Below are 121,896 nucleotides of genomic sequence, written 5' to 3' on the forward strand. Positions count from 1 at the left end.
ACCGCCACCGCCATCGACATACCCCAGTAGTCATCGCCATCAGCTGTCATGCATTAGCCATTAGGGTTTTACACTAACGCCACCGAATATGATAATGATTGCGATAATATAGACAACGACGGACAAATTCGACGACCGAATACCCAATTTCGGGCATTAGACAGTGCCAATTGGACAGATCAATACGATAAGCCAAAGTCAAAAGCCACAAATACGCGATCGGTACCAGTGTTCGACACAATAGTTTAAAAATAGCTCGGCTCAATCATGACAATCATTTCTACAATACGTTTGATTGACCGCCCGCGGTGGGTGGTGGGTCGAAGGGGGGCAGAGAGGAAATTGAGGTTTCCGAGCGGTAAACGGAGACATCGCCGCCACTTGTCCATGAGTAACGATGAGCGCTCAATAACTTTTCGATTGATCATGTTTTTGGCGCGCGGTGAAATTTAGACCGCGTTTTCAGACAGCCACGCCCCCACCCTCCACATCCCCCCCCATTTGGGCATCCGCATTCTGTGAGCGGACCCCTCGAGCGGCAACCATGAATGAATCGCTGTGTTTTAACGAGCGTGAGAGCTCGACTGCGAAATCTTGTCGTCATTGCCGTCCGTCGGCCGACTCCGCGTATGAGTAATATTCTTGCGAAATTGAACGGAAATAACTGAAATTCAGTATTTGCGGGGGTTACATTGCAATCCGAATCGGCATCGGCATTGGCATCGGGATCGGAATCGGAGAACCGGAGAACCGGAGAATCGGAAGTGACAGTGACAGTGAGTGAAAGTCATGCGATAAGAGCCCACATTCTCACTCTTCATTTTTTTCCTCGGAGACCGGCAAATGAAGTGTGTTTTGTTTATCTGCGAGCGGGAGAGCCAGATATCTGGGGCCTTATACACTGGGCCTTATCTGGCCGAGATCGGCCCACCTAACGATCGATCAACTGCTCCACTCGGCTCGGCAAATGTGTCATGCGCTGGAGAGCGCTAACTTGCAATGACAATTGAGTGCTTCGCGTATTTCTCGTTGTGTCGAAATCTGGCTGGTCTAATCAATAACTAAACGGTTTTTTTTTTCACGGTCATTAAGGCTGGGTAATATTGGCCATAAATCTATTATGTTCGCACTAAGCTGGCAATACATTGCGGGCATATTACCACAAATGCTAGGGGCTGACTAACTAAGTAGAACTTTTTAACTTTATTTACTATACATTTTAATTTGCATAGAGATTGATCTCCTTACAAAGTTGTATTCCATTAAAAATGTACTTGAAATAATGAATTAAATATTTATTTAAATTCTTCAAAAATTATATTACTATTTTTAATTATTGTAATATTTTTCTAATAATTATTTAAAATAATTTAAGTATTCGGCTTGACAACTTCCATTGTAAGCCAATCGTTTTCTTTGTTCCTAACTAACTTAAACTAACCTTTTTGGGAAATGATATACTCCTTTCCTGCATGATTTTGTGGGAAGTCTATACTGGTTTTTGCTGCTCCATCTACAGGGTAACCTCCGGTCCAAACGCACTTGTTCTTAGACATTTTTTGCTTGTCGCTCGCTCAGCTGTGTTCTTTTATGGCCTTTTCGCTTTGTTTTTGGCACTCGGCGAATGTTTTGAGCGCTTTTCTTGCGCTGCCCTGGAGATTGCACACTCATGCCGGCCAGCCAAAACGAGGCACTCACGTCCGTCGAGAGAGGCTCTCCCGCTCCCACTCCCGCTCCCACTACCGCTCCCACTACCGCCGCAGCAGCAGTTGTCTCTCTTCCGCGAGCGAGCGGACCGGCAGTTGGGCGTCCGCCTCCTCATTAGTATGCTCATAGTAACTGAGGAGTTCAGTCCAAATAGCTGGGCTGCATGCGAAAAAGAAAAGCAGAGCTAAAGTAAAGAAAAGGAAAGGAAGACGAGAAAGCCACTCCAATCCAATCCACTCCACTTCACTCCACTCCACTCCACTTCACTCCACTGAGCTCTCGGCGGTGGCAGCGCTCTCCACGTCCGGCTCTCCAGAAATCGACTGCGACTTCAGCGACTTGCGACTTGCGACCAACTTCGACGGCGGGCGATTCGATCGGATCGGAATCAAATCATAGCAGACAGTCGAAGGCAACGCGTCGACACTTAACGCGATATAGTCCCGCTCTCAACGAAAACTACAAAAAAAAGTTCGCCAATTTTACGTGTCCGCGTTTGTTTTGTTTTGGTTTTTTTTTTCTTTTTTTTTTTCGTTGCGTTCTGGAAGTTTCCTTCCGCAAAAAAAGAAAAACTTCCGGCTAAATAAACCGAAAAAAAAGTGTCAAATCTGAAATTTGTGCGAAATTTTCAGCCAGCGATTTTTATGTAAATGGTAAGTAAAAGTGATTTGTTTGGTTTAAGTTCTAGATTACCCAAATTGTTTTTGTAAAATGTCATATAATGGTCAAAAATGTCTGATAAGAGATCAGAAATAGTTATTCATCAGTAGGAAGCGGCATTTCGAACTCTAGCTTCCTGTGACTCTGGCTGCTTGTGAATCACAACATTATCAGGCATCCAAATGCCAAATTGTCAGGAAAACAAACAGACAGCTTCCAATGGAACTTTTTTTTTTTTTTTTATAAATGAATCACAGAATGTTTGAGTATTACAGTTACGAATATGCATATGTTTTTGAGGACTCTATTGTAGTTCTTTGGGGCTGCCTGAAAACCTTTCGAAAATTCGAAAAAAAAAAAAACACAAACAACAAAAGAGCGAAACATGTGAAATTAATTTACACGTTCCCAGTGCAAAAAAAGAAGAAGAGGGGTAGGGGGTGTTTGGCAGTTGGTAGTTGGTAGTTGGTAGCCGGCAAATGGATGCGTCAGCGGTAGAGGCAAAAAGCGACAACGATTTGGCATGGACAAGGTCCGGAGGAACAGGGAGGGGGCGATAAAGCCAAAGAGAGACGGACGACGCGAGCGAATTTCACAAAAGTTTGCAAGAAGAGTCAAGTTCGTTGACCATAATGTCCAGTTAGATACAGATACAGATACGTGTGGATCGAACAGGGCCTACCCCACCACTAGTACCAAAAGTACCACCTGCCAATGTGCCAATCGTCAAGCCAACAACAGTCGACCTCTAGCTCCCCGACACACGATGATTCAGCCAGAAAATGCGGCCAAATAAAGAAATTTATTTTTAATTTTCAATAATTATGTCAGCCAGATAAGGACAGCAATAGCCGAAGCAATGGCAATAGCAATAGCAATAGCCAAAAAAGCGCCAACGATAACAATAACAAATCACGCACGCTTCGGGCCCCCAAACAATTGCGATTATATATTGTATATTGTATGCTATATGTATGCCCAGGCGGGAATCCCCGAAAGCACTGCCAACAATTATCATCGTCGCCCGCCCACTAACACACATGCACGTGTTTTGGGTTTTGGGTTTTGGGTTTCAGTTTTTGTTTTGGCTTGATATTAAGCTAAAGTGGTGGTGGGGGTAGATACTATATATAACCAGTCGGTTCGGTTCAGTTTGGTTCATACACGTGTCCGTTAGTCTTGACTTATGGTAATTGGCGGGGAAGACATTTGGCCATTTGGCCATTTGGCCATCGCTGCTCGTGCACCCAAGCCCTCATTTTGGCCAATTTAGAGGTTTAAAAAATATCACTGAAAATCGGCTAGACTGATAGATGGCTAGATAACCTGTTGCGTTTGCTTATGCTAAATAAGGTTTAAGGTCTGTGCGCTTTGGCATTAAAAACCCTTTTCCATATCTTTTATTTTGTGTTGTTTAGACGACAGCTGCCCGCCCGCTCGACGTCAGCAGGAGCAGGAGCAGCAGCGGCAGCGGCAGCACAACGGCCAGCACAAGGGCACCCACCACGGTACCGCCGCCGCCGCCTGTGGATCGACGTCATCCGAACCGAATCGTTTTGCTGGTAACGCTGGCGCTGATCATGAGCCAACTCCAGCAGTTCACCACCTCCGGCGGCGGTAGTGGCGTCTCAGCTGCCACCACACTGGAGACCATCCCACTGAAGCACCTGCAAAAGCGCAGTGCAGCCACTTTCCGGCTGCGCTTCCAAAAAGAGCTAAATGCCAGCAGTATGCATCTGGATTGGGAGAATACCTGTGGCCACAAGTGGACAGGTCTGGATGCTAAGCGCCCACGCCAGGCCAAACGCTGCAAGAAGCGACAGATGGTAAGTTTCTGGCATTAGAGAGCCTTTTTTGAAGGAGCAAATTTAATGGACTCCCCCCCCCTCCCCAAACAGATCCTGCAGAGCCTGCAGAACGAAACGGCCCGGGAATTGAGGAATGTGCAGGCCGAGGACAAGGCCAGGACCACAACGAATCCGGATCAGCTGGCCACCAAGAACTTGAAGGCCCTCAATATCATGAAGAAGCGACGGTGGACGCTGCACAAAGTCAACTACAAGTTTCTGCCGCGTCTAAATGCCAGCAGTTTGCAGGTGAGCTAAATACACGATACTACTATTTCCCCAACTTCATTAGTGGGGTGTGAAGAATCATTCCAATCAATGATCATTTACAAACATCAAACATCAAACACCATAAAGTGGGCTCCTCTGTTGCCAGGGAGCAGTTTGATAAAGGTGATAAAAATGAGGGTCACGTGAGTTTTGCGTAGGTGCAAACAGACCGTCACAAGCTAACTGCGAGTGGATCGGTCATATGAGTCCGAGTTCGAGTTCGACTCTTGGGAATCGTGTCAGCCAGAGCGAGAGTAGTCACTAAAGTTTGGCTTACTAACTAAAATAATCACTGACATTAACACATTCTTAGAAGAACTTCATTTTGTGGGAGAGAAAAGTTAAAAGCTTATTGAATAATTTCCCTTAAGCCCTTAAGTTTTCGATCGCACCTCGCCCCGATTCGTCAGCATTAGCCAGCATTTCGGGACGCCCCATTAGCCGTCGATTTGCATTGGCAAACAACAACAGCGCGAGGGGACACATTAGCAATCGATGCCATAACCGCAGAAAGATTAAGAGCAAATTGACGGCGCGCGCTCGCTTTTTTCGAGTATCGTTTATATAGATAAACCCCCCGAATAACCCCCCTCTGCCTGCAAATCGGCCTTGATCCAAGATCACGTTTTATGGCCCCTATATTGGATCGATCCGATTTGAAACCGAATCAAAGCTGAAGCTCCCGCCACTCAAAAGTTCAAATCAAAAGTCTCTCATTTCGAAGTGGATAATTCGTTGCACAAACAATAGAAATTTTATTTACACTTTTGACAAGTAAACAAACAACAAGCCGGGAGCTAATGAAATTTTCAATTGGATTCGCCATCGATATCTGAATTATACACTAATGTGCTGATGGACAGAGGAAAATTATGAAGTCGAGAGTCTGCAGTGACCACACAATTTCATTTCACCGATGTGTGTAACAAACGACATCGTTTTGGGGGGCTGGGAATTCGGAAATAGTTTCGCCCTGGCATGGGAAATGAGCAGTCCAGCTGAGGAAAAACCCGAGGTGTCCGATAAACCAGTGAATAATGTTCGACGCTTCGGTTAGGTGGGGCAAGTGGGGAGTGTGTGGAGTGTATGGAGTGTAGGCTCAGGAATGTAGGAGCCAGTATTCGCGGAATAATTGACTTATCGTAGAGCCGGCTTATCGTAGCGAACGGCGGGTACAAGTCAATACGACGGGACCACATGACACGAAACCAAGCCGAACCGAACCGAACCGAACCAAAACCGTACCCCGAAAAAGGGTCTAGCCCACATCTTGGCGAGGATCGACATCCGTTGAGGGGGTGGATCGATCGAGATCGGTTTGGTTCGACTCTAGTTCCATCAACGTGCTAATTTGGAGGTGTCCGGTAAAGTTTCGTGTAAGACAGTATTATCTGCAGATAACCAGATGAGGGTAGTTCACTTGGCATACTCATAAACGCTTTTATTGTGGGGGGCGGGGCGGCATAAAGCCAACACCTTGACCACGAAAACAGCCGACTCACCGCAAGTCAGCAACTGTGGCATTCAGGTTACAATGGTCTCAAAGGTCGACTCCCAGTTTGGAGTATTTTTCTATTACCCGTTCTGCTAAACTTAGCCAACGCCATCATAGTCAGTCACCAATCGCTCCATTCAGACACTCATTTGCCGATTCACTCAATCGTCTATTCAGGGCGATGAGCAAAGTTTGGCTTTCGCTGAAATTTCTCAATTGTCGTCATAGGTGGGGAAAAGTACCTGAAACTGAGACCACACGGCAAGAAAACTATGGATATTTAAATTAAAATAAAAAGCTTAAGCCTTTGGGTATGTTAATGAAATATAAAAGGCTTGAGACTTTTAATTAAAGACTCAATTTTATAAAAGATTTTACAACCAAAAAAACACGTTCTATAAAAACATTTTCACTTTGTTCGCATTGGCAAATAAAATGTTTAAGCCTTGGGGTATTAAATTAAAAAATAAAATTTTTAATTTTAAAATAGATTTTAGTTCATAAACTTTAAAATAAAGTGTAGAGACATTTAAATGAAAAGTAAAAGGCTTAAGGTTTTTGTTTATAAATGTGAAAAAATGGTATAAAGTTGAAATTAATAAACAACATATTTTTTTTTAAAGAAAAAATTGTTATATATAAATTAGATCATAGACCTTAAAGTAAAATCTTTTCTCGCTCTGTACCAAGCTGCAAACTTGCCGCTCGGGATGTGTGGCTTGTCAATATTTGTCCAATATCGGCTACGTCAATGCCGATTGCGCCAACTAATTGTTGACATCGGAACAGAGCCCAGAACGGAACTCGATTCGGGCCCATCGAATCCTCTGACGAGGTGCCAAACCACGGGCTGATAGAAGAACTCTATTTATAGGTTTCGATACTGAGAAGCGAGCGGCGGTGGCCTTTTTACGTCACGGCGACACTCGCACACTCGCACATTCGCACATTCGCATATTCAAAAGCGTCGATAGTTTGAAGAAAAAAGTTGAACGTTGATATGTTTCAGCAGTTCTCTACGCTCATTTATTGCAAATGACACACTGCCGTTTGTTGGGCGCTACGGGGATGGTACTGGATGGCAAGGGGGCTATACGAATACGTATACGTGATATGTGATTCATGCCAGCCGAGCCGTGGATTCCCCCAAAACGCAAGCAAGAGCGAGCGAGAGAGAGCGAGTCGCGAGCGGCATGAATGAAACGAAGACACGACGAATACGTCACGAGCGAGCAGCCGAAGCGCAGCCGAGACCTCGAAAAAAAATACAAAAACAGTTACGAGAGAGCGCCGAGCGTTCGGCTCGATTTTCACTTTCAGCCGCCGGGCAGATAACGTTTTTTTCGGGTGATGGTGGGGGGGGGGGGAGGGGGTGCGAAGTCAACGCAGCAGCGCAGCCAACGCGGGTTCACTCAACCCTAAACAATTGAACTGTAGGTAGGGCTATATGGGCATAGTACTACTAAATATATGCCATATAGATAGTCGGCACGTAGCACGTTCACATATCCAGAGTTTCGTGACTTGTAATACCTTAATTTTACAATTCCATAATGGGATTTTTATTGCGAGAACTAAGACAATTATTAAAGGCTTTTATGTTATCAACAATACCCGATTGCTTGAAAAATATCAGAACCAAAAAGAAAATGACATAAGATGTGACTGTGATCTTAAATCGTGATGAATATATTAGGTATTTAACATCTTTTACCATCAAATTAATTTTAAATGGGTTTTTGTATTAAATTCCTGGAAAATATTGCTTGAAAATTGGAATGTCAAACTTTGTCATACAATTTATTTATTACGATGAGTCTTTGCAAAGAAAGCTATACAAAGCAGTCAGTCTCTCTTAAATGCAAAAGTAGTGCAATAGTATATTAAAGAGAGATAAACAAACCTTGTGGCTTCGAAACTTATTTTTAACTAATGATCATAGAGTAAACATCACATTATTATTTTTGTTATTATTATTATTTATGTCCTGATGAAGCCAACTAAACGGATTCCCTTTTTTTCGTCCGCCCATTCCAGCTGAACCTGCGCCATGTGCACCGGGACCTGCAGTTTTATGTGGGCGCCTTTAGCTACCTGCGGCACGCCAAGATGCACTGGGACTACGCCAATTTGCAGGCGGAGAGCGTGCTGTCCGACGAACTGCAGCGGATGCGCGTTGCGGCGAGGCGCGTGCTCTGCAGCGTGGAGGGGGCCATCAACCTGACCAATCTGCTCTACGGCTCCAAGGCTCGTCATCAGCGGCAGAAGAAGCGACAGACCTCGCCACTGCTCACCTATAAGATCATACCGCTTAAGTTGATGGAGAAGCGGCTGCAGCAGTTCAAGACGCCGGTGGTGCAGCTCAACCAACAGGCGACCTTGGCCGCCCGCGGCGATTACGTGGTCCCGCCCCCCGCCACCAATGACCTGCAGGTGGACGCACTCTTCGTCAAAATGGAGTTCGTTCAGTACCTGAAGAGCATCCGCAAGATTCTCGACAATCAGAGGAAGCAGCTGTGCAAAAAGAAGCCCATCCAGTTGGCCATGCCAATTGGCAGTCAGAACAAGAGCTAAGCCAAGCTCAAGACAACCGGTGCAAACCTCCATTCCACAAACACAAAAAACAACAACAAAAACGAGGCTCAATCCATCAGACATCCTTAATTTATTAAACATCCTATATTTATTACTCACGCCACACCATAAACATCAGTCACGACGAATCAAAAATCACGAGGAATCCCAGGCTATGAAAAACCGAATAACTTGAAAAGAACAATCAAATCAAAACACAAAATGCGAATGATATGAATATATCTAAAGACGAAAGTATATGTATTTTTATTTTTATTTTTTTTTTGTTTAGCTGTAAGTCCCATTGTATTATTTATTATGACAACTCTCGCCAACAATCTGCCGAACATTCCGCTAGATTCTAGGTATACTAAGATATAATTTGCCTTGTATTACGATGCTGTGATAGTAGTTGATTAAAGCTATATATCTCCCCCGACTATATACACGGATATATATGTTATGTACGATTATATATATACACCTCTATGTAATTTAGCTTTGTGTAGGTATTAACTTTATAGAAATCAAATATAAAAAACAATTGAAAAGACACACGTATCGAGAGTTTTACTGCTGGGTGGTCGATGGCGCTGATGGCGCCAACATATCAATTACACCCGAACCGGGATTAAATATATTCCCACCGAAATTGCGCATACGCCACGTTTTTTTTTTTTTTTTGGATGGAGAGCCCAAAGGTAAAAGAGAGACATTAAAGTGTCCAAACAATTTCCTTTTACGATCGTCGCCGTGGCTTTAATTGCAGCAGAATTACGCGGCATTTATAGACTTGTTCAAATATTTTATGAGCCATATAATAATTCTCTCCTCTGGGTCACCTTTTTTTTTTTTTTTTTTTGTATGCCTTTGTCCCTTTGTCAACTGCAATAATGCACACACGAGATTTAACGACAAGGAATGTTTGTCGCCGCTCTTGATTCTCCAGTCTCCGATTCTCTGTTCGCTGTTCGCTGTTCTCCGTTCACTGTTCTCCCCCCAACAAATCTCCAATTCTCCCGGGCTTATCACCATGCCGGAATCTACGCGCGCACCTTCACTGAGCCCTGGATTTTTGATGTTGATGTTGATGTTCTCGTTCTCATTCCCATTCCCATTCTCCTCTGCGGTTTGCCAGAGTACCCGAATCCACTTTATCGCACACAATCAGCAATTGTCATTAATTTCGGACTCGGTGTACGTGCTCCGATTTGTCTGGCCAGCCGACTCCTTTTCTTCTGCTCGGTGACTTGACTGATTCAACAATTTAATGTGCCAAAGATAGAGCGACAGAGAGGGATGCATTACCATTCCCCTTACCGATCCCCTTACCATATTCCCGTCCCCAGTAAAGATGGTTATCACACTGATTTTATTGTGTCCTCTCCCTGCGGCAGCCTCTCCGTGCGATCACTGGCCAAGATCACTGGGATCTTGGATCTCGGATCATGGATCATGGATCATGGCCAGGTTCGAGATCCGAGATCCGAAATCCGAAATCCGAATGGGGCAGGCGCACATGCAACTATGCGATACCATTCATGGCCTTTCGCCTCGCTAGGGCCATCGCCATCCCTCTCTAATACAGTACACCCCTCTCTCTTTCGCCGCTTTGCATGCAGTTAGCGTCAACGTCAACCCTTTTGTCCCTTTCAGGTGCACGTAGCGCGCATCCATCTTCAGTTTTGATAGGTTTTTATTGGCCTGACCTTTATTAAATTGAAAATTATGTCTTTCTATGAGAAATGTTGAAATTCCTTCGGCCATCGCAGTCCGGAAACCCTTTATTTGTCTGGGCATATGCGTTATCAATCGGTTTGGGGGATCTGTAAGTTAGATACTTATAGCAATTAGTGGCTAGTGGAAAAGGTTATTTTTTGTTGGTTGATTTTAAAAAGTATGGGTTGTAAATGCAGTTATGTAGAAAATTTATTTTGATTTTTAATTGTTTCAATAGAAAACTTGGCATCTTGGTCAAGAGTTTAACAATTGCATTGAAAGATCAAGAACAAAAAAAATTTTTTTTTTATAATTAATTTTATAAATGTTATTAGTAGCTACTTAATTAATAAAAACATATTTTGATCAGCATGCAACTTATAAATATGTGTTACCTAGATTATTTTAAGCAAGTTATTAAATTAACCTGAAAGGTAAATTTTTGAAAATTATAATTCTTTATTTATTAATAAAAGAAAAAACAAGGTATCCCTGAAGTCGAGACCATTGATACCCCCGTTTGGACCTTCTCCTCACCTGGCTCCTGCTGAATGAACTTTTGCGCCTGCCACTGATCTAATCTAAATGTTTATTTTGTTTTGTTTCTGTTTTCTGTTCAGTTTTGAATCTGGATATTTTGTGTCCGACTGCTGTTCCCGTCACAAGTCACGTGCAGGGAACTGTTTCTTGTCTTGGTCTTCAGCAGTCTTCAACGCGGCGGCAATTAATTTAAAATATCTTATTTCATTTGTGTTTTTCTTGTTTTCCCTCTTATTTTATATTTAACTTGTATTTGCCGTGTGTATTTTTGAGTTATGTTTTCCGCTGCTGATTTCCTCAGATAATGGCGTTACATTTATGTTCCCTAAATGTTCCCAAGGTCCAAAAGATGAGGCGGCGAGGGGGCGGGGCGTCAGGGGGTAGCCCGCCCACCAAGGCGTGTGTCCAGTGTCCAGTATCTCCAATAGTTCCGATTGTAAAACGATTCGCGTGGAGTTTTCAATTCGCGACTCTCCCACGAAACTGCAATAATTGCTGGATCATCGAATCCAATTCGTCCGCCTGTGGGAATCTCTTTGCAGTGCGGAAGATTCTCTAGGAGGAGTTGGAGACGGTGGGGGGGGGAAGACTGCTCTCCACTGAGGTGTTGAAATCTCCGGCCACAACTCAGCAGTTTCTCCGTTCACGGAATCAAAAGCTGGCCAGCTGCTCTTGGGCAATTGAAATACAATTTCCTCAAGAAGCGATCTTATTGTAAACATAATTGTCGAGCTGCAAAATTGGAGGTTGAGCTCGACTTGCTGACGGCTGTGAAAAACCCAATTTGACAGAGAAGGCCAATGCAAAAGTGCTGGAGGAGAAAAAGTGCGACATTTCCAAGAAGCTCTTCAAATCCAATGAAACTTATTTTTCTCTAACAGAAGGTAAGCCAAGGAAACGTCTTAAATTTATTCTTCTTCATTTAAAAAATCTTTTCAAAAATCAGTTGTGCATTTCTTAATTTATCTGTATGATCACTTTAACAAAAACGTTTTTTTCCTCTTAAATTAATCATTAATTGTCCGAAAATATCATACGAAAAATCAAGTCTGCATTTCTTTGTCAGTATGATCATTAAAAAAATCATATATGCATTTCTAAAATTATATTAACATCGATCTTCAACATTTAATCCAAGAAGAGTAACATAACTCATTCTTTTAAAATATTTGACTGCCTTTGGCCAGCTGTAATCCCTTTAACTTTCTCTGTTTTGAGGCCCAAAAATCGGGTCATTCAATAGCCATCTGACCAGAAGGACATGGTCCAGTCTGAAGCCGTCTAAGCGGCGCCTTGGCCCAAATAAATTACGATCACTTAACAATGAAGCGGCCTTTTCATGCACATTTTTGTGTAGTGTGTGTTTTACTTCTTTTATTTTTTTTTTTTTTTTTTTTGGCGTTTTCATGCAACCCCCGATTTTCCGCTTAATAAGGTCGAAAGGTGTTTTCAATTGCGAAATGGGATTCAATTGTCTGGCGGAAAAACAGCACTCAAGAGCGAGGGCCGCAAAACATAAAGTGACACAAATTATGAAAGAACCACCGAGGGATCTATCGATCGAGCTAGATCGAGATCGAGACCGAGATCAAAGGTGACGCGCCCACTCTGCAAACGGGCAACAAACGACAATTGAATCGCCTGCCAGCGGGACAAAAGCGGTACAGTGGAGGGGGAAGGGGAGCGGTACAAGGGGCAGCTGGACAATCGCACAATGAAGTGATCAGTGCCGGACAATGGGCTGGCGTTTTTAATTGTCAATGAATGCCACATCAGCTCTTGACCTTTTGCGGCTATTTGGGAAACAGTTGCTCCTGCTCGAACCATGACTTCAGTTTTCCATCCGTGCGAAAAAGGTGGTCCACCACCCAGGTGAGAAGACCCAAAAAAAATTCCAGCGCAACGCTGGCGATTCAGATGCCGATTTTGATGAGCGTTGCGACAATGGAATTGATATAATTAATGGCCACATTGGCGCCAGACTTTCGGGACACAAAAAGGGAACCACTACTCGGGAACTGAGCGACGCAATGTACACTCTGGCAAAATGTGTGGCAGTTTAAGTTCAGTTTTGGAAAGTAATCAATAAAATAAAATAATAAGCATGAAACATAATGTTATCAAAAACTAATAAGCTATTTTGTGTCATGTGTTGAATAAACATAAAGTAAAGAACAACATATTCTTTTTACTAACTATGTAATCTTACTTTTAATATTAATCCAAATTAAAGCAGTTACTCCTTCGAGCGCTTATGAAAAATGCATTTTTAAATTAGTATTTTGGGTATTTTTTTTAATTTGTATTAATAATACAATTAAATCTTTACGAAATATAAATTTACATGAATTAAATTTATTTTCAATGTTTGACTTTAAAGATGTTTCAATTTTGACCTTCGATTTAATGTTTTAATTTTGATCTCCTATCTTTTTTATTTCCTGATTAATGACCTTTTGACTGATAAACAGTACTCAGAGTTGTCGTATTTTTTCCAGGTGCACATATTTTGCATCTGATGTTGAATCAAAGCAGGAGCATAAATTGATGAGCGTGTGCCTGCGAGGTCCTGGCAAAGGGGCGGGGTTTTCGGTGTGGTGCCAGCTTATCGCTGGACAGGATCAGGGCGCAAACAGAACGGACAAGCGGATGGAGGGGGGTGGTAGGGTAGAGTAAGGATGAGGGGGAGGGGGAGGGGAGACGCAAGTCAATCAGTCAAACACGAAGGCAATCACTCAATGGGAACACACACACACGCCGGCAAAAAGAGGCGAAGAGGTCACAATTCACAAGTGGCCCGTCAAATATTGACGGAACCCCTTTTGGGACAAAAGGGGCACAGGACAAAAACTTCACAGGCGAATGCGATGGACAAATATTTGAATATGGAATCGGAATCGGAATCGGAATCGGAATCCCACCATGTCGACTCCTCCACCTCCTTAAGGGATGTGGAATGCGGTGTGGATCTTGTTAACTGATATCGCTGCAGTTCAAGTTGCAGTTGCAGTTGCATTCGCATCCGTCCTCAGGTGCTCGAATGCTCGAATGCTTGAATGTTCGACTATTCGAGTGCTCATGTAATCCTGGACAGTTCATTAAACCGAACGCGACTGGACTGCAGTTAATTGGTTGCCCATTATGGAGCTAGTCTGGGCCCGATCCGATCCCAGTCGATCGATCCGAGGCAAAACGGCAGCTGTATGCAGTCAGAAAAAATGTGTTCTGCATATTAACACATGGAAGTCTATATTAAATTGTGATTACACATAAATGTGTTATATGTTACCTTCTTCATATCGCACTTCAAGTGATCAACTTTCTTTCTTTAGGCCAAATACAGTTATAGTTTATTTGAGTTTTAAAGTTGTTATCAAATTAATCTAATTAAAAATGCATTCTAATACATAAAATTTCTAGATGTATACCATTTTAAAAACTGGATTTAATTATATTTGTTTTTGGGTCACCATTCAAGGCATGTTAATAGTGGTTAACAAAAAAAACAACGCCTATAAAAGCTCACAGGCCTCTACATTCTTAAATAGATTTTACAGAAATTATAATTTCTTGGCCAATGACCACATTTTTAATTTCCTGACCATATCTCAAACATATTTTCCCACTGTGCACCGGATCGAGACAATATTTGATTAACAAATCCAGGGAGGAGACGGCTTGCAGAAAAGGCAATCAAAGGATCGGTCAGAAGCGACTGACCAAGTGTGGCCCGTCGTCCGGCGATGGACAAATCGGACTAATTGCTGGCCACTAATATGACAGCGTTCTCATTCAATTAAAATATCCATATCTAGTGCAATTAGACGATGTCCATCGCATTGCGGCTCCGCTCATTAAACTTGCACGAATTATTGCACGCACTTTGTCATACATTTTAATTTCACTTTGCCGAGATCACGATCCTCGATCTCCAGCGGGTTTTTGGCCCGGAATGGGGCTGCTCGGCTCTGAGCTATAACTAAATCTGCGGCGAGATGGAGGTGGCTATGTGGCTATGGCATTGCACATGGAGAAAGAGAAAGAGAAAGAGAGAGAGATCTTCGGAGATCCGTGCTACACATTAGCAATTACGCTCATTACACTTAATTACAGAAAACTAGGAGTGCATGAAGATTTCCACTTGCGGACGGACATCTCCGACTCCGAATGCGAATGCGAATGCGAATGTGATCGCCAACCTGATCGTGAACCTGCAGCTGAATCGGAAAGATAAACGGGGCTGGAGGAGGAGTGGCCGGAGCTTCTGCCTTTGAGGAAGCACTGAAAACAACAACCAAGGACCTTGGATGTCCTTTAAATGCGTTGACTCCAAAAATTACAAGTTAAATATGTGTTTATTAACCAATCACCACAAAACTATCATTGAACTAACCACAAAAGCACATTAAATAATAAATGTTTTTCTAAAACATTTTATTCATCTAAGGTTGTAGTCTTTATTATGTACTTACCCAAATTTGATAATCCTTAAACAAAATTACGATAGAAAACTTTTATATAAGTAGTTTTTCTTTCTTGCACACAATTTTTCAAACAACTGCCCTTGTATTTGGTCAAAATGTACTCACTAATCAGTGTTAAATAACCAATAAAAAAATCTTCTTTTAAATGTATATCATATTGGAAATCATTAAAAAGTATCTGTAGTTCTTTTACTATAATTATTATTATTATTATAAAGAGCAAACCAGTAAATTTATGTAGTTCTGTTTGTAGATTCTCTCTAAATTGCCAGTGTTAAGTTAATTAAATATTAAGATATTTTCAAAATTATTGAAAAATAAAAGTTTTGTTAGAAGTTATCTTAAAAATCTCAAACAGTGCACTTTTTTCTGCGTGTGAGCAGTCGTCTGGGCCAAAGTCTGGGCCTAGAATCTCAGTATCTGTGAGCCGGGTGGTATGGGGATTAGGGCCAGTGAGAGATAGAGATAGAGGGAGAGAGAGAGAGACGGGTAGAAAGGCGGAGAAAGAGAAAGAGAGCATGCAGAGCAAGTGAATTATTGCAGTCTCATTATGTGCGATGAGTTATGTATGGCGTATTGCTTTCGTCGTCAGCTCGTCAGTTTGAGACGCTGGCTGGCTGGCTGGCTGGTTGGCTGGCTGGCTGGAAAGTGCTCGTGTATCTGCATTGCGCCGCCAAAAAGCGCGGACGGACGACCAGCCATCTGTCAGGCAGGCTCACAGCCTCACAGCCTCACAGTCTTACAGTCTTAGTCCCAGTTCCAGACTGAGTCTCACAGGCCCAGTCTTTCCCCAATCCACGGAGACCCCTCCTCAGACGACTCCGTCCTCGCCGAAGAATGTAGTGCGATGGTCGCCTAAATCAAGCGTACTTAGCGAATGATTTACATTCCGAGAGACAGCAAACACACTGCTTTGCGGTATGTGATGTTATGCGAGCAGCAGCAACAGCAACAGCAACATCAGCAGCAACAGCAACATGCACGGCAGCAACATCCAATTGCAAGTGTGTGCATGTGCCCCACAACGCTGCAAGCAGAAGTCAGCCCCAAAAAGAAGAGCCAATCCAACGAATCCCCAGATCTCCTACTGAAAGTACAGAAATGTATTTTATTTATTTTTAAAAATATTAAAAAGAATACATTTAATAACATTGTTGAAGCTTTTATAAACATTTGTTCATAAATATATAGCAAATGTTCTAGTTGGTTGCTATTTAAAAATATCAATAGCTAAAGTTAAAAACATGTTTAAAAAATAAAATTAATATTAAATTAATAATCTTCCTTTAAATACAAATACTACACAACTATTTAACCTTTTTGTATAGGTATTAGTCACATAAAAAAACAAACATGATCAACAATAAAAACAATTATAATGACGTTCATTTTGGTTATGTTTTATTATCAGAAATTATGAATGAATGAATAAAATTAAACCAAATTACAATTAAAAACCTTTCTTGGAAAAACTTGGAGCCATAAAAATGTTTGCCCTTTGAGCTGGCATTTTTATTATGAATGAAATTCAAATAATATCTTTCTAATCTTTGAAGTTTATAAATAGGTATGTTGTTGTGTTTGGTGACGTCCTAATTTGGGTTACGCATTCATTGTACAATGAACAAACACATGCGGTACGTCATAACTGAGATTGCTTATCGACTAAATGTTCTGCTAATCAATATGCCGCAGTCAACGCGTTGTGGGGCAAGCGATAATAAGCAGCAGCGCTGGAGGGGAGGGGCATTGAGGGGGGTGTAGAGCGGTCGACAGAGACGCACCGCAAAAGTCGGACGCTTCCTCGCATAAATATCACCAGCAATTACTCAGTCATAAGTCTGCCGCTCGCTCGTTTGCTGTCATGACATGAGTGACTCTGCCCCGGCGATGCTCGCTCTATAAGGTCCGCGCCACAGATCTCTCCTTTAATGCCCCCCGCCCCCTTCCCTCTAACCCCCAGTTATCATCCCCCTTAACCCGCAGTTATACCCCCGTATTCGGGAGTGTGCGCCCAAGTTTGCCGCTGGCAAAGAACGGACATCGAGTTGCTGCTGAAGATGGAGTTGGAGTTGGAGCTGCAGTTTGGAGCTGAAGATGAAGATGAAGATGAAGATGGAGATGAAGATGGAGATGGAGCTAAGGCTGATGGTCAAGGGCCCAAACTGTGTGGTGTTGGTTTGGCAAATTTTTACAGCGCTTTATAAACAGCCCCGTTGCCGAGCGAACCCAGAGAACTGAGCGGCCACTGGGCGGTAATTTGTTAAAGCTTCCTTACTTTTCAACACTCCCGGAGATAGAGCGAGATGGCAGGCTGGTGAGATGGCGGGATGGCGGGATGGTGAGATGGCAAGCGAAGCGGAGCGGCTTTAATTGTGCCCCTTGAGTGGCTGACTGTTTCAGATCCTTGCGACTACTTTGTCTTGATGATAAATCTCCGGGGCTATCCATCTAAGCGCGCCAGTTCCAGGCGTTCCAGTTCGTCATGATCGTCCGGCTGCACGGCGAAAAATGGCAACAAACGGGGTGAGTTTTGAAATATTTATATTTTTATTACTATAGTTATTACAGAAAAGATACCCAATTAAATGTGAATTTCTATGTCGTTCTTATAGCTCTTAAATTTTGTGTTTTACATTATCTATCTAAAACATTTTGTTTTTTGTCTTGTAGACATTTAAACTATTGTTCCAAGAAAGATTCAACATAACAACATATATATATATATACAAGCTAAATCTTGGAAAGTTTAGCATTGCAACACCTGACTATATTTGTTCAAATTTGGTGATATCTATTATTATAAAACTTTATTTCACTTATCAGTTTAAAACACTTACAATTAAATGAGTCTTGAAAAGAGTTTCCTCTAAAATAAAGAGGTTTATTAACAATACACTTTCATTTAAATATTCGTGTTACAATATTTATTTATTTAGTCTCATTTATTGAAAGTCTATAAGTCTATTAATTTAATACTCATCTTATTGAGCAATTTTTCATGCGCATTAGCTTGAAATTCATGTAACAATAGTTTAAATTTGGTTGGGTGTATGATCTATATATTATAATAATATTAATTAGGATAACTTTCCCCTCCATTGCCTGGCTGAGTCCATGGATTTTCGCTGAGTGTGCTACCCGCGGGATGAGCATGATCGTGAAGATCAGCTCCCAAGCAGCTCCCTCTTTGTGCTGGCGATGGCGATGGCGACTTGGAGCACTTGCTTCCTCGACACAAATCAACGGGGATGACAGACTCTGACACTGGACTTGGGATGGGGATGGGGATGGAGATGGGGATGGCGATGAGAATGAGAATGAGGATGAGTCCCGGGGCCTTCCATCATCATCCCAGATCCCAGTCGCCAGCCGGCAATCGCCAGCTACGGTCCATGGCCAAGACGGTCCCGTCTTGAGTCAATGAAAATGTTAAGCATCTTACGCCAACATCAATTTTGCGTTTATTTATAGCACGTTTTTCCGCTCGTCTTGTTTATGAACTCACTTTGAATATCCCCCCCCTCCCCGCTCCCCCTCCCCCTTGCTTACGTTTTGCCAGCTCAGCGCCCTCTGACGTCACTGATAAGTCGGGCCAGGAACTATTGCCAATAAACATTTGTGATATGCCGGTTGAAACTGCAAGCCAACTGACTGAGCTCCTTTGGGCCATTTGTGTCGTCACCAGTCTCCAGTTGTAGTTGTTCTTGTTGTTTTTGTTGTTTTTGTTGTTGGAGTCCCTGTTTTTGTTGCCATATCACTGAGTCAATAACCAGGCAACACAAGTTGTTGTTGTTGCTCGGCGTCACCGCTGCAAGCGAGTTTATTTGCGCTCCGATTTGGATACCCTGGCAAAAAGGTATATCCATCCCAGTCAGATATTTAAGTCATTTACGGCAGCCAAATATTTATCAGCTATTTTAGGAAAAACAAAAACTTCCATTATAGTTAATAAGCAATCAGAAAATATTAAGAAATAAATCGCGGCAGCATAATAATTATAAGATATTTAAAGTAAATCTAATACACTCATGTTTTTTAATGGCCAATGATAAAAATATTATTATTATTTGCAACCCGATTTAAATACCCTGGAAAAATGGGAAATTCAAATATAAGCCATAAATTTACAAGTTATTTAAGGAAAAAAACGTGTATTTACTTACCAATAATCAAATACTTGGAGCTAAACAAAATAAATACCTTATAATAGTAAGATTTAATTATCTGCCAGGGTGTTTTTCAAGTCGCTACCTGAGTTTTTGGCCTCTGGTTGTTTTACTTTTTCGGCGCACGAAAAAAATTCAATGAATTTATCATAAAATTGCGAGAAACTCTGTCGTTTTTCTCCGAAGAATTAAATGTGAGACTTGAGCTTGAGATGGTTGGATGGTTGAATGTATTTTTCAGTTGGGGATGAGACTTGAGTCTGGTGGTGAGATGAGGGCGCCTCTTTGGCACTCGGGAAATGTTTGGCGACCTTGGCCGTTTTTTATTTTTTTCGTATGTTGGCGGTGGGAGCAGATAAGATTGGAATTTCCGCATAATCAAAAACAGAATAAACTCATTTTGCATTTTCGGTTGGCGTCTTATACAATTGCAAATGAGCGATTTATAGGTAAATTTATTGGGAAATGGCTAGACAGCCCAAGACTTCCAGGAATCAAAAAACTTTAGCTTTAACTCTGACCCGCGGGTCTGGGAAACTTTTCGCCCCACCTTATCTAATCTAAATAGAAATTTAAGCGGAAATCAGATAGCACACTTGAGCGCATATATTTTGAAGGCGACAAGTCGGTAAGTACAAATTAAATACGAGTGTGGCACAAGCCTAAGACAATTTTAAATTTGACTAGACTTTAAAGCGGTAATTTTATTTTATGAAGACAGCTTTTTATGAACTTACTGCTATGATTCATTAAGCTCTTGTAATCATAAAGTATGCCAAATGTTTGGTAAATACTTATAATTACTAAGCAAAGGTAGCTATATAAATACATAGCTGAAGGTTTTTCAACTCCTAACGTTTGTTATGCTTAAATGGCCTTTAAGCGGAATATAAATAATTGATATTGATATAAATTATTTAAATGGCGTGATACATTTTTAGTTTTAAGACAAATAGTGTGTGTTTTGTGAATTAATTTTCTTAGTTTTAAATAAATAACATTATCTGGGGGTTTTGTTATAATTGTGGCATGCATGTAGCTAATGACAAAATCTCAATTTTAATGGCATTTGCGTGGGGTATTTCCCCTACCACTTTCAACCCAGAAGTTAATGTGTCGCTAATGGATAAATTAAGATGCATTCGCGATTGTTCGCCAATTGTTTGGGCTTTGCCCTGCTATTTCCCTGCGGTGTACGATTGGGGAAATGAAAAGTCCCCATACCGCTGAGGGCATTTCCGATCCAAATGGGCTAGTGAGTTGCTTGCTCAAGCCAAGCATTTGAAGCGTTTTTAATTTCGTTTGCTTACGGCCCGAAAGACACTCTTTTTAAGGCTTTCAGTTGTTCAGTTTTTCAGTTGTTCAGTTGTTCAGTTTTTCAGTTGTTCAGTCTTTCGGGGTCTTTTAGGTTTTTCTCCGCTCTGAACGCTTGGCTTTTGGACTTTGTGACTGGAACTGCGACTGCGACTGCGATGCGGACTGGGACTGGGACCTCTTTTATGATGGGAAACATTTCGTGTTGGGACCGGGCTTAAATCATGTGAATATGTGGCAACAACACTAACAACAACAACAACAACAACAACAACAACAATCAGTACGGTCGTTGTTGGTGGGCAAACATCATCATCGCGGCGGCAACGACGACGATCATAATCGCGCCACAACCCATTCATGTACTTAAGGTTGCCCCTCTAAGCCCTTCCCCTGCCCCTGCCCCTGCCCCTGCCCCTGCCCCTGCCCCTCCCAGTTTCCTCTCTTGATTTTCCCTCCGATCTCCTCTTTTCTTTTCGTTTTTTTTTTTACCCATTTTATATTTTTTTTTTTTTTTTTTTTTTGTTTTGCCTAATGACAAAGACTAATATTTTCTTCCTGTGACATATCTCTTTCGTGCATTGAAATTTACTTTTGTTGGCTGTGTTGTTTTGTCTCTATTGCCGTGTTGTTGTCGCTCCATTTAGAAGGACAGAGACAGAGAGGCTCGGCGCAGCAGTTTATGGAAATTATTTGTTGCATTGCGCTGCTAATGTGTTAAAACAATATCTTTTGGCCCAAACCCCCGACCACCGACCATCGACCATCGAACGTCTGTTCGCGGCAGGGAGGCGGACCAACTTTGTGTGTGCTGTGTGGCACAAATAAGACGGGGAAATATTTACACAAGCAAACTGAGGCTAAAACTGGGACTGAGACTGAGACTGAGACTCTGGCTAAAAACTGAGGCCAGCTGTGAGCCGGGCACGCCCCTGCTGCCGCCCCTAAGTCTCGGTGTTTTCAGTCTCTGCAATTGGCAACCCAACGACAAAGTGTCTCCGCGTCCCAGCGACCTCATCTTCATCTTCATCTCCAGCATCTTGTAGGCGGACCACCCAGCCACCAGTTGCAGTCCGTCGGTTGTTCAATGCATCAATTAGCTCCCACTGAGCCAACTTCTTCGCTCACCTTGTCCACCTGCCCACATGTCCATTTGTCCATTTGTCCATTTGTCCATTTGTCCATTTGTCCATTTGTCCATTTGTCCACTTGTCCATTTACGCATTTGCCCATTTACCCATTTGCCCTTGTTGGCGGCTGTTTGGTCAACCGTCGGTGGTCAAATTCGGCCCGAGCGTTGCCAATTGCATGGGCCGCAAATTGAAACGTTCATTCTTTCCTTCAAAACCTTTCAAAACAGCCCCCACATGGCGTATGCGCAACGGGGAGAGGGCTGGACTTGTTTGTATTCGCAAATTATTCACATTTTGTATCTGTTTTGGGACAACACTTATTATCCTTACTTATCCTTTGGATTTTGCACGGCTATTTCTAATGGCAAGTGACTAATCTAGTTGTCACTTTGAAAATGTATAAAAGGCTTATTTAATAAACTGTAATAAATTAAACGCAATCTATTTAGTGCCTAATTAGACTATATGTAATTTCAGTCAAAAGTTCGCAAAGCGCCGAAGGAGACACTTTCGACTTTAAAAAGTATATACATACCTAATGTTCGCTTATATACAAACTATTCTCTTAGTTTTTAAAGAATAAAATAATAAAAAACATCAAATCTTTGTTATTTTTTGAATTCATAAGAATAAAAGCCAATGGTTTACTATTTAAGAATTACGGTTTATATTTTATAAAAATCTATAAATTTATCGGAAAGTCACCAATGCTTGCTTAAAAATATCTATGCTTAAAAATAGAATTATAATTTTTTTTCGCTTCTAATAGCAAAGGTATACAAATTTCGAACAGCTGAAATTTGTAATCTTTTTTGTTGGAGCTTATATGCCTCTCAAAAATATAACATCAAGAAGTGGGCAATTTGTATGTCATTATTAATTCATTCTTTCATGATGATGATGTTTATGAATTAAAAATCATTACATATGAGTCATTAGTTTAAGTCAGCCTCTTAAGAAATCTAAAATGTTTATATTTTCTAATCGATATGCCAGATTTATGTACACAGTATATAGTACCCCTCGATTTCCGATTCCCTTTCCCCTTTCTCTCAACGGCACAATGTAATTATGTTTGTCCTTAGCGGGACATAGGACATGGGACATGGGACATGGGACATGCACAAATCCTGCACCGTTAACACTTCCGTTGTGGCAGCAACACGGTGTTCGACTCCCATTGTCGATCAGGTGTTTGTTGTTGTTGTCCTTGCTCCTTTCGAGGACATTCGATGTCCTTTGTTGGTGGAGGAGCGAAACAAATATCAGGAAATGTCATCATTTGTAAGGGCCGTGTAAAGAGAAGGGACAAACTCGGGACAAGCAATTGAATTGAATTGAATCGCATCGAATCCAGGACATTGCCACACATGGCGTGAGCGAGATGGCAGTGGAGTGGGCGAGAGAGAGGCAGATAGTTTGGCCGAAAGAGAGAGAGAGAGAGTGAGAAATTGTCACTGCTGCACAGCTGCTTATTTCTTTCTTTCTTTCTTTCTTTTTCACGTTGTGATTGTTTGCGAGCTTGTGTATGTGTGTGTGTGTGTGTGTGTGTCTTTCTTTCTTTCTTTTGTCGCCTTTACTTATTGCTTCTTTCCCAGCGTTTTGTACTCCTACCTCCCCTCCCCCTCCCCTTTTCTTAGCACCCCCCACCCCCCTCCGTGGCTGTTGTATCAGCATTTCTCCGCCGCTCTTGTCTTGTTTGCATTGTTCTCGCCCAACAGATTTGATCAGTTTTTAATGAACTTCATTCATGTTTGAATGACTTTGATCAGTTCCGCTCGGGCCTCACCTCTCCGTCCGTCACTCTGTCTCGCTCTAACGGCTCTCTAGCCCTCTCTTTCCCTCTTTTTCAGGACCAACAATAGCAAACACACGCGTGCGGGCGTTACGATCTTGTTATTGAACTCTCAAGCGAGAGCAAAAGTAAATGAGCTAAAGGATATAATATTGTTAGGACGGTGGCGTATGCGTGATATGGCCAAAAATCTAACAAAACCGCCTTGGGCATTGCATTTGCTACACCAGTTTTTGTCCAAATCCAACGGCTAATCCCCGACAGTCAAGTCCCGTCTAAGCCGCCCTTGCCCCCAGAAAAAAAAAAAAAAAAAAAAAAAAAACAAATAAAAAAAAAAAACACCAAGTTCAACGAGGCGTACAACAAATATTTTCACCAAGTGCCGACAGTTACCTCACCTCGCCCCGCCGTTTTTCATAATGCCCCGCTTTTCCCTGGTTAGCCGCAGATGGAGATTGGGTTGATTGAGGGTCCTTCAAAAAGGGTACAAAACAAAAAGACGCTGGAAATCAGAAAATTGTATTAAATGTGTCTCCCACATTGCCATGGATCGAGGGAGATGGCTATAGCGACGGCTCCCTGAGCGAGATGATATAGAAAAATTTATTATTTTACTTGTCAGAATTTGTGCAGCAGAAGATCTGTTAAGACGACAGTCGCTCATCATGATCGCGATGATTATCATTATTGAGGCACTCTTGCTTTGATCTGGCCTAAAGTTGCGCCCAGTTCAGGGCATTCCCATTCCCAATCCCAATCCCATTCCCATTCCCGATCCCATCTCCATTTCCATTTCCATCCAAAATCCCCGTCCATGGGCGCAGCAAGTGCAGCGGTGTTCGGTGTTCGGTGCTTGGTGTTGTTGCCGCCAAAGTTGACGCTTTGTGTCATTGTCAAGTGTTGCGCCTTGTTTGAGCAGCATGGGATTTTGAGAAGGGGGGACCAAAGGAATCAGCAGTCTGTATCCGAATCTCAATACCAATCTCTGACTCTGACGCGCTGCTCTATTTGTAGCCGTTTTGATTTGTGATTAATGTCTCCCTTGTGCACTGACAACAAAAAAAAATGGAATTGAAACAATAAATATATGGCTATTGAATTCAAAATGACATATAATATATTTTTTGATCAAATGGAAAATTATTATATTAAATACAATGAATACTCAACTGCATGAATATATTGAATTTTAAATGGGTTTGATTTATATGAATTAAATTTAAGTTTAATATGTTTTCAATTTTAAATGATATATATCAGATATATTCCACATTGTTTTTTGTTCAATGTTTATACAAAAAAGGAATATATCTATATTTAAAATAACTAAAAACCGCTAGGGATAAATTTCAAGGCTAAAAATTAAAAGCTAATATATGTATATGGTTGAGTAAAAATTACTTGGACTTTCTATAATTTTTTTTTATCAGTGTGACTTTTGAGTGAGATGAGCTGAGTGTGTGTGCATTCAATCAGCCATGAAATTCCTCACCTGAAGAAAGGGCAAACCAATTGGTGGCAACAAATGGATTGAACAATGAATGATAGCCATGATAATACCACAATTCATATCGTTTTCAGGTCCTTTATTGGTAATGATTTGGTTACTTGTAAGTAGATATAGCTAATTCTTTGTGACAAGTCTAGTTTTTCATAGTTATACATATCCAATTAATTAACATAAACTTTACTCAACTGATTTCAATTGGTGATACGTTTTAAGAGTACAAGTCTTCTATATACCAATAAAACTAATATAAGAAAATAGAAGAGTTTTTATATGTGTTTAATCAATTAATATAATATAATATCATTAAGAATACCTTATACCTGGGAAAGTAGTTATTATAATTAGAAAATCTAGATAAAATAATGCTTTAGTTTTAAGGATTTATTGAACCCAATCGTATGATATGTTCTTAAGTATTTTTCTTGTGTTGCTAAATTATAACAAAAAGTGTATAAATGGGTTTGCCTGATAATTTTTCAGAGTTTATGAATAAGAACCTGCCTGCGCCTGGATATTTGTCACATGAACCCGGCAGTCGAATCGAAATTAATGCGAAATAAAAAAGCTTATTGACTGCCCCGTTATGTCTAACAAAAACAAACGAGGCATCCACAAGGGATCTCCTCCAAGGAGGAGGAGGTGGCTCCGCCGGCGAGTCACGTTCGCCAGGTTGCATAAATCAAGTGACAGTCGCATTGCTTTTCGTTTCGTTTTTTTTTTTTTGTATTTTTTTTTTTGGAGGGTGAGTGTGTCACTGGCGCAGCGAGCGGACCAGCGGACCAGCGAACCAGCGGACCAGCGGACCAGCGGCGTAAAGAGGGTAAGGGTAAACCGAGGGGGAGGGGTTGGGAAAGTGGAAAAGTGGAAAAGTGAAAAAGGGACGCGACACCGCGAGATGCTGTGCCGGTGATTATGACGACAAACCATAAAACGCATGGCAGGATGAGCGCGTACGCGTCGCGAGTTATTCCGTGGCTTCCAGGAAACCCACTGCATCCTAGACTTAATCCATGCACGCACCATCGCCGCACCACCGCCGCACCACCAACAAGAACGACCCACAGTGGCTGCCACCGCTGAGAGTCCTGTGTGTGTGCGAAATGCAAAACAATATCATCATAAAAGGCAGCAACAGCAGCAGCAGCAGCGGCGCAAGTCGTCCATGTCCATTTCCATGCTCAGGTCTATGGCAATAACCAAAACTGAAAACTGAAAAACTGAATAACTGAAAGCCTTAAAACCTTAAAACCAAAGACCAAAAACCAAAAACCAAAACCGAGAAGCCAGTCCAGACCAACAGTCCCGCACTCGTGACCGCTATAAATCGATGAAGTCATTGTGTGTGAGTGCCGAGTGCCGCCGAGTGCCGGCGATCCTGCCACAGAGCAGAGCAAACTGGGCCCTTGCCTTTTTCATTTTCATTTCCAGTTTTATTTTCATTTTTATTTTCGTACTTGGTTCGATTTTATTGCCGCCTCATAAAAGTAGCATAAACATGTTAGTAGCCTTTTGCTACCGCTACTTAAGTTAGTTGCCAAACGTTGCTGTTGCGCTCCCTTTTCGTTTTCCTTTTTGCTTTTGTTTTTGTTTTTGTTTTTTTTTTCCTATCATTTTTCTGCTGGCGGAGATTTACGAATTTGTTGCACATTTTATTATGTGATTTGTGTGTGTCTATATATATTCTTTAGAAGCGGTATCTAATAACGATGATTGCCCTTGCCCTTGCCCCCCGGCAATCCCAGTGAACTGATGCTCCCCGTAGCGCTAGGGATATGAATATATATCTCAGGCGATATGGTACTACAGCTCATCCATCTGATCGATTGCCTTTGCTGGCCGAGAATTGCCTGATATTAGGGTATTTCCCATTCGACTTGTTTATGGCTACTGCTTTTTTTTTTTGTCGTTTCTCGTTTTTTGTTCGCTTTGTTCTTGGGTTCACCTCTTCTTGTGAAGTTTTCTTTCAGTGTCAAAGTGTAATAAAATATTACTCATGGTAATTAAAATTTTGTGCTGCGCTGTTCGCTCTTTTGAGCTGCTTTTATTTCTTTGCCGTCGTCGGCTCAAGTTCAATGTGCACAGGGTTGTTGGATGGAAGGGGGGTATTTTTTTTTTTTTGGGGGGGGGAGGTGTTGAAGTGGGTAAGCAGCAAAGTGAAAAAAATTAAAACAATTAAAAAGCGTTTGTCGAGGTGCTCAACTTAACTTGGCTCAAAAATGAAATGAAATAAAAATCCACAGCCTAGCAAGCCCATAAACCGCAGGCAAAGAGCTGCGCTGCCGGCGACAGTTCAACGACATGTTTATTAAGTCATACGCAAAATTTTTTCTTTTTTTTTTCCATATATATATATTTTTTTTTATTTTTTTAGGCCCGCCTGGGACCAGACTTCAAGCCCCGGGTCTTAACTGTCTGAGAACCCGCCGGCGAGATTTATGCGGCCGCACTCTATGAGATTACATAAATGGCCATTAAAATGTATGCTAATAAAAACAAGATATGTCCAACCAGACAAGCGCACAAATTATATAATTAAGACTCGCTGGCAAAGCGTTAGGAGCGGGGCAAACGACGCAATTTAGGGACTTCCATTGGAACCCCCAGATAGAACTTCGCATGTGTGAGAAGTACAATTAAAAATACACTGTATATATTGGCATATAACTTATTAACTTATTACTCTTACATACTATGCTAATTATATTTAAATACATTTAATAATCATATAATGCTTAAGGTTTGATTTTCTTCATATTTTAACAATTAAAATTCCTACGATTCTTGGGTTTCAATTATAACATGTTTGTATTGTTATTAATAACAATCAGTTGAGGCTGCTCTGAAGCCATTAGCTTCTGTTGTCAAAACATCATTTTCACATCCATCGACCGCTTTTTCGGGAGAACCATATGCGCTTAAGCGCTTGTAAACAAACAGCGTGAATTGTGAGGCTTTAAATGATATGGGGAAAAATTCGCTGGCCGCTTGTCAATATTGCCATCGAGTCGTCCACCAATAACAACAACAATAACCCGGGCTCAAGCCGGCCGGCTATGCAAACGTAAATAATAACCAAGTGTAAAAAATCATAATAATAACAAAAAAGGAGGCAAACTTTGGCAAGCCGAAGTTTATATACCCTTTATGTAATAACAAAAATAATGTATTAACAATGAAGCCCAATAATATCTTTATAGTAGATTTATTAAAAATTAAACCGTAATTCTGAATCCATCACAATAAAATAAATAAAATCCATTTCATAGTTTTGTTCATTTATTTTGTCAGATTTCTTTTTATTGTAGCTATATGATATAGTCATTCGATCCGGCCTGTTCCGACTTTTAAAATAGAGAGACTAGTCGGTCCCCTGAAAATAAACATACATACTTTACATAATCGGAAATGTTTTTACTGAAAAACATAATACCCTCTGAATGAGTATAATAACAACAATAATAAACCGACAGCTACAACGGCAGTGGCAGCGCCGATAAAAATAATAAACATAAAAAATATTGAAATGCGAACGCTTTGAAATGCAAATCACGCGGCCAATTTGACAAATTAATTGAATCGTTTTGTAAACAAATCGAATTACAATTGCGATGGCTCATGGCTCATGGCTAATTGATAGTGGGTGGGGGGGATCCCCCGTAGGATTGACTACGGGGGGTAGAGGGTTCGATCCCAGTGGCGATGTTGAAAAATGGATGTGCAGTCGGCATACGAATTGAAAGCGCTTAATAATCTTCAATTAAGAGTCGTGTTTATGGAAATGGGAGGCGACAAATGTCGTACAACTGACATTTGTACGAATCAATTAGGAATGCCGTTGAAAGGCAGATTGAAATGGTCGGTAATTAATAGATTCAATTGATTATTTATTGTTGCGTATATGTCAGACTTGTATGATTTTTATTGGTTTTACATTATGCTTAAGTGTTTGTTGGTTTTTAAATTCAATTTAAATGATACCTTGATTAGTATACTTTATTAGTATCCTAGTCCTATTACTTATTTTTACTTATAAATTAATTAGAAAATTACGAATTTCGCAATAGAAAAATTAACACTAATGTTTAATTATATAAATTAAATGTAATTCAGCACATCTTTGGAAATCTTTTATAAAAGAAAGATTGCTTGAGAGACAAGAATTAAGAAAATAAAATTAAAAATTTTAATTGTATTAAGTGCTTATTTTCATAATACACCTAAATATGGCTTAGTAAATGACCTATTTATATGACAATCTTACGATTCAAGTAGTACTTTAAAGGCTGAACAATCAAAAACTACCATGCCCAGGAGCCAATCTGTTGATTGGATTTATCACAGCACTCATAGCCATGTAATTTTAGGCGATACCCTAATTGAGTTGCCACTTGTCAGTGGTTCGATTGAGCGTTGAGTTGCCAAAGGTATGGGAATAGAAATGGAAATAGCCAAATAGATACACAGATATCCTGTCCGTTCACGAGCGGACGCAGTTTTGTGGCAGTCGAAGGCCGCCGCAGGACGGGATTCCTGGAAGGTGCCGCAGGACAATAAAAAACACAAAAAGAGATTGGGAATTTGTGAGGTCGCAAGAAAGAAAAAAAAAGAGGAGCGCAAAATGGCAGGACAATGGCAAAAAGTGGCCCGGCACAAAGGACTGCACAAATGCAGTTATCTTGCAAAATTGTCGACACAATGCATGTGTGTGTGTGTGTGTGTGTGAGAGTGGGAACGGGACGGCGCAATGATGGGTTATTAAATGTTGTTAATCTTTTTTCGGCCAGGCGGCGGCAGCGGCGGCACATACATATTCAAATTTCACAAGCAGCAGAAGCAGCGGCAGCAGCAGCAGCAGCAGCAGGTAGTCACCGTTATGACCAGGCCAGAAAAACAAAGCCAGAATCTCCGAACTCGAGTCCGAATCCGAAATGTTGGGATATTGGGATATTGGGATATTGGGATACCCGTCTGTCGAGCCTCTTTGGCATTTGCCTTTATTGTGCACGCTGTTTAAATATTTACCGAGTTTTACAATATTTATGACAGCTAAAAACATAACAACACCTACTTACCCAAAAGGGCTCAGAAAGCAGGCCAAAAACGGGGACACTTGACACTGGACTTCGGTCGATGGTCGATGGTCGATGGCTAGAAAAACTCGAATTCGAGAACCGGGCTTAGAGTCTGGAGGACTTCCTTCGATCGATTGCAATCAATAAACGGCTTAGTCGGCATTATAATGCATGCCGAAATGTTCAGCGTCTCGTGCTAATCCATTTGCATGTCAACAGCAATGGCAACAGTGTCCTTTCAGGATACCATACCAACACACAAAACAGTAGACTAAAGGACACTCTGCTTCCGTTCGCTGAGTGCTAATAATCCGGCTGGACTTGGCCATAAGTTGCCACTAAGCGCCCTAAACGAAGCTTGGCAATAAGCCAAGGCATTAAAAAGTAAATTTGCCTAAATCCGCATTAAAACAAAGCGAGGATTTGCTACTCGTCCTGCCAAATACAACTCGATTCCCGATTCCCGATGCCCGACTCAACACGACTCAAGACAAGTGTAGCCGTGTTTTAGTTAACCCCGGGGATAAGTATCAGCTTATCGCAGCATTCCAGCACCACAGATCCACTCAGATTTGCCACTGAATGATGATGATGATCGGCTTGGTGATCAGCTTTATAGTGCTGCACTTGGCGCGAACTTTCATTGAGTACGTGGTGCCATTGATTACAGTCCATTCATTGGTTTCTGTTGGCCCTCCCTCTTTTGGGCCAGGTAAAAGGCACAGGTGGGGATCACTGGTGGATCGCCGGTGGATCGCTGGTGGAACTGCGCCTGGCGTGCTAATAGTTTGACGCCGCTGGAGATCATAAAACCCATGACCCACGGAGGAGCCATAAAGACGGGCCGTCGAAGGGGAATGGCAGCCAGCCAAAGTCCCCAGAAAGTGTGTCAAGTGAATCCAAGAGGCCAGGAGATATACAACTATTGGCCAAATGAAACACTCGATACTTTAAGCCACACTCTGTGGGATTGCCACTTAAAGAAATGCCTTTAAATTAACCACATTAACAAATCATATAAATTAACTGTTGGTTTGGCTAACAACAATTTTCCATATAAAATACTAACCATTTCAACAAATTGCACATCACACAAATTAGTATTAGCATCTTTGATGGCAACTTAATTAAGATGAGACACCAATTTTGAGATCGTTTAAAAAACAATATACTTTTATGAATAAGATATGGTTTACTTAACCTCTTATAATTACCTTTTATTTTTTTCTAGAATTATGTAAAATACTCACCATTTTAAAGCAACTTTGAAGGCAAATCACTTAAGGATCCGCTATTTTCTGATCGCTTAAAACTTGAGCCTTTTAAAAATAAGACACGATTTAAATTAATCACCTTTTCTTTGAGTAACATCATTATTCCATAGAGCAATTGATTATTTTAAAGACTATAAATAAATAATTGCCTTAAAAGGGATAATCTTTGAAGGCAAATCATTTAATAAAGATAAAACACACATTTTTTTGTCGTTTTAAAAAAATTAATACTTATAATCTATGTATATAGATTTAGATTCGAAATTCTTACGAAACTCTACAAGTAATAAAAATAAATTGTAGGCGAGATTTTAAGCCGCAATTAAATATGTAACCCATTGCAAGTATTCGCATAAATTTGCACATTTTGCCCTTTGCCCATTAATGCGAAACAATCACGATTTATTTTCAGATTTGATTCATTTTATTGTTCGCTTTATTTCGCTGCTGTCTTAGTCATATATCGGTCGGTTCTATAAATACGAAAATCGATTTCTAAGGGCAAGCTTAGGCCTAGGAAAGCATGGATGCAGTAGCCCCAAGCTATATATACAATTAGGTTAAATACGAACTAGTCAAGCACTATATCACAGATGTCAAACACAAGTAAGCCTACGAAAAAAAAGGGTTTGAGCCTTAGGATCTAGTCTTAATCTAGGGGATGGCTTAACTAATTAGGGGGTCACATAGTAATCAATGGGGTGGCTGGTGGTTAATGGGGGGTAATAATACTTTCCAGTGGGTTGGCGGTTGCTCTTATGTGACTAGAACGGCAACTGCATTTGCGGGTTTTACAGGGGTTCGCTATAACTAGGCTCCTCTGTCGTCAGCTTCAATAAATACGGAATGTGTGTGTGTCTGTAATACTCTCAATAAAATCGGGAAAATAGTCTGTGCTGGCAATCAAATAATTTACTTAAGCTACGATAGATCGATAAACGGTTAAATTAAGAAGGGGGGTGGGGGGGGTCATTTTTGTTTAGGAAGGGGTCAGGACAGGGGTATATATGATGAGAGGAGGGGGTGGGGGGGAAGGCAGGTTTCACGTGCGCCGCACGCGTTTCGACTGTCGCTTGCCGCGTCTGCCAGTTGGAGATTGGATACCCATTCCCATACCAACGGCACCTGGCTTGGACACCTCGTTGAACTCCTTGCCGTTCATGGTCGAGCTCCGCCAGCGCTGCTCTGCCAGTTGCTCTGCCAGCTCCTGCTTCCTTTGCTGCTTCTTGAGCTTCTTGTTCTTGCTCTTGTGCTGCTTCCGCGGACGACTCTTCACGCGCTTGCCATCGCGCCGCAGCAGCTGGTACATGGTGCGCAGGAAGTCGTAGTAGTGATGCTTCACGAACCGCATGTCAATGGAGTCCGCCTCGCCCATGGAAGCAGCCAAAGCGGATGCTTTTGGAAAAGGCGAGGAGCCACCCGAATCGGAGCCACCAACCGCCTTGGAGCGCAGCTTCAAACGCTTGTTCATCTCGAGACGCGAGATCTGCGGCAGATGGGCCATGGCCACCACCGGCGGAGTTGAGGGCACCACCACCACCGACGCCGCCGCCGTAGCCGCCGTCACCGCCGCTCCACCACTGCGCCGCTGCTTCTGGCGCGGACTCTGCGTCTGATTGACGGCCGTCTCCAGTTCGCAGAGGATGCGCCGCGAGCTCAAAAGCAGCTCGCGCAGCTCGCGGGCGGTACTCGACTCGCGGGTGATGGACCGCTGATCCCAGCGGATCTGCTGCCGCCGCAGATACGCGAAGCTGGCCACGTACGTTTGCATGTTGCGGTACCAGCGCTTCAGGGCAATCTGTTGGTTAACAAAATAAAAAAAAAAGTTGCAGTTGATAAGTTAGTGGGCACAAAATGGGGTTTTGAGTAGTTCGCTAAAAAGTAATAGCCAAAAATTGCATATTGTGTTCAAAGAATTTACTGGTAAGCTACAAATAAATAAAAATAAATAAATAAATAAATCTAAGCCTTTTTTATGTTTGAAAATAAAGTCAATTAAGTAAAATCTAGAATTTTAAAATAGTTCACATCATAAGAAATCTAAAGCTTTATGTATTTGACAATTGAGGTTTCAGTAAAGCATTTATGTTAATAATAAATAAATAAAAAACCCAGAAATCTAAACCTTTTTATAAGTTTGACTTAATTAAAACCAAGATGAAACAAAATGAAAATATTAATAAACTAAGAAGCCCTAAAGTAAGTATTTCAGAACTAAATTTAATAATATAGCAAATACTCTGATGAAGTTTGATCATTTTTAAAATGAAATAAGGTTTGTAGCCATATTATATAGAACAAAAAATTTGTGGATTTATAGCTTCTGTTGCGAACTTACCGTGGAATTGGGCTTGAGTTTGGGGAGGAACTTGTAGTTGTGCGTGTGTAGCGACCACATGGTCATGTTGCGGATGTCGATGGCCGAATCCTGGCTGCTGTTCAGGCTGCGGTACTCCCGGAAGGCGTGTCGCTTCAGCTGATTGAAGCTCTGTGGGGGATGGATGGAAAGAAAAGAAAAGAAAAGAAAACGACATTTGGTTAGATGGGGTCAAAGGGCACTCTCCCGTTTATTTGAGTGCAGGGCTATGTGGGTCTGGCCAACTGACCTGCCTGGGACGCTGGCGATTGAATCGATCCCCCGCCGAGGGATGGTAGTTGCCCCCGCAGGGATTGGCCCATTCGAGGGCCGTCGTGTTCTCATCAAAGTTGCGATAGTCGATCCAATTGCTGTTCCGCTTCCGGTGGCGCTTGCGCGGACTTGAAATGGCCGCGATTGCTTGGGGCTGCGGGGAGTGGCTGGAGGTGGTGGCGGTACTGGCGCTGCTGGCGGTACTGGCGGTACTAGCGGTACTGGCGGTGGTGATCACGGTGAGGCCACCACTGCTGGTGGTGCTCCTTCCATGCGCCAACTGGGGCAGGAGGAGGAGGAGGAGAAGGTGGGCGAGCAGGAGCAGGAGCAGCGGACGGGCGGGAGCCATCGCATGGTAGACGACGCTTTCACTTCCGCTGGCGATTGTGTTCCCCCCTCCGTTACCCTTTACGTATCCGATGCCTGGTGGTGCCGTGGTGCTGCCTTTAGCTCTGGTCGCAGCGCACTGCCAACCAACTGCTCAGATCCGTGTCCAAGTCCGAGGATGACAAAACAGGGCATACAATGGGAGGACAAGGGCAGAAAGGTAGGTGATGGAGGGAAGAAATATAGACACACAATGAGTATCGAGAATGCAAAAGTCAATCAACTAAGCTGATTTTCAGAGCAACAACGCGAGACGATTAACGATCACGATCAACGAATCTGAATCCGAATCCGAATCCGAATCCGAATCTCCTTCCTGATGGATTCCTGGTGAGTTCTTGCTGCTACTACGTTATACTTAATACGTGGTCAGTGGTGACGGGACAGATATTCGATGCGAGTGCTGCAACTGCAACCGTACAACAGTCTGGACAATTTGGTTCGCTTATTTTTTTTTTTACATTTTCTCTGCCTTTGGTTTTGCTGCTTTTTTTGTTCGCTTTTCGTTGGTTTTTTGTCTTTTCCAGGGCGATATATGTGTATGTGGGGGCGGGCGAAACTTGTTAATTTAGACAATTAACTCGAGAGTAGCCTGAGCGAATGCTAAAGGATCAAAGCGAACATCTCTGATCGCGAAAATTTCACTACTTCAAGTGTCTTCAAGCGCAAAAGAACGGCTACGGCTACAGGTCTAATTTTGGATTTTTGGCAAATTTTGAAATTTGAAATTTTTAAGTGACGCACACTTTATGATTATTTAATCTTGCTCAAGCTGCGCAATTGAAGATCGTTTTCCGCTATTCTTTAAATAGTGAAATATAGTTGTTCTTAGCTATAAAAGCAGACAAACTTTCTATAAATCGATTTAAATTATTGTATAATTGTTCTTCAATTCTTATGTTGCAGTTGCTGGCATTAATCCCTAGATCGTTGATCGTCAATTAATCAGTTAAAGAGTGGAGAATGATGTCTTGCTGATATATCCTTTGGTGCATCCTTTCTCCACTCTCCAATTGAGTCTGCTCTTGAGTTCTGATCAAATCAAAAATAATACACACACCGCATTATAGATGAAAAGTAGAGTCGGCCAGGATCCTCGCGGAATCCCCGATGATTTTGCGTGTTTCGTCCGTGTATGTTAATCCAAATTGGCGATCGAGATTCGTTTAATTTTATTTTTTCGATTTTTCGGCACTTGCAACACCACACTCGCAAAAAAAAAAAAATATAGTTATGAGCCACTTGACGATCTGTTTTCCAGACTGTGCGTGTGTGTGTGTGTTCGTTCTTTGGGCTTTGGTTATAGATGTTTTTGAGACTGATTCGCGGACACTTCTGCTCGCGTTCGAGTGTGAAACCGAACTGAACCCAAAGTCGCACTGGATTTGACCAGCTTTCTTCGCTGAGAGGCTGCAGGCCAGAGCGTTTTACCGACCCGATGAGCAGCGCCAAAAGGCCGAAACCGAAACTGAAATGGAAACTGAGGCGAGCTGAGCGGCGGCCGTCTCTGCCGGCGTCGCTGCCCGAAGCCGCTGCCACGATTGCCGAGCGGTACGCCATGGTCCAGAAGAAAACCGCCGATACGATACGATCCGATACGATCCGAATCCGAATCCGAATCCGAAGATCGGCAGGCCAGGCTAAGGCTCAAACTCAGGCTGTCCCGCTCCCGCCGATCATATATCCTCTGGGCCACCTGCGAACGTATATTCGTTTACCTACCTGGAGAGCCTTGCCTACCAGCCTACCAGCCTGCCAGCCTGCACAGCCTGCCAACCGGCTGTCCTCTCGCCATCCCTCTTGCTCCTTCAGGCCAGCCAGGGCTGCGGCCTGGTCGCCATTGCGACTCACATTTACCGCTGGCCCAATCGGCGCCACTCACTCAAAGCGAGAGCGGGAGAGCTAGATGGAGATACAGATGGAGATGGAGAGAGAGAGAGTGAGCGAGCTGAGGAGTGAGAGAGGCTACCTGGTGCCCCAAAAAGGCGCTGCCTACCTGGCTCTGTCCCGTTCTTACCGCTTGGTAACCAGGTTTTCCCTCTTCCCCTCTCACTCTCACGCTGACCTTGAGCATGGGCCCGGGCATGGGCTCACCCCTCCGAAAAAGTCCTGAGACCAGAAAGCCATCAACGGAAATGACCAACAAAACACCACATTTTCGCTAATCCAGGTAAAATATCTCTTCGAGAACTATCCACACAGAGAATTAGGTTGATATATAACCAATTGTGAATTTTCTTCACATAAATTTAATCTATTTTTGTAAATACACAATTCTACCAGCATAAGCCAAATATCGCTTACTCAAAGGTTGTTAAATAAGTTGAAATTTAATTAAGTGTGCATTTTCCACACAAAAATAAATTAAATTAAATTCTCCTCAGTACAGAATTTGCCAACACATTCGCTAATTCATGTAAAATATATTTTCAAAACCGAAACCGATCCACAAAAATATAATAATATATCCTGAGCAACCAATTGTTTATGCCACTTAAATGCATTCTATAAATTCTTATTAATATAATATTTTACCAAGACAACGTCACATTTCGCTAAGACATGTTAAATATCTGTTCCAAAATAATCCACATATAAAATTGGTTGAATGTTTATTGGCTGAGCACACAAAATTTTCCATATATGTAAATGCATTTTACAAATTCTTATCAATATAATATTTTATGCAGGTTAAATCTCTGCTCAATTGGTTAAATGTTTATTGCAAATGAATATATGCATAACAATTAGTTGTGCATTTTTAAATCCATTTGAATATTACTGCTTGAATTAAAAAGACCATATTTAAGACCAATAAACAGTATACCTTACCTTTGCCTTTAGGCTATAATTTTCAATTACTTAATTTTCTTTAGAAAAATTTCTATAAATTTTGATAATAAGAAAATATCGAATTCCAGTTCCAATTCTACTTATGTACTTATGCCTTAGTAAAATTTACATAATATAAGATGTGTTTTAATTGTTTTATTTATTTTGAAAAACTTTAGTTTTATTTTTTTTTAGAATTTACTGGTAGGATATTTGAATTTGGACTGTTGCAAATCATCTCTGTCTGTAAAACCTTTATAGGCGTCCGCCCAGTGGGCCAGGTACTCCAGATTCCCGACTCCCGGTACCTAGGCCTCCCCTTTTTGCCCTTTTCATTTTCATTTTCCGATGGCTTGCACAATTGACGGGCTAATTAAATCGAGAGTTGCGCCGCATTTGTTTTTGTGGGCAGCGCATACGAAATTATGGCCGCATTGTTTCGGCAGCCCAAAACAGCTGTAGATGGCCAGATAGCAAGGACCAAAAACCAAAGGACAACGGACAGTTGGTCCTTGCGTCTAACCGTAAGTGCAGCAACAGCAACTGCAACAGCAACAGCAACAACTGCTGCAGGAAGCAGTCGTGTCGCGCAGCGGGGCCACTCGCCTTGATTTTGCCGCGGGGCAGGACTCACAGGACTCACAGGACTCAGAGGACTCACAGGACTCGTCGGAGGACCCACAACCCACGGAGAGGGACACGCACATATATCAAGGTGGCAGCAACACACCTTTTGTGCCTCCTTTGGGAAACGGGCGGCAAGTCGGCTCAACAAAAAATCACATAAAAACAAACACACATCGAATCCCAGACAATTCGCACCCGGAGCAACAACTTCATCTAGCGGGTATTTGGATAAATATATAGAGATATACCCTAGATGGACACGATTATTGCATTGATGAGCTCCTGCTGCTGCTGTCGGTACACACACACACAGAATGCCCCGCGGGAGGCACAACCCCCTACTCCCTAACCCCTACCCCTACCCACTCCCCCGCTTGTGACTCCTTTGCCGACTTTCTGTTTTACTTGCGATTCGTTCTGGACAACAAAAATATTTTGCTACAAAATTGAGCTGTCCTGTGAGGTCCTGTCGGCCTTTTGGCATTGTATACATTGTGTCCTGTCATGGTGTAATTTTTTAGCGGCGTAGCGAATGCTAAGGATACGCTTTAATTGCCACAGCGAACACCTCGCCTCGACCTCGAGCAGGAAGGTTAACCAACAGAAACAGCAACAGTAACAGCAACAGCAACAGATACAAATGCAGATACAGATACAGAGATACGGATACAGAGGAGAACCATCCGTCATTACACGCTGCTTAGCTCCTGTCCCTTTGGCCCTTTGGCAGGACCCGATCCGATCCGATCCGCCTACCTAGCGAACCCTCCTTTATTTTGAGGAGGTGTAATCGTAGAAGGAGGTGTGAGTTTCTCGTTCTCGTTCGGGGCCCAGTTGTTTTGATGTTTTTTGATTATGCGTAAAATCGCTCGCTTTATCAAGATCTCCAATGGCAATTCTCACATCCGAAACGGTAACTTAAACGGTTAGTTAGTCGATTTGCTCGTTTGTTTGTTTGTTTGTTTGTTTATGTCTTTATTTGTTTCCGCCGCTCGTCCGATCCTGAATTGCCGTTGCAATTGGCATTCGCCATGGACCTTAATCTCGTACGGTTGGGTTTGATTGAGGAAATCTTCAGTCGGTTCTACACCTTTGAAGTGAAATCGAACATTGGCATGGCCCAAACAAGGATGAGCTAACAATTAAATTATAGGTTCGGTAAAGGGTTAATTAAGGGTTAAATTAAGTTATAGGTTTGTCTTATTCTTTATTCTTGCTTTTGTTTTTACCACACAGCCTTGGAATGATATGATTAGATAAGCAAATGGCAGGGAATGCAACTGATCGATTTCGAAAAAAATGTTTGACCAAATTTTTGAATTCTTCATTAAAAAAATAAGAACACTTTATGTAACTTGGTCAAAATAAGACGCACAGACTAAAGACTGACTATTTTATGAAGCCTATAACCCAAACTTTAACTTTAAAAAAACATATTTCGCATTTTTCATAACGGTTTAGTTACAACATGTTATTTTTGCGAAATTTTATTCAAAATTTTTTAACTGTGAATGCAAATCGGTTGGAAATTTAATGACCATTTTAACAAGGTATGGCTTTCTTAATTTAGACCAATATATTTTAAGAATTTTATCCAAAAAAAAAAAATTGTTTTAGAGTCTGCGCTCTTCAAGATTTCATAAAATAAACAAAATAAGATGTATACTACAGTTTTCTATACAAATTGCCTTAAATCTATGAGACGAGTAAGTGTATAACTAAACAAACAGAAAATGACCCAGGAATATATATCCTTTTTAAAAGCAGACATGTTTCCTTTACTCCTATCAATAACACCTTTTCTAAATATTATGCCTTTGCGTGGTGAGCTTAATTAAAAATCTTGGTCAAAGCAATGGAAACCAAAAAGGGACTCATTTAATTTGCACGTTGAAATGTCCCGTTGTTCTGCACCTTTTAATTAAATCTACACCGGCTTGCGGGGGGAGGGGGGCGTGCCTGACCCAGCGCTTGTGTGGGTGGCACAGCTCCATCGGAGAGGCCGCTGATTGGCACACCGCCCGCTGAGAGTCACTCCGAAGACGAGCGACCACGAAGCCGTTTGGCCAATGGCATTGTGTGCCCAAGAGGCTCCGAGAGAAAGATAGAGAGAAGCGCCAGCGAGAGAGAGAGGGAGCGGCGACGGTACACTCGAGTGAAAGAGTGAAAGAGTAAAAGAGCAGTGGGCAACAGGTTGTCAGTTTGTCAGTTTGCCAGAGAGAAAGAGAGTGAGAGCGAGAACGGTGAACAGGTTGTCTCGATTGGAAACGGAATGAAATGAAGTGGAGTGAATTTTCATTCATAAAATCCGCTGCAGCTGAGCAAAATGCTCTGCCGCTGACTCAACGCGGCGCAGCTAGCTGGGAATTTACAGCTACGCAGGTTTTTTGGGGACTGACGCCATTGCCACGCGAAACTTGAACAGCCCCATCTTTGATCGCTTCTAACCGATCAGATCCTATTACACCCTACTAAAAAATAAAAAAAATTAAAGAATAAAAACGGAGAAGCCAGCGAAGTGGCAACGGTAAAATTTGTCCCTCCTCGAAGGCAACACAATACCCCTGCCAAAACCAAGATAAAAACATTACAGATACTATAGATACGAACAGATACCTATATCTTTGCCACACGCAGAGATCACGCGACGATTGCCCGACATTTGCTTAATGGTCCATGAGTCACCAACCATTAGATTGGGGTACTTGGGGTTTTCTCAAAACCCACAAGCCCACGGCGAGCGAGTGAAAAACCTCGTATATCCAGCGGAACGTGCCCCGGGCACGAGCTATAAACGTAAACGCCCCATGATGATGATGATGATGGGGTGGGTCAGGGTGACGAGTCCGACCGAAAATGGAATTTTTAGTCATTGGTTGTGTTAGAACTCCACCATAGACTTTGTAAAATGATTTTACTTTGGGAAAAATATTTTACATTTTGAAACTCTGGTTAGGGAATAGACATAAACATGCTAAATATGTATAAACACATTCATACTCATGACAATATTTAGAAACTGTTGCTTTTTGTTTTTAAAAATTGTATGTTTGTGGAAAACCATTTAAACATCTTTGATTCGCAATTTATTGTGTTATACATATATATTTTAAAAAGCCCTGATTCCATTTAAATCCATTTTAAAAATTGCGCTTAATCGTTATAATTTATTAATTAATAATAACATAATAGCATACAAAAAATAAACTTAACTTATAGTTTTTATAAATTATCGAGCCTGCGAGGCGGTGAATGCGTTGCATGGGTATGGGGACATACATATGTATATAAATAGAATAAGAAAGCGATATAAATACGAATAAGTTATAATAAACTGGATACGAAATACGAGTGTTTTGAGATTGCAGTGGGTCATTATGGGCGATTATTTTTGGTATGGCTTGTTGCGGTGGCTTTTGGCCAGCGGATCGGTGGATTAGTGTACTTAACTCTGGTTAAGCAGCTGCTCGTACTTGTATTCCATGACGGTCAGCACCTTAATGGTCTCCACGGCCGAGGCGAACGGAAGGTGCAAGAGATTCTTATTGTAATTCGCATCCCTGGGATTGCACGCTTTCTTCGTGTTGGTCACATTCAGGGCTTTATGGATGTTATCCCTGGAGAAGTCCATGAAGCGATAGAAGTAGCAGTGCCACACTTGGTGCTTAAACTCAATCTGATCGAAGAGGTTCTGCAAGACGAGCAGGGTCTCGATAATGGCGGGCAGCTCGTTGGTGACATCGCCCACAGTGCCCGTGTAGGAAAACTTCTCCGTTTGCTTGTTGAAGGCAACCTTTTTCACCTCCGATTGCAGCGGATGCTCCAGTCTCAGTTTAAGTACATTTAAACTTTCCATTTTTTGGGCAAGGGTCATGTTAAGTTCGTACTGTGACAACTGGTGAATGGGTAAGAGAAAACTTAGCACATCTGGTGTCCCATAAGCCATTGATGGATGCACTTACGTATTCATTGGTCAAGCAGATGACGGCCTTCTTGGTGTTACTGGCCAGTTGGCGTGCCGACTCGAGTTGCTCCAACCGCTTTTCCGCTGAGTAATTTATGTCCTTGCAAAAGGGCATGCCCTCAGTCTTGTTCGTTATCAAATTGGGCTTGTGGCTTAAGGGCCCCGAAGTTGTACACCCCAGTGAGAGTCCCCGAGCCCTTTGCGGTGCGGCGAATGTTTCCGTTGGCCAGCTGGCGGCAATTGTGAGTAGCAGCAGGACACCGAGGAGCCAGCACTTGGCAGGAGCTGTAAGAGAAATATAGTAAGTCAGTAAGGCCGAGTAAAAGTAAAAAGAAAATCATATATATCTCAGATTACTAGGTCAAAAATAAACTCAACAGAAATAACTTAGTTTTTAAAACAAGAATGAATTGTAACAAGGCAATTGTTACAATTAAAAACTGCATTTAAGATCACAATAAAGGCAGAGGCTTTGATAGTTTTTGATCTAGTACAGCACTTAAATAAACCGTCTATAGAAATCCAATCATTATATCACTTCCACATTTTATTTGGTAGTTTCTGTTTGCCGTAAACTTATTTGAGGCTATACGCGCTTCCCTGTTTGCCAAGCGGTGACACAGATATAGATATGGATAAACGAAGATACCGGGCAGACACTTACACCGTGGGCTGGAGGAGATGGTGGGTTGCTGGGAGCAGGACTTTGTCGCAGGACTCTGCTGCAGACGCTCCGAGAAGCAGGGCTCCATGATGGCAATTGTACTGGTGGCCATTTTCAGACTTATGACGATTTCAAACTCGTTTATAAATTGGGGCTTTTTGAGTTTATTTGATTTGATTTAATTTAATTTTGGTTTATTTTAGCTGAAGCTTAGCGCACTCAAGAGCTGGCGTCTTTGCTCTGCGAGATCTTACGGTTAATGAGGAGTTGGGGCACACTCCCGCTGCTTAAATAGAAACCGCCATCCGGCGATATCAGCAGCCGAAGCCGCACGAGCGGCGCAGCGCGTGGCCGAGCTTACTTTTTTTTTTTTCTATACTCTGTACGCTGTACGCTATACGGTTTACGCACACACACGCGAGTGGTGGGTACACAAAACAGCAGCCACAACGACAAGTGCGGTAACAACAACAACAACAACAACAACAACAACAACCACAGCGGCAACAGCATCAGTGAACGATCGATGACGACAAGCCATTTTGACGCCTGAAATTCGATAAAAAAAAAAAAAAAAAAAAAAAAAAAATCACAGAGACTTGATCTTTGGAATGGCCTATTGATCAAGAAGTAGCCGACTCTGACTCAGACTGGGAATCGCTATTCCCTGCTTACTAATAGAAGTAGGGAATGCACTTGCCAATGACGTTTTGTTTTCTTCCTGTCTTGCAGAAAGTGAGTTGCCCGCCCATATGTAAATTATGCACACACGCTTCATGGCCCAAAACGGATGTCACATTGAATTCTTGCACCCTACACTATGTAATGGGGTTTATTTGGTTCTAAGCAATTTAAGACATGTCTTTTACTGGCATATAAAGCTGATTAGTAACGCAAAACATTCCCTTTCTTTTAAGCTACTTTTTATAAGTATTTTATTATAATTACAGATTGATCTAAAATGTTGCTTTAAAGCTTCAAAACATATTTATTACGTGCAACTCTTAGCCACTTTTCCCCTTGATTCTTGGAATTTTATCAGATAAAGCCGTTTCATTTGGTAATGAAATTACAAGGGCTCAAGATCCGAAGATTCTGAATCACTGGGGAGCAACATTATTCTATATTTGAAGACCCATTAAGAATCCATCAAGGCATCTTTATGAAGGATGCTCTTTTCAATGGAAATCAAAGAGTTGCGTTTACTTTGTTGAATTTTTAAATATTTTAAAATTTTTAGGGCGATTGAGTGCCACTTGCCTTGGAAGTGACGCGTTGGTCCGTAGGCATTTCCGATCGAACGCTTGGCACGTGCGCGCACCGAACACTGAATGGAAACGACTTGACTTGGCTTGGCCAATGTGGACTTCAGTCGGAGTAGTAGCAGTATAAGAGACACCAGACAGATTGTCTCTTCTATGCCGATCACATCACATCGCCCACATCACATTAACAATCCCAAGGGCCAAGGAGTTACTCATTGAAGTTCTGACGGGGTTTTCGCCAAACTAACGCAGATCGTGAATGCAGCCTATTAACATGGATCCTCCTGGGAGCACGAACTTCCGTTGCGAATTCCACGATTCAGTTTTTACCCAATTGCTTTTTTATGGAACTGGAGCTTGGGAAAAATATTCGAGGGCTTTTCACTCTTTCCCCCGCCCGAATTCAGAGTTACTTGCTTTTATTTCACCCCAACCAACTAAGGCAGTTGTAGTACTGTTGTTGTTGACTGTTAATTATCGCACTCGAGGAGGTGCTAACTCTGGCCACGCACAAAAATCTCAGCTATAGCCAATTTGCAAATTTGCAGCGTCATCCGCCGAGGAAGTTCCGCTATCTCCCAGTTCCTATTTGCCTTTCCCTATTTAGAAATGAGCGTCCATTGATGAGTGCTTCCACAGTGACGTGTGGCCTTAAAAATACATAATAATAAATCAAAACAAAAAAAAAATACACTGGGTTACAGTGACGGAAATATCGCTCAGCCTTATCAGCATTCATTTGCGATCGCTAATGAGGTCCAGCCAGTCTGCGGATCCTCATTACCATGTATGGCAAATATTGCTTATCGGCTGAGAAAAATACGTCGGATACGTAGTTTTTTACGGCACACGCGACAGCGGATGACGCTGCCACAGTTTTTTATCAAAACGATTTGTTCGTGACTTCTATATTTATTTATTTCAAGCAAAGTTCCATAAATAAGAAGTTATGAAAGCTAAATGGCATTGGAAAAGCCACCATAGCTACTTTGGTTTTTGGCCAATTTGAAGATTTTAATTTATGTTTTGGATTAAATTTGCTCTGAGTTTGTTGTTTACTTTAGCTAAGAAATAAGTTTGTAATTCCGGCTCGACGCGTCATCTCCCATTCAGGCCATTTCGGACTTTGATTTTGGATCTTGGGTTTTGAATTTCGCATCTCGAACCTCACATCTCGAATCTCGAATCTGAGGTCCGGGGCACACTCACTTGTTTGCCCAGCGCATTATATTATGAATGGAGCGCTGTGGGAAGCACTTGTTTAACAATTGTTAAACAAGGGGCTCGGATCGGACAGAGTAGTGAGAGAAGTGGCTATTTTTGGCACTGGCCCTCTTTCACAAGTCACCGAGGTGCGAGTTCCCTGAACCCGGTTCCTGTTGCCTTGTTACCTGGCTGCCAAGAGGCGGGCACATTAAGTATACGCTATATTAAGTATACGTATATACTACTACATACTACTTAATCATATACAACTTCATTAAGAACTCACCTCAGTTTAGATACGCAAAGTGGTTGAATAGAAAACGGCAGAGAGCTGCAATAAATACACAAAAAGGGATACCAATAGATCAAGGTCACAAACGAACTGGAAAATATGCAAGTATTGAGTTTCCCTCCAAACGCAAGCTTACCCCAAAAGTAGGCAATGTTTGGGCGAAAAGCTTTCACAAAAAAAGCTATTAAAAAGCTGGGATAATATTATGTGGCCTGCTTTCAGGCGCCTCCACTAACAGTCGCGTCCCGCCCAAAATTCCTCTGATGGGAAAGGGAAGTATCGAAGTAACATACAACTTTTATTAAAGTAACTTTCTGGGAGCTATCATAGTAATCATAATTGTTAAATCAAAATCTCGTTTAAACGGCTAAAATATTCCAGAATCCCCCCGTTAAGCTTTACTCTCTCTTTCCCTGCGATGTGTGCTGATTTCACATGACTAATGAAAACACAATTGCAATTGCAAAACATAAATACTGCCCACAAACACCAAAAAATCTGCCCTATACACCAACTCCATTGTTTTTAAAGTTCTCACGGATCGCTAAGGCTTATATAGACTGCTTTATATTCTGACAAAAAAAAACTTGGAAAACTTGTTCTATGCAAATGAAAACTTGGAAATCTTCCATGAGCTTGTTCTATGCAAATGATCTATTTAATGTTTTTCCAAAGAGAAATGACAGCAAATAGATTTTCCATGCGTGCCAATCCAAATAGCTTTGTATGGAAGCCAGAAATTTAAGACACGACTGTGATAAGGTTCATGTCTATGGTACATAAGGTACATGTCTATGGTACACAATGGGTTTGAAACATAACTTTCTTCTACGTTGTCTTCGTCTTCGCCGTTATTTTCGCCTTCGTCCTCGCCGTTTCTGTCGCCACCGTTTTTTCCGTTATTTTCGCCTCCGTCTTTGCTGTTCTTTTTGCCTCCGTCGCTTCTTAGCAATCATCAACTTCAAACTCGTCCTCATTTTCGTCTTCGCTGTTATTTTCATCGTCGTCTTCGTTTTGTTGTATAGCTGATTTCAAGTAAGTGCGCGTTTCCAATGGAATTTTGTTCAACCGTTGGTTGATAACTTTAACTCTCAGTTACCTCTTTAATTGTGCAATTGATGCATTAAAAATATCCATTTTTCTATTGATTTTATTTAATTGGCTCGAGATCAGCTCACTTCTGATATTGTAGGGATATGAATATCTTCCTGAATTAAAACACCTACAAAGCGATTAATTTACAGTTTGTATTTGTTTTAATTACACTCGCGATCACTGCTGGCATTTGACTAACTCTGCTCGCAACCCGCGATCCGCTTCAACCCGCAAAACTCGCTGAGAGAGGAATGAGAGCGATGAGAGCGCAAGAGAGAGAGAACCAGAACAGAGAGCAAGCAACAACTCTGATTCGCAACCGCGCCATGATTTACAGTTAATATACATACAATACGTAGCAATCCTGCTACATGTATTGCGTTGGGCGCCAGTTAAGTTTAAAATCTTGGTCAAAGCAATGGAAACCAAAAACCAAAAAGGGACTCATTTAATTTGTACGTTGAAATGTTCCGTTGTTCTGCACCTTTTATTTAAATCTAGACCGGCTTTGCGGGGGAGGGGGGCGTGCCTGACTCAGCGCTTGTGTGGCAAAGCTCCATCGGAGAGGCCGCTGATTGGCACACCGCCCGCTGAGAGTCACTCCGAAGACGAGCGACCACGAAGCCGCTTGGCCAATGGCATTGTGAGCCCAAGAGGCTCAGAGAAAAAGATAGAGAGAAGCGCCAGCGAGAGAGAGAGGGAGCGGCGGCGGTACACTCGAGTGAAAGAGTAAAAGAGCAGTGGGCAACAGGTTGTCAGTGTGCCAGAGAGAAAGAGAGTGAGAGCGAGAACGGTGAACAGGTTGTCTCGATTGGAAACGGAATGAAATGAAGTGGAGTGAATTTTCATTCATAAAATCCGCTGCAGCTGAGCAAAATGCTCTGCCGCTGACTCAACGCAACGCAGCTAGCTGGGAATTTACAGCTACGCCGGTTTTTGGGGGACTGACGCCATTGCCACGCGAAACTTGAACAGCCAAGCGTTGCCCCATCTTTGATCGCTTCTAACCGATCAGATCCTATTACACCGTACAAAAAAAAGAAATTTCAAAAAAAAAAAAAAACCAAAAATAAAAAATAAAAAAGGAGAAGCCAGCGAAGTGGCAACGGTAAAATTTGTCCCTCCTCGAAGGCAACACAATACCCCTGCCAAAACCAAGATAAAAACATTACAGATACTATAGATACGAACAGATACCTATATCTTTGCCACACGCAGAGATCACGCGACGATTGCCCGACATTTGCTTAATGGTCCATGAGTCACCAACCATTAGATTGGGGTACTTGGGGTTTTCTCAAAACCCACAAGCCCACGGTGAGCGAGTGAGAAACCTCGTATATCTAGCGGAACGTGCCCCGGGCACGAGCCATAAACGTAAACGCCCCATGATGATGATGATGATGGGGTGGGTCAGGGCACAGGTGACGAGTTCGACCGAAAACGGAATTCTCAGACATTTTCCCAGTATTTCCATTGGGGGGGAGTGCCACTGACATGTTGGGTTGGGGCCCCAAAATTCCATATTGACTGGGAAATACTATAAAAGTTATCCAATATAATTGCTTATTTAATTCCTTAGTCATTGGTTGTGTTAGAACTCCGCCATAGACTCTATAAATTATTTTACTTTGGGAAAAATATTTTACATTTTGAAACTGTGGTTTTTTCAAAACTCTTGATTTTTGTTTTTAAAGATTTTCAAAATGTATTTTGTTTATTAACCCAACTAATATCTTTGATTCACAAGTGGTTGTGTTGTATATATTATATAAAAAGCTCTGATTCCATTATATAAAATAATAATTTATTAATAGTAATAACATAAAAGTATAAAAAAAATCCACTTAATTTATAGTTTTCATAAATTATCGAGCCTGCGAGGCGGTGAATGCGTTGCATGAGTATGGGGACATATGTATATAAATAGGATGCGAAAGCGATATAAATACGAATGGATGTGTGGGGGCTGGGGTCAATAAGTTATAATAAATAATAGGGTCTTCGAAACTGGTTACGAAATACGATTGTTTTGAGATTGCAGTGGGTCATTAGAGGCGATTATTTTTGGTATGGCTTGTTGCGGTGGCTTTTGGCCAGCGGATCGGTGGATTGGTGTACTTAACTCTGGTTAAGCAGCTGCTCGTACTTGTATTCCACGATGGTCAGCACCTTAATGGTCTCCACGGCCGAGACGAACGGCAGGTCCAAGTGGCCCTTATTGTAATGCACATCCTTGGGATTGCACGTTTGCTCCGTGTTGGTCACATTCAGAGCTTCCTGGATGTTGTGCCTGAAGAAGTCCATGAAGTGATAGAAGTAGCAGTGCCACACTTGGTGCTTAAACTCAATCTGATCGAAGAGGTTCTGCAAGACGAGCAGGGTCTCGATAATGGCGGGCAGCTCGTTGGTCACATCGCCCACAGTGCCCGCGTAGGAAAACTCCTCCGTTTGCTTGTCGAAGGCAACCTTTTTCACCTCCGATTGCAGCGGATGCTCCAGGCTCAGATCGTGAAAATGCAAACTGTGCATTCGTTGGGCAATGGTTTTGTTAAGTTCGTACTGTGACAACTGGCGAATGGGTAAGAAAAGAAAACTTAGCACATCTGGTGTCCCCCAAGCCATTGATGGATGCACTTACGTATTCATTGGTCAGGCAGATGACGGCCTTCTTGGTGTTACTGGCCACTTGGCGTGCCGACTCGAGTTGCTCCAACCGCTTTTCCGCTGAGTAACTCATGTCCTTGCAAAAGGGCCTGCCCTCAGTCTTGTTCGTTATCAAATTGGGCTCGTGTCTTGGGGGCTCCGAAGGTGTGGACCTCGCTTGCTGGTGGTGGTGATGGCGATGCGGCAGGATCAGTGAGAGTCCTCGAGCCCTTCGCGGTGCGGCGAATGTCCCCGTTGGCCAGCTGGCGGCAATTGTGAGTAGAAGCAGGACACCGAGGAGCCAGCACTTGGCAGGAGCTGTAAGAAAAAATATAGAAAATCAGTTAGGCCGAGTAAAAGTAAAGAGAAAATTGTTTATATCGCAAATAAATCGTAGATGGCTAGGTCAAAAATGAACTTAACAGAAAGAACTTAGTTTTTTAAAATAAGAATTGAATTGTAGTAAGGCATTTAAGATTACAATAAAGGCAGAGGCTTTGAAAGTTTTCGATCTAAATAGACCTTCTATAGAAATCCAATCTTTATATCACTTCCACATTTGATTTTTGCCGTAAACTTATTTGAGGCTAGACGCGCTTCCCTGTTTGCCAAGCGGTGACACAGACATAGATACAGATATAGATATGGATAAACGAAGATACCGGGCAGATATATAGCGGCTTTATTGCGGACGTGATTCAGAGTTGCGGAGATGCGGACTCGACACTTACACCGTGGGCTGGAGGAGATGGTGGGTTGCTGGGAGCAGGACTTTGTCGCAGGACTCTGCTGCAGACGCTCCGAGAAGCAGGGCTCCATGATGGCATTTGTACTGGTGGCCATTTTCAGACTTATGTGACTTATTACTTATTGATCAGCACTCACGAACGCGATTTTAAACTCGTTTATAAATTGGGGCTTTTTGAGTTTATTTGATTTGATTTTGGTTATTTTAGCTGAAGCTTAGCGCGCTGAAGAGCTGGCGTCTTTGCTCTGCGAGATCTTACGGTTAATGAGGAGTTGGGGCACACTCCCGCTGCTTAAGTAGGAACCGCCATCCGGCGCTATCAGCAGCCGAAGCCGCACGAGCGGCGCAGCGCGTGGCCGAGCTTACTTTTTTTTTTCTTTCTATACTCTGTACGCTGTACGCTATACGGTTTACGCACACACACGCGAGTGGTGGGTACACAAAACAGCAGTCACAACGACAAGTGCGGTAACAACAATAACAACAACAACAACAACAACCACAGCGGCAACAGCATCAGTGAACGATCGATGACGACAAGCCATTTTGACGCGTGCTAACTGAAATTCGATAAAAAAAAAAAAAAAAAAAAAAAAAAATCACAGAGACTTGATCTTTGGAATGGCCTATTGATCAAGAAGTAGCCGACTCTGACTCAGACTGGGAATCGCTATTCCCTGCTTACTAATAGAAGTAGGGAATGCACTTGCCAATGACGTTTTGTTTTCTTCCTGTCTTGCAGAAAGTGAGTTGCCCATATGTAAATTATGCACACACGCTTCATGGCCCAAAACGGATGTCACATTGAATTCTTGCACCCTACACTATGTAATGCGGTTTATTTGGTTCTAAGCAATTTAAGCCATGTCTTTTACTGGTATATAAAGCTGATTAGTAACCCAAAACATTCCCTTTCTTTTAAGCTACTTTTTATAAGTATTTTATTATAATTACAGATTGATCTAAAATGTTGCTTCAAAGCTTCAAAACATATTTATTACGTGCAACACTTAGCCACTTTTTCCTTGATTCTTTGAATTTTAGCAGATAAAACCGATTCATTTGGTAATGAAATTAAAAGGGCTAAATCACTGAATCACTAGGGAGCAACATTATTCTATATTTGAAGACCCATTAAGAATCTGTTATAAAAATACACTTTTGTGGAGAGTTTAAAGACCGATTAAGGCATCGTTGTAAGTGATATGTACAATAATTATTAAGATTTTAGAACCTAGATATCAGAGATATCTAGGAATACCGAGGAATCGCAATCACTTTTGTGGATTTTCGAAAAGAGTTTAAAGGCCCATCAAGGCATCTTTATGAAGGATGCTCATGTCAATGGAAATCATTATTACTTTTGTTACTTTGTTGAATTTTCAAATATCTCTCGTTTGCCTGCTGCTGCTGTTTTTGCAACGTTACTGTGGTTGCTGTGTTATTTACTAAACTTGCGATTTTTAGGGCGATTGAGTGCCACTTGCCTTGGAAGTGACGCGTTGGTCCGTAGGCATTTCCGATCGATCGCTTGGCACGTGCGAGCACCGAACACTGAATCGAAACGACTTGACTTGGCCAATGTGGACTTGACTTGGCTTGGTCAATGTGGACTTCAGTCGGAGTAGTAGCAGTATAAGAGACACCAGACAGATTGTCTCTTCTATGCATCATCACATTGCCCACATCACATTAACAATCCCAAGGGCCAAGGAGTTACTCATTGAAGTTCTGACGGGGTTTTTGCCTAGCTTACGCTGATCATGAATACAGCCTATTAACATGGATCCTCCTGGGAGCACGAACTTCCGTTGCTTTTTTATGGAACTGGAGCTTGGGAAAAATATTCGAGGGCTTTTCACTCTTTCCCCCGCCCGAATTCAGAGTTACTTGCTTTTATTTCACCCCAACCAACTAAGGCAGTTGTAGTACTGTTGTTGTTGACTGTTAATTATCGCACTCGAGGAGGTGCTAACTCTGGCCACGCACAAAAATCTCAGCTATAGCCAATTTGCAAATTTGCAAATTTGCAGCGTCATCCGCCGAGGAAGTTCCGCTATCTCCCAGTTCCTATTTGCCTTTCCCTTTTTAGAAATGACCGTCCATTGATGAATGCTTCCACAGTGACGTGCATCGTACTAAATTTTTTATGGCCTTAAAAATAAATAATAATAAATCATAACTAGAAAAAACTACACTGGCTTACAGTTACGGAAATATCGCTCAGCCTTATCAGCATTCATTTGCGATCTCTAATGAGGTCCAGCCAGTCTACGGATCCTAATTTCCATGTATGGCAAATATCGCTTATCGGCTGAGAAAAATACGGCGGATACGTAACTTTTTACGGCACACGCCACAGCGGATGACGCTGTCACAGTTTTTTATCAAAACGATTTGTTTATGACTTCTATATTTATTTATTTCAGGCAAAGCTCCATAAATAAATCAGTTTTCAGAAGCTATGAAAGCTCAGGGGTATTACTTCCGCTCGGAAAATGACCAAATAAAACATGGGGAAACTCTGTACAATTTCGATGAATCAGAATTATTATCAAGATTGGGTCACTGTGTCACAAAAATCTTTAAAGATTATTTGGCACGATTAGTTTGCAAAACGTTTTATATATTTATTAACAGACGAAAGGGGAAAGCAGCTATAGGTACTTTGGCTTTTGACCAATAGATAGATTTTTATTGGTTGATTGTTCACCTTAGCTAAGAAATAAGTATGTAATGATGTACATCTACTGTTGAATTAAAGTGCCACTGTAGCATAAGTTGCTATTCAAAGTAACAGTATAGAAAAAAATACATCCCTATCCATTTTTTCTGCACTTAAAAAAAAACTAAGAGTTGGTTGGTTTTAAATAAGGGTGAACAAGTTTCAATAATCAACTTTCAGTTAAAATTTATTATTTATTTATTATAGTTAATGTTATGAAACTTACGACTTAATTTATATATGTTTTATAAAACAACAAGGAATTCCCGGTTAACATAATAAATTCCTTCAATACAAGCTTCTAGATAATTTTACTGATTTATGGTCGGATTCTGGTACCTAGTTCTAGTTAATTGTGAGTGAATCAGAGTATTTACAGACTAATTGCCTACTGCCGATGGCGATCATCTACCCTTGACCGACTGAAACGGGCGGTGATGTAAATGCAGAACTCAGAATCTCAGGGTGGAAATACCCAGGTTTTGTACCAGATAGTCGACACCTGTCGCTTGGCAGTGGGCCAAACTGACCACAGACACGCTGGGCAGCTTGATCGTTGGCGATGGGTAAATCACCGAGTGCCGTTGCTCTGTATTTGCATTTGTGTTTAGAAGCTCTAGCTTTCCGAACTCTCCAGAGCTCCAGGTCTCTAGTACTCTAGCATTCCGGCTCGACGCGTCATCTCCCATTCAAGCCATTTCGGATTTTGATATTGGATCTCGGGTTTTGAATCTCGCATCTCGAACCTCGAATCTCGAATCTTGGGTCCGGGGCACACTCACTTGTTTGCCCAGCGCATTATATTATGAATGGAGCGCTGTGGGAAGCACTTGGGCCGTCGTAGTCGTCGTCGTCGTACCGCCTAGCCAAACAATTGTTAAACAAGGGGCTCGGATCGGACAGAGTAGTGAGAGAAGTGGCTATTTTTGGCACTGGCCCTCTTTCACAAGTCACCGAGGTGCGAGTTGTGACGCACTGGGGTTCCCTGAACCCGGTTCCTGTTGCCTTGTTACCTGGCTGCCATTAAGCGGGCACATTAAGTATACGCTATATTAAGTATACGTATATACTACTACATACTACTTAATTATATACAACTTCATTTAGAACTCACCTCAGTTTAGATACGCAAAGTGGTTGAATAGAAAACGGCAGATAGCTGCAATAAACAAACAAACAGGGATATCAATAGATCAAGGTCACAAACGAACTGGAAAATATGCAAGCATTGAGTTTCCCTCCAAACGCAAGCTCACCCCAAAAGTAGGCAATGTTTGGGCGAAAAGCTTTCACAAAAAAAGCTATTAAAAAGCTGGGATAATTTATGTGGCATGCTTTCAGGCGTCTCCACTAACAGTCGCGTCCCGCCCAAAATTCCTCTGATCGAAAAGCAAAGTACCCAACGAGATGCTGTCATTTCACTTGTCTGCATGATCCCCTCTTCTTCCTTTTCCCACATTCTTTTTGTTGGCTTGATTTATTTGTGGAACTCTGCAAGAAATGGGATGGCAACTAGTCAATGAACCTTGGGTCATTCCCGCAAACTTTCATCTTTCTCTAAACTGAGCCAAAATTATTAAAAAATTTTATAAAAGCTTAAAATATTTTCTATTTTTAAGGAAACAATGTTTATAAAGGGTTTAAGTTGGTTTTTTAGTTGGCACTTCTTTTTACCCAAACGTAAACAAATTATATTTTATTTTAATAAATTTACAAATACTAGCTAAAAAGTTATATTAGACTATATTTGCAAGAATGTATTCTAAGAAGTTTGTTTTTAAAAAAGTTCTTAATATTTTAAGTTGACTATATTAGGGGCTTAGTAAAAATGTAAAGCAAATGGGGTAAGAAACTCGATTCATTTTTATTTATTATTCTATGAATGTAAATTCCTGAGAGCTATCAAAGTAATCATCATTGTAAAATTCTATTCAAAATCACGTTTAATCGGCTAAAATATTCAAGAATGCCCCCCTTAAGTTTTATTCTTTCCTTCTCTCCGATGCTTGCTGCTTTCACATGCGCTCATTCTCTCTTCGTCTAACACCCATGTTTTAATGGCAATTGGCGATCTTCGAAGCGGTTTCCCATTCGCATTGTTTACTCACCTTTTTTGCTGGGAGGGCAACTTTGACGACGGCGTCACGCTATTAATGCTATTGCCGCGGGCGGACAGGTAAGTCCACGTTAATTACGGACCGAAATAAATTCACCGAAAATCCCCGAAATAGTCGTCGATCTGAACACAGGTAAGGGCTTAATTAGGCGACTGAAAAACAACGGACACAGCTGAACCGGCGAGGTTGAACGATGAAAATAAACTGAGACAAAGCGAACAGAATCGAACAGAATCGACAGCTGGAGTGGAGGAGCTGAAAAGGCAGCGACCATTCGCAGCAGAGCAACTGCGGCATATTTTACTAATGAAAACACAATTGCTCTGCCGCCCACAAACAAACTCTGCCGCCCTATACACCTACTCCTTTGTTTTCAGAATTCCCACTACTCACTAGGGTTTATATAGGCTGCTATACTTATTTATTCTGACAAAAAAAACTTGGAAAACTCCCATGAGGTTGTTCTATGCAACTAATCTATTTAATGTTTTACTAATGAGAAATGACAGCAAATAGATTTTCCATGCATGCCAGTCCAAATAGCTTTGTATGGAAGCCAGTTATCTAGGACACGACTGTGATAAGGTTCATGTCTATGGTACATCGTGGGTTCGACACCTTGCTACGAGGTACATGGTTTAAAACTCGGCTATGGCTTAGGAAACAAAAAAGCATTTTTCTGAAAAATAATTTAAAAAAATAAGTGTATTTAAAATAAGAAGAGACCTTAATAGTAAAAAAACATCAGATTGCCCTTTCTAATAAACCGAAGCTTTGTAAAGCTTGTTAGGCTAACTCATCCATGCTAATTAGTCCACTGTTTTTGCCCTTTTGTGGTGTCGCATGGCAACAATGCGATGACAATGGAAGCTGGATAGCTAATTAGTCACTAACAGTTGTGGCCTATACCTCTCAATACCTGTTAGCCCTCCTGATTTGCACTTTCCAGCCTGCGCCCCTCAATCGCGTTGATACGTTCGCATGCAGCTTTTGAATTTCCGCTTGACATGTGGCCAGAGTTGGCTAGTAGGCTTCTGCACCAAAAACCCACCTGCCACCCACCTGCCATCCACCACCCACCGAAAACACCCTTCCTGAAGGCATGCCAAATCGAACTGGACAACGAATCACATTTGAAAATAAAAGCTTTTTAAATTCCTTATTCCTTGAACTTGCCACTACATTACCTTCAACATCTATAAATGCGAAGTAGCAAATAAACTTTCCTCTATCGCACAAACTTTTGACTTACTGAATTATTTTATATGATTTTAATTTGAAATTAATTATAATATTTAAATTATTTTATTTTATTTTATTTTATAAAAAAAACAGTAAAATTTAATGCACTATTTTCCGAAACAATTCCAATATTTTGAATATAAGTATATATTAGTATTTAATATATGTGACTTTAACAAATTAACAAAAAATAAAATAAAAAACACAAATTCTTAGAAAATGTAACCATAAACACTTGGATCAGCATCCATTTATCCTTAAAATGCTCAAAAATATATATATTTACTCTAAAACCAAAGTAAAACACTGCATTTCCTAACAGTAACGCTAGTTACTAGATCTTAAAACTACTTACCTTCAAAATTTTGGATAATCTAAAAATAAAATTGCCAGGAAAACTTTATAAATTGTTTAAATTTTTAATATAATGCTTTTAAAGTTATGCCAGTGTCGAAGTGCTGCAAAATTGTAAGCATTTGTAGGGTATTTACATATTCGAGGGTTCCTTGAAGTTGCGGCTCCACTTGGCTGGGGAGGCGAATGCTGAAATCCTGAAATACTGAAATCCTGAAATGCTGATGCTGATGTTGGGCCCCGCTGGCTGTTTGGCCAGTCAAGCGTTGCATAAAGCGCATTAACATTTAATGCCTGCCGGTCCCCTTAGTCCCCTTGTGCCCCTTGTGCCACCTGTGCCCCTGTGTTTTGGCCCTTTGGTTTGCCCACCTGGTGGCCATCCATCCTGCCGGATTTGCGTTGCATACTTCGAGGCGCTGGGCGAGACGAAGCAGCGAGATGAGTGGGGTCTAAAGGATCTTTGATTTATGACTGGCTGCCGCTGGGCAGAAGTCGGTGGTCTGGTGGTCTGGTGGTCTGGTCTCTCACTGGTTCACTTGGCAGATTCCCGCGATGCCAATGCCGATACCGATGCCAATACCCCGCTGCCCCTCCCCTCTTGTACTGCCATCAATCAAGGGCAGACAGACTCACAAAACCCCTTCAAAAATTAAATCAGCGGCAATCTGTACACATAAACTATTTATTTTCGTATATATATATATATATATTCCATATGTATATATAGATGTATATGGGTGTATATTTTTAGCTGTATATTGGGTATTGTATGTGTGGTAAAGTACTCTCGCCTGGTGCACATCCTCCAGCCCCTCCGATTTTGGCTCCTCGCTCCTCTCTCCTCTCGAACTCCTTTCGCCTTGAATGCTGGGTGGTGGAAAGTGGGAGGTGGGAGGTGGGAGCTTGGCCGGAAAGGTTGGCCTTTTAAGGAGCATACATATATTTATATATCTATATACATATATATATATATATATATATAAGTACTTGTTGCCCTTTCGTTCGTCCACTCGCATTTTTAGTTTAGTTGTATTGTTTTTAACTTGATTTCTTTTCTTTTGGTTTCGTTTCGTTTACATTATGTGTCATCAATTGATTGTTTTACATTCGGTTGCATTTGGATTTTGGCTTTAAAAAAAATACTACTTCTCGTTCGTTATCCCCTTGCTAGCATACGCATAATTATGTACAAACGTATTCCGAAGATTCCTTCCGTTATTTACACAGATATATAGCTAAGTTATATATGCAATGTCAGCTGTTACGTGCCATTCTCCACCACTCAACCTGCCTCTTTACTCACTAGATTATGCGTAGTTTTGCCCACTTTTCCCCCACTTTTCCCCCTTGGGTGCTGTATAGATATAGACCCATTAAAAGCCCGAAAAAGAAATACATTAATTCAAATCATAGATCGCTCGAATCGAGGTACACACTATGTTACTATGTATTATCCCGGATACCACACAATAAGAGAGATGTGTGTGTATAAATAGGAGTAAATGTATTACGTTGGGCGCCAGTTAACACTACTAAAGTACTGTAGTCGGTGGTAACCGCTCGTATGCTCGTATGCTAGTATGTTCGTATGTAGTCTTGGGTCTTACACACACACATACATACACACACACACACACACACACACACACACACACACACACACACACACATAGAAGCACATGCACGTGGATAAACATTAACAACAATTGAACAACGGTAATTACAATCGCACGACATCAACAACGTCAACAACAATGACAATGACAATAACACTCCGTGGCAATAATCAGCGACAAGGCATCCGCATTCTGCATTCTGCATTCTACAAGTACTAGTACTGTCAATAGAATTTCACTCTACTACAGTGTTTCCAAACTTGTCGTTGATTATTGCCGCTAGGGGCGTGTGTGTTCCTTGGATGCATTATTATCTCTGTGGGTACACATATAAATACGAATATGCATGTGGTAGTCATAAATCTTTGCACATTCAATGCTAAATCAATCGAAAAAAATTACATCCGTATAGCATTTGTGTGTATGTATTGTATATTCGGTATATATATACAACTATCAAAAATAGGACAAATAGAACTTGAGAGTTGCTTTGTTTGGCCTTCTATCTGGGAATTTGTAGCATTTAGATAGATTTAGATATCCCAGATCCCCTACTTTCCCCCTTCCCCGTTTTGTACACATTTATTGTTATATAGTATTTAGATCGGTAATTGCAACGTTATACAATAGAACAACAGTTAGGATGATGAGCAAAACGTGGACAACTTTAGAGTTAGCTGCGACCAAGAAGGATCGCACTTGTAAATAGTTTTAATATATAGTATATATATATATATATCTATATATATTATTATGTGTAGATATTGTTGTATATGCATATGCTTGTATAGATATAGATCAATATTAGCACTATATAACACACTGAAAGTGAAAGTTAACTTTGGGTTACCTCCTTGAGACACACGCACATGGAAATCGAAGTCTAAAACACATTTTTCGGGCACATTGAGATACAATTATTGATAGATGGATAATCGTTAAACATACGCGATTGGTTATTGTATGTATATTGAATAGTCTCAGAACTACATTGCAGTCCATTCCAATAAATCCATGCCCTAGGCAGTTATATTGCCCATCGTCAACGCCATTGGTTGCCTTTGATCAAATTGACAAATTGACAATGCCAAATGCCGCCTATAGAAACGCACTTGATTGATTGCAATATTGACTGATTGTTTGTTTCTTTTTTTGTTTGTTTGTTTGTTCATTTCAACTCCTTTTTCTCTCCCTCTCTCTTATGCTATCGCCCTGTCCCCTGTTTGCTAATTTCTGCAATTGCGAATTTCCAATTTGAATTTCTTCGTTAATTGATTTTCAAACTTCTTCCCGGGAAACTTCCCCAGCTACTTTTAAGCTTTTCCGCTTTTCTGCTTTCGCTTGCGTATTATTTTACGTTTAACATTAAATATTCAACGCGAACATTAATTTATATTCGATTTTCGATTCAGCTCGACTCGATTTAGTTTGGCATTTGATGTTTGTGTTGTGATTTGCGAATTGCAAATTGCAAATTGCGAATTGCGATTTGGTGATTTTTGCCTCGAGTAAGCTCAGATTGTACATACAAATTACATTTATTGTGTGGTTGACATTGATTAAAACTCTTGAGTCAGTAGACATTTATTTTCTTATTCTCCGTAGATATATATATGTATATATATATGTGTGTATATATATTCGTATATTGTAACGCGTTTATATGCACGTAGCCGTGCTGATTTCATTGTGTGTGTGTATTTATTGTGATATGATTGTGGCAACCGTTGGAGCATCCTCTTTCGCCCTGATTCACCCGACTGTTTGTTTGTTACTCATCGTTACTCGATATATGTATAACGACCGATTTGTGCATCTGCCACACGGTTGCCTCATATGTCTGTGTATTCCTTCACGATGTGCCAACTGCAGTGGGCACCAAAAAAAAAAAAAAAACACTGGTAGTTGCGTTGCCATATCGGCAATGCGTAAACAACTCCTCTTTTACATCTTTATGTCGGGATTTACCCATTCGCTGAGACCCGCTTAAATTGCTCTGCACGTAGAAAAATATTTGTATATTCTCTGCCCTCCGTTCTCCGTTCTCCGTCTTATCCCATCACCTGCTCGGCTCTCGGTTACAAATGGTATGCAAATATATGAGAATATATATCTATATGTGGTATATATTAATCGGTATCTGTATATGTATGTATCTTTAGCTATATGAGGTCTGTCCCGTCCGGTCGATGGGGTGAGGTCTTGTGTCCTAGGTTCACTTATTTCACATTTTCCACCGATTCCATCGATTCCACCGAATCCACTTGATATCTGTTTCTCCCCAATTCGAATTCCTGACTCCCCTGCAGCGTTGCCTTAATCTCTATCGTTATCGCTTAACTATCTGCCTATCGATCACTGTTTTTATCGCTTATCGTTTCGCATTCGCTCTCGCACTTACCATTATTACCGTTATGCGTAAAGTTACTTGTACCGTTTAAAGTTGCTCTCTTGTACTCTTGTATTGTTCACCGTTAATCGGATTCGATTCCGGTGCTTTGATTACTGCTTTGTGCTGCTCTTGTTTCGTATTCTCATATTCTCGCTATTTCGCATTTGTGTGGATTACCTTGTTTTTTTTTTTTTGTTTTTTTGCTCAGGTACAGTAAGTCACTGTATAATGCTGTTAAGTACTTATTTCTCCATTTGATCCTTCATTTACGGCTCTCTTATTGTTAGCGTCTGTGGGTAGTAGTATGTAGTATCAAATGTATCGAATCCGTATCGAATCTGTCAGGTATCGATAGCTTCTGCTCTGTTATTGTTCCAATATGCTAGGTATACGGTTTACTTCGCAGTTCTAATTTCTCATTCAGTTACCGTCAGTGCAATTGTTACTTTTGCATTGCAATGTTTTTAAGTGTTCGATTTAACGGACGTGTTTTGTGAAGCCTTTGCTTGTCTATTATTATATACTGTTTGCGGGTTATGAAAGTGCTGTGATTATGTTATTGATTTTCATGAATTATTTGCATCTCCTCGTGTACGAAAGTGAGACTTTTTGCTATGCTTTTAATCTGCCACTTGGCTTTTGTTTCCATGTTATGGGATGATTTCAATGGTGATTTACTGCTTCTGCTGCTGCTGCTGCTGCTGGTGTGCTTATTGTTCACTGGGTTGTGTAAGCCTTCAACTTCGTTCGTTTTAGTTGTCGAATTTCGATAAGGATTTTTGGATCTCAGAGGTGCAAGTAGCTGGCTAAAAGGTCACAGAGAACGACATATACAAGTGTAAGCTGTAAGCTATTAATTTTACTGACCTAAAATTAAATGAACAATATATGTCTAAGGTCTGTTTGAAATCGATCGATAATTCGTCTGGTTTATTTTAATAAAAAGCTTTGGAATTGCCAGATATTTAAAATTAAAACTTAATTTTCAATCCTTTTTTTATTAAACAAATTATTCGAAGGATTCTAAATAATTAGGTTAATAAAATAGTATACAAAGGCCCACAAAACAAGACGTCTTATAACTAAGTTCTGGGCAATATTAAAATATATGTAAATGTTAAATAATGCGACGTTAAGTTTTTTGCTTATATAATATATTTTTAAGCTTTTTTTATGGTAATTTAAAACCCAATAAAAAAAATAAAAAAAATATTTTAATAATTAATGGAAAACTGTAAGATAATTATTGGCCAGATAAGAAATAAATAATAACTAATAAGATGAAATAAATGAAATATATATCGATCATATTGCTATTGCCCACTCACCGTTGTGCTGCTTTAGCCGGGAATCGGACCCATTGCTTTACTTGCCTCTGCGGCCCCCGACCTATTTGACGAACAGGTCCTTGAGCGTGGCGCAGAGCGAGGCGTCGCACGTGTCCTTGGAGTCGTCCTCGTCGGCCTTGCCGAACCAGTTGAGCGTGGAGCGGACGGCGCGGCTGGCCTGCGACTGAGCGGTACTGCCGGCGGCGGTGCCTCGACTGCGCCGTGCCCCATGGGCTGGACTGCCGCTGCCGCTGCCCGCCTCCTTGCCGCTTGCCTTGGGCGTGGCACCACGGGCAGCCGATGATGTGGAGGCACCACTGCCACCGCCACCGCCGCCGCCGCCGCCGCCGCCCAACGATCCCGAACCTGCCATACTGGCATTGGAACTCTTGCGCAGGAAACCCTCGATGGCGGTGCCCAAGATGGTGGCATCCACAGTGGCCTTGGTGGACTCCGCCCATGTCTTCTGTTTGCTGCGCGGCTTCAGCTTCGGCTTGCCCGAATCCCCACCCAGCGGGTCCTTCTTCTGCAGCCGCTCCAGCACATCCTTGGACAGGGCCACCGCCGAGCTCTTGCTGCGCACACTCTTCTTCCTGGCCAACGGTGTGTGCCGCTTGGCAAACCATCCCGACAGGGTGGCCGAGCTATTGTCCTGCACATCGCTCACCAGCTGCTTGGCATTGTTCAGCAGGGACACATCGAAGCTATTCGAACGCGTTGATCGCCCGGCATTGGGATCGAGCAGGCCGGCAGATCCTCCTCCTCCTCCTCCGGAGGCTCCTCCTCCCCCGCCACCTCCTGATCCTCCACCAGCTACCTGCAAGCCACCCTGAGCTGTTGGTGTGGGCGTGGCACTGGTGGCTCTGCCACGAGCGGCCGCCTGAAAAGTCTGACTGAGAAAAGGGCTGCTGGCCGTGGCCGTGGCACTGGAACTGGCACTGGAGCTGCCACCACCATCGCGACCCTCCGGCTCCGGACGATGCATGTCCATGGCGGAGCTGGTCAGTGAACTGAATATGCCGGCAATGTCTGTGCGACTACCAAGTAGACCCATGCCGCTGCCTGATTTCTTGCGACGCGTGGATGCACGAGTCGAGCTCTGCTGCTGCTGCTGTTGCTGCTGCTGTTGCTGCTGCTGCTGCTGATGAGGCAACTCGGAGGAGCGGCGAAAGGAGCTGGCCAGGCCCGGCTGTGGACACTCCGAGTAGCGGCGATTGGTGAAACGTCTGCCCGGCTGACCGGTGCCCGCCTCGTCCACCGTCTGCACCTCGCACACCTTCTCGTTGGATGAGGTCCAGAGCTTCAAGCGCGCCTTGCGCGACTGCAAGTAGATGTCGTCCATGATGTCCAGCTGCAGATTGTGGATGCTCCCGATGGGATCCGTCGACGGGGGTCCTGTGTTGCTCTCGCGCCGCGAATTCAACACCCGACTGCTCCTGAAATTGGCGTAGGGAGGGGAGGGGAGGGGTTATATAGCAGTGTGGAATAGCACGGAACTGGTCAAAGGTTGAGCGTTATCAAATTCCAGGTATCATCTGCCTGAGGGCACTCCTTTGATCAGCTCCATTGCTTTCACCAAACATTAAGCTAATTATTTACTAATCAGTCTAGGTGTTCCACGGAGCACAGACAAGTTAATTGATATGGCAATCAACTAGATCACTTCAACATGAGATGTAAACAATTGAAAACATGTTGAAGAACTCTATTTAACATCTACAAAAACGCGCTTTTAAATTCAGATACAACGCTGAGCTTAAACGAGTAAGGCGTTTTGCGTTTCTGGAGTTTTGAAAAAAAAAAAAAATATTTTTAAAAGTTTATTCCTTGAAAAAAAATTGACTCGCTGATTTATATTATTGAAAAAGTGTTAAAAATTAATCACTTTCAGACCTGATTGCCATTTTATAGAAATTCCTATGACGATGTATTCTTTTTTGTTTTTTTTTTTGTTTTGTATACGTTGGTGACGAATCGTTAAGGGTTTCAAATATTCCTTGAAGTATTTGTCTAAGCGAATACATTTTTTTGTAAATTAGTTCTTGAATTCATTTAGAACTATAATTTTCCTCATTTTTTGTCTCAAATATTTTTAAACAATTTATAAAATAATTTAAAAAGAGAAGAATTTTTGATTTTAAGCTGTTCCTTTCGGAATTGTTTATCAGAAACTTTAAGCAGACACAAATTTTGTTTCTTTTGTGTTCGTTAGCAACGAATTGTTACGTTTTAAGGGTTTTAAACATTCCTTGAAGTAATTATCATATCGATTCGATATTTTGTAAATTAATTATTCAATTCATTTAGGATTATATTTCAGATCACTTTTGTCTCTTGATTTTTAAATAATTTTTGATTAATTTAAATAATAAAGAAGGCTATTTCTTTGGGAAATAATACCAATTCCTTAAAAACAATAATGGTTATTCTTCCAAAAAAAATTGAAGTGTACTCACCCATTGCTGTTGGGATAGGCGGCGACGGACTCGCGGCGGGAGCGTCCGAATATGGTGGTGGGCACCTTGGAGATGGTCACCACCGAGTGGCGGCGTCCGGTGGGCGCCGGGGCCTGCGAGAGGGTGGCCAGGAAGGCGGCCTCCTTGGGCGTGGGGCCGGACCCCTCGCCGCCCCGCTCCGAGAGGCGGCGCACCTGGCTGGCGGTGATCCCATCGGTCACCTGCTGCGACGGCAGCGAGTGCTTGCGGGCCTCGCGTGGATCGCGCCACGGCGACAGGAGGTACGGATTGACGGGCGAGTCGATGTCCAGGCTGCCGCGATTCGAGACCGTCGGCTCGGAGCTGTCATCCTGCTCCTCCGGCAGATTGGACTCCTCCACCACAATGAGCGGCTCGGGGGCGCCGATCCCGTGCGATCCCATCGGCTGTGGCCGCTGTGGATGCTGCGGATGCTGTGACTGCTGGGGGTGTGGCGGTGGGCGGGGATGACCCGGTCCGGTCGACTGGCCCGTGAAGCGGGCAAAGGGGGAGCCCCGGAAGCGTAGCGCATCTGCGAAGTACAGAAGATCCAGTAAGTCATATCCCAAGATACATTTCCCAGCTTTCATTGGAAAACTTTTTTAAAAATATATGGGGTTTATCAAACAACCGAAAAAAATTAAACTTATGAAGTTCAGTGATTTATATTCAATTATTCTGTTCGAAAAAACAGGTCCAGAATTAAACATAAGATTATTCATATATATAAATTGACATGAAATTTTTAGGAAGATCAAATGCTTCTTAAATGACATGCAATGGATATTTAATAAGTATATATTTTATTTCTATGTGTAAAAATATATTTAGGGGTGTCCCAGAAATATCTGATATTTTTCAAAAAACGTTTAGGGAACTCAAAGTTAAAGAGTTTGTTTTTTGTAAACTATAATATTAATAATTTGTACTGTTTCCGACTACTACATTTTGTTTTGCCTTCCAAGAGGTATAAATAAATGTGTTGACACTCAGGTTTAAAATGCCCGTGTACGGTTCGCTCGAGTGGTTCATTAATGGCTGTTCGGCCTGTCACTTACCCATTTTTTTAGAATTGCTCAATTGCTCGCCAGCGGGGAATTCGCTACCGACTGTCTTCGGGGTCTGGACAATCTGCTCTCGACTCCTCCTCCGGTGTTCTCGCCTCGGTGCGCTGTCCTTTGAAGTGTCGTTGCTGCAATCGAGGGCAAACCAGATGTCCAATAAACGATACTTGAAATAATTGTTTGATAAGAACATACTCAACAGAAACTATGCTGCGCTATGCTGACTTAAGCTTTAAGTCAATATTTATTCTTCCATTAAAGTATTTAAAGAGCAACAATAGGTTTTAATAATCATAAAATAATTGTTATTAATAATCATTATTTAAAAAGCAAAATATATTCAACCAAAACCTTGCTTCCTAGACTTTAATGCTTTAAATCAGTATTTATTCTTAAATTAAATTCTTGGAAGAACAATATTTATTAAAAGGTTTTATTCACAAGGAGGAAAACGATATTCCAGGAACCACTCTGCCCAAAACTAACAGCTTCAAAGACTTAAGCTTTAAACCAGTATTTATTCTTCAATTTAAACCTTTGAAAAATTATACTCCATAGACTTAAACCATAAATCAGTATTCATGCTTCTCCTAAACCCTTTGAAGAGCAATATTTTCAAAAATTAAATTAAATTACATGGACGAGTGTGCCAAAAAAAAAATTGACAAATTCCTTGAAGAACAATATTCATAATAGTCCAGGAAAACGATATTCCAGGAAGCATGCTGCCCACCAAACTAATAGCTTCATAGGATTAAGACTTACATCAGTATTTATTCTTCAATTAAACCCTTTGAAGAATAATATGTTTTAAATAGGATTAAATAACAAGGACGAATATGCCAAAAAAGTAGATAACCCAGGCACCACTTTGCCCAGCAAATAAATAGCTTCGTCTTTAATAGTGGGTGAATAATTCGAGCGCTTTACCGCGTCCCGCACTCAAATTTTCAGTTACACCACATGTGCCCCTGAGCCCGAAGGGTATTCTGGTATTCCGGTATTCCGGTATTCCGTATTACGTCCAACCGACCAGCTCATGTGCGAATCCTTGCCGTGTGCCCTTCTCTGTGTGGCAGGTTAAATAAAGCCGGGGCAATGTTTCGCTCTTCCTGCTCATTATCCCCGGCTACAAATTGCAAATGGCAGCAAAATCATGCATCAAAGTAATTAAAGCCACTGTCCAGGGACTTTTCGCTTCGCTGGAGATGACTGCTCTCAACCCCCTCAACCCCCTCAATCCCCCTTACACCCCAACGAACCCCTTTTAGGGACGGCCCTGCCATAATAAGCATAAAATTATGCAAAAGTTGAAATGAAATTTCGCCATAACTCAAATGCCACAGGAGTTTGTATTTCGCAGGGCGGACGCTGATGGCTACACTGGTAAAAAAACGTGGAATTTAAATATCTTTCGCTTTAATTTGTGGCCAATTAGGTTTTTCGGTTATTTTAAATGTGGAACTATTAAATTTTGTTTGTATTTAGTGACTAAAAATGTAATTTGAATATAAGTTGAAAAAAAACATATAAAAAAATTGGGTCCATTTAAAAACAAAGATTTTCCACATTGGCTTTAATATTTTAATGTTGAATCATTATATTTTATCATTATATCATTATGATTTTAAACTTAATTTAAATATGAAACATGCATTTTTAGATTTAATAGCCATTTATATCATTTTACTGTTTAATTTTTGAACACTGCATACACGTAGACTAATGGCGACGATGTTTAAGCCAAAACCTCAGCTGCGTTGTCAGTAGAAGTAATGTCAACTTTGAAGGGAGAGCCTTTGACTAATGATAATGTGGTGCCAACTTTTAGACAACTTCAATATTGATTTACTGTTTTATATTGTAGTGTAATTGTTGTGTTTGGATGCCAATCGGAGGCGAGTTCATCTCAAGCAGCTTAGCCTTTAACAAACGCAAATTTGATTTGATTAGGCCAGGCCCAATTGCATAGTGGATGGCCATCCACGACCACCAATCGCTGCAACTTGGGTAGCACAAAGTAGCAAGTCCAAAGTCCCGAGCTCGGAGTTCTCAGTCGCAAGTTCATTAAGCTTGTAAATTGGCAATCAACACCAAAGTTGCGGCTTTGTGTGGAAGCTAATTAGCCTGTCTATGCCACTGACAGGACCATCCCCTTACCAATTCCCCCCGCCAATTATACTTCCGCAAAGCGTTTCACGCTTTTATTTTTCCCCAGCTGAGGTGGCTGAAGTGGTGGCTGAAATGAAAAATATTGAGCTACTTGAACTTGTAGAGAGCAAACTAATTAGTGAAATAAAAAACAAATTATAAAACCAATGGAAGCTCATTACTCATTATACGAAAAAAAAGTGCTAAGTGCTATAAATGCTTTTAATCCTCTGAATTTTCAATTAAGCTCAGCTCTGGTTATTCGTGACCCCCCTCCCCCGAATGCAGCACAATCAAACCGGGTTCATTTTGGGCGCCATGCAGTCAGCTTGCTTCAATTCTCCTTTATTGCATGTCCTTTTTGACATTTTTGGTCCTGCAAGGACCCCCCGCCCATTTTGCGGTCACACCGGTGGTCTATATTAAGCATTGTGGCCCAGTGCCCAAGCCAATTGTGCTGGAAATGTGGCCAACGTATAGCCTGGGATGGGAAATACCAGGAACTGGAATGTGAGCACCACAACTAGTTGCTGGTGAGTACTCCTCCCATGCACATTAACTTGATTCCTTTGTGGAATCAAGACAGGTTCGGCTTTGATCAAATTATGCATCATGCATCCTGCAAAAACTGAGGACTTTGACTTCTTCTTCGACTTTGACTTCGACTTCGTCGGACGAGTACAGTATTTTTAGGGCAAATCAAATGGAATTTCAATTGATTCTCCAACCAGCGACACTATTTCTCTATTTCTCTTGCGCTCGTGTGATGTGTGTATTTGGTTAGTTGATTTGAGTTGCCACACATTTTCAACGCCACTCAGCCACCAGCATGCCACCCAATTTTGTGGGTGATTGATTGACTTGGCTCCGACCAGACGGACGACGGACGATGGACGATGGACAATGGACGACGGACATGGCCAACCCAGATCGAGATGCCGTGTCGAGAGCAGCGACCGATTGACAGATTGACAGATTGACGCAGCGACTGTGTCCACCTCTTCAGTGTCCCTGGTTGGGCGCCACGCTCAATTTCAGCTTAGCTTTGTTTAATGGACTTGCACAAAAAAAGTTTACAAAGCACTTTGCACTGACACAGCGGCAAAGGGATGGATATCCATCAGCATAGTCAGCACTCGCTTAATGCAACATTGCATATTAATGGGCATTAACATTTGCGATTGCCCTGCCAAATGCTTTTTATTGTCATGGGACATGTTTATCCCCGCCGGAGTGTAGATAATTCCTGCTGCTTACTACTTATGTATATATCGCTGTCACTTTACTTGCCTTTGAGTTTTTCCGCTGAAGTGACGTTAAGTATATATGTTAAAAATATTATATATGTTTTCCATTCCTGAAGAGACAATAATAGATTTCCCAACAAACAGGCGCCGACTGAGGTGGACATTTGAAAAGTCAAAGGTCAGGGATTAAAGCGCATATGGCATTCAGGATTCAATGTCCACATCACCATAACTTCCAGATTCAGAGCCACATTCGCTTTGAGTTTCAAATGCTCGAGGAGAAATGTTTGTTCTCAGTGCGTCGTGCAACTTCCAGCATTACTTTTTTCTTGTTTTTTTTTTTTGCTTTTCAGAACATCATCATCTTTCGGGGGGTATATAAACTTTCTCAAGCTTTAAGTTTCCGATTACTAATGTTTCATTTCAGCTTTAAAACCATAAAAGTACATAAAAATAATTAATTAATGGATCACATATTTCGAAAGGGTATTCACAGGCTCAACTTGACGGACTTGAGCTACTGAAGTAGTCAAAGGACTCCTTGTTCAGGCTTATGTAGATTCAGCAGAGCAGCACCACGTTTGCGGCTTTCTTGGCTGACTTTGACATGTAGTCTTGCAGTTAGCAGCAGTTGCACCTGGCAACGGAAGTGCACACATGTCTGCCCCTCAGCCCCTCAGTTCCTCTCTTCCCCCCATTCGATAATACGTTGTGGTGGCACCGGTGGCACTTTAACTTCGTTGAGGATTTCAGTCAGCAAGGAAAGGAAAGGCTGCACGTAAAGGTTCTTTGGCACTTTGGTTGGGGAATTGGAAAAAATCGTGCACCCACAAATGCAAATCCTTTAATTCGACTCTTTTCGACTTAAAACCCTTAAATAACCAATTATGCTGACCACAGAGGGACCATAAGCTGGTGAAGTCAGTCTGCACGTTAAGCATTTAGGGCATTCCGAGTGACCATTTCCTGTGCGCAATTTAAAATGTTCTCAAAACTCTATAGTTGTTGCCACATCCTTCCTGCCTCTTTTGCTGTCCGTTTTGCAGATTCGTGACAGGCTTGTTTATGACATGCAACGAAAATGCGACCAGGATATGGATGTGGCCTTGGGCAAGTACTTGGAATCGGTCATGGTCATGGTCATAGCCATGGTCATGGTCATGGCCTTCCCTTTACAAAATGAAGCTTCCGCTTTTGGGTTTTGATTTTTTGTGCTCCGCACCCCCCCGTTGAGGTTGTTTTTTTTTTTGATAACATTGTTATCGCCCAACGCCTTGTAGTTTTGCATTTTTTTTTTCTTTTTCTTTGTTATTTGGCAATTTACAACTGAAAAGTTGCTCAGGATGTGTGTGTGTGTGTTGTTGCATAATACATTAACGCGGCAAGCGGAACGGGAAATGTCACACATTTGCTGCCGCTGGCAACATTGTGATTGCGGCAAAAACCGAGCTGCCGGGCAGGAAGCGAAGCGAAAATAGCAATCAAAACTTAACTGAATTGCAGCACATGACGGCAATGGTACCACCTCCTCCTCCTCCTCCATGACCATGCCCACGCCGCCCACTCGCCCACACGCCCACACGCCCACGCCTTCACCTACAAAGTTGGTTGAGCGAATTAAAACATAAATGCATTTGCAGCAGACCAAGAGGGATTCAAGATCCACATCCAAAGTGTAAGCTGGGGGGGGGTGAAGCGTTTACTCCTAATCGAATCGAACCGAAGTGGACCAAGTGGAAATGCCAGAAAATTTGCAAAAAAAAAAAAAAAAAAAGAAAATAAAATAAAACTGAATAGATGGCAAGAAAAAATCGAGCTGTAAAACTGTAAACTGTTACGCCCACTGCCCATTACCGCCCACTCTACATCTGTGTGTGTGTGTGTCTGTGTGTGTGTGAGTCTGTGTGTGTGTGAATCTGTGTGTGTGTGAGTCTGTGTGTGTGTGAGTGCCGTCTCCTCTTTTATGGAACCATACAAATTCGTTGGCCATTGAGTGAGTCCTGACAGCTTTTGCTCCTCCTGTTCGACTCCTGCTCCTGTCTAACCTCCGTACTCGGGCTGTGTTCTGTGTGCTCTTGCTTTGCTTCCAATTGAATCAAATTGAATTCAATTGAATTCGCATGTTGCTCATTGAATTGCACAGATTATGGCTAAAATACAATTTTAATTTCACAGAAAAAAGTACTACGAAATGCTCCGATGGTTTTTATTCTCTCTTTCTGTCTGTCCCCTTCGATTTAGATACCCTATAGCTGGGTATATTGACGACTCATCAGCTTGGCGATGGTTTAACAAAAATAATAGGAATTAAAAAAAGAACTTCAAAGACTTGGTAATTTAATTTTGATTTATACACATTTACAAAACCATCAATTAGTATACATTCTAAATACTTGCCATCTTTATATATACTAGATCTTAACACTGTATTTAATGACCTTTAATAACTTAGCCAGATATATTTAACCATGGGCGTTAATTAACTTTTTGAGTGGACCTTATTGCAGTCAAAAGGTACTACCAACTTCGAAATGCTTACCTCGAAATGCTCCCATCTTTCGGGCTGTTAATTAAATGTTGTCAGGTAATTAAAATGCAGCTGGCACAGATGGCACGGGGAGCGTGGCAGTGTGGGAGGAAAAAGTGGAGCCGTATAAGCTGCTTACTGTCCTCCAACAAAGCCACAAACGAGTCTGGAACTAAGCTGCTTGGATAGTCCGGGAACAGTTACTGGGAACTGGGAACAGGGAACTGGGAACAGGGAACTGGGAACAGGGAACTCGGAACAGCTCCTTTCCTGAGAGTGATCCAGTGCAATTCGAGGTATCCTCGAGCTGTGCATTCATGCCGCTTTGTCCGGGCCAAACAGAGTGCTGCTCCGGGAACAAAGGATCTAGGTAATATTTAACCTGGCTTATCCCATACAGCCCCGTCAGTTGGCTTTGTTTAATGGCACACAATGCTATTTTGAGGGGTGGTTGGGTGGTTGGGTGGCTGGCTGTTGATGGACTTATAAACTTGGATTTGACATCAAGTTTTTGTTTGAATAGAATTTCGCATTTAATTGTATTTGGTTTCGATATGAGTTTGCCCAGGCTGCCATATGACAAAGCTGGAAAGGAATGCTCTAGCCGCACCCACACGATTATCCGCCCCCCGCTCGTCCTACGCCTCTGACAATTTTTATATTCCAACTCCCAATTTTCCCCTCGGTGCGAAATGTGCAAAACTAATTAGCTTAGATAACACTGCGCACAACAACATAACAACAGCTCCAGAGAAGAGCGAGCGAGATAGCCTGCGGTGGTAGCAAAAGAGAGGCCAGGGAGGTGGCCAAAATGTTGCATAAGACTGGGCGCCAGTGAAAGTGCAGTGAAAACTTCTAACAAGTAACAGAACGAAAGTTGTCAAGATCCGAGTACATTTATGCAAAAGTCACACTTGCCAACTGTGGCCGTAGGTCACAATAATGGATGTCGAAATAAAAATAAAATTTTCAGTTTAAACAACTTTTCTTTAACTTTATTTAATATAAAAAAGCTGACCTTGCTTAAATGTTCTTTAAATTTTAAAAACATGTATATCTTTAGTTCAATAAATAATCATTTTTTGTTACAAAATTTGAAATTAAGGTTCCTTTTGATATTAATTGATATTGAATGAAAGTCGTTTGACACCTTTTCCAGCCAAATAAACACGGAAACTTGCAAAAGCTTCGGATATTGTTTGTTTTTAAATTGTTAGCAGAGGAATAATTGTGTTATGCAAAGCCGAAATTTAATGCCCAAACCGATGGCATTGTCATTAGCCGCCCCTATAATAGAGCCAACCAGATGTTATGCTGTTTTTGAGTATCGACAATTACCGATTATTCGAAAGCCAGAGGGACAGTTTACCGCAGCAAAACAAATTTAGCGGGAATAATTAACGCTAAGAACAAAACATTTATGTTATGTAAGGGCCACAAGTTTGTTAAATATTTTTACGTATTTTTTTGTTTTATTTTTAACTGGCACTGCGCGATTGCAATGGAGAAATGAACATAAAATGCAATTACCCAGGAGGCGAGACAAAAGGGGATTAAATATTCATAGAATCATTGGGAAATAATCAGCAGAGAAACCTGCATGATTTATCATTCATAATGCTCGGTCACTCCCACTGCCCCTCCCACTGCCATTAATTAATTGTTTATTTAACAGAATTGTGCGGCAATAATTGCAACTACAAAGGCATCACTTGCTACGCACCCGGATCCGGATTTGGGTTGGGAATCGAGATACGGAATACGGAATATGAACCACACGGCTTCCGGCTCGACAAAATGGCGGATGTGGGTGCTCTGCTCCAGCTCTCAGTTCTCAGTTCTCATTTCTCAGATTTGATTTGTTTGTCTAATTAAAGATTTACTGGGAAATCCGTTTAATGCCAAAGCGGATTATCGGTTTCGTCGTCTTTGATGAAAGTTGAAAGTTCCACTTCCAGTGAAACTTCAGGCAATCAATACAATTATTGTTGGGCAAATAGCCACATAAAATCACATTATTAAATCTCCACTTGTTGTATTATTTAAGGGCTGTTAGAGTGGACCTTGGCAAGAACAGCATGGTCCAGTTCTAAAAGCAAACATCAACTTTGCCCCAATGGAATTCCTTTGCGTCCACAAAAATAATGCAATTAAATTTCACTCTAAAACTATAAATATATATGTGTATACGATAGATGTGTATTAAAGCCTGCACTCCTTCATCAAATGGAAACATTTAATATGGCAAATATGTATTTACCTTTGTATAATATTGACCCCCGTGTCGCATAAACTTTTGCCGTGTAAGCAAAACAAATAAATAATAATAGAATATGTCCTATGTCTCCGAGCGAGGACATCCCTCTAAACCATTTTGCCCCTGACCAAGTCAAACAGCCACAAAGGAGGTTGAGTGGGGTAAAAAGAAAGTGGAGTGGGGGGAAGTGGGTGGAGAAAAGCGGTGGCAAGGAGAAAGCGTTTTCCAGCATACTCTCAATTGTTTGTGGTGCGTAAACATAAATAAATTGTTGAATATTGCTCGACTTGGTCCTTGGTCCTTGGAGAGGCTCCCGTTCGCGCTGCCACCCAATCCCACCCACTTCCACTTCCACTCCCATTTCGCCATGGCCATGGCCTTCAGCCCCCAGCCCCCATCCACCCACCTCCCGACTCCCTCTTGATGTGCTTTTAATGATTTATGGCAGAATGCAAACAACCAAACGGAGTGGGGCTGAAACGCAAAAAAAAATTCTAAAAAAAAAAAAACAAATGAAAAAATACAAAATAAAATCCAGCTACAAAGTGAAAGCAAAGTCTATACATTCTGTGGTTTCCATTGTACCCCATTGTACCCCATTGTACCCCATTCCAACCCAAACCAACCCAAGCCCCCTGAGACCGCAAGTTTACTCAATTTGATTTGCTGCCCTTGCTGCCCGGCTCTTACGATTATTGTTATTAATTTTGCGAAAGAATTTCGGCTCTTTGCGGCATTAATAAGAAATGAGAGGAGCCCAATCGATAGTTGTTGGCTGGGCCGGGCAAAAAAGCACAAAGTTTCTCCCATGGGACAACGAAAGAAGCCAGAAGATCGCTTTAATTTATCAGAACTTAAGCACTTAATTTTATGTCCAAAGTGATAAGTTCGAAGGCGTGGAAATAAAAACACACTGAGAGTAATGCCAGAAAAAAAAATAATTATGAAGCTACTGCATGATTTAAACCCTATTGCTCCAAAAGTATTTTATTTTGGTATATATGGTAAGGCTTCGACCTATTTTTGGTCTTTCTGAAGATTTTAATTTATTATTTATTTACCTATTATGCATTTGTGTATGAAGTACGGATGGATAGTATTTTCTTGCGTTTTTAGACTTTTCACAAAATCAAAGGTCTTAAGGTTTTTTATTAAAGCTTGACCAAAACAAAACGCACAGCCAAAAGAACCATTCATTTATAAATAAAATTAAATTTTCTTCCTTATTTGTAAGGATTTAAATCAAAACCATTTTTCTTATGTTTATTTTGCGTTTACTGGCACATGGATTTTTTTTCCTCTTCCTATTTACGAATCTGAAATTGCTTTATTAAAAAATGTGTTTGTTAAGCTTCTTGCAATTAATGTTTTCAACTTTCAATTGGCATATATTAAATTTACATATTTTAAATTTAAAATAAAAGTACCAACAAGGTATAAAAAATGGTAGTTTTTTGTAAGAGACCAGAACATGCTGGGCATTTATTATGAAACAATTTAATGAATTTTTCAAAAGAATTGTTTCGTATTTTCATTACACAAGTTTATTTTAACAAAAATATACATTCGTTAAATTCCCATAACTCATTGTCTTTATATTAAATGTATTTTATTTGCTCAGTTTTTTTGGAGTAATATTTTTTTACTTTGTTTTGTGGGAAAGCAGAAATTGTTGTGATAAAAGTTATGCGAACGAAAAATACTTTGCGAATGTTGCGCGCCTGCATTTTGCAATTAAAACAGAAATGTGTAACGATTGTCGGACATTATGAAAGTGCCCCTACTTTTGCAGTGCTCCCTGCTCGGCACTGGCCCCAAGTGGACATAAATTCCACTTGAACTCATTCCCCGTCTTCCGTCTCGCTTGCTTTCATTAGCCTGGGAGCCTTGGGCCTGCCCAGAGGCAAACCCCAACCTGCCATTCCCCTCTTCCTCCAACGCCTCCCTTTCCCCCTTTGGATGCCATCCCCTGGTGGCGCCCACTTGGAAAAGGGGGTGCAAAAATGTAACATTATGATGACACTGTACTGTATGTGTGCTAAAATTGAAATTGAGAATGGCAAAATAATGAATTGTAAATTGCTTCGACACACACACTTACACACACACACGCATGTATAGTAAGTACATTAATTTATTTATTATGCTGCCCAATAAAAACAAATAAAAATGGCTCTCGGGCAGCTTTTCCTCCTTTCGCTTTCGCTTTCGCTTTTCCTTTTCGATTATTTACCAGTCAGCGCAAAAATTGAAAAACTAAAATCGATTTCCGCTTGACAAATAACTTAAGTGGCAGCATATACATGCACACACGAGTGGCGAAAGTGGGCAATACGTGCAGAGAGTTTAAAAAAAATATATTCCACACGATTAATTTTTGCGATCCATTAAAAAGATTTACTCAAATTGACAGAATCATCGTTTTGGGGGCTGCCGAAAAGCCAGCAGCCGAGGCAAAGTGAATGTCCTTGCAGGCACACACACACACACACACACACACGCACACACATACACAAAGAGAGATACATACATATACGTTTATGTATATGTATAGCCCACGGCCTTCTGTTAAGAAGCCACCCCCAAAAAAGTGGCGAGTGTCTCAATTTGCATGCCACAAGCTGGGCGTCCAGAAGCTGGAGGCTAAAGGGGGGGCGTGGCACCCAGGGGAAAAGTAGTGAGTGAGAGGGTGAGGGAGAGGGGGGGTAACATTGAATGCATGTAATCATAAATTCACACTCATTAAGAGATTTGGCGAGCAGTCAGCCAACAATGAACAGCAACAACGATTGCGACAATGGCGGGCGGAGTAATCGCAAATTGAATTTATCCGTAATGGAATCACAGCGATTGGAATACCCTTTTTTTTTTAAAATAATACTTAAGCAACTCGAATGTGCAACATAATAATAATGGCTTCATGTTTCAGAATTTGTAGAGGAAAAGCTAAGTTTATCAATAAATAAGCTTAGATTAAGGAATAGATTTTTCATAGAGATTTCTAAAACGACAAAACATTATTTTTATTTGGAATTTTGTTAAAAGAGATACAAAGATTTTGCAGGGTAACACACACGGTCGACTAAACATTCTCCCGTACTTCTTTTTTTGTGTCCTTTTCTTTTTGGGGGTGTGTGAAGTTCGTTTTGAATTTCTCTGTTCGTATGTGTGAGTGCCAAAACCAGTTCCAAACGCACACAACAACGCACTGTGGAAATACCACAAAAGCTCTTGCACACACACACACACACACGCATACAGACAGACAGAAACACTCACTTGTGCTTTACCCTTTCATCCCCCTCAACCCCCCTCATGGTTTACCAGCCCACTTCACTCGCGCCGCATTTGTATAAAATGTAAATTAAGTTAATGGTAATAAACTTATTAAGTGTCTATTATGTAAGCAAAACTCACTCAGACACACACACACACACATGAATATGTGTGTTTGGTTTTCCGGTTCGCTGTCTCTGTCTCTTTCTCTTTCAGTATCTCTATCCCGCTCTAACTGCATTTGTATAAACGAAAATGTTTTAAGTGATTTTGAAATTTGAAATTAAGTGACATGAAATTGTGAGAGAGGGCAATATAAAGTAGCTAAATAGTTATTGATTGTTAATAATGCAATTATGGATAAATAATTACGATTAGAGCTAGACATCGTATGCAAATAATGGGAGGTAAATGGGCGTTCTTTAAACGAGGGTGTCGGGTAAACAAAGCGTGCGAAAATCGCACAATTAACGTTTCATTAAACCAATTGAATAACAGAGCCTTTGATTGGCGTGGCAACTTGAGCATCTGTTCGTTGCTTGTGGCAGGAAAAGCGGTGGAAAGCTCGTGGAAATTGAAGAAAACTGAAGAGAGGGGTTGAAGGTTTAAATATGGAAACAGCAGTAGGCCGCAATCTTTAATTAATCAGACACTGAAGACTTTTCCGACGAAACGGATACCCCAGCATTTTAATTGCAGCTCAAAGATCAGCTGGCAAAGATTTTCAAAAGCCCTGCATTATGGCTTAAAGAGGGTATTATGGCCACATAAAGCATGGAAAGCCGGTTAATACTATGAAATGAAAATAAATTGTACAAGGTCGGTCAATAAAATAGGCTTTTTGCCTCATTAATAGAAATGAATTTGCACTTATAATTGTTTCACATTTGTTAAAATAAACTTAAAAACTGAGTTATATATGATTCGAGTGTTAACCAAAGGTAACTTTTTATCAAGAAATTATGAAAAAATAATTTTCAGTGCCTTAAAGATAAAACTTGAAGATTTATTCATGCTAAAGTGCTTAAATATTAAAGTGAATAATGAGCATGTTAAGCTGGATAATGTAATGTAGCTTTTTATCAAAAGATTACCAAAACATAGCCCTAAAGCTATACATTCTAAATTTATACACGCCAAAGTGGTTACAGTCTGTACAAAATATATATAAATGCTATCTCACGAAGCAAGCAAATAGTTGGCATAACTAAAGTTCTAATCAGCATTTGGGCCAAAACTCCTGAAGAGCATGGCCGTCGAAAATCACCAGCCCAACTGACAGCCTGACAAATTGACAAACTGATGGGGATAATGGGGGCGATGGGGCCGTAGAAGGGGGGGCGGGGTTCAGAAAGCAGGGGCTGCCCGCACAGACGCATAACTTTTAAGGACCCCACAAAAACACGGCCATTACATGTGGCCACCAATGCTGGCGATGGCCCGAAGGCATCAATAAAAGCACACTGGCAAAACTGGCAGCTGCCCAGCCAGCTTGGCCGCTTTAGGCCACATTAAAAAGCGTTGGTCGTTGGACATAAACTGGCCAAAAATCGCACAATTAACCGAGCCAAGAGATCCGCGCGCTTGGCCATTAAACGAACATTAAGAGAAGTTTTGGTTGGGCAGCAGGTGTATCTATATATGTACTATGTTATGTATGTGAAAGAGGGCCAGCAGATATAGAGTATGTATGTATGCACAAGGGTGATGACTGCTCGCCGACAGATAAGCCGCTCCGGGTCTAAGCCCTCAAAGTAAATTGGCAAGCCCTGGGGTGCTGGTGGTGCTGCTGGTGGTGCTGCTGGTGGTGGTGCTGGTGGTGGTGCTGGTGGTGGTGGTGGTGATATGATGTCAGGACTGAAGCGAAATACGTTATAATTCCGCTTGTTAAGCTTTCAACTCCCGCTGGCACCAAACGACCTTGATCTTGATGCCAATTTGATGTTTGGCATTGGTGCGAGCGTAAAACGCAGCTGCAGCTGCAAGTCCTTGACCCAAATGCGTTTGCCTGGTTGTGTAAAACAAGGACTGTAAGGAGTGCAAGGACTGTGTTGCAATGAGGATTTGACGAAAAACGAGAAATCATGTTTTTTTAAGCTTTTTTGCGCTCTGTCGATTTCCCTGTTTCACCGGGCATAATTACGTAAATCTGTTTAAGCTTACCCCTTTTGCAGGAAGCCAGTCGGGGACAACCAGTCAGACACCCACCAACCTCCCCCAGAAACAGATTGCAACATTTTGCTGCCACTTGTTGGGCGCCAAGAGGCAAACAGAGAAGCCGCCCGCTCTCAAGTGACTTTGTCGAGAGCCAGGACACTATTACACTGGGACGACAGGACACTAGGACACTGGGACACCAGAGCACATAATTGAAAACACCCACTCCCCCCCCCCATCCTCTCCACCCCCTTTCCGCACGTGCTCAAATATTGATAGATAGTTGCAACACACCACCGGAGGGAAAAACTCTCGTTCAAGTCATCAACTTTCAACACCGATAAGTAGGCAATGGATTGTGCCGGAGCCAAAGAAGCGTCGAAGAGATGCACTGACTTGTTTTGCTCTTCACTTCCTCCACCCTCACCCCACTTTCAGCCCACATATCACGCATACGCTCCGTATGCCAGGCGAACCAAACCGAACCGAAAATAGCGCAAAACCAATCGATACTTCTCAATGGAAGGAAAAACGGAGCTCGGATGAAGAAGGGCTCACATGCCAAGCTTTACCGTGAAGATTAACCAAAAAAGTGTGGAGCAAGACACCTTGGCAGTCAGGCGGAGAAGCTCACCGAAACGTATTTGAAGCTGCAGGTATTTCAAGGATACCAAAGAGATAAGTAAATATTCGAAATTGTGGTTACAAATTGTGGCTTACTACCAGCCCAATCAAATTTGTCTAGCTTAAAGCGTTTACATTGCCAGTTTACAGTTGGAATTTACATAAGAGTTGCTATTTAAGTTACAAAGTTTTAAAATCAAGTGCATTCTAAAATATTTGAGGAATATTCAAAAATTAATTCTTTAATATAACACTTTTCAAAGACCTTACAAATGTGTAGTCATTACTTATTATTGCCCAACAGTTTTGAGTACCAATTACCAGATGAGGTGGCAAAAGCAATCTATTCCATTTCATTGCCCTTTCCATTTTTTTTTTTTTTTGTGGTCTAGTAGTTACCATAAAATTTCAAATAACGGGCATGCTTATAAAGTCATTTTATACGGCCCACTTTTGTGAAGATTAGATGCCTGATTCTTTAAGCGCACAACTCTCCACCTTTAGATCGGCAAACTTTCCATTTCGTTGCCGTTCAACTTTCTCGCAATTTTCCATGCCGTTGCCCAGAGCTCTCGGCCGCGTCCTTCGACCTCCTTCACTCCACTCCAGCTTATTGATATTGCAATTTAGCCAACATAAATTTGACAGACCGAACAAGCGGTTTCAAAAGGGGCGGTTGGGGGCGTGCCCAACGATGAACGACGAGCGGCGGCTTGTTTCAAGTGCCACTTGCGAGTGTGTGTGTGTGTGTGTGTGTGTTTGTAGAGCGGACAACAAAAGGGAGACGGCGGTGGCCAAGGGGTCGGATACGTAATGCGCTGCTGGCCACCACAGAAGCCAAAAACTGGGCTCGTCTTTGTGCTCCTGCGGCTGTTTATCTTGCGTGTGTTTTGTTGATTTTACCGATTTCTCTCGCTTACCCAAGCACCCCCCCGTCCACCTTTTACCACCCCCACCCCCACCCTCCTTCTCCTTTGTTATCTTTTTGAGTTGACGGGCATGGAAAATTGTATTTCATTTTATTTCGTTTTTCGCTTTTCGGTTTTCGCTCTTCGCTCTTTTACGACAGGCTTGAGCTTGAGCTGTAAAAAAAAAGTAAAATAAAAGTTAATTTTCGCTTGTCGCTCTAAGCCAATTAGTGCGACTCCCCCCCCTTAGTCCCCAGTGAAAAAAATCTTCAACGAACCAGCAAATAAGGCAACAAAAAAAATGAAGGAAACAGCCAACAACAAACTAATTGAGTAAACAAAGTTGGGCTAAAGTTGCCAGCATTTTTTAACGTTACTTCTTTGCTTTGCTGATTTTGCGACTCTCGCTTCTCGCTTCTCGCCCCCCTCACTTATTTTTTCGTTGGAGGCTATTTTTAAACTTGTTTTATTGATCCCTTAAAATAATTGCACAGGCAGACAACAGCAACAACAATAAAAACAACAACAGCCCAAGGAAATCTGCTCAAAGAATTTTAGTTTATCATCCCTCATCCCTTGTAGCCTGGCCATCATTGCCATCCACCGGCATCATCATTATCGTCATCGTCATCATTTTGGGGGCATAATGAAGCAACCGCAGCATCGAAGGCTAACCCGAAAAACATTTGCAGCTCGAACTCGAACTCAGGCCCAACCTCAAGCCAAACCTTAACCACCATCATCATCATCATCATCATTATTATCATCATCATCGGGAGTCACCGAGACGCGGGCGCCTCTTGAGTTGATTTAGTTTTCCAAACGGGGCGGGTGAAACTTTTCAAAAATATTTGCCTTTCCCATTTACCATTTCCCATTTCCCATTTACCAACCCTGCCCGTCAACTGCCCAAACTTTGCTTATAAATTTCGATGATTGCACGAGAGCGAGGCGAAATGGAGAAGAACTGCCAAAGACATTCCCCATCCCCCCCCCACCGCCTCCCGCCCAAAAGCAAAGATTCTTTGGAAAAAAGGGGTAAGGGGTAAGAGGGTGTAGGGGAATGCGAATTTGAATTTGAAATGGTGACTTGGGCATGAATGGAAGCCTGGGCCAGTGGGACTGACAGTCTGATTGAGAATAGGTACTTTTGTATTCGGTATTTTGTATAGGCCAAAAATTGTATTTATAAGGCCAATTCATCAGCAGCGTAAAGGGAAACGAGTTATATAAAACACAATTGTTAAGGGCTATTTTAAAGGGCAAATAACTGATGTGCAAAAGCTTTAACTCTTCGTTGAGGTTTACCTAGTAAATTACTTTAAAACGGCAGATTGTATACTCCATTTACATTGTTTTTTAAGCACAAGTAATCTTAGTTATTGAAAATTTTAAACTATAGCTTTACCATAAAAATAAGATGCGATATGATAAGTTGTCATTAAAGATTTTAAATTATAGCTTTAGCATAAACATTAGATTAGATTTAATAAACTATCAAACTATCAATCAAGAGTGGTAGCAATCTTTGCGTACTATTTATATTTACTCAAAAACTGATTTTAGAAGCAGTTACAGCAAGCCATTTATTTTGAAGTTAGCTAACTTATTTACTTGGTAGTCCCTATCCCCAGATCATTTTTATGTAGTTTTATGCATTAGAAAACTAACGAATGAACGAACGAAAGTTCTCTATTACATTGCTTGGCAATCTCTCAAAAGATTTGTTTTAAAACTCACTTGCCATAAAGCGAATCCTTGCTGATACCATCAAATTTAGGATGCCTTGGCGTGTCCTTGCTCGTCCTTTTTGCCATTCCATTGTCCCGCACTATATACCTTGTATCTTGTATCTTTTACTTCGCGTTGTATGCAAACTTTTCAGATAACAGAAAGTGTTTGCCCCTCGGAGGGGGGAGTGGTGGGGAGAGGGTGCGTTGGCAAGGGGTTAGGGAGAATGGGGGTGAGTGTACCCCAGGAAACGTGGAATGTTACTTAAGTAGGAACGCCAGTGAAGTCGCATCGTGATAATGGAGAAGGTTTCCTTGTTCGACTTCTCTTTTGCCTTCGATTCGATATGTACCCCCACTCCCCCCCCCTTGCCCACGCCTTCTCCTAGGGAAAATCCCCTCTGGAAAAATTCCCCCTTTGAAATCTCACCCCTTGGGCCGCAATTTCCGTCTTCACTTGTGTTACACTTGCGTTCTTTTCTCTTACAATGTTGTATTTTTTTATTTTTTTTTTTTTTTTTTTTTTAAGCTTGCAGCTGACTGATGCTGCGTTCTTCTTCTTCTATCGAGCCAGCTCTGCTTCTTACTCCTCCCTTACTACTACTACTTCCTCTTCTTCTTATTCGCTCCCTACCCCCTCCTACCCCCTCCTCGTTGCAAGTTTTCCTCTTCCTTTTGTATTGCTTACACACTCAGTTACAGTTAAGTTGAGTTTGGTTGAGTTTGTGTATCTGTTACGCGAGTTTCTATTTCTCATTGCCTGTGTATCTGTTTGCGTATCTGTATGGGTATGTGTTTATGGTTGTCTGTGGGTGTGTGTGTGTGACAGGGACATTGCCAAAGTTATTTCATAAATTGTTGCCACAGCAGCAAACACGAGCTCACACACAGAGAGGCAGCAGTGTTTTTTTGCGCACAGGGTCTACTCATTTTCATTTTCGTTTTTTTTTTTCTTTTTTGATACGTATTTGATAAAATGTTGCTCGAGGGTAAAACGCACAAAAAAGGTGTGTGTGCTAGTGTGCGTGTGTGTGGAGCTGGCAAAGGAAAAGTGGGGGTGGGGGGTTCCCAAGCGGCGGCGGCGGCGGTGGCGTCAGTTGCCTTGTTAAAAAGCCAGAACGAGACATTTTGGCATGCCCATTGTTGATTGAGCGTGGCGGTAGAAAGCCAAAGAGAAAGCAGAGAAAGGGCGGGGGGAGGAGAAAGTACCAACTGTAAGCAACACGCAAAAGGCGCAACAGGCCGCTGTCGTCCAAGGAAGCTGGCAAAAAAAAAATCTCCACACAAAAGAGACAGACCAGAAAAAGGGCCACAGGGCGGATGAGTGATGCGGATGGTATTTCGATGTGTAGCTGTGTGAGTGTGTGTGCTTGTGCCGCTGTGCCACTGCTTGCGTCTGTGTGTGTGTGTGTGTGTGCTAGTGTCTCATCGTCGCCATCGCAGCTTGTTGCTTTGCCAACTTTCCTGCTTCCTCCACATTTTTTGCCTTTTCCTCGTTTTTTTTTCGACTTTGCTTCACTTTCATGTGACAGTCAGAACGGGGCGCTAGTTGATACACTGCTCGCAAAAAAACAAGATAAATGTAAATAAAAAAAAGGAAAGCAAAAACAAAAAAAACGAAAGATTAAAAAGAAACACCCGGAAAGACAAAGGAATTTTTGATGGATTACCCAAACGGAGGGCGCCAGAGAATGGCACATGTGGAATGTAATTGCCAGAGTATCGGATTAACGCTGTATACGTATGTATATGTGTGTGTTCTATTGCTGTGTGTGTTGTGTGTGTGTGTGTGTGTCAAGGTCACTGCCGACTGCTATGTCCTTGTCCAACCTCAAGCGGCAAGCTATCACAATACTGCAGTTTCTCCGTCTCTTTCTCTGTCTCACCAAAAACCCAACTCCACGCTCAACTGTCCAATAACTGTCAAATTCTGGCTCAAATTAAACTGAAAGCGGTCGAGTTGCCGAACAAGTTGTTGGTCCAAGCGGTTGAGCAATTATCACATACTTTTCTTACACATACTACCTCTTTTTGGTGAATAAATATTAAATAAACTGCTGCATTTCTGAAGAAGTCTGGGTAAGCCCTAGGCAAACTTATTTATGTGAAATAGCAGTTTGCAAAGTAAATTTAATATTTCATGACGGCCCTTGTCAGTTAATATTCAGAAGTGATTCTTAATTTTGTGTTTATAGTTAAAAAAATCAACAAGTACTCTCTGATGGTATTATACAACTTGAGATGGCCATTATAGATTTTATAACATAAATTCTCTTGCTCAGAAAATAAATAAATATTTTCATAGCACACTTGTAGGCAATTATTTGCAATTGCATTTTTTAACATACTGGCTTTTGTAAAATATATATACATGTTTAAAGCCAAAATGCTTTAAACTTTATTCGAGTATCGATATTCGTATGCTTTATTGTGGCCCTTTGCATTAAAGTAATGACGCCACTCCGCCGTTTAATCGCATTAGGCAGCCTCAACTGGCCGTAAACTGTTTGCCAACATGTGCATTGGGCCATTAGCCCGCTGTATGTGTGCGTGCGTGTGGGCGTTTGTGCAATTAGAACGCGACAAAAATCAGTGCAGTGTTTTTCCACCCATTTTCCGCCACTTTTCCGACCCCCTGCCCGCCCTTGAGACCATGTTTTTTCTGCGAGTGCACGGCGACGGCGCCGTCTCGATGTCTGCTAGGAAAAAGAAAAGGAACAAGAAGGAAAGCGAAGTCGAGTGCGCAACAAGTCTGAATGGAATGGAAATGAGTCGAGAGCGGGGATGGCAATATAGGGGTTGGGAAATGGGGGAAAATGGCGGGAAGGCTCGGGGGGACGGGAGGGGAGAGCAGGGCAGGGGCTTGTCAACTATGTGCTAATGTGCATATGTGCGTAGCCTTCGCTTAACGCGTTTCTTTAATGCGGCGGCACCTCGTCTAAGAAAAGCGAGGGTTGTCGCACAAAACATTATATGTACATAAGTGATTCCATTTGATAAGAGCTCGTAAGTATTATATTTTTCAAAATTTCCTTTTCCTGAGCTTGTCATATTTCTTAATAAGTACTGGCATTTATTTCAGCTGCACGTATGAGTAATATATATTAACAGGTTAATATAGTAATATTACTCATACGAGGTGTTGGCTTGAGTATTTAACATATGAATTTTTGTTCAATTTCAGATTCTAATCAATTTTTAATTCCAAGGGAGATTGAAAAACTTTTCAGAGCAAGGACATGCAGTTTCTAAGCATGAGTGCTTCTAAAAAAAACAACAATGTTATATGGATTCATTGAACCAATATAGCCGATATAACAATTTGACCTTCGGTCAATGTTCGTTTCGTTTGATAGATACGAAAACCCATTTCGTACAATATTCTCAGTCTGTTCGAGACACTTTCAATGGCACTCCCCACACCCCGCTTCTCCGCCATTTTATACGCGTTTCAACATTTATGTGCAATTTTTATGCGCCACCTGCCAAGTTACCAAGCGTTTCAAGCACAATCCACCCACCATCCGCCGCCCATAATATGCGCCCCGCCCCAGCACTCGCATGCACAAATAATTGCAACATATTAATAATGTCTGCGATCACGCGCCCATCGTCCCGCCCCTCTTTTATGGCTTTCAATTTGATGCGAGCAGTTAATAGCCCAAACACAAAGCCAAAGAAAGTGGGGAACTGGGAGTGTGAGTGTGAGTGTGAGTGGGAGTGGCAGCGAGGTTAGCGCAGGAAATTGCATGGAATTTAACAAATTTTTCTTGACTCCCCGGGAAGACTAAGATATCCTTCCCCTAAAAACCCATACCCTCCTCCCCCCTCTTTGTTGTCAACATTAATATAAGCTTATTGGCTTTTGGTAGCTGCTGCCAACAAAGAAAAAAACAAAAAAAAAAAAGAAATGAAAAGAAAAGAAAAGAAAGAGAAAAACAGGAGACAACTCCTCTTGGCTACAAATTTTGACGAGCTCAGCAATCTGAACACGCATGTGGCAGATGCTCCAGAGGCGTCGAGGGGGGGCGTTGGGGGTTGGGTTGCCGGTACTGAAAAACACGTAGTTGAGGCTCAATGTTCTCCCGTCACGTTAAACGTAACGTAATGAGATTTTGCGGCAGCTTTGTGCATTGCGGCAAACGCACCATGTTCCGCTCTTTGGCCGGCCCATGTCCATGTCCATGTCCATGTCCATGTCCATGTCCCATTTCCATGCAGATGTACCTGTCCGTGTCCTGCGACCTTCGACCTGGACGTCCTGTCAATATGCCCGAGTAAGTTCCGTCTTACGTGAGCCCGTCGTCAATGCACTGCGCCACCAAGACAATCGATCGGGAACAATAGCAAGTGCGAAATGGAACGGAACGTGCCTAAAGAGGTGCTAATGGGTACGACGAGTGTTTGCTGGCACGGCAAAACAAAACTCAGCGAAATTGCTGAACTTATTTTGAGAAGAAAACTAAATCTCTGGAGGTCTTAAAAAAAAAATTATTTCAAATCGTAGCATACTATTATACTAAAATAAATAAAGTTTAAAGTTTAAATTATTTTCCAGTATAAACTTTTAAAATATTTTTGTTTTAAGATTTATATAACTGATAAGTGAACTTCTTTGTTATATTAAAAGGCTTATTTCTTTTCAAATATCACAACTTTAAAATTATAGTTATCTTCTAAAAACTGATAAATATTTTTTTCTTTTCTCTGTTTAATTTTTAAAGGTCTGAGATTGTTGGAAAAGATAAGGTATCAAAAATGTTACTTAAATTACCCAAATTAATATTTATTTTTAAGCAAAATATGGTGTAATTTAATCTTTCAACATTAAAGGCAAAATTTATACCATCATAACCCTGTTAATTAAATAGCCAAGCCTGACAATAAGCGTAAGCGTGCATAAGCCCCTTTTGTTTGAAGCTCAATGTGCTTAAAATTATATTATACATTATTGTACACCGGATCAAATCGCTAAGCGTTGCACTGCTTGTGATACAGCGACTCCATTGCCAAGGCTATGAGCGTTATTTTTCATCATCACGCGTACATCCGCATGACATGACAATTACTAAACCAAATCCAGGGCACAATTAAGGCCGCACGACCCTCTTCAACGGCTGTGCGTAAGGCGTTGCGTAATGGGAATGCTCCATTTCCATTTGGCATTTGGCCGCCATCATAAATGCCGGGAAATTTACTTAACACTAATGCGCTCAGCATCCCAATGTTAAAGCCTAATTACGTTAAAGCCAAAAAGACGTCAACTAAGGGGCTCAGTGGCAAGTGGCCAGTGGCAAAGGCAACGACAAATGGCAGACGGACAGAAAAGGCGGTGACAGAATCTCCTGACCATCTAGAGTGGGCCCAGACACCTTGTCCAACTAAGCAGACCGCAGACAGACGTTCACACCAGGAAACCAAGCTACCAATCTACCAATCTACCAATCTACCAGGCTGCCAGGCTGCCAGGCTGAGGGTGTTGAGGTTGCCTGGCTATGGCACTCCATAAATATCCATCTGTCGGCAAATCTTCGTCCAACTACAACTTGGCCAGCAGAACGCATCTGTTTATGTTTTGTCTTGGCTTACTGCCCCGGATAGGGTATAGAAGGTCCTGCGAAACGCCTTGCAGCTAATTAAGTTTGCTAACCTTCAGATATTATCAAATTAGCAAGATCCTAGCAATAAATCACTTGAAGAGGTTTGTACAAAAATAATGCAGAACATCATTAGACTTTGTCCCTCTTGTTAAAATTAGATAGGTTTCTCTACCAGCATAAACAAAATTTCATAGTTATATTGTATAATAACTAGAAAAATACAAATATCTAGAGATTTGTAATCGTATGTAAAGAGGTCTAAAAGTATGCTACGATATATTTTTTAAGGGGCAAATCCTGGCTATCTACAGAAAAGCCAAGTTATATATATACTTGATAGACCCAACAATTTAGTGAAGCGAACTGTATTTTATGAAAATATAAGGGTATTAAGAGCATGGTTTCCTGGTTTTTCAATTCGTTGGCCTTCATTTTCAGTTCGGTTGTTGTTTCGCATGTTGTTGTTTGGCATTGTTTGCATTGGTTGTTGTTGGCGGTGTTACTGTTGCCGTTGTCGCCATCAGTGGTGCTGGCAGTGCGGTGGTGTCGCCTTGGCATTGTCTTTGGATTGGCATTGTCATTGTCATCTGGGCGGCGTCCTTGTTGGTCCTGCACGTTAATTGTTTCACGTTCGGATTGGCCTCAACTCGGATTGGATTGGATTGGATTGTCTTAGCGGAGAATGGAGAATGAAGAACGAAGAATGGAGAACGTAGACGACGACGACGACGACGACGACGACGACGACGACGACGACGACGACTAGGAACTCTATTAGTTTTAATTAAACAGCTGACCGTTCTGGCCAACTAATTATAGTGAATGCCAGGGACGGCGAGCGAAAGGGATGCACGGTCCGGTTTTAATCATTGTAATTAATGTGCGCTTGTTAATAACAATTAAATGCGTTTTTTCCACCACCACCCCTGCTCCTCGTCTCCTTGGTACTTCTTTCTATATATTTTATATATTTTTTTTTATGCCAACGTCTTGGGTCTTGAGCCGTGGCTTGGTTTTGGCTTTGTCTCGAGCATTGCCTGGCAACACAATTAAGCATTTAATCAATACAATTAAAGCCTTGGGCTCAAGCGAACATCATCAAAAGAAAGGAACAGAGCGGACCGGAGCGGAGCGGAGCGGAGCAACAAAGGCAAACGGTCATATAAAAATAAACATAAAACAAAGCAACAATTCAAGCAACCCAAAATAAAAATACAAAAAACAACAGAAAAAGCAACAGCCCCAAAGAATGGCAGCAAATAAAAGACTACCAAAACTTCTCTGAAACAAGTGGGACAGTGGAGATACGACTCTAAAACACCCTATTTATCCTATTAACTTTGACAAATAAGCGCAAAGATTTAAAACCATTTAAAAAATGTTACCTAAAAGTATGCTACGAACAAACAAACGACGACTTTCAGATCTTATCAGTTGGAATTCCGAATCCAATAAATATTTTTGTGTGGAACATTAAAAAATACCAATAACAGTTTTAGACCTCTACATACAGTTATTGCGATTTACTTTTTTTTAAGACTCACAGTTTTTTTTGCTATTTCAACTGGCAAGAAAAAAACGGAGTTTTAATCTGCATTTCGCAGTTATTTTTTTTATGAGTTTTTGCTTTTTGTTTCGTTTTTTTAAGGACTTCTTGATTACATTTTTGGATGCTGTTTCCAATTTCTCGGAACCGAGAAACTGACTGGGTGTCGTTTTTGCGATCGATGCGTGGGGGAAAGGGAGTGCATCGGTATCGCTGTGTTTTGGATTATAGTGCCAAGCGACCCGACAAGGAGGGCAATGCGAAAGCTGGATTAAAACATTTTCTAGGAACCAAATTGAAGCCGCACACAAGGATGCCCGAGCGATGGAAGGATGCCCGTGCCCGCACTGCCTTCATCCTTTGGCAACTAAATCCCCAGTGCGCGTTGCCTGTTATGACTTGGTGGGTCACAGCGGGAAAAACGGGGGAAAACGGGGAAAAGCAGAGGCAAAAAAAAAAAAAGGGAAAAGCGGCAGAAAAACAGTGCAAGTTTTTACGCAAATAAACGCACGTATTTCACAACTTTGCGCCACTTTCGTTTTCATTTCAGCATTTCGTTATTTCGGCATTTCGGCATTCCGGCTTTTTTTTTTGTCTTCGTCGCCGTCCAACCTTCCTTTTTGTACCTTTTTTTTAACCAATTTACCCATTTACCCCCACCGCCAACGGTCTTGGGGAAAATGCCGAAAATTCGCTGCTAATGGAAAATAGTAATTACAATAATTTGCCCGCTCGTTTGCCTTTCTTTGTGCGAAGTCCGGTAGACCTTCCCATTTTATTTATTTTTTTGTTGTTGTTGTGCGTTTTTACTTTTTGCATTATTCATTTGATAGCTGCAGGTGACAACGGCAAACGGTAAAAAAAAATATAATAATAATAATAACCAGCATTAAGCCGTCAAGTGGGCGGGCAGCATCCCGCCTATCTGTTGCTCGTGTGGGCGTGTGGAAATTAATAATAAATCAAAATTAAATGTTTGCTTACTTGACACTTTGGCTTCCTCCTCCGGGTTTTTCGTGGGACGTGTCCGCTCTTATGTTTTATTACTTTCTGCTGAGTTTAACGTTTTATTTATTTATTTTTGCTTCGCTTTTGCTTCGCTTTTGCTTCGCTTTTGCTTGACTTTGCTTTGCAGGCACCGGAAAAAAAAGAAAAAAAATTGATTTCAGAGGCAATTAATTCCGACCAATCGAATACGGAAAAATCAGTTTTTTTTTTGTTTAAAAATTAAAATCTTAGAATGGGAAAACTTCAATTTAAACTTCTTTCACTACAATTTGAGGTCTTAAATTCAATTAAAAAGGAAAAAATCAAAAAAATCAAATTATTTTTTGCACATTCATTGATCGAGTGAGAAACTTAATTAAAATTCTGTGGTAACGCAGAAAAATAAGGCCTATTTTTATAGACCGCTTCAAACAATAGGCTTTCGCCCGCGGATATGTAATATGTGGCCACCAATTCAATACAGATCAAAGGACTGACAGAGTCAATACGAAAATTCATTTGTCGGTATATTAATCCGGCAATTATTTGCATTGGCTGGCAAACAAATGCGAGCAGCGCGGTGGGAGTATCAAAAGCGGGCATTAAGATGGCCCAACTCTATTATCGCATCGCCTAACAATGGGCGTCAATCAGGCTCCGGTCGCCAGAGGCTTATATTCTTTTCAATTAACACCCCCACCGGCTGTTTCCCGTCCGGTCCGGTCGGTCATAAAAAATGACAAATTCCCCCACATGCACACGCTCGTTGCCAATCGAATTTATGATTTTCCAGCACTTTGTTTTTCCTGGTACTTGTGAATTTCGACCGAACAACAACAATAACAACAACAAGAACAACAAAACCAGGGGTAAACATTTTTTACATGACTTTAAAGCGTTTTTTAATGCGCCCTTGACACCATAAAAAAACAAAAAAAGAGGGCAACAACTTTTATCAACTTTTTAAGCTCACTTTCATTGGAGTTAAAAAAAAAAAACCCGAAAAAATTGGGACATGAACAAGAGCACAACAAACGTATTAGTCAAATGTCTGGGCCTTCTGGATTTACCATTAATGCTGGGAATTCACTTGATTCAAATCAATCGAATTGATCGAAATTGGTTATTAGACATTGGTGTTAATTTAGACGGATTAGCGCCAGTTGCTTTGGCTAGATGATGGTCGATAGTCGATGGTCGACGAGCCGAGTTCAACTTGTTGTCGCGTTGCTGCCCAAAGAGCATTGAATGTTGAATCCTGAATTCTGAATCCTGAATCCTCGCTGTGACTGAGGCTGAGGACTCGACTCGATCCGAGGATGTGTGTGCGGCCAGCAGCGACGACGATGAGCACGAGAATGAACGCGAATTCGCCAGCCGAGAGGCGATGGAAGCAACAGCCGAAAGGACACGAGTCCTTGCCCAATGTTCGGCAGTGGGTGGAGGGGGCGGGTAGACAATGCAGCCTCATAATCGCTCTGCTTGTGTGCGTGTTAAGTGTACGTGTGTATCTGCCAGCAGCGGCAGACGCAGCAGCAGCAACAGCGTCCGAGTAAGGACACTGCAAAAAACAAAAGCGATCCATCAAAACCTTAAAAATAATTTTTAAAAATATTTGTAGCAATTATATTTTCAATAGTGCCAGGGAACCACTATACCCTCTAAGATTTAAAAAAGTTAAAATAAACTAGCTTCAATAGTTTACATAAAAATATTTATATCAATAAAAATATTCAATCCATTTAAGAGCTGTCTAAAACTTAATCTAGCTGTCTGTTTTTTAAACATACACCTCTTACTTTTATCATTATTAGGAGTTTTTAAACAATATGCAACCTAAAAGTATGCAATTAAATCTATTAATTTTGGTTTACATTTTTTAACTTATTTTAAAATTGCTGTTTTAATCATATAACTTGAAAAGGTTCAGAATATAGGGTATAGTCTTTCCAAGATCTGACAATTCGTGGTGAATACGGTGTTTGGTGACCCTAAGCCATCACTATGAAAAGTCATAAAATGACTAATTGAAAGCTAAAGTTTTTGATTTAATTCAATAACTGGCTTAAAATGATAGTTTTTAATTTAATTTTATGAAATAAATGCTCCTAAAATAGTCGACAAATTATACTGGAAGTTTTTTATTTACCAGTACATTACTCAAAATGTATTAATTAATTTTAGTTAGCAAAGCTATGATATTAAGTTTTATGAGTCCGAGTTAAACTTTCGATGGTGCCTAGGCTATAAATTAACAATTAATAAAATTAAAATAAATATGGTCGCCCCATTTCTCTCCGTTCAGCAGCAACAACAAGTGGAATGTTTTTTTTTTCGGCACTCGGCTCGTCCGCTGCATTCGTCTTCCCGCTCACTCGCTGGCGCCCTCTCCCTCCTACACACGCACACCACACAGCCACACATAACACACACACATACACAGAGATGCTGACGGAGGCAGTTTGGCTTGTATGTATGCGTCTCGTTGCGCCTCGTTATTGGTTTCGGTTTCAGTTTCGTCTGCTTTTTCGTTTTCGTTTTCGCTTGCGCCTTTTGTCTTGCTATTGCTTTTGCCTTTGCCTCTTTTTTCGGTTAGCTAAGCTCCCGCTGGGTGGCGCCACCAATTAAAATATTTTTCACAAATTAAGCAAACACAAAATAAATCCGACAAGAACAAAAACAAAAAAAAATAGCAAACGGTCGAAAGTTGTATAGCAATTTAATAAAGTTGGGCACACGCCACGCCCACCTAAGAGAAAACACGCACACACACATGTCACGAGAAAGGTTGGTGAGGGAAGAGGATGGATGGGGGCGGGGGGCTAGATTTTCATTAAGCAGATTTTGGCCTTTTCCGCTTTGGGTCAACAAAGTTTTTCCGTTTTTGTTTTTCTTCTCTATTTTTTTGATGAGCCAAAAAAGCGGGGGCGAAACCAGAAGGTGAGCTGCCAAAGTTCCATGGCGAATTCAATTACTCAACGAGAGGGCCAAGTCCGTTTTAAGGATCGAAGGTCAGAAAGGATAATACCATATTACGCACCATACATCATATAAATTTTATATTTTTATTTATTTATTTAAACGAAAGTTTTACTCTCTAAAAGCAATATCAAAAATAAATCCGCAGTGGCGCCATTTATTTTTAGCTTTGTTGGCCATTTGTTGCAGCATAATATTTTACAAAAATTAAATTCATAATATTTTGCGAAAGTTAAAAAAAAAATTAATTTTTTAGCTGTGAATGCCAATCTATTGGAAATTGTATGTTAAATTAAACAATGTATGGCTTTTCACCATTTGACTATTATTTTCCCATGTTTTGATTAAAGAACCGAAACTCGGGTTAATTTTTTGGGTTTTTGGTCTTAAAAAAAACTTTTTTTTATCTTAATATAACATATGCTAAAAGGCATATATACCCCAGCGTATAGACATCAGTGAGGGTACTCAAATTAGAATCGCTCTCTTGACCAGAAAGCCCTCTCCTGATCTCCGAAAATAGAATAATATATAGAGACTACTAGTCAAGTGAGAAACTAGCAAAATAACTCGCTCAGTAGACAGCTGCTTTTAGAATGGATCTGTTGTTCCTCAGCCGGCGAATTTTCTTGGGCGATGGCAGCCAAAACTCCCTGATCCATGGCGGTATAATCGTTGACACGGACGGTATTATCCGGAGGGGTGAGTCCTTCAGTTTGAGTCCTTCAAAAACCCTAATGTTATACTAAAAGCTCATCCATAGTGCTACGTTCGCCGCAGGAGGTCAACACGTATTTGTACAACACGGAGTCCGAATCGGTTTATGATTTCGGTGACCTAGTACTGATGCCGGGTCTGATTGATCCCAATGTGCATATCAATGAGCCGGGCCGTAAAGATTGGGAGGGTTTCGTCACGGCCACAAAGGCGGCGGCCGGCGGTGGCTTCACCACCATCATAGACCGACCCACCAATGCCACACCACCCACCGTGAGTGTGGCGGGTCTCAAGGCCAAGACTGCGACGGCACGGGGAAAGATCTATGTGGACGTGGGTTTTTGGGGTGGCCTGATTCCCGGGAACGGAGATCAACTTGGTCCTCTGTTGGCCGCCGGTGTCATGGGCCTCCAGTGCACACTATGTGGTTCAGCGTCACCCGTCTCCGAAGAATTTCCCGCCGTTAACGAAGCGCAACTGGAGGAGGCCCTCTGCCGATTGGAAAAGGATCACGATGAGGGCGAGGCCATCATAGCGGTGAGTAAACAAAAAGATCTTAAGTCAAGAGGTAACTGAGTCAACCGAAATATAAATATAGTTTTTAGGCCGTTTGTACTGCAAAGATGATAACCAAAAATACAAACAAAGCAGTTAACTAAATTTTCTCTTACTTATTATTATTATTATTCGCTGGAATATTATTAATATAAGAGTTCAATTGGTTGGCCAACTTAATTGCTTCTTTACTGACCCACCCAACTATCCAACTTTCCACATCCGGCAGGTGCATGCCGAGCTGCCACTGACCAAGGAAATCCCTTCGGACGAGGAGGCGCCTCGGGAGTATGGCGCTTTCCTGGCCACCCGACCGCCGGCCATGGAGATTTCGGCGACGCAGCTGCTCTGCCGGCTGGCGCAACGCCACCCGAGGCGTGGCATCCACATCCTGAATGCGAGCAGTGGCCAATGCCTGCAGCTGGTGGAGGCGTACCAGCGCCAAGCGGGGGCGGCGGGTTCGAACCTAACGCTGGACACCTGTCCGCATTATCTAGCTCTGGCGGCCGAGGATGTGCCTCCGTGCGGCACGGAATTCAAGACCTGGCCACCGATACGGGAGCGAAGCAATCAGGAGGCACTGTGGCAGGCTCTTGGGGTGGGCGGAGCCATCAGGATGCTTGGCAGCGATCACTCGCCGGCGACGCCCGGCGCACGCGCCCTCACCTGTGGCAGGGGGCGTGGCAACTTCCTGAAGGCCTGGCCTGGCATTAATTCACTGCAACTTAGCCTACCGGTTGTCTGGACAGCGGCCAATCGGCGTGGTAAGAGCAATTTGTGCTAATTCCCTGGTTATATGAATAGCAAATATCAAGTATACGCAGCATGTGCACTTGCAAGGGGTTGTGTGCAGGTTTATGACTATAAATATACCTTTAATCCCCCCAAAGCAGACGTTTCTCGGAACCTCTTGAAAGCATTGGAATTAAGTGTTTGTCCAGCATTCCAGGAAGCTCTATGAGCACTCTTAATGCATTCACATGAGACTATCAACTGAAATGAAATTTTGCAACTTTTTTAATTGGACTTTGGCTCGCTTCTGGTTTGAAATCTAAAGTTTGATTTCCCATTTTTTTTTTTTTTATTAAAATTCTATATTTGTTTGGGAGTTTTTGATATGATTTAGTTAGTACACGTTTTTTTTTGACCTGTTTTTAAATTTGCAGCAAAAGGTTATTGAAAAACTATTTTTTTGGCCAAGTTTTTTATTATTTGTAAGGGATTAAATAACCGAGATTAAAAAAAAATAACAAAACAAAGCGTTCCTTTTTGTATGCTGCTTGGGGAAAATAGGTTTTAGAAAGCCTACAGAGTTTATGGAAAATTTGTTCATTAATCTAGCTTTTGTATACATTTTTTTTATATACATTTTTTTTTATAATTGCCATATATTATATTACAAATATTTGCATATGATATGCATTTTAACCATATAGCTTAATCTTGCCGCACTTTTAACAAGGTGTTACATTATGTACTTTGAACTTAATTAATTTAAATCTAAGCTAACATTGTTTTTCTTACTTATGTACCTAGTTTCCCAAGCTATCTGTATGTACACATTTATTTTTCAGGATCTGTGCTAACCATTGCGGACATCCACCGACTGATGTGCCAGGAGCCGGCGATCCTGTGCGGTCTGTCCGCCTCGAAGGGCCGCATTGCCGAGGGCTACGACGCCGACTTCTGCGTGTGGAATCCCGAGGAGGAGTTCACCGTGGGTCCGGAGCTGCTCTATACGGCCACCAAGGCGACGCCGTATGCGGGTCAACGGTTGAGGGGCGTGGTCCATGCCACGGTGGTGCGGGGACTGCATGTCTATCAGCAGTTCGAGGGCTTCGGCCAGCCCTTGGGCAAGGTGCTACTGCGACGGAGCAGCCGCAAACTGGTCAAGTTCGTGAGCGTGTGAGGCAGTGAAGTGACTCTGGGGGTAAACTTTGTTAATTAAAATCATTAAGAGATTGGGCTGTGTTCGTTGGTATTCCGTAGCCGCTTTCCTTTACCACTGATACCCTTGCGCAGCTGGGTAAGGCAATTTCCACCAATAAGTTTGTCAAATAAAGGAAATACATAGTAATAGTATTTGAGTTTATATTTGCCATTGCAATCCTAAAATTAGAACACCCCTAAAAAACCTATAAGCTGATTAAATCTTGTCAATGCCTACTTTTCAACATGCCCATAAGTGGTGTACAAATCCCTTGGATTTCTGTTTGTTATAATATTACCTTACAAGTTGCGCAAGAAATTTTATTCCTAACAAGGGCTTATCAGATTAAAAAGAAAGGTATCAACTTGTTGACAACCTGTTGATGCCAATTTTTGTTTTTTTTTTTTTTTCTGGGAAATGATAATTTGATGTGGCTTTTTGGTAGTGTTTAGAGTAACGAGCACCAGGCTGCTTGTGGACACAGCCATGGAAGTTGGCTTCCCATTGCTGTTTTCCCCTTCCTTTGCCCACTTCCTTAGAGCTTCCTTCGAAGGATCACGAATTTGGGGAAGGATGTTGGGGGGCTGGGCATGCAACAAGTTGTCGCGTGGCAACGTCGAGTAAACATGACACCAGGCCAGGCCAGAACCCATCACCATCCCATCGCCATCGCATGTGTGTGCTTGCCCCCGCGCTTTTCCGACGCTTTTCCACCACTTTTCCAGGAATGTGGATGACAGCTTAAGTTTACTTGCCAGGCGCCAACTCAATTTCTGCACTACACCCATATGTGCTCGTGTGTTCTCTCGTGGGTGTGGGTGTGGGTGTGGATATGGGCGTGAGGGCCAAGAGGCGTGTTTATCTAAGCGGTTGGGCGTTTGAGGCAGCAGGTTTATGCCGTGATTTAGTTGAACGAGAAGATTCTAAGTTTATCTGCACGCCAGTAAGCCATTGATGGAAATGCACGTTAAAAAAAAGTGTTAGCTATATTAAAATACAATATTTTAGAAAATGGAAATGTATAAATATTTTTATGACTAGCTCTCAAATTAATTTGTAAATACAATGCATATTAAATTACATGATTCAATATTAAAAAATTAAATTAGTGTGGAACATATAATATTTAAAATAGTTCCTATTTAATTTAACTGCATTTTATCTGAGTTTAATGGTTAAAATTTTAATTAAATTGTTACATATTTAAATCAAATCCGAAAATAGTTAAATGAAAAATTAAACATTAAACATACCGCAATGAATGAAAATTAAAGGTGAAATATTCAAATTGAGTACAAATTGTTGGATTTACTAAGTTTTTCTAACCAGTAAAAATTTGTATAGTTTTATTCATTTTAGTACTATTTTATTGCTCGTAGGTGTATTAAAATCCTTAATTTTCCTGGTATTGAACAGTGGTTTATCCTGTTATTGTTTTCTACGTGCCGAACGCAAAAGAAAGGTGAAAGGGGGCGGGAGTGCGACAGATTGGGGCAGGCGGAAAAAGACAGAGGGATCGTCGACAGAGCTGTCAATCAACGCGGACAACGCGACCCACGCATAAACCGCTTTGTCTACGTCCTTTTCCTGCCTTTCACCGCCATATAGAAATGGAGATGGAGGTAGGAAAAATGAAAATGGAAATGGGAATGGAAAAAGCAAAGGAAAAGAAAAGGCGACGGAGGCTTGGCCCGCAAATACTCCTTCAGCTTGTTGATGTGCCAGTGTCTGGTGACGTTGCGATTTTCCGCTTTTCTTTGTTTTTTCCCTGCCATTTATGCTGGGTATTGCGTGCCACATTTCCCTACCGCCCATTTTGTTTGCTTCCTGCCTGTTGCCATTGCCATTGTCGTCGTCGTCGTCGTAGTCGTAGTCGAAGTCGCAGTCGCAGTCGGCCGCCTGCGTCATTGATGCCCACGCTCGCACAGCGCTCTTAACCCCACGGCGGTGCCGTTATATTTAGCCCCCAGGAACGGAAACTTTCGTCAAAACAAATTTGTGAATAATTCACTGTAAAAAAAGGTACGAAAAACACTTGCACTTGCGTGGCTGCTAAAATAATTACACAGAATGTTGTGTGCATATTTAGTTGTCTAACTTTTTTATGCAAGCTGCCAAGGGAATAGAATCAATTAAGTGATGTAACGTGAAACTGTTTGCACAAATACATGAATACAAGTTTGTTTAATTCGCAATGAAATGATTATAATTATATATTATTAAGTCATAGGAAAGTTGGAAAATAATTTCAAAATATAGTTCAACAGGAAACTTTTACTAAAGGTTAATTAAATAGAGTTTTTTTGTCGCTTTGATTTTAATGTTTTCCAAAACACCCGATTATTTTAAAATATATATGTACTCAGATTGTCACTCTTTAAAATTTGCAATTTTTGTCAGGAATTTTGAACCCATTTGTGGGTTAATATGGCTGGCTTAGGAATTTCCCGCGTAGAGCTAAAGGTGGTTTTTTTTTCATTTTCGGCCACGCTTTGCGATTCGTTTAACGCGCCTCTGAGCAGCATTCATTCCCATTAAATAAATGCCACAAGCAGATCACAGTTTCAAATCATATTAAACGCTGCGCGGGGGCAGATTAGCGGTGCCTTTGAGTGGATTTTGCCTGTCACTGGCAGGCAACGCGGCGTATACTCGATGCGGCCTCTTCCACGTAACGCATACGCCATGTGAGCCACACGCGACAACGAAATCTTTCGGCCATCATTGGCCTGGTATGGGTGGGTGGTGCCGGTGGTTTCAGGGCAGTGAATTTGGGCTAGAGGGTTAGCGAGCAAGGTAAACACTACGCAATCGCATCGTTGGCAAAGTGAAATATTATCCTCGTTCGCCCGGAGCCATGTCCCAGAAAAGTTGGTTAGAAAATGGGGAAGCGTGACTTGACCCCGACATCGAGGGATAAAATCTTTAATTCAGAAATAAGCAAAGTTTTGCACGCGCCTATGCACAGCAATGGTGAAAATAATACCCCCACAAAATTACAAAAAAATCAAATTTTTAATTTAAAAAATATAAGATCATTTTTTGTAAACGAAAATAATCTAAAAAAAAATACAATCCAATTTTTGTACATAAAATGTCATAGTAAAGAAGAGCTTAGTATATAGATATGTAATTAATATGTTAACTTGGGTTAAAAACATTAAATGTAATAAGTTTTTAAATGAAGTCCGCAATAATTGCTCTCGACTCGTTTGACTCGCTTTTCTTTGGAATAGAGATGGCAGATGGAGATTATAGATAGCAACTACAACTGAAACTGAAGTCGCATTTGAATTCGCATCTACTTCTACTTCCCTCCTCCTCGCTTCCCTTTCTCATCGGCATACTCTTTTGATGAGTCGTCATGGAAACTGGCACCGAAAAGTATGCAGCACTCTGTGCGTCTGCGAGCAAGAGAGAGAGGGCGAGAGCTGCCACTGCGTGTGCGCAAGCGAGTCGGCAAGCAAGCTCTGCTACGCCATAACTGTGCGCTAAGGCGATAACGTCAGCTGCTATCTCGCTCATGCTTAGCTATTTAAAAATATTTATGCATGTCGGTGTGTGGGTGTGAGGTAAAGGTGAGTAAGAACAAGAACACCGACGTCGACTTTGACGTGGCGCTCTGCTCTCTTTACTGTTGTTGTGGCTGCTATTGTTGTTGTTGTAGGTATTGCTGCTGCTGCACAAGAAGTTATTCCAACGGAGTAACGGTCAATTACGAAACAAAAGAGGGAGCAAGGGGGAGAGGGAGAACGGGCAAAAGAGAGAGAGGAAGCTCCAAATCATATGCTCGCTCAGCTGTGTTGTGTCAGTTCTGCCGGCGTCGCCGTTGGTTAGTCAGTCATCATCAGTGCTTTTTAGAGCTACGTAGAGAACAGACGGCCTTCCCAAAACATACACACAAACCAGCAAACACACACAGGCACACACTTCCACACACAGGCGGCAGAAGACAAAAACAAAGAGCAACAGAGGCGGCAGCAACAACAAGGTGACGATTCAAAAGCAGCGAATTTTGAGCGCCAAAAAAAAGAAAGCAACATAGAGCAATACTTTTTTTCTCAGTGCTTAAGTGTTTATAATTATAGCTCTACGGTACATACACGTGTGTGCGTGTGCAAGCGTGTAATCAAATACAAATCAGTAAAATAACAAAAATCTTGACGTAATCGCTAAAATGCAAAGCAAACGACACGAAAACGGGCAACAATAACAAAGCGATTTGAATTCCTTTTAGTTTTTGTGTGTTTTTGGTTTTTAATTTGCAGCTAACATCGGACAAAAAGAGACGGAGCGAAAACACACTCGCGTGTTGTGTTGTAGTAGTTTTTTTTTGTCGTGTAGTGCCCGTGTTTGCCGTTATGCAAAGAATTCATTGTTATTAGTCAGCAAACGTCAACAGTCAGCAACAACAATAAAAGCCACATCCAAAGCGGGTAAGCGATAAACACAAACACAGGCGAACTTCCCTAGCACGTATTTTCCATAACTCAGAACTGCCTTTTTCACACTATTTTGTATACATATATAAAAAAGCCCAACGTCCATAACTTGAATTTCTCTTTAACTCGAACTTTGTTGCTAGAAAAAAATGGTATTAAAGGGCCGTATGTTCATATTTTGTACAAATCTCAACAAATAATTTAAAACTTTTTTGTTGGCATATGGTGGTTTTAGTAATGGAAGTTCCACTGTATGCTAAAGGAATGCGAAAGTGAGAAAGAGAGTGCGATAGAGTGGGGGTGGGAGTGCGAGTGTGCATATGCGTGTGCCTAAGTGCAACAACAAACTTTTTCGAGTTTGGATCCTCAATGGCAGAAAGAGGGAGAGGAAGATTGTGTATGGAGTGGATGCGGGATAACAGCAAAGAGTAATGCAAAAGGGGCAAAATTATGCTTATCAATGAATTATTATCGAAGAGTGGGGTACGATGGGGCCGATAGAGCAATGTCGCACACAAAAAAGAATCTGAAATTACAATTTGATGATTTTATATATTATTTTAATGTCCGCAATGTCAATTCAATATTTTTAAATCTTTAAATTCGATTATTAAAAAAACCATCAAAATTAATATAAGTTAGGTTACTAAATAAATAACAAATTTAGAATATATGTATATTTTAAAAAATGTTTAATTATTTGTTTAACATCCATCTTCGATTTTTTTTCGAGCTGTCTTTTTTTTCTGTGCAACCTTATTGCCTTGACAGTGCGATACAAAATCGTTTAGATTCGACGCAGTCGTAAATTACCGCTGACTAATGTGGGGGAATTCACTCGAAAAGTGAAGAGTGGAAAACGCGGAACGCAGCTCCACTGCTAAACAGCCCCTTTTCACGAATTCTCGCTAATCTTGCACATTTAAAGAGCTCAACTGGTTGGTCCCGTCGTGCATAATTATCCAGCAACTACGCGGACCTGATAACACAAGCTCCCCATTCAGCTGATAACACACACCGAAAGAAAAATTTGCTAGTGCCTAGAATTTCCAACAAAATGTGTCTTTAACAGGCATTGTTAATATTATTAATTTTGTATGCCAATAACAATCCTATTGCTATATTATTAAGTTCTCCTTAAGATGACACACTTACATATGTATTCCCTCAAGTAGGGTCCCATGCTAATCCTGGCGTAGTGCCATGTGCAGTACCTCCTCACCCACCATTCTCTGTCTTTATCTTTCTTTGCCGCTCAAGCGGCCGACACCTGTCGCCAATGGCTTTGTCTCGCTTCCACTTCCACTCTCTCCCGCTTTCTTCTGCCTGTTTCTTCTTCTTGTTCTTGACTTGTTCATGACAAGTAGTAACTGTTGTGGATTTTTTTTGTTTTTGCACATTCATTTAGTTTTTAATTAATTCAGCCAAGCAAATAGCGTTGGAAAGAAAGGGGTAGTGGTGCCGAGGGGCAGGGGTGATGGGGGCCGGCAGAGATTCACTAAAACGCTCGCAGAAGGCAAACCAGCACAAATACAAACACCAACGCAGTGAAAACGAGTAAAAATAAATAATGCTGACGTCAATTTTGCGTACGCCAATACACAGTGCAAAAAAAAGGGGGTCGAAATGGGTGCAAGGGGGTGCGGCTAGAGCAAATCGAAAGCCAAAAGCAAAATGTAAAATGCAAACTGATTGGAATTGATTGAAATGCAACAGCAACAACTTTGAGCTTTTTGCTAATGTCAAAAAGCAAAAACTAAAAGAAACAACAAAGTATCGAAGCTAAAGTACTCTTGCCCAAAATTTGAGTAAAGGTTTTTAGAAGTTGTTAAAGTGTTTTAACGCTCCAAATATCCAACATTTCATTCCCATATAAAAACCAACATTGCGAATGAGTAATATTTTTCTTTATTGCGTATACACTTATACAGAGAAATTTTTTTTTGTGAAATTTGGAAGTTATATAGCAGTTGTTCTTTGTTTAATATCGTCTACTGAAAATAATTTCTGCTTATCAACTGATTGACATTGATATTCATTAAAAAACATTTTTTTAACAATTGTTTATTTCAGTCATGTTTAAAATGATATTTTTTATTCTGTTTTATTAGGGTTATTGTTCTAAAGTGACTGCTGGTAAAACAATTTCTGATCGACATGAAATTTTGATTTGAACATTTTTTTTAAAGTAAACGTAACCCTTGAAATAGTGTTTGCTATATGTAAACGATGTAAATCGAGTCTAGTTGATATAACATTTTTAATTGTTTGTAACCGCCTCAGTTCCGAGTTACAAAAGATTTTTCTTTTTTTCTGTGTAGGGATGATATGGCACCCAAGGCACCCAAGTTCACGAAACGCATATTTCGACCAATTTTATGGTCAGGCTATTGCGCTGACCGCAGGTGTAAGAAGCATATAGTATAGCGTACAAGAGCGGTATTTACAGTTCCTCTTGCGGGGACTGGGCAAACTTCATTAGCCAGTGATGTCAGCCGGTGTAAAGGTAATACGGACTACATATGAATGTATGTGTGTTTTGGGCAGTGAGTCAGTCGATGGGGTCGTTCAGACAGTCCGGCGTTTTGAGGCATTCAGCCGCAAGAGTGGGCGGTGGGCGATGGGTGGTGGGCGGTACAGGGTTCGTGCGGCGTCGTAATTAATGGCAATTATTATGTCACTCAAAGGGAAGTCGATTGAAAAAGCAGCCTAAATAATGCAAATGGAATTGGAAATTACATTTCAGAACAAAAAAAAAACACAAGGAAACAGTCATTCTCCCACCATTGCGCTAATTAACTATTAATTCAAAGCTGTTGCAGGCTTCAAATAATCCTAAGTCTATTTTCTTAACTCGTTTACGTTTCGAACTTTTGCCGCAGTGACGTCATGGCCAGCGCAAAAAGCCGATAATTATTGGGCTGCAAAGTAATTAGCCGAGAATATCATTTGTGGTAATTGTTTTTTGCACTTTTGCGCATACACTGTTTTTGACGGGCTGGAAAAAAGGCTAGACAAACAACAAAATAAAACAACTGCCTTTGCATTAGCAATTTCAAAAAGTTTTTAGTCACGCTAAAGCCTCCATAGAAAATCATAAAAAAATGTTTTTTTTTCCTATCTCTTATGTTAAATCAATTAAATGACAACTACAACTATAATTGCTTAGAAGTGAAACTTTCAAGTTCATTGAAAATAAATTTGGTTTGGATTGAAAAATTATAAAAAAAAGTTTAGTAGAGAATGTATTAAGTCGTTTCCCATAGTTATTTATTGATATTTCAATCATAATATTAATGAAAGGTCAAATATTTATTTATATAGAATTTTTAATATTTTTTAAATTTTCCCGCTGGTGCAATCCAAGTTCTGCACCCATTTCCATCCAAGTCAACCCCCATTTTGGTATTTTCGACTCTAGGCCCATCTGGTAATTTGGCACCCTGCAGGAACGGTCACATCTTTTTAGCGAGCGAGCGAGCCAGCAATAAGCAAACGATTTTTGCGCAAAAACGGAGTTTATCAATAAATCGTTGCGTGCGATTGCGTTGGCCGTAGAAAACGCGTTTGTCTCCGCACAGAACCCACAAATCCGCGGCTATTACTGCCCAAAAAATCGCGTTTCCGTGCTGCAAAAAGAAAAAGAACGTAAGCAACGATAACAACAGGCAGCGAGCGAGTGAGAGAGAGAGAGTGAGCAGTGCGGAGTGTTGTGTGTGTGCGTGCTGCCAACTTGTCGCACCAATTCGCTGCTGTGTAGTGTGTGTGTGTGTGGTTCTCCCAATAAAAAAAAAAATTTTAAACCTTTGCACAATGCTATACGAATCCTATCTGGAGTTCTAGGGCTACAGCACCGATTTTTTGCTCAGCTATATAAATATATTTCTGTCTATTGGGACTTTTCAACAAGTTGCCAGCGCAGCGTGCAACGCGCGCACACACACACACACTAACACACGCGCGCGCTAAAACACACGCAAGAGAGAGTGAGAGCGAGCAACAACAACAACAAAAGCCTCTCAGTAGCAACGTTTTTAGTGATGTCATCAGAAAGTAAGTTGATTTTTTCACTGTGTGTTTTTCTTTTTGTTGCTGTGTTTTTTTTTCTTTTTTTTTTTTGCCTCTTTGCACACACACGCACACACACACACAAAGACACAGTGTTGTCATGACGTCATTCCACCGAAATACACACGGTGCGGCGGTGTTGTTATTGTTTTTGTTGTTTGTTGGGGGACTGAGTTCCATCAGTCAGCAATCGGCAGCACAATATAATCATCGTCATCACAGCGCACTCGTCATCGGGGCCCCAAAACAAACGAGCCAATCCCGCCCAGAAACCAAATTAGAACCAGAAACTGAATCAGATTCAGAATTAGAATTCGAAAAACCCGAAACCACAGAAATACCAAAATAAACTGAAAAAACTGAAATCCGTGCTATCATCCTTGACAACAAATCCTGAAATTCCATTGTAGAAACGTCTTCAAGCTGGCCAAATTGAAGCGGAAACGGTAGCCAAACTGAAGCACTTGTCGGAGAGCGTCTCGGTGCTGCTGAAGATCGCCAGGATCGCCAACATGGACAACAGCATCGTCGAGGAGAACGGCAACTCGTCGGCGGCATCGGGCTCCAATGACGTGGTCGACGTCGTTGCCCAACAGGCGGCAGCGGGCGGAGGAGGAGTTGGTGTAGGAGTAGGAGGAGGAGGAGGAGGAGGTGGTAACCCCCAGCAGCAGCAGCAGCAGCAGCAAAACCCACAGAGTACAACCGCCGGCGGTCCAACGGGGGCGACGAACAATGCCCAGGGAGGAGGAGGAGGAGGAGCGGCCACCGTGCTGACCACCGCCGCCAACTGCAACCTTCAATACCCCATCCAGACGCTGGCGCAGCACGGACTGCAGGTGAGTTTGGGGGTCAGGTGACTGGCATCCCGTAGCAGAAGTAGCTTCATTTTTGGAAACTAACAAGGATTCCCGTGCATAAGCTCGCCGAATCTAATTAGAAAAAGAAAACACGTTTAAATCAAGCAATTTCCAAGAATTTGCCAATTGGATCCGCTTTTAAAGGGGTACCTCTATGGAATTCATGAAACTGCCAGAAATCTGGGACAGGGAATAGGAATAGCATTGTGTTGGATATCCTAAGAATCGGACAATTAAATCTGCTTTACAAAGGGAACATTCGTTCAAATCAAGCTATTTCCAAGGATGTATTTCTTTTGTCAATTGGATCCGCTTAATGTTTGATTATATTAGTCTTTGGAAAAAAATACTTCACAATTATTTTGTTTTTATACGCACGTTCTTCCTTGACATCCAAAACTTAATTTCCTCTTGCCTTTTTGTTTATTTGTTTTTAAAACAAACTGAATCATTATTGATTTGAATTTAAATTAAATAACATCTGCATCGTTTTAATAAAACAAAGTCGAAAATGAGATTTAAAAGTAGTTTTATAGACTATAAAACTGTATTGAAATTTTAAGGCATTTTTGGAATGTAACAGAGTTTTCCTTTTCGAATTCAAACCCTCTCCATTAAATTATTATAGTTAGAGCTTAGAAGCACCAGACAGAAATTAATTAAAGCTTGTAAATTATCTGTTTCGGGCTTGAATACTTTTAGTCCAGTTTGAGCCCATGTACCAGACCTATTATAATGTTGAAATTCTCGTTTCCCCGCAGGTGCAATCCGTGATACAGGCCAATCCCTCGGGGGTCATACAGACAGCAGCTGGAACCCAGCAGCAGCAACAGCAACAGGCGCTGGCCGCCGCCACAGCGATGCACAAGGTCGTCTACGTGGCCAAGCCGCCCAACTCGACGGTTATCCACACGACACCCGGCAATGCAGTGCAAGTGCGTAACAAAGTGCGTAGCTCGAGGAGCACCCATCGAGCAGAACTGTATTAATGATTGTCTCGATTACCTTCAAAACAGATCCCTCCAACCTTTCCGTGTAAGATCAAACCCGAACCGACCACGCAGCATCCGGAGGACAGCGACGAGAGTCTGTCGGACGACGATTCCCAGCACCACCGCAGCGAACTGACGCGACGGCCGTCGTACAATAAGATCTTCACCGAGATCAGCGGACCCGACATAAGCGGTAAATCCGGGGGACAACCTCTCCACCTCTAAGTCACTCGAACCCACTCGAACCCATCTCTGTCGCTCTTCAAAAAAAAAAAAAAAAAAAACACTATATCGCCTAACAACCCAATGCATCGCCGAGCTGATCGTTCCTCATCGTTCATTCCCAAGATGCACTTGCGCCTGGCGTTCGTTCGATCACCCCAGTGGTTTTGGATGATGATCGGCCAGTCCATCAGAACCCATTCATTTCCCCAGTGTTTGTAACCCCATTTTCACATTTCACCCGACACATTTTGTACAGTTGCTGTTGGCTAAGTAACACTGTAAACACCAGTTGTAGTGCGCTTAAGCAAAAGATCCATTTAAAAGTCATTAGCTCAAAGGGATTGATACACTCTCCATAACTTTATAATCCTTTCTTATGTGCCTTTCAAGGCAGATACCAAGTAATTGCAATCTAGTTATAGTCGAAATTTGTCAGCTTAAACAAATTTGCCGTAATAGTGTTTTATATTGATAAATTAAATTTTGCAAACGCAATAATTTAGAGATTATAATCACTTCTTCTCATTTCAAACAGAAAATTTTTTTTTTTATTCAGCTTAAAAAATATAGAATCTGGTGACATACCTTTTTTGAATGATGTTTTTAAGCCATCTAGAATAAAACCTGATAAATAGATTTTTTTTTAAAGTCACCATTAAAAAAGATTTAAAGAAATAATTTTTGAAACATCAAAAAAAAAAAAAATAGAATAGATCTTGAAGATAAAGGAATCTATCGTTTATCTTTTTGGATCTGTAGTTGTATATAGGTATAACAAATAGATTGTGAAGAACTTCCCCATTTCCTTTTCACACCAGCCAAAGTACTATTAGAAGTCGTACAAATGTAAGCCCCGCCCCTTTTTCGCCGCCCCCTCATTCTCATTTGGTTGATGTTGTTGTTGATGTTGCTTAAACGAAGAGAAAATAATGAAAATGGACCTAAAAATGGGCAAAAAAACTAAAGAAAATGACGCGTTGTAGAGATTCCCAGATTTTTCAATCCCTGTAAATAATAAAACTTCACACACACAAAAGCACCCTTTCACCAACTCACACACCCACACACAGGGAGAAGACAGCAACAATAATCAATGGAAAAAGCTATATTTACTGTAATTTAGCCATTAAAATTGTATTATTGTTGCCGTCTCCTCCGCCTCTTTCTCTATATTCTTCGCCCCCGCCCACTCTCTCTTTCGCTATCTTTGCCCCCCTTTTTTTCGCTCTCTGTCGTTGTTGTTGCTGTAATCGCTGTTGTTGTTGTTGTTGCTGTTGTTGTTACACACACAACCCATCATGCAAAAAGAATTTAATAATAAATCAAAAGTACAACCAACCTCTCTCACCTAACAGTATTTTAACCGTTAACAAAAAGCTACTCTCTCCACTCTCTTTGACTAACCTATACTTTACCTATCTCGCTCGCTCGATCGCCGCTCTCGCTCGCACTCACCCACTCAAGTTCATAAACCAAACCAAATCAATTCAAATCCGTTCGATTACTCAAATCTTTCGATTGAAAACTGGACAATGGAAAATATGTTTTTCTTATAATTTGTATTGTTGTTTTTTTTTTCATTGTTTTCTTTTCGAACGCCTTCCTCCACCCAACCCAAAAACAAATATCAAAATTAATTATGTCCTGAACAACAACCGCAACAACAACAAAAACAACAACTCAACAACAATCGACAACCAAATCCCCGATCCGAATTCGAATCGGAATCGCAATCAAAATCGAATCGAATCGAACCCGGTCCCAGGCGCATCGCTTCCCTTGTCCGACGGCGTGCTCAATTCCCAGCTGGCGGGGAGTGGAGCGGGGGGCAATGCGGCGAACAACTCCCTGATGCAGTTGGATCCCACGTACTACCTGACCAATCGGATGTCCTACAACACCAGTAATATAGCCTCGGTCCAAATTGATTTGTAGATAGGCTTTAAACTCTGCAAAGCAAGACTAAACGGAACCTTTGTAAATCGAACTGTGGACTACACAGAATGTTTTAGTTGTCAATTGGTTAAATCCTGCTGTTGGTGAAATCCTGCTTTCCAAGATTTTGTTATCGATTATTAGTCATCGATACCGTTTGTATTATTTATTGCGTATTAACCCAAGTCAATTTTAATTGAAAAATTAATTAATTCTTTGTTCTTATATACAAATTAGCCATGGATGATTTTTTTAAGTTATAAGCACTTAAACCTCTCCATATTCATTATAATTGATTTCATATCGATAATACTTTGATTATTTATTGTTTATCAAAAAGACAATCAACTTGAACATCATGTATACTTTCTCTGTCCATTGAATTGAACAAATTTTTTGTTTATTTATATCTTGTTTTAAAAATTAGCCAAACACAAATTTTCGAAAATTATAAAGAAAAATTAATCGATATAAAGTTTTTCTTAAAAGTTTTAAAATGTTTATATTATATTAATTATGTAAATCGAAGATTATTTTCTCATTGTTTCATTTTTTCCAATATAATGATTTTAAAATCTCATTTATTTTGTGATCACTAAATAATAGGTTAAAAAGAAAATAATTCCTATCGAAAAGAGAGAATTAAATTCAGTTCGAGTTACAGATGGTTCCACTGGGGATAGTTAGCGATCTGAGACTGTCTTGCTAATGACATTCTCTTGCTCACTTGGTTTTTGCAGACAACAGCGGGATAGCGGAGGATCAGACCCGTAAACGCGAAATCCGGCTGCAGAAGAACAGAGAGGCGGCGCGGGAGTGCCGGCGCAAGAAAAAGGAGTACATCAAGTGCCTGGAGAATCGAGTGGCGGTGCTAGAGAACCAAAACAAAGCGCTAATCGAGGAGCTCAAGTCGCTCAAGGAGCTCTATTGTCAAACCAAGAACGATTGAATGTGGGCGGGGCTCTGGCGCCGCCTGCGCCTCCGCCTCCAGTTACGGTTACGGTTACGGCTGCGTTGCGGTTCCGTTCTGGATCTGGATCTGGACAACGCCCGACAGCAGCGATGGATCGATCCTCCCCGTTGGCCGGCCGCATATCATGATTTATATACGTATAGTATGCTATATGTGGTAGCGTGTACATTAAATGTATGAAATGTATACTATATACTTTATACTTTATACTATATATTGTATATTGTATATTGGATGTGAGGGATCGTGTTGTCGTTAGGACACAGACGGACGGACGGACGGACAGATAAACCTGCTGCCGGAGCAGAACACACAATGTAATTATGTTTATAATTTAAAGATGTAATATTATGTTTATGATTTAGTTTATGCCTTAGTTTATTTGCTAATTTAACGATACTGAAGTTTACCTACGAACATGATGTGTTTCTGTATCCTAAGGCTTTTAGCCCTTCGGATTCTATACTTCCCTATACCTATACCTATACCTCTACCTACCCTACCCTCCTTTTGTAATTAAAACTTTTTTTGTTTTAACTAATTCGTAATTATTGCAGAACGGACGTGCGTTGTCTAGCGAAAGTGTTTTTTTCTTAGCGAATTGTTGTAAGCCAATATGTCAGGATATAGTCAACCAACCCAACCAACCCAACAAACCCAACCCATTAAATCAACCCCTCCCCCAACGGATATGCAGATAGGAAAGATATATAGTTAGGAAAGAGCGAAGGCGGCTGGCTGACCTAGGAAAATGGTTTTCTGAGCCTCCCAAATTAAAATTGTTCAAAAATCGCAAGATTCACTTGGTTTATGTATGCTTGAATGTACGTGTGTGCCGCCCAAATGTAACTGTAAAACTAGGTTTTAATCGCACAATCCATATGGGATTTGAACATGGAATTATAAACTATTCGAAACACTTTGTTGCATATTTTTAAACGAATCGAAAGCGAAAGCGATAGCTCCCCACTCTGTACGGTTTATATGTAATTCTATATACTATATGCGTAGTTAGCGAACACATTTTGTATTTCGAGGATCTTGTTTTGGAATCGGAGAGAGAGATATATATAGGGTCGAATCATCGAAGATGTAGGACTTTTGGCCGGAACACACGTATATCCACTGTATATGTATATGTATATGTATATGCATTATAAATATATAAAGCAAACACTCTTGTTATCTCTTGTGATCAACTCAGTTGTTGTTATGAATGATATAGAAAACAGACGAAACATACGATAAATTATTGATGAATTCGGGATCGGAATCGAAAACGAAAACGGGGAGACAGAGACAGAGAACGAACTTTTTTATCTAGCGTAGCGCAACGGAAACAATGTCAAAATGAAAACCGGAAACGGAAATAAAACCATAAGAAAACATGTATATCTCTCTATTTTTGATGTCCGAATCGAAACTTCTGAAAAGAGGAAATAACATAAAAAAAAAAAAACAGAGAAGCAGAAAAAAGGGAACGCGAATTCAAAGAGCAGCTTTTTTTGGCCAAGTCAGAGGAGGGGAACGCAAGCAAAAAACAAAAACGGAAATAAAACAAACAAAAGTTGCATTCAACAAAGTAAATAAATATTTTTATTGTCATTGCATAATTCTTAAGCTAGTAATTTTAATATCTAAATCGTAAGCGCGGAAAAACAAAGTAAATGTAAACAAATGAATAAGCCACAGCCCGAAAAAAGGAATTCATAAATCGAGAACAGAAACAGAAACTAAAACAAAGGTAAAAACAAAAAACAAACTGAAACGGAAACGGAAAGTAAAAAAGCAAGAGAAACGCAAAACAAAAATCTGTAGAAATTACAATATTGTTATAAATATTTGTCTCAATGAGAAAACAAACAAAAACAACCAACAAACAAAAGCAAAACAAACCAACAACAAAGAAAATATACATTAAAAAAAAAAAATCAATAAAAACTATTTGAAAAATAAAAGTGCGTTTTGTATTCAAGGGTTACTTATTTTAAAAATATTGAAATATTTAATTTAAATACAACTTGTTATGTTTTTTGAAGAAATTTTCGTTTATTGAAACTTAATATCACGATTGTTCCTAATGGGTTTGTAACGTATTTTTTTTTTAACAAAAAAAATAATACAGATGTACAGCCAAGGATTTTATTTTAATTGTTAAAAACTAAAGCTTTTAAAAAACTATTATATAAAGAAATTGCATTTTTATATCTGAAAAATATTTAGATTGTTAACTTATACAGTGAGTTGTACGGAATAGTCGTTTTATTTTCACTTGTTTATAAATTAAATAATAGCTAGTAATTATTGATTAGATTTCATATATGTATATGAGTAATCAAAACTATGCCATATGAGTATTGTATTTATTTTTCCTGCCTGATTCTACTCTATTTCATGGCCATGTTTTCTATCTATCTCACTCGAAATCATGAGCATTTCACTTTATCCTGGGTCCCAAATTGAAGTTGCGCCAGTGCATCCGTTTCACAGAATGATTTAATATTAAGTACAATACTTCACCCTGCACACACACACACACACACACACACACACACACACATACAAAAACTACGAGATACGAAGAGATACAAAAGTACAAAAATGGATGCGTTTAAGATTAGAGATGATTACAAATATATATGTATGTAAATACGTGTGGATCAGTCATGGCGAGCATATCTGTTCTACGAGAGGAACAGATAGAGCACGAAGGTGGCCACGCCGATGTAGTGGCTCAGATAGCCCGCCTGTCGCCAGTGCCAGAGGAAGTTGTCCGCCTCGTCGCCGAACTTGAGGGCATCGCCCACCAGGACCACGCCCAGATAGGCCAGGTGGAAGATGGTCAGCGCCGTGAGGGCCAGATTGGTCATGCCCACCAGCCAGCTGGAGATGGACTTCCAGCCCCGCTTGCTGGGGCAGTGGCCATAGCGACACCGCTGCCTTCCCGGGCAGTGATTCGCCGAGATGCAGGCATCCAGGGCGCTGGCGAGGTGCCGTCGCAGCAGTGTTTCGCCCTCGGCGAAGACGGCCAGCGAGATGAGCACCAGATAGATGCGCAGATCCATGCCGTGCAGCAGGCTGGACACCAGGTAGGTGCGTGCCCTGGAACTGATGCCGGCGTCCATCTTGCTGGGAGCGTAGATGTACCGCTTGAGCCACTCGTGCATGGGAATGTTCCAACTCCTGACCAGCGAACTGATCGACCTGGGCCACTCGATCCGCCAGGGTTGCGTCACGAGCGGACCAAGCAGATCCGACTCCTTGCTGCTGGCTCCGATCCCATCCAATCCCTGGTCCGAGGCCACCAGCAGCGCCTGCGCCATGATGCTCACAAAGTAGTGGCTGCTGCGCACGCTCAACGCATCCCAGTACATGACCAGGAAGTGGGAGCTGTCGCCAAAGAAGTCACTCAGCGCCGGCGCCACGCAATTGGACACGATGACGGCCAGGATGCAGAGCAGGACGTTGGGCACCAGTCGCCGCAGGCTAACCAGCCAGCCGTTACGCGGCACCAGGCAGTCCATGTAGCAGGCGAAGCTCACCCAGGGACCCAGAGCGCAGGTGGCCGGGCTGTAGATGTAGCCCAGATAGGCCAGCGGACCGGGAATCCTCGCCTGCAGCTGTGAGCCGCCACCAGCACTGCTGGCTGTAAGGTCGAATCCCAGCGAGATTAGCTTCATGTTGACCACCATCTGGATGCCGCGCAACTGGGGCCAGTCGCTGCGGCGGCGCCAAAGGAGCAGCTCGTAGAGGAACTGGCTGCCCACGGTGAGGATGGCCAGGAGGCGGGCACCGCGGCGACCCAGTCGCAGCAGCTGGAGCAGCAGATAGCCCACGGCGGCCAGCAGGAGCAGCAGCAGCAGGCGGTGGCCCAGGGAGCAGTACAGCAGAACCAGGCCGCACGTGCAGTGGAGCAAGTGCAGCGGCGCCAGGCTGGTGAGGCGTCTGCGTTGCGAGTACAGCAGGCACAGGAGGCGGCACAGCAGGCAGAGGAGCAGCATGGGCGCCACGTACTGCAGCACCTGCAGCAGCGACGGTTCCACGCAGCTCTTCAACGTCTCGAGCAGGCCTAGCACTCCATAGCCGTCTAGCAACTCCTCCTCCTCGCCGCCCACATAGTAATCCTCCGCCTCCTCCTCCACGTCCAACTCCGCTGCTTTTCCGTATGTGTAGTCCAAGCCGACCGCCTCCTCGTCCAGATCCTCCTCCTCGTCCAGATCTATGTAGTCCGATTCCTCCTCAAAGTACTGGTAATCCATGGCCGGCCATTCAACGCCAATCCGATCAAGGGGAATCAAGGAAAAACCCGGCAATCCGGAGGAGCAACAAATCTATGCCATAAATATACCACAGAATATATACCGAAATATACCAGAAGTGCGACTCTCGCTTTTTGGTATTTCGAACAGGGCTGGCACTTTAGCTATTTGAAAGCCAAATCAGTAAATAAACACCTTATAGTTTGGGTAGTCCCTAGACTCTTTAATCCATCTAATTAAAAAGCAAAACAGCTCTGTAATCTATTACTATTTCAGCATATTATATAAATAACATCAAATTAGCAGGCATAATTTTCCTTTTTTTTAGGTCTGCCAATATGTTTGAGCCATAATTAACAAACAAAATTATGTATTCAAAATTTCTTTTTAATCCCAACAATTTCTTAATAAATTTTTAATATTCATTTTTTAATAATTTAAGCCATAATTAAAAACAAAAAAATGGACAATTTTGGGTCGATTGGAGAACGCAAAACATATCATTCAGGGGTTTTTAAGAATACCCTAAATTTTTCGAAAAGATCCGCCACTTTAGCTATTTTACAGCCAGAAATTAGGTCAACTGTATAATTGTGGCCATCTGTCAAGGCAAATTTAGTGCTGACAAAACGGTCACACTCTCCTGATAGTAAATAAACTATTTTCTGAAATTTGCCAAGTAAAACGTATAAAATTATAAAAATATGACGCGTCATGCCCGCAATTGTACGGCCGGAGCCGTTTACACGTACAACGAGAAGAAGCGCGATGCGGCAGAGTCCGGCTACGGGACAAATGCCCAGCGTTTGGGCAAGGATTCGGTGAAGTCCTTCGACTGCTGCTCGCTGACGCTGCAGCCCTGCCGTCGTCCGGTGGTCACCAAGGATGGCTTCCTGTTCGACAAGGAGGCCATCCTGCAGTACATTGTCACCAAGAAGAACGAGTACAGTCGCCGGCTGAAGGAGTACGAGCGTCTGCGTCGCGCGGAGGAGGAGCAATTGAGCCAGGAGGCCAGCAGCAAGCAGCAGGCGCGCATGGAGCGTTTCGTCAATGCGGAGAAGCCAGCGATGACTCCTGCCCACTCCTCTGCCGTCGGCGAGAGGCCCTCCACCTCAGCGGCAGCCACAAGCTCATCCTCCTCCGCCACCCCCTCCACCAGCTCCACCAGCTCCTCCTCCATATCCAACATGACGAACGGGCACGAAAAGAAGCTGCCCAGCTTTTGGCTGCCCTCCGAGTGTCCCAATGCTGGGGCGGCCAAGGCCCAGAAGCCGGATGCCACCATCTACTGTCCCGTGTCGCAGCAGCCGTTGAGGGTCAAGGATCTGATCGATGTGAAGTTCACGCTGCTCAAGGATGGCGACTTCAAGCGATCGCTGATCGCCAAAGAGGCGCGCTACATGTGTCCCATCACCCACGACGTGCTCAGCAATGCGGTGCCCTGCGCCGTGCTCCGGCCCACGTGAGTTCTCGAGGGGATTACGATTACTTTACTGCTTTAATAACTTTGTCTTTTAAAAAAAAAAGTGGCGATGTGGTGACCATGGAGTGCGTGGAGCGGCTGATCAGAAAGGACATGATTCATCCGCTCACCGATCGCAAGCTCAAGGACAAGGACATCATTCCCCTGCAACGAGTGGGTATCATTTGGATACACCTTCTTACCAGGACTAATCCAGCTCCTCTTTTCTAAATACAGGGCGGCACTGGTTACGCCACCACCAATGACAATCTGCAGGCCAAGGAAAAGCGACCCATGCTCCAGGTCTAAAGCGAATTTAGCTCATTCCTTACAAACACAAATACAACAACTCATCGACATAGACGCATTTTTAGCAATAAAGCAATAAATTCATTTGGATATTGGTCTTATTTTAACCAAGTCACAACGTAAAAGCTGTAAAAAAATGGCTTTTATTTGTCAAATATCTTAAATTATTTAAAAATCCGTTTTTTGTATACAAATGTTTGGAAATAATGCTCGACATTTAGAATGTCATAACTCGCTAAAATTTTTACAGTAATTTAATTATTAGTTTCCGGAAAGAATCATTATGTAACCCCTTGTAAAAAAATCGAAAAATTTGTCATAAAATTAATTTGTAGAAATCGAGCAGGGTTGTATAAATAGGTATACATATATATATCTCTCTTATGGCTATGCGTCGTACTTTGGACATAAAACCCTTTTAAAAAATCAATTTTTGAATACTTACTTTTTTGAATTCGTCATAAAATTTCCAACCGCATGGCATTCACAGCAAATGTTTTGAAAAAATTATGATGTAACCTTTTATTAAAATTGAGAAAAAATAAAAAAACCATAAACATGGTTAAGTTATTCCTTTGAAAGTAATGAGATATATAAACCCTTACTATATGATAGCCAAATGGGTATCTACAAGGACATAAACTATCAATTATTATTTTGTAACCTTAACATCTGATTCCAGCACTTTTTGGATTGTTTCTGCCAAAAAAGCAAGGCAAACATAAAATAAATTGTGCATTATGTTGATTATACTTATGTTTACCCAATAATAGCTGATTTTTGATAATGAATGCATGAATAAAATGTGGTGTTTATTTTCAGGTCTTGGAACTTGTATTTCAGATATGGCAAGCTTCGCTATTCGCTAATAGACCCGTGCAAATGAAAATACTGCCTGCTTGGGGTTAAGGTATAATATATATATTCTTTATGCATAGGTGTAACGTGTAATGTAAATTGAAGAAGTTGCGGCTGGCGGAATGCGGGCGGTAGGCCGTATACGTCGTCTAGATACGTCGCTCTTGATGGTGGCTGGTCGTCCAGTTCCACGTCCACTAGGCCGCCTGCACCGACTGCTTCTGCGAGGAGCTGATCTTGTCGCCCAGACTCAAGGCCATGCCCTGTTTGTAAGAGCAGAAAGTCTGTATTAAATGGGTATCCTTCAACAGTGAGTATATATGTGAATAGCTCACCTGACTTTTGGCGCGAATGCGTATGTGTCCCGTCACCTTGGAGTCGGGATCATCGACAGGCTTTTCAATGCTCAGATTTGCCAAGGCATTCTCTCCGAAAATCGATCTGCAAAAAAAAGCAAAATAGCAAAATACACGATTAGGTTTGATGCTTTTAGGAAGCTAAAGTTAAAGCTAATACCCACTTGGCGTACATGTTGGCGGCCATGAAGCCGCATTGGCCGGACAGAGCCTTCTCCGGCGTGAGGCACTTCATGTTGGTGCTCTTCAGCAGGTGCTTGAGATACTCGTGCAGGTCGGTGAAGCTGGTGTTCACCGTCACCTTGTTCTCCCACTCAAAGTCCTGCCACATCTGTCGGAACTCGGTGTCCGTGCAGCTGGCCGGAATGATGTAGTCCATGATGTCGATGTGAATGGTATTGAGCACCACCACGTTCGTATTGAGGGCGGTGTCGTAAACTGTTGGGTGGGAGATAATAATAAATATTTAGTGAAGGCATATCCCAAAAGCGATTGCCACTCACCAATATTGCCAAAGATGATGCCATTCTCCGTGGAGGAGACCTTCACATTGGCCTTGATGTTGCAGAAGTCGTGCGGGGCCAAGACCACCGGATGCGGACGCTCCACCAGCTTCAGATCGCCCAACGTGGCCAGTTCCAGGGTGCAGTTCTGCAGCGTGTCGTCTGCAAATAATTCCGAATTTTAGAACATTTTCTCTGACAAAACTATCATATTTAATTATCTGATATTTTGTACACACACTATGTTATATTTTAACTGTATTTTAAGACTCAGTATTGGGAAAAATATTTGTTTGAAGAGGAGCTACAGCTAATCTCCGGGATTGACCACTATATGATCACTATACCTTTGGACTAGATCCTCCGAATTTAATAAATCAAAAAGATGTCTTATCGTCTAATCTAGTAACTAATCCAAGGAATAAGCAAACTAAAGTTTTTTTTTGACAAAATAGCGGTTTCTCAATTATAAAAATGATTTTTGAGCACAAATTCGATCTTAAATTGCCTATAAAAAATATATGTATTTATCGGAAAACCAGAATCTTCTATAAATTAATAAAAAATATATTTAAGTTTGTACTTGAAAAGCCTTTTAAAATTTGGGCGTAACTTCATCGGAACGATATGAAATTTTGACTGTGTACATATGTATAGTACATTAACAAAATATAATAAAAACAAAAATATTATTTTTCAAATTTCAAACTGTATAGAAGCTCTTAAAGAATTTCAAAGACAACTCACTGGTCTGGTTGACGATCAGCACGTCCAGCACGATGTCGTACTGGTTGACATTGACGTAGGCCTCGGCGTAGACGGGATCCGAGAAGCCGGTCAGCTGGGTGACCTTGTTGAGCTTGCTGTTCGGCGAGGCCACGTCGCTCAGCTGGGCACTCTTGCTGCCGGCCAGTGCCTGATTGAGGCTGGACTCGAACACGTTCTCGCCCAGCTGGTTGTCGCGTCCATTGGAGAGCTGGGCGAAGAGGACCGGATCGTCGGGCTGCACCTTAGCCGTGGCCTTCTGCTTCTCCTTCAACATGCGCTGATCCTCGTCGTGCTGGGCATCCAGCATCTTGCCCAGTGCCTCGCGGCAGAAGAGCGTGAAGACGGCCACCGCCTCGGGTGTGCGTTCGCTCAGCGTGCGCAGGCAGACGAAGATGCGATCGGTGTCGTCGTTGGTTATGGGCTTGCTGGGGAAACCGGACTTGCCCAGGTGCAGGATGGAGCTCATGATGAGCATCACCTGGGTGGTCAGACGATTCTGGGCACGTGGCTCCGGCTGCAGTTCCGCATAGCGCAGAGCCAGCTTGGTCAACGTGGCGGACAGAGCGGCGCCGATAAAGAAGTCACCGTCCATCAAGTACTGTCGCAGCGGCGGTCGCTTCTCGGCCTTGGCCACCCTGGTGGAGGGATAAACAAAGATTAGTGGACCATTCAAAAGCTGTTAGAGAGGTGGACAAACTGTAAACTTCAAGTTCTAGGAATGACTCATCACATAGCAACAGTGTTGGCAAAGGTACTAGTATTCTGGATCTACGTAAGGTACAAGGTATTGGTGAAAATAAGTACTTAGGTAAGCTAAAAGGTACATAGTTTGTTAAGTATCTAGGTAAGCTAAAAGGTACAAAAAGGTTAAAGAAAAACATGTTTAAAACAATTTACTTTTTGAATTAAGTTATTTTGAGGTAAATTTGTTATTTACGAAGTTACAGAAACATGTAATAGGAAACATCTGCATTGGAATTAACTTTTTCATCACCATGCTGGCGACAAATATACAATATTCAAGCTAATTTAAAAACAAACATAATTAAAAACCATTCCAGTACCTAAATGCATAGCATAGTTAAGGTTAAAGGTAGCCTCACATTTGTTTACCTAGTTAAGCTATAAGGCATTAACAAATTGTACCTAGGTGCTTACATAGGTACAAATATATAGGTACACCCCAACACTGCATAACAATGAGTAACTAGAAGAACTGAACACATTCGATCACTTCTAAAGTGTGTTGCTTGCAACAGATGAGCTGGAAGTTTGTCCACGTAGCCATTTACTTACGGGGCCAGACTGTAGGCGCTCTGGGTGGCATAGGTTCCATCGGAGGTGACCTTGTTGCTGGCATTTCCCGCACCCGATCCCTCTGCGCCGGCGGATCCCTGCTGCTGCTGTTGCTGCTGCTGCTTCTGCTCCTCGCTCTGCGGATCGCCGGCGAGGCGACGCTGCTCCGCCTCCACCATGGGCACATCGCCCAGCGTTTGCTGGATGACGGTGATCACCTCGAGAATTTGCGGCCCCTCCACATACTCGCCCAGTATCCAGACGGCGGCGCGATGGATCTTCGAGGATTTGATCTGCGGGAACGCCTCGATCAGATGCTCGATGATGAGGGCACGCAGGGCGGGGAACTTCTGGATGGCCTCGCGTATGAAGACCAGCACATCGGCGGCGGCCAGTTCGTTGGTATCGGAGAGGAACTCCACCAGCACGGGTATGACATTGCCGGCCACGTCGGGGAACTTGATGGAGCAGGTGTGCAGCGTGCGGACGAGCAGTTGCCTGTACTTCCCAGTATCCTCGTGCTCCACATTGTGCGTTTTGGCCACCTCCTTCTTGAGCACCAGCACCATTTCGCCAATGTTGCGTGAGTAGACCAGGTCCAAGGCCAAGGCGAGTGTTTTCCGGCGCACTTCGATGTCGGGAGCGGCGAGGACGCGCAGCACGTCCATCACCAGGTCCTGCATTACCTTCTCCATGCCCTCGTGCTCCTTCATGGCCACCAGGCGATCGAGGACGATCAGTTTCACATTGTTGTCGCTCTCCTTGACCACCAGTTCGATGTAGCAACTGGCGGCCGCCTTGATGGCCGTCGGAGCCAGCGAAAGGGTGATCAACGTGCCGGCCGACTCGTATCGCACTGCATTCGAACTGGAGTTGAGCAGATTGTAAATACACCGGATGAAGCGGGAACGCTCGGCGGGATTGGCATGGCACACCTTGTAGATCAGCTCCACGATGACCAGTTGCAGGATGTCGCCGAAGGTGTGCACCTGATCGATGCAACTGGCCAGATAGTTGAGGGCCCGCTCCTGATCGGCGTGCAGCAGCATGAGGAAGGCGTTCCGCTTGCAGCTCATATCCTGCTGTGTGTCCAGGAAGCTGGCAACGAGCTCCGGCCCGTCCGGCACCAGCCAATCGAAGTTCTTGTAGATGGTGAAGATGGCCAGCACGGCATTGCGTCGCACATACGAGTGCCGATGATCTAGGCAGGCCCTAATGGCCGGCATCAGGGGCTCCAGCAGTTCCGGCTCCTTCAGTTTGCACAGGAAACGCAGTGTGGAGCCGCGCAGGAACTCGTTGGGATGCTGCAAATCCTTCCTGTACGCATCGCACACGAGGATCATCTCCTGCAGCAGTTTGCCATCCGCCGACGTCTTGGGCACAATCTCCCAGAAAATCAGGAGCAACTTCTTGATCGTGTGATTCTGCACGGGCAGGACGAACCGTATGATGGTCATTATCAAGCCGGGATAGCGTTCGCCATTCAGAAGCAACTTGATCACCCGCTTCAGCGTCTCGATCTTCACGTTTGTGTCGCCCTTCTCGAGATCCTGCTTCAGCTGCATCTCGTTGGGCACCTCCAGGTCCGGCGAATTGATAATCGTGTAGCACGGCACTTGCGACGTCATCGTGGCTGCCTTTTGTTGTCTGCCTTTGCCTGGTATACCCAATTTCCCGAATTTCCCAATTTACAATATCTTTTGGTCGCTCCGACGTGTCACTTGATTTCGGGTGTGACCGTTCTGGCCAGTGTTGTGTGTTGCCAACTCGTCGGCTCCTATTATAGCTAAACTAGCCAAACTAGCTAAGCTAGCCCACCGAAAAAAGCTAGAAAAAGACAGAAAATTGCTTCCTCCATATCTGTTGGCATTTCATAATTAATAACAGCAATTACCTTCCCGACGAAGTCCGTATCTGAAAAATTTTAAATCAAACTAATATTAATAACTAATTATAATACAAAAATGTGTTTAGTGTTTGAATTGCCATTTTATTTCTAAGTGTGATATTAACATTATTCATTTAGCTAAATACTCGTTCTACCTCTATAATTGAACTCGATTCAATTGATTTCATACCTGTAAAAAAGCTCGTAAAAGCGTTAAAATTACATAAAGATGCCAGAATTACGTAAATTTGTCTTTGAAAACAGCAATAATTCCCGCTACACAC

At 41.8% G+C, this 121,896-nt stretch overlaps 10 protein-coding genes across 18 annotated transcripts; 4 read left to right on the plus strand and 6 right to left on the minus strand.

The window, feature by feature from the left end:
- Window positions 1–2,052: 2,052 nt before the first annotated feature.
- Window positions 2,053–9,085, plus strand: LOC108136395. Its single transcript, XM_017257505.2, has 4 exons — window positions 2,053–2,360; window positions 3,786–4,193; window positions 4,266–4,463; window positions 8,017–9,085. The coding sequence occupies exons 1-4, from the start codon at window positions 2,358–2,360 to the stop codon at window positions 8,551–8,553; spliced, it is 1,146 nt and encodes a 381-aa protein (XP_017112994.1). The 5' UTR covers window positions 2,053–2,357; the 3' UTR covers window positions 8,554–9,085.
- A 22,933-nt stretch (window positions 9,086–32,018) lies between these two features.
- Window positions 32,019–35,950, minus strand: LOC108136383. The gene is made up of 4 exons (XM_017257496.2): window positions 35,638–35,950; window positions 34,170–34,669; window positions 33,902–34,051; window positions 32,019–33,361 (listed from the first exon to the last, which is right to left on the minus strand). Exons 1-4 carry the CDS (start codon window positions 35,642–35,644, stop codon window positions 32,606–32,608), a joined length of 1,413 nt encoding a protein of 470 aa, XP_017112985.2. The 5' UTR covers window positions 35,645–35,950; the 3' UTR covers window positions 32,019–32,605.
- A 5,369-nt stretch (window positions 35,951–41,319) lies between these two features.
- On the minus strand, window positions 41,320–42,861 carry LOC108136367. Its single transcript, XM_017257480.2, has 3 exons — window positions 42,667–42,861; window positions 42,001–42,287; window positions 41,320–41,933 (listed from the first exon to the last, which is right to left on the minus strand). The coding sequence occupies exons 1-3, from the start codon at window positions 42,776–42,778 to the stop codon at window positions 41,484–41,486; spliced, it is 849 nt and encodes a 282-aa protein (XP_017112969.1). The 5' UTR covers window positions 42,779–42,861; the 3' UTR covers window positions 41,320–41,483.
- Window positions 42,862–48,350: 5,489 nt separating this feature from the next.
- LOC108136396 lies at window positions 48,351–50,013 on the minus strand. The gene is made up of 3 exons (XM_041708973.1): window positions 49,902–50,013; window positions 49,166–49,488; window positions 48,351–49,095 (listed from the first exon to the last, which is right to left on the minus strand). Exons 1-3 carry the CDS (start codon window positions 50,011–50,013, stop codon window positions 48,646–48,648), a joined length of 885 nt encoding a protein of 294 aa, XP_041564907.1. The 3' UTR covers window positions 48,351–48,645.
- Window positions 50,014–57,107: 7,094 nt separating this feature from the next.
- On the minus strand, window positions 57,108–91,579 carry LOC108136599 (pneumococcal serine-rich repeat protein). 2 transcript variants are annotated; one of them, XM_017257917.2, is made up of 6 exons: window positions 91,311–91,579; window positions 90,238–90,375; window positions 65,225–65,358; window positions 64,149–64,698; window positions 61,693–63,128; window positions 57,108–61,170 (listed from the first exon to the last, which is right to left on the minus strand). In XM_017257917.2, exons 3-5 carry the CDS (start codon window positions 65,226–65,228, stop codon window positions 61,754–61,756), a joined length of 1,929 nt encoding a protein of 642 aa, XP_017113406.1. In that variant the 5' UTR covers window positions 65,229–65,358; window positions 90,238–90,375; window positions 91,311–91,579; the 3' UTR covers window positions 57,108–61,170; window positions 61,693–61,753. The 2 variants fall into 2 exon arrangements, with proteins under 2 accessions (XP_017113406.1, XP_017113404.1); XM_017257915.2 differs by having other exon boundaries at window positions 90,238–90,380.
- A 2,227-nt stretch (window positions 91,580–93,806) lies between these two features.
- LOC108136665 (allantoinase) lies at window positions 93,807–96,568 on the plus strand. 2 transcript variants are annotated; one of them, XM_017257990.1, is made up of 4 exons: window positions 93,807–93,921; window positions 93,983–94,473; window positions 94,721–95,255; window positions 96,066–96,568. In XM_017257990.1, exons 1-4 carry the CDS (start codon window positions 93,816–93,818, stop codon window positions 96,398–96,400), a joined length of 1,467 nt encoding a protein of 488 aa, XP_017113479.1. In that variant the 5' UTR covers window positions 93,807–93,815; the 3' UTR covers window positions 96,401–96,568. The 2 variants fall into 2 exon arrangements, with proteins under 2 accessions (XP_017113479.1, XP_017113478.1); XM_017257989.1 differs by having other exon boundaries at window positions 93,813–93,921; window positions 93,972–94,473.
- A 3,784-nt stretch (window positions 96,569–100,352) lies between these two features.
- On the plus strand, window positions 100,353–111,705 carry LOC108136517 (cyclic AMP response element-binding protein B). 7 transcript variants are annotated; one of them, XM_041708572.1, is made up of 6 exons: window positions 100,353–100,412; window positions 105,342–105,767; window positions 106,550–106,735; window positions 106,805–106,973; window positions 108,771–108,908; window positions 109,681–111,705. In XM_041708572.1, the coding sequence occupies exons 2-6, from the start codon at window positions 105,444–105,446 to the stop codon at window positions 109,887–109,889; spliced, it is 1,026 nt and encodes a 341-aa protein (XP_041564506.1). In that variant the 5' UTR covers window positions 100,353–100,412; window positions 105,342–105,443; the 3' UTR covers window positions 109,890–111,705. The 7 variants fall into 7 exon arrangements, with proteins under 7 accessions (XP_041564506.1, XP_017113267.1, XP_017113266.1 ...); XM_017257778.2 differs by lacking the exon at window positions 100,353–100,412 and adding an exon at window positions 100,435–100,857; XM_017257777.2 differs by lacking the exon at window positions 100,353–100,412 and adding an exon at window positions 104,321–104,916.
- Window positions 111,706–112,499: 794 nt separating this feature from the next.
- LOC108136660 (protein-serine O-palmitoleoyltransferase porcupine) lies at window positions 112,500–114,273 on the minus strand. The gene has a single exon (XM_017257984.2). The coding sequence runs from the start codon at window positions 114,170–114,172 to the stop codon at window positions 112,598–112,600; it is 1,575 nt and encodes a 524-aa protein (XP_017113473.1). The 5' UTR covers window positions 114,173–114,273; the 3' UTR covers window positions 112,500–112,597.
- A 526-nt stretch (window positions 114,274–114,799) lies between these two features.
- Window positions 114,800–116,693, plus strand: LOC108136527 (nitric oxide synthase-interacting protein homolog). The gene is made up of 3 exons (XM_017257801.2): window positions 114,800–115,634; window positions 115,700–115,808; window positions 115,872–116,693. Exons 1-3 carry the CDS (start codon window positions 114,877–114,879, stop codon window positions 115,941–115,943), a joined length of 939 nt encoding a protein of 312 aa, XP_017113290.1. The 5' UTR covers window positions 114,800–114,876; the 3' UTR covers window positions 115,944–116,693.
- Window positions 116,694–116,842: 149 nt separating this feature from the next.
- On the minus strand, window positions 116,843–121,471 carry LOC108136526 (coatomer subunit beta). Its single transcript, XM_017257800.2, has 6 exons — window positions 119,725–121,471; window positions 118,408–119,063; window positions 117,661–117,822; window positions 117,322–117,595; window positions 117,137–117,242; window positions 116,843–117,064 (listed from the first exon to the last, which is right to left on the minus strand). The coding sequence occupies exons 1-6, from the start codon at window positions 121,350–121,352 to the stop codon at window positions 116,999–117,001; spliced, it is 2,892 nt and encodes a 963-aa protein (XP_017113289.1). The 5' UTR covers window positions 121,353–121,471; the 3' UTR covers window positions 116,843–116,998.
- Window positions 121,472–121,896: the final 425 nt, after the last annotated feature.

The sequence above is a fragment of the Drosophila elegans genome, unplaced genomic scaffold (assembly GCF_018152505.1).
Source record: "Drosophila elegans isolate 14027-0461.03 unplaced genomic scaffold, ASM1815250v1 contig_149, whole genome shotgun sequence".
Taxonomy (NCBI): Eukaryota; Metazoa; Arthropoda; class Insecta; order Diptera; family Drosophilidae; genus Drosophila; species Drosophila elegans.

Bases quoted from the DNA above. Each gene is read 5' to 3' on its own strand.
- LOC108136395 (XM_017257505.2), top strand. The intron at 4,194-4,265 runs GTAAGTTTCTGG...CTCCCCAAACAG, and splicing joins GCTGCAAGAAGCGACAGATG to ATCCTGCAGAGCCTGCAGAA. The intron at 4,464-8,016 runs GTGAGCTAAATA...CGCCCATTCCAG, and splicing joins TAAATGCCAGCAGTTTGCAG to CTGAACCTGCGCCATGTGCA.
- LOC108136383 (XM_017257496.2), bottom strand. The intron at 34,052-34,169 runs GTCAGTTGGCCA...CATCCCCCACAG, and splicing joins ATCGCCAGCGTCCCAGGCAG to AGCTTCAATCAGCTGAAGCG. The intron at 33,362-33,901 runs GTAAGTTCGCAA...GTTAACCAACAG, and splicing joins AACTCAAGCCCAATTCCACG to ATTGCCCTGAAGCGCTGGTA.
- LOC108136367 (XM_017257480.2), bottom strand. From the start codon at position 42,778: ATGGCCACCAGTACAATTGCCATCATGGAGCCCTGCTTCTCGGAGCGT. The intron at 42,288-42,666 runs GTAAGTGTCTGC...TTTCTCTTACAG, and splicing joins CATCTCCTCCAGCCCACGGT to CTCCTGCCAAGTGCTGGCTC. The intron at 41,934-42,000 runs GTAAGTGCATCC...CCCATTCACCAG, and splicing joins TCTGCTTGACCAATGAATAC to TTGTCACAGTACGAACTTAA.
- LOC108136396 (XM_041708973.1), bottom strand. From the start codon at position 50,013: ATGGCCACCAGTACAAATGCCATCATGGAGCCCTGCTTCTCGGAGCGT. The intron at 49,489-49,901 runs GTAAGTGTCGAG...TTTTTCTTACAG, and splicing joins CATCTCCTCCAGCCCACGGT to CTCCTGCCAAGTGCTGGCTC. The intron at 49,096-49,165 runs GTAAGTGCATCC...CCCATTCGCCAG, and splicing joins TCTGCCTGACCAATGAATAC to TTGTCACAGTACGAACTTAA.
- LOC108136599 (XM_017257917.2), bottom strand. The intron at 63,129-64,148 runs GTGAGTACACTT...CGCCAATTTCAG, and splicing joins GCCTATCCCAACAGCAATGG to GAGCAGTCGGGTGTTGAATT.
- LOC108136665 (XM_017257990.1), top strand. From the start codon at position 93,816: ATGGATCTGTTGTTCCTCAGCCGGCGAATTTTCTTGGGCGATGGCAGC. The intron at 93,922-93,982 runs GTGAGTCCTTCA...GCTCATCCATAG, and splicing joins GGACGGTATTATCCGGAGGG to TGCTACGTTCGCCGCAGGAG. The intron at 95,256-96,065 runs GTAAGAGCAATT...TTTATTTTTCAG, and splicing joins GACAGCGGCCAATCGGCGTG to GATCTGTGCTAACCATTGCG.
- LOC108136517 (XM_041708572.1), top strand. From the start codon at position 105,444: ATGGACAACAGCATCGTCGAGGAGAACGGCAACTCGTCGGCGGCATCG. The intron at 105,768-106,549 runs GTGAGTTTGGGG...GTTTCCCCGCAG, and splicing joins TGGCGCAGCACGGACTGCAG to GTGCAATCCGTGATACAGGC. The intron at 106,974-108,770 runs GTAAATCCGGGG...ACCCGGTCCCAG, and splicing joins CAGCGGACCCGACATAAGCG to GCGCATCGCTTCCCTTGTCC.
- LOC108136660 (XM_017257984.2), bottom strand. From the start codon at position 114,172: ATGGATTACCAGTACTTTGAGGAGGAATCGGACTACATAGATCTGGAC.
- LOC108136527 (XM_017257801.2), top strand. From the start codon at position 114,877: ATGACGCGTCATGCCCGCAATTGTACGGCCGGAGCCGTTTACACGTAC. The intron at 115,635-115,699 runs GTGAGTTCTCGA...TAAAAAAAAAAG, and splicing joins TGCGCCGTGCTCCGGCCCAC to TGGCGATGTGGTGACCATGG. The intron at 115,809-115,871 runs GTGGGTATCATT...TTCTAAATACAG, and splicing joins ACATCATTCCCCTGCAACGA to GGCGGCACTGGTTACGCCAC.
- LOC108136526 (XM_017257800.2), bottom strand. From the start codon at position 121,352: ATGACGTCGCAAGTGCCGTGCTACACGATTATCAATTCGCCGGACCTG. The intron at 117,823-118,407 runs GTGAGTTGTCTT...AATTATTTGCAG, and splicing joins GCTGATCGTCAACCAGACCA to ACGACACGCTGCAGAACTGC. The intron at 117,596-117,660 runs GTGAGTGGCAAT...CCCACCCAACAG, and splicing joins CATCATCTTTGGCAATATTG to TTTACGACACCGCCCTCAAT.